Here is a 138778-nt window from a genome sequence, read left to right as displayed (position 1 = left end):
CCAGGATCCGGCCCCGAGCCCTATCTCCAGCCCTAACCCGAGCTCCCAGCTGAACTCTGGCTGCTGTGCAAGCCACAGCGCCGGCCCCGCAAAAAGCTGAAACCCTTAGCCGGGCTCCAGCACTTGCCCTAGCCCGAACCCTAACCCTAGCTCCGGCCAAAACCCTACCTCCAGCCATAGGCCAGGCTCCGGCCCCGACCCTATCTCCAGCCCTAACCCGAGCTCCCAGCTGAACTCTGGCTGCTGTGCAAGCCACAGCGCCGGCCCCGCAAAAAGCTGAAACCCTTAGCCGGGCTCCAGCACTTGCCCTAGCCCGAACCCTAACCCTAGCTCCGGCCAAAACCCTACCTCCAGCCATAGGCCAGGCTCCGGCCCCGAGCCTATCTCCAGCCCTAACCCGAGCTCCCAGCTGAACTCTGGCTGCTGTGCAAGCCACAGCGCCGGCCCCGCAAAAAGCTGAAACCCTTAGCCGGGCTCCAGCACTTGCCCTAGCCCGAACCCTAACCCTAGCTCCGGCCAAAACCCTACCTCCAGCCATAGGCCAGGCTCCGGCCCCGAGCCTATCTCCAGCCCTAACCCGAGCTCCCAGCTGAACTCTGGCTGCTGTGCAAGCCACAGCGCCGGCCCCGCAAAAAGCTGAAACCCTTAGCCGGGCTCCAGCACTTGCCCTAGCCCGAACCCTAACCCTAGCTCCGGCCAAAACCCTACCTCCAGCCATAGGCCAGGCTCCGGCCCCGAGCCTATCTCCAGCCCTAACCCGAGCTCCCAGCTGAACTCTGGCTGCTGTGCAAGCCACAGCGCCGGCCCCGCAAAAAGCTGAAACCCTTAGCCGGGCTCCAGCACTTGCCCTAGCCCGAACCCTAACCCTAGCTCCGGCCAAAACCCGACCTCCAGCCATAGGCCAGGCTCCGGCCCCGAGCCTATCTCCAGCCCTAACCCGAGCTCCCAGCTGAACTCTGGCTGCTGTGCAAGCCACAGCGCCGGCCCCGCAAAAAGCTGAAACCCTTAGCCGGGCTCCAGCACTTGCCCTAGCCCGAACCCTAACCCTAGCTCCGGCCAAAACCCTACCTCCAGCCATAGGCCAGGCTCCGGCCCCGACCCTATCTCCAGCCCTAACCCGAGCTCCCAGCTGAACTCTGGCTGCTGTGCAAGCCACAGCGCCGGCCCCGCAAAAAGCTGAAACCCTTAGCCGGGCTCCAGCACTTGCCCTAGCCCGAACCCTAACCCTAGCTCCGGCCAAAACCCTACCTCCAGCCATAGGCCAGGCTCCGGCCCCGAGCCTATCTCCAGCCCTAACCCGAGCTCCCAGCTGAACTCTGGCTGCTGTGCAAGCCACAGCGCCGGCCCCGCAAAAAGCTGAAACCCTTAGCCGGGCTCCAGCACTTGCCCTAGCCCGAACCCTAACCCTAGCTCCGGCCAAAACCCTACCTCCAGCCATAGGCCAGGCTCCGGCCCCGAGCCTATCTCCAGCCCTAACCCGAGCTCCCAGCTGAACTCTGGCTGCTGTGCAAGCCACAGCGCCGGCCCCGCAAAAAGCTGAAACCCTTAGCCGGGCTCCAGCACTTGCCCTAGCCCGAACCCTAACCCTAGCTCCGGCCAAAACCCTACCTCCAGCCATAGGCCAGGCTCCGGCCCCGAGCCCTATCTCCAGCCCTAACCCGAGCTCCCCGCTGAACTCTGGCTGCTGTGCAAGCCACAGCGCCGGCCCCGCAAAAAGCTGAAACCCTTAGCCGGGCTCCAGCACTTGCCCTAGCCCGAACCCTAACCCTAGCTCCGGCCAAAACCCTACCTCCAGCCATAGGCCAGGCTCCGGCCCCGAGCCTATCTCCAGCCCTAACCCGAGCTCCCAGCTGAACTCTGGCTGCTGTGCAAGCCACAGCGCCGGCCCCGCAAAAAGCTGAAACCCTTAGCCGGGCTCCAGCACTTGCCCTAGCCCGAACCCTAACCCTAGCTCCGGCCAAAACCCTACCTCCAGCCATAGGCCAGGCTCCGGCCCCGAGCCTATCTCCAGCCCTAACCCGAGCTCCCAGCTGAACTCTGGCTGCTGTGCAAGCCACAGCGCCGGCCCCGCAAAAAGCTGAAACCCTTAGCCGGGCTCCAGCACTTGCCCTAGCCCGAACCCTAACCCTAGCTCCGGCCAAAACCCTACCTCCAGCCATAGGCCAGGCTCCGGCCCCGACCCTATCTCCAGCCCTAACCCGAGCTCCCAGCTGAACTCTGGCTGCTGTGCAAGCCACAGCGCCGGCCCCGCAAAAAGCTGAAACCCTTAGCCGGGCTCCAGCACTTGCCCTAGCCCGAACCCTAACCCTAGCTCCGGCCAAAACCCTACCTCCAGCCATAGGCCAGGCTCCGGCCCCGAGCCCTATCTCCAGCCCTAACCCGAGCTCCCAGCTGAACTCTGGCTGCTGTGCAAGCCACAGCGCCGGCCCCGCAAAAAGCTGAAACCCTTAGCCGGGCTCCAGCACTTGCCCTAGCCCGAACCCTAACCCTAGCTCCGGCCAAAACCCTACCTCCAGCCATAGGCCAGGCTCCGGCCCCGAGCCTATCTCCAGCCCTAACCCGAGCTCCCAGCTGAACTCTGGCTGCTGTGCAAGCCACAGCGCCGGCCCCGCAAAAAGCTGAAACCCTTAGCCGGGCTCCAGCACTTGCCCTAGCCCGAACCCTAACCCTAGCTCCGGCCAAAACCCTACCTCCAGCCATAGGCCAGGCTCCGGCCCCGAGCCTATCTCCAGCCCTAACCCGAGCTCCCAGCTGAACTCTGGCTGCTGTGCAAGCCACAGCGCCGGCCCCGCAAAAAGCTGAAACCCTTAGCCGGGCTCCAGCACTTGCCCTAGCCCGAACCCTAACCCTAGCTCCGGCCAAAACCCGACCTCCAGCCATAGGCCAGGCTCCGGCCCCGAGCCTATCTCCAGCCCTAACCCGAGCTCCCAGCTGAACTCTGGCTGCTGTGCAAGCCACAGCGCCGGCCCCGCAAAAAGCTGAAACCCTTAGCCGGGCTCCAGCACTTGCCCTAGCCCGAACCCTAACCCTAGCTCCGGCCAAAACCCTACCTCCAGCCATAGGCCAGGCTCCGGCCCCGAGCCTATCTCCAGCCCTAACCCGAGCTCCCAGCTGAACTCTGGCTGCTGTGCAAGCCACAGCGCCGGCCCCGCAAAAAGCTGAAACCCTTAGCCGGGCTCCAGCACTTGCCCTAGCCCGAACCCTAACCCTAGCTCCGGCCAAAACCCTACCTCCAGCCATAGGCCAGGCTCCGGCCCCGAGCCTATCTCCAGCCCTAACCCGAGCTCCCAGCTGAACTCTGGCTGCTGTGCAAGCCACAGCGCCGGCCCCGCAAAAAGCTGAAACCCTTAGCCGGGCTCCAGCACTTGCCCTAGCCCGAACCCTAACCCTAGCTCCGGCCAAAACCCTACCTCCAGCCATAGGCCAGGCTCCGGCCCCGAGCCTATCTCCAGCCCTAACCCGAGCTCCCAGCTGAACTCTGGCTGCTGTGCAAGCCACAGCGCCGGCCCCGCAAAAAGCTGAAACCCTTAGCCGGGCTCCAGCACTTGCCCTAGCCCGAACCCTAACCCTAGCTCCGGCCAAAACCCTACCTCCAGCCATAGGCCAGGCTCGGGCCCCGAGCCTATCTCCAGCCCTAACCCGAGCTCCCAGCTGAACTCTGGCTGCTGTGCAAGCCACAGCGCCGGCCCCGCAAAAAGCTGAAACCCTTAGCCGGGCTCCAGCACTTGCCCTAGCCCGAACCCTAACCCTAGCTCCGGCCAAAACCCTACCTCCAGCCATAGGCCAGGCTCCGGCCCCGAGCCTATCTCCAGCCCTAACCCGAGCTCCCAGCTGAACTCTGGCTGCTGTGCAAGCCACAGCGCCGGCCCCGCAAAAAGCTGAAACCCTTAGCCGGGCTCCAGCACTTGCCCTAGCCCGAACCCTAACCCTAGCTCCGGCCAAAACCCTACCTCCAGCCATAGGCCAGGCTCCGGCCCCGAGCCTATCTCCAGCCCTAACCCGAGCTCCCAGCTGAACTCTGGCTGCTGTGCAAGCCACAGCGCCGGCCCCGCAAAAAGCTGAAACCCTTAGCCGGGCTCCAGCACTTGCCCTAGCCCGAACCCTAACCCTAGCTCCGGCCAAAACCCTACCTCCAGCCATAGGCCAGGCTCCGGCCCCGAGCCTATCTCCAGCCCTAACCCGAGCTCCCAGCTGAACTCTGGCTGCTGTGCAAGCCACAGCGCCGGCCCCGCAAAAAGCTGAAACCCTTAGCCGGGCTCCAGCACTTGCCCTAGCCCGAACCCTAACCCTAGCTCCGGCCAAAACCCTACCTCCAGCCATAGGCCAGGCTCCGGCCCCGAGCCTATCTCCAGCCCTAACCCGAGCTCCCAGCTGAACTCTGGCTGCTGTGCAAGCCACAGCGCCGGCCCCGCAAAAAGCTGAAACCCTTAGCCGGGCTCCAGCACTTGCCCTAGCCCGAACCCTAACCCTAGCTCCGGCCAAAACCCTACCTCCAGCCATAGGCCAGGCTCCGGCCCCGAGCCTATCTCCAGCCCTAACCCGAGCTCCCAGCTGAACTCTGGCTGCTGTGCAAGCCACAGCGCCGGCCCCGCAAAAAGCTGAAACCCTTAGCCGGGCTCCAGCACTTGCCCTAGCCCGAACCCTAACCCTAGCTCCGGCCAAAACCCGACCTCCAGCCATAGGCCAGGCTCCGGCCCCGACCCTATCTCCAGCCCTAACCCGAGCTCCCAGCTGAACTCTGGCTGCTGTGCAAGCCACAGCGCCGGCCCCGCAAAAAGCTGAAACCCTTAGCCGGGCTCCAGCACTTGCCCTAGCCCGAACCCTAACCCTAGCTCCGGCCAAAACCCTACCTCCAGCCATAGGCCAGGCTCCGGCCCCGAGCCTATCTCCAGCCCTAACCCGAGCTCCCAGCTGAACTCTGGCTGCTGTGCAAGCCACAGCGCCGGCCCCGCAAAAAGCTGAAACCCTTAGCCGGGCTCCAGCACTTGCCCTAGCCCGAACCCTAACCCTAGCTCCGGCCAAAACCCTACCTCCAGCCATAGGCCAGGCTCGGGCCCCGAGCCTATCTCCAGCCCTAACCCGAGCTCCCAGCTGAACTCTGGCTGCTGTGCAAGCCACAGCGCCGGCCCCGCAAAAAGCTGAAACCCTTAGCCGGGCTCCAGCACTTGCCCTAGCCCGAACCCTAACCCTAGCTCCGGCCAAAACCCTACCTCCAGCCATAGGCCAGGCTCCGGCCCCGAGCCTATCTCCAGCCCTAACCCGAGCTCCCAGCTGAACTCTGGCTGCTGTGCAAGCCACAGCGCCGGCCCCGCAAAAAGCTGAAACCCTTAGCCGGGCTCCAGCACTTGCCCTAGCCCGAACCCTAACCCTAGCTCCGGCCAAAACCCTACCTCCAGCCATAGGCCAGGCTCCGGCCCCGAGCCTATCTCCAGCCCTAACCCGAGCTCCCAGCTGAACTCTGGCTGCTGTGCAAGCCACAGCGCCGGCCCCGCAAAAAGCTGAAACCCTTAGCCGGGCTCCAGCACTTGCCCTAGCCCGAACCCTAACCCTAGCTCCGGCCAAAACCCTACCTCCAGCCATAGGCCAGGCTCCGGCCCCGAGCCTATCTCCAGCCCTAACCCGAGCTCCCAGCTGAACTCTGGCTGCTGTGCAAGCCACAGCGCCGGCCCCGCAAAAAGCTGAAACCCTTAGCCGGGCTCCAGCACTTGCCCTAGCCCGAACCCTAACCCTAGCTCCGGCCAAAACCCTACCTCCAGCCATAGGCCAGGCTCCGGCCCCGAGCCTATCTCCAGCCCTAACCCTAGCTCCCAGCTGAACTCTGGCTGCTGTGCAAGCCACAGCGCCGGCCCCGCAAAAAGCTGAAACCCTTAGCCGGGCTCCAGCACTTGCCCTAGCCCGAACCCTAACCCTAGCTCCGGCCAAAACCCGACCTCCAGCCATAGGCCAGGCTCCGGCCCCGAGCCTATCTCCAGCCCTAACCCGAGCTCCCAGCTGAACTCTGGCTGCTGTGCAAGCCACAGCGCCGGCCCCGCAAAAAGCTGAAACCCTTAGCCGGGCTCCAGCACTTGCCCTAGCCCGAACCCTAACCCTAGCTCCGGCCAAAACCCTACCTCCAGCCATAGGCCAGGCTCGGGCCCCGAGCCTATCTCCAGCCCTAACCCGAGCTCCCAGCTGAACTCTGGCTGCTGTGCAAGCCACAGCGCCGGCCCCGCAAAAAGCTGAAACCCTTAGCCGGGCTCCAGCACTTGCCCTAGCCCGAACCCTAACCCTAGCTCCGGCCAAAACCCTACCTCCAGCCATAGGCCAGGCTCCGGCCCCGAGCCTATCTCCAGCCCTAACCCGAGCTCCCAGCTGAACTCTGGCTGCTGTGCAAGCCACAGCGCCGGCCCCGCAAAAAGCTGAAACCCTTAGCCGGGCTCCAGCACTTGCCCTAGCCCGAACCCTAACCCTAGCTCCGGCCAAAACCCGACCTCCAGCCATAGGCCAGGCTCCGGCCCCGACCCTATCTCCAGCCCTAACCCGAGCTCCCAGCTGAACTCTGGCTGCTGTGCAAGCCACAGCGCCGGCCCCGCAAAAAGCTGAAACCCTTAGCCGGGCTCCAGCACTTGCCCTAGCCCGAACCCTAACCCTAGCTCCGGCCAAAACCCTACCTCCAGCCATAGGCCAGGCTCCGGCCCCGAGCCTATCTCCAGCCCTAACCCGAGCTCCCAGCTGAACTCTGGCTGCTGTGCAAGCCACAGCGCCGGCCCCGCAAAACGCTGAAACCCTTAGCCGGGCTCCAGCACTTGCCCTAGCCCGAACCCTAACCCTAGCTCCGGCCAAAACCCTACCTCCAGCCATAGGCCAGGCTCCGGCCCCGAGCCTATCTCCAGCCCTAACCCGAGCTCCCAGCTGAACTCTGGCTGCTGTGCAAGCCACAGCGCCGGCCCCGCAAAAAGCTGAAACCCTTAGCCGGGCTCCAGCACTTGCCCTAGCCCGAACCCTAACCCTAGCTCCGGCCAAAACCCTACCTCCAGCCATAGGCCAGGCTCCGGCCCCGAGCCTATCTCCAGCCCTAACCCGAGCTCCCAGCTGAACTCTGGCTGCTGTGCAAGCCACAGCGCCGGCCCCGCAAAAAGCTGAAACCCTTAGCCGGGCTCCAGCACTTGCCCTAGCCCGAACCCTAACCCTAGCTCCGGCCAAAACCCGACCTCCAGCCATAGGCCAGGCTCCGGCCCCGAGCCTATCTCCAGCCCTAACCCGAGCTCCCAGCTGAACTCTGGCTGCTGTGCAAGCCACAGCGCCGGCCCCGCAAAAAGCTGAAACCCTTAGCCGGGCTCCAGCACTTGCCCTAGCCCGAACCCTAACCCTAGCTCCGGCCAAAACCCTACCTCCAGCCATTGGCCAGGCTCCGGCCCCGAGCCTATCTCCAGCCCTAACCCGAGCTCCCAGCTGAACTCTGGCTGCTGTGCAAGCCACAGCGCCGGCCCCGCAAAAAGCTGAAACCCTTAGCCGGGCTCCAGCACTTGCCCTAGCCCGAACCCTAACCCTAGCTCCGGCCAAAACCCTACCTCCAGCCATAGGCCAGGCTCCGGCCCCGAGCCTATCTCCAGCCCTAACCCGAGCTCCCAGCTGAACTCTGGCTGCTGTGCAAGCCACAGCGCCGGCCCCGCAAAAAGCTGAAACCCTTAGCCGGGCTCCAGCACTTGCCCTAGCCCGAACCCTAACCCTAGCTCCGGCCAAAACCCTACCTCCAGCCATAGGCCAGGCTCCGGCCCCGAGCCTATCTCCAGCCCTAACCCGAGCTCCCAGCTGAACTCTGGCTGCTGTGCAAGCCACAGCGCCGGCCCCGCAAAAAGCTGAAACCCTTAGCCGGGCTCCAGCACTTGCCCTAGCCCGAACCCTAACCCTAGCTCCGGCCAAAACCCTACCTCCAGCCATAGGCCAGGCTCCGGCCCCGAGCCTATCTCCAGCCCTAACCCGAGCTCCCAGCTGAACTCTGGCTGCTGTGCAAGCCACAGCGCCGGCCCCGCAAAAAGCTGAAACCCTTAGCCGGGCTCCAGCACTTGCCCTAGCCCGAACCCTAACCCTAGCTCCGGCCAAAACCCTACCTCCAGCCATAGGCCAGGCTCCGGCCCCGAGCCTATCTCCAGCCCTAACCCGAGCTCCCAGCTGAACTCTGGCTGCTGTGCAAGCCACAGCGCCGGCCCCGCAAAAAGCTGAAACCCTTAGCCGGGCTCCAGCACTTGCCCTAGCCCGAACCCTAACCCTAGCTCCGGCCAAAACCCGACCTCCAGCCATAGGCCAGGCTCCGGCCCCGACCCTATCTCCAGCCCTAACCCGAGCTCCCAGCTGAACTCTGGCTGCTGTGCAAGCCACAGCGCCGGCCCCGCAAAAAGCTGAAACCCTTAGCCGGGCTCCAGCACTTGCCCTAGCCCGAACCCTAACCCTAGCTCCGGCCAAAACCCTACCTCCAGCCATAGGCCAGGCTCGGGCCCCGAGCCTATCTCCAGCCCTAACCCGAGCTCCCAGCTGAACTCTGGCTGCTGTGCAAGCCACAGCGCCGGCCCCGCAAAAAGCTGAAACCCTTAGCCGGGCTCCAGCACTTGCCCTAGCCCGAACCCTAACCCTAGCTCCGGCCAAAACCCTACCTCCAGCCATAGGCCAGGCTCCGGCCCCGAGCCTATCTCCAGCCCTAACCCGAGCTCCCAGCTGAACTCTGGCTGCTGTGCAAGCCACAGCGCCGGCCCCGCAAAAAGCTGAAACCCTTAGCCGGGCTCCAGCACTTGCCCTAGCCCGAACCCTAACCCTAGCTCCGGCCAAAACCCTACCTCCAGCCATAGGCCAGGCTCGGGCCCCGAGCCTATCTCCAGCCCTAACCCGAGCTCCCAGCTGAACTCTGGCTGCTGTGCAAGCCACAGCGCCGGCCCCGCAAAAAGCTGAAACCCTTAGCCGGGCTCCAGCACTTGCCCTAGCCCGAACCCTAACCCTAGCTCCGGCCAAAACCCGACCTCCAGCCATAGGCCAGGCTCCGGCCCCGAGCCTATCTCCAGCCCTAACCCGAGCTCCCAGCTGAACTCTGGCTGCTGTGCAAGCCACAGCGCCGGCCCCGCAAAAAGCTGAAACCCTTAGCCGGGCTCCAGCACTTGCCCTAGCCCGAACCCTAACCCTAGCTCCGGCCAAAACCCTACCTCCAGCCATAGGCCAGGCTCCGGCCCCGAGCCTATCTCCAGCCCTAACCCGAGCTCCCAGCTGAACTCTGGCTGCTGTGCAAGCCACAGCGCCGGCCCCGCAAAAAGCTGAAACCCTTAGCCGGGCTCCAGCACTTGCCCTAGCCCGAACCCTAACCCTAGCTCCGGCCAAAACCCTACCTCCAGCCATAGGCCAGGCTCCGGCCCCGAGCCTATCTCCAGCCCTAACCCGAGCTCCCAGCTGAACTCTGGCTGCTGTGCAAGCCACAGCGCCGGCCCCGCAAAAAGCTGAAACCCTTAGCCGGGCTCCAGCACTTGCCCTAGCCCGAACCCTAACCCTAGCTCCGGCCAAAACCCTACCTCCAGCCATAGGCCAGGCTCCGGCCCCGACCCTATCTCCAGCCCTAACCCGAGCTCCCAGCTGAACTCTGGCTGCTGTGCAAGCCACAGCGCCGGCCCCGCAAAAAGCTGAAACCCTTAGCCGGGCTCCAGCACTTGCCCTAGCCCGAACCCTAACCCTAGCTCCGGCCAAAACCCTACCTCCAGCCATAGGCCAGGCTCAGGCCCCGAGCCTATCTCCAGCCCTAACCCGAGCTCCCAGCTGAACTCTGGCTGCTGTGCAAGCCACAGCGCCGGCCCCGCAAAAAGCTGAAACCCTTAGCCGGGCTCCAGCACTTGCCCTAGCCCGAACCCTAACCCTAGCTCCGGCCAAAACCCTACCTCCAGCCATAGGCCAGGCTCCGGCCCCGACCCTATCTCCAGCCCTAACCCGAGCTCCCAGCTGAACTCTGGCTGCTGTGCAAGCCACAGCGCCGGCCCCGCAAAAAGCTGAAACCCTTAGCCGGGCTCCAGCACTTGCCCTAGCCCGAACCCTAACCCTAGCTCCGGCCAAAACCCTACCTCCAGCCATAGGCCAGGCTCCGGCCCCGAGCCTATCTCCAGCCCTAACCCGAGCTCCCAGCTGAACTCTGGCTGCTGTGCAAGCCACAGCGCCGGCCCCGCAAAAAGCTGAAACCCTTAGCCGGGCTCCAGCACTTGCCCTAGCCCGAACCCTAACCCTAGCTCCGGCCAAAACCCTACCTCCAGCCATAGGCCAGGCTCCGGCCCCGAGCCTATCTCCAGCCCTAACCCGAGCTCCCAGCTGAACTCTGGCTGCTGTGCAAGCCACAGCGCCGGCCCCGCAAAAAGCTGAAACCCTTAGCCGGGCTGCAGCACTTGCCCTAGCCCGAACCCTAACCCTAGCTCCGGCCAAAACCCTACCTCCAGCCATAGGCCAGGCTCCGGCCCCGAGCCTATCTCCAGCCCTAACCCGAGCTCCCAGCTGAACTCTGGCTGCTGTGCAAGCCACAGCGCCGGCCCCGCAAAAAGCTGAAACCCTTAGCCGGGCTCCAGCACTTGCCCTAGCCCGAACCCTAACCCTAGCTCCGGCCAAAACCCTACCTCCAGCCATAGGCCAGGCTCCGGCCCCGAGCCTATCTCCAGCCCTAACCCGAGCTCCCAGCTGAACTCTGGCTGCTGTGCAAGCCACAGCGCCGGCCCCGCAAAAAGCTGAAACCCTTAGCCGGGCTCCAGCACTTGCCCTAGCCCGAACCCTAACCCTAGCTCCGGCCAAAACCCTACCTCCAGCCATAGGCCAGGCTCCGGCCCCGAGCCTATCTCCAGCCCTAACCCGAGCTCCCAGCTGAACTCTGGCTGCTGTGCAAGCCACAGCGCCGGCCCCGCAAAAAGCTGAAACCCTTAGCCGGGCTCCAGCACTTGCCCTAGCCCGAACCCTAACCCTAGCTCCGGCCAAAACCCTACCTCCAGCCATAGGCCAGGCTCCGGCCCCGAGCCTATCTCCAGCCCTAACCCGAGCTCCCAGCTGAACTCTGGCTGCTGTGCAAGCCACAGCGCCGGCCCCGCAAAAAGCTGAAACCCTTAGCCGGGCTCCAGCACTTGCCCTAGCCCGAACCCTAACCCTAGCTCCGGCCAAAACCCTACCTCCAGCCATAGGCCAGGCTCGGGCCCCGAGCCTATCTCCAGCCCTAACCCGAGCTCCCAGCTGAACTCTGGCTGCTGTGCAAGCCACAGCGCCGGCCCCGCAAAAAGCTGAAACCCTTAGCCGGGCTCCAGCACTTGCCCTAGCCCGAACCCTAACCCTAGCTCCGGCCAAAACCCTACCTCCAGCCATAGGCCAGGCTCGGGCCCCGAGCCTATCTCCAGCCCTAACCCGAGCTCCCAGCTGAACTCTGGCTGCTGTGCAAGCCACAGCGCCGGCCCCGCAAAAAGCTGAAACCCTTAGCCGGGCTCCAGCACTTGCCCTAGCCCGAACCCTAACCCTAGCTCCGGCCAAAACCCTACCTCCAGCCATAGGCCAGGCTCCGGCCCCGACCCTATCTCCAGCCCTAACCCGAGCTCCCAGCTGAACTCTGGCTGCTGTGCAAGCCACAGCGCCGGCCCCGCAAAAAGCTGAAACCCTTAGCCGGGCTCCAGCACTTGCCCTAGCCCGAACCCTAACCCTAGCTCCGGCCAAAACCCTACCTCCAGCCATAGGCCAGGCTCCGGCCCCGAGCCTATCTCCAGCCCTAACCCGAGCTCCCAGCTGAACTCTGGCTGCTGTGCAAGCCACAGCGCCGGCCCCGCAAAAAGCTGAAACCCTTAGCCGGGCTCCAGCACTTGCCCTAGCCCGAACCCTAACCCTAGCTCCGGCCAAAACCCTACCTCCAGCCATAGGCCAGGCTCCGGCCCCGAGCCTATCTCCAGCCCTAACCCGAGCTCCCAGCTGAACTCTGGCTGCTGTGCAAGCCACAGCGCCGGCCCCGCAAAAAGCTGAAACCCTTAGCCGGGCTCCAGCACTTGCCCTAGCCCGAACCCTAACCCTAGCTCCGGCCAAAACCCTACCTCCAGCCATAGGCCAGGCTCCGGCCCCGAGCCTATCTCCAGCCCTAACCCGAGCTCCCAGCTGAACTCTGGCTGCTGTGCAAGCCACAGCGCCGGCCCCGCAAAAAGCTGAAACCCTTAGCCGGGCTCCAGCACTTGCCCTAGCCCGAACCCTAACCCTAGCTCCGGCCAAAACCCTACCTCCAGCCATAGGCCAGGCTCGGGCCCCGAGCCTATCTCCAGCCCTAACCCGAGCTCCCAGCTGAACTCTGGCTGCTGTGCAAGCCACAGCGCCGGCCCCGCAAAAAGCTGAAACCCTTAGCCGGGCTCCAGCACTTGCCCTAGCCCGAACCCTAACCCTAGCTCCGGCCAAAACCCTACCTCCAGCCATAGGCCAGGCTCCGGCCCCGAGCCTATCTCCAGCCCTAACCCGAGCTCCCAGCTGAACTCTGGCTGCTGTGCAAGCCACAGCGCCGGCCCCGCAAAAAGCTGAAACCCTTAGCCGGGCTCCAGCACTTGCCCTAGCCCGAACCCTAACCCTAGCTCCGGCCAAAACCCTACCTCCAGCCATAGGCCAGGCTCCGGCCCCGAGCCTATCTCCAGCCCTAACCCGAGCTCCCAGCTGAACTCTGGCTGCTGTGCAAGCCACAGCGCCGGCCCCGCAAAAAGCTGAAACCCTTAGCCGGGCTCCAGCACTTGCCCTAGCCCGAACCCTAACCCTAGCTCCGGCCAAAACCCTACCTCCAGCCATAGGCCAGGCTCCGGCCCCGAGCCTATCTCCAGCCCTAACCCGAGCTCCCAGCTGAACTCTGGCTGCTGTGCAAGCCACAGCGCCGGCCTGGCAAAAAGCTGAAACCCTTAGCCGGGCTCCAGCACTTGCCCTAGCCCGAACCCTAACCCTAGCTCCGGCCAAAACCCTACCTCCAGCCATAGGCCAGGCTCCGGCCCCGAGCCTATCTCCAGCCCTAACCCGAGCTCCCAGCTGAACTCTGGCTGCTGTGCAAGCCACAGCGCCGGCCCCGCAAAAAGCTGAAACCCTTAGCCGGGCTCCAGCACTTGCCCTAGCCCGAACCCTAACCCTAGCTCCGGCCAAAACCCTACCTCCAGCCATAGGCCAGGCTCCGGCCCCGAGCCTATCTCCAGCCCTAACCCGAGCTCCCAGCTGAACTCTGGCTGCTGTGCAAGCCACAGCGCCGGCCCCGCAAAAAGCTGAAACCCTTAGCCGGGCTCCAGCACTTGCCCTAGCCCGAACCCTAACCCTAGCTCCGGCCAAAACCCTACCTCCAGCCATAGGCCAGGCTCCGGCCCCGACCCTATCTCCAGCCCTAACCCGAGCTCCCAGCTGAACTCTGGCTGCTGTGCAAGCCACAGCGCCGGCCCCGCAAAAAGCTGAAACCCTTAGCCGGGCTCCAGCACTTGCCCTAGCCCGAACCCTAACCCTAGCTCCGGCCAAAACCCTACCTCCAGCCATAGGCCAGGCTCCGGCCCCGAGCCTATCTCTAGCCCTAACCCGAGCTCCCAGCTGAACTCTGGCTGCTGTGCAAGCCACAGCGCCGGCCCCGCAAAAAGCTGAAACCCTTAGCCGGGCTCCAGCACTTGCCCTAGCCCGAACCCTAACCCTAGCTCCGGCCAAAACCCTACCTCCAGCCATAGGCCAGGCTCCGGCCCCGAGCCTATCTCCAGCCCTAACCCGAGCTCCCAGCTGAACTCTGGCTGCTGTGCAAGCCACAGCGCCGGCCCCGCAAAAAGCTGAAACCCTTAGCCGGGCTCCAGCACTTGCCCTAGCCCGAACCCTAACCCTAGCTCCGGCCAAAACCCTACCTCCAGCCATAGGCCAGGCTCCGGCCCCGAGCCTATCTCCAGCCCTAACCCGAGCTCCCAGCTGAACTCTGGCTGCTGTGCAAGCCACAGCGCCGGCCCCGCAAAAAGCTGAAACCCTTAGCCGGGCTCCAGCACTTGCCCTAGCCCGAACCCTAACCCTAGCTCCGGCCAAAACCCTACCTCCAGCCATAGGCCAGGCTCCGGCCCCGAGCCTATCTCCAGCCCTAACCCGAGCTCCCAGCTGAACTCTGGCTGCTGTGCAAGCCACAGCGCCGGCCCCGCAAAAAGCTGAAACCCTTAGCCGGGCTCCAGCACTTGCCCTAGCCCGAACCCTAACCCTAGCTCCGGCCAAAACCCTACCTCCAGCCATAGGCCAGGCTCCGGCCCCGAGCCCTACCTCCACCCCTAACCCGAGCTCCCAGCTGAACTCTGGCTGCTGTGCAAGCCACAGCGCCGGCCCCGCAAAAAGCTGAAACCCTTAGCCGGGCTCCAGCACTTGCCCTAGCCCGAACCCTAACCCTAGCTCCGGCCAAAACCCTACCTCCAGCCATAGGCCAGGCTCGGGCCCCGAGCCTATCTCCAGCCCTAACCCGAGCTCCCAGCTGAACTCTGGCTGCTGTGCAAGCCACAGCGCCGGCCCCGCAAAAAGCTGAAACCCTTAGCCGGGCTCCAGCACTTGCCCTAGCCCGAACCCTAACCCTAGCTCCGGCCAAAACCCTACCTCCAGCCATAGGCCAGGCTCCGGCCCCGAGCCTATCTCCAGCCCTAACCCGAGCTCCCAGCTGAACTCTGGCTGCTGTGCAAGCCACAGCGCCGGCCCCGCAAAAAGCTGAAACCCTTAGCCGGGCTCCAGCACTTGCCCTAGCCCGAACCCTAACCCTAGCTCCGGCCAAAACCCTACCTCCAGCCATAGGCCAGGCTCGGGCCCCGAGCCTATCTCCAGCCCTAACCCGAGCTCCCAGCTGAACTCTGGCTGCTGTGCAAGCCACAGCGCCGGCCCCGCAAAAAGCTGAAACCCTTAGCCGGGCTCCAGCACTTGCCCTAGCCCGAACCCTAACCCTAGCTCCGGCCAAAACCCTACCTCCAGCCATAGGCCAGGCTCCGGCCCCGACCCTATCTCCAGCCCTAACCCGAGCTCCCAGCTGAACTCTGGCTGCTGTGCAAGCCACAGCGCCGGCCCCGCAAAAAGCTGAAACCCTTAGCCGGGCTCCAGCACTTGCCCTAGCCCGAACCCTAACCCTAGCTCCGGCCAAAACCCTACCTCCAGCCATAGGCCAGGCTCCGGCCCCGAGCCTATCTCCAGCCCTAACCCGAGCTCCCAGCTGAACTCTGGCTGCTGTGCAAGCCACAGCGCCGGCCCCGCAAAAAGCTGAAACCCTTAGCCGGGCTCCAGCACTTGCCCTAGCCCGAACCCTAACCCTAGCTCCGGCCAAAACCCTACCTCCAGCCATAGGCCAGGCTCCGGCCCCGAGCCTATCTCCAGCCCTAACCCGAGCTCCCAGCTGAACTCTGGCTGCTGTGCAAGCCACAGCGCCGGCCCCGCAAAAAGCTGAAACCCTTAGCCGGGCTCCAGCACTTGCCCTAGCCCGAACCCTAACCCTAGCTCCGGCCAAAACCCTACCTCCAGCCATAGGCCAGGCTCGGGCCCCGAGCCTATCTCCAGCCCTAACCCGAGCTCCCAGCTGAACTCTGGCTGCTGTGCAAGCCACAGCGCCGGCCCCGCAAAAAGCTGAAACCCTTAGCCGGGCTCCAGCACTTGCCCTAGCCCGAACCCTAACCCTAGCTCCGGCCAAAACCCTACCTCCAGCCATTGGCCAGGCTCCGGCCCCGAGCCTATCTCCAGCCCTAACCCGAGCTCCCAGCTGAACTCTGGCTGCTGTGCAAGCCACAGCGCCGGCCCCGCAAAAAGCTGAAACCCTTAGCCGGGCTCCAGCACTTGCCCTAGCCCGAACCCTAACCCTAGCTCCGGCCAAAACCCTACCTCCAGCCATAGGCCAGGCTCCGGCCCCGAGCCTATCTCCAGCCCTAACCCGAGCTCCCAGCTGAACTCTGGCTGCTGTGCAAGCCACAGCGCCGGCCCCGCAAAAAGCTGAAACCCTTAGCCGGGCTCCAGCACTTGCCCTAGCCCGAACCCTAACCCTAGCTCCGGCCAAAACCCTACCTCCAGCCATAGGCCAGGCTCCGGCCCCGAGCCTATCTCCAGCCCTAACCCGAGCTCCCAGCTGAACTCTGGCTGCTGTGCAAGCCACAGCGCCGGCCCCGCAAAAAGCTGAAACCCTTAGCCGGGCTCCAGCACTTGCCCTAGCCCGAACCCTAACCCTAGCTCCGGCCAAAACCCTACCTCCAGCCATAGGCCAGGCTCCGGCCCCGACCCTATCTCCAGCCCTAACCCGAGCTCCCAGCTGAACTCTGGCTGCTGTGCAAGCCACAGCGCCGGCCCCGCAAAAAGCTGAAACCCTTAGCCGGGCTCCAGCACTTGCCCTAGCCCGAACCCTAACCCTAGCTCCGGCCAAAACCCTACCTCCAGCCATAGGCCAGGCTCGGGCCCCGAGCCTATCTCCAGCCCTAACCCGAGCTCCCAGCTGAACTCTGGCTGCTGTGCAAGCCACAGCGCCGGCCCCGCAAAAAGCTGAAACCCTTAGCCGGGCTCCAGCACTTGCCCTAGCCCGAACCCTAACCCTAGCTCCGGCCAAAACCCTACCTCCAGCCATAGGCCAGGCTCCGGCCCCGAGCCCTATCTCCAGCCCTAACCCGAGCTCCCAGCTGAACTCTGGCTGCTGTGCAAGCCACAGCGCCGGCCCCGCAAAAAGCTGAAACCCTTAGCCGGGCTCCAGCACTTGCCCTAGCCCGAACCCTAACCCTAGCTCCGGCCAAAACCCTACCTCCAGCCATAGGCCAGGCTCGGGCCCCGAGCCTATCTCCAGCCCTAACCCGAGCTCCCAGCTGAACTCTGGCTGCTGTGCAAGCCACAGCGCCGGCCCCGCAAAAAGCTGAAACCCTTAGCCGGGCTCCAGCACTTGCCCTAGCCCGAACCCTAACCCTAGCTCCGGCCAAAACCCTACCTCCAGCCATAGGCCAGGCTCGGGCCCCGAGCCTATCTCCAGCCCTAACCCGAGCTCCCAGCTGAACTCTGGCTGCTGTGCAAGCCACAGCGCCGGCCCCGCAAAAAGCTGAAACCCTTAGCCGGGCTCCAGCACTTGCCCTAGCCCGAACCCTAACCCTAGCTCCGGCCAAAACCCTACCTCCAGCCATAGGCCAGGCTCCGGCCCCGAGCCTATCTCCAGCCCTAACCCGAGCTCCCAGCTGAACTCTGGCTGCTGTGCAAGCCACAGCGCCGGCCCCGCAAAAAGCTGAAACCCTTAGCCGGGCTCCAGCACTTGCCCTAGCCCGAACCCTAACCCTAGCTCCGGCCAAAACCCTACCTCCAGCCATAGGCCAGGCTCCGGCCCCGAGCCTATCTCCAGCCCTAACCCGAGCTCCCAGCTGAACTCTGGCTGCTGTGCAAGCCACAGCGCCGGCCCCGCAAAAAGCTGAAACCCTTAGCCGGGCTCCAGCACTTGCCCTAGCCCGAACCCTAACCCTAGCTCCGGCCAAAACCCTACCTCCAGCCATAGGCCAGGCTCCGGCCCCGAGCCTATCTCCAGCCCTAACCCGAGCTCCCAGCTGAACTCTGGCTGCTGTGCAAGCCACAGCGCCGGCCCCGCAAAAAGCTGAAACCCTTAGCCGGGCTCCAGCACTTGCCCTAGCCCGAACCCTAACCCTAGCTCCGGCCAAAACCCTACCTCCAGCCATAGGCCAGGCTCCGGCCCCGACCCTATCTCCAGCCCTAACCCGAGCTCCCAGCTGAACTCTGGCTGCTGTGCAAGCCACAGCGCCGGCCCCGCAAAAAGCTGAAACCCTTAGCCGGGCTCCAGCACTTGCCCTAGCCCGAACCCTAACCCTAGCTCCGGCCAAAACCCTACCTCCAGCCATAGGCCAGGCTCCGGCCCCGAGCCTATCTCCAGCCCTAACCCGAGCTCCCAGCTGAACTCTGGCTGCTGTGCAAGCCACAGCGCCGGCCCCGCAAAAAGCTGAAACCCTTAGCCGGGCTCCAGCACTTGCCCTAGCCCGAACCCTAACCCTAGCTCCGGCCAAAACCCTACCTCCAGCCATAGGCCAGGCTCCGGCCCCGGCCCTATCTCCAGCCCTAACCCGAGCTCCCAGCTGAACTCTGGCTGCTGTGCAAGCCACAGCGCCGGCCCCGCAAAAAGCTGAAACCCTTAGCCGGGCTCCAGCACTTGCCCTAGCCCGAACCCTAACCCTAGCTCCGGCCAAAACCCTACCTCCAGCCATAGGCCAGGCTCCGGCCCCGAGCCTATCTCCAGCCCTAACCCGAGCTCCCAGCTGAACTCTGGCTGCTGTGCAAGCCACAGCGCCGGCCCCGCAAAAAGCTGAAACCCTTAGCCGGGCTCCAGCACTTGCCCTAGCCCGAACCCTAACCCTAGCTCCGGCCAAAACCCTACCTCCAGCCATAGGCCAGGCTCCGGCCCCGAGCCTATCTCCAGCCCTAACCCGAGCTCCCAGCTGAACTCTGGCTGCTGTGCAAGCCACAGCGCCGGCCCCGCAAAAAGCTGAAACCCTTAGCCGGGCTCCAGCACTTGCCCTAGCCCGAACCCTAACCCTAGCTCCGGCCAAAACCCTACCTCCAGCCATAGGCCAGGCTCGGGCCCCGAGCCTATCTCCAGCCCTAACCCGAGCTCCCAGCTGAACTCTGGCTGCTGTGCAAGCCACAGCGCCGGCCCCGCAAAAAGCTGAAACCCTTAGCCGGGCTCCAGCACTTGCCCTAGCCCGAACCCTAACCCTAGCTCCGGCCAAAACCCTACCTCCAGCCATAGGCCAGGCTCCGGCCCCGACCCTATCTCCAGCCCTAACCCGAGCTCCCAGCTGAACTCTGGCTGCTGTGCAAGCCACAGCGCCGGCCCCGCAAAAAGCTGAAACCCTTAGCCGGGCTCCAGCACTTGCCCTAGCCCGAACCCTAACCCTAGCTCCGGCCAAAACCCTACCTCCAGCCATAGGCCAGGCTCCGGCCCCGAGCCTATCTCCAGCCCTAACCCGAGCTCCCAGCTGAACTCTGGCTGCTGTGCAAGCCACAGCGCCGGCCCCGCAAAAAGCTGAAACCCTTAGCCGGGCTCCAGCACTTGCCCTAGCCCGAACCCTAACCCTAGCTCCGGCCAAAACCCTACCTCCAGCCATAGGCCAGGCTCCGGCCCCGACCCTATCTCCAGCCCTAACCCGAGCTCCCAGCTGAACTCTGGCTGCTGTGCAAGCCACAGCGCCGGCCCCGCAAAAAGCTGAAACCCTTAGCCGGGCTCCAGCACTTGCCCTAGCCCGAACCCTAACCCTAGCTCCGGCCAAAACCCTACCTCCAGCCATAGGCCAGGCTCCGGCCCCGAGCCTATCTCCAGCCCTAACCCGAGCTCCCAGCTGAACTCTGGCTGCTGTGCAAGCCACAGCGCCGGCCCCGCAAAAAGCTGAAACCCTTAGCCGGGCTCCAGCACTTGCCCTAGCCCGAACCCTAACCCTAGCTCCGGCCAAAACCCTACCTCCAGCCATAGGCCAGGCTCCGGCCCCGAGCCTATCTCCAGCCCTAACCCGAGCTCCCAGCTGAACTCTGGCTGCTGTGCAAGCCACAGCGCCGGCCCCGCAAAAAGCTGAAACCCTTAGCCGGGCTCCAGCACTTGCCCTAGCCCGAACCCTAACCCTAGCTCCGGCCAAAACCCTACCTCCAGCCATAGGCCAGGCTCCGGCCCCGAGCCTATCTCCAGCCCTAACCCGAGCTCCCAGCTGAACTCTGGCTGCTGTGCAAGCCACAGCGCCGGCCCCGCAAAAAGCTGAAACCCTTAGCCGGGCTCCAGCACTTGCCCTAGCCCGAACCCTAACCCTAGCTCCGGCCAAAACCCTACCTCCAGCCATAGGCCAGGCTCCGGCCCCGACCCTATCTCCAGCCCTAACCCGAGCTCCCAGCTGAACTCTGGCTGCTGTGCAAGCCACAGCGCCGGCCCCGCAAAAAGCTGAAACCCTTAGCCGGGCTCCAGCACTTGCCCTAGCCCGAACCCTAACCCTAGCTCCGGCCAAAACCCTACCTCCAGCCATAGGCCAGGCTCCGGCCCCGACCCTATCTCCAGCCCTAACCCGAGCTCCCAGCTGAACTCTGGCTGCTGTGCAAGCCACAGCGCCGGCCCCGCAAAAAGCTGAAACCCTTAGCCGGGCTCCAGCACTTGCCCTAGCCCGAACCCTAACCCTAGCTCCGGCCAAAACCCTACCTCCAGCCATAGGCCAGGCTCCGGCCCCGAGCCTATCTCCAGCCCTAACCCGAGCTCCCAGCTGAACTCTGGCTGCTGTGCAAGCCACAGCGCCGGCCCCGCAAAAAGCTGAAACCCTTAGCCGGGCTCCAGCACTTGCCCTAGCCCGAACCCTAACCCTAGCTCCGGCCAAAACCCTACCTCCAGCCATAGGCCAGGCTCCGGCCCCGAGCCTATCTCCAGCCCTAACCCGAGCTCCCAGCTGAACTCTGGCTGCTGTGCAAGCCACAGCGCCGGCCCCGCAAAAAGCTGAAACCCTTAGCCGGGCTCCAGCACTTGCCCTAGCCCGAACCCTAACCCTAGCTCCGGCCAAAACCCTACCTCCAGCCATAGGCCAGGCTCCGGCCCCGACCCTATCTCCAGCCCTAACCCGAGCTCCCAGCTGAACTCTGGCTGCTGTGCAAGCCACAGCGCCGGCCCCGCAAAAAGCTGAAACCCTTAGCCGGGCTCCAGCACTTGCCCTAGCCCGAACCCTAACCCTAGCTCCGGCCCCGACCCTATCTCCAGCCCTAACCCTAGCTCCCAGCTGAACTCTGGCTGCTGTGCAAGCCACAGCGCCGGCCCCGCAAAAAGCTGAAACCCTTAGCCGGGCTCCAGCACTTGCCCTAGCCCAAACCCTAACCCTAGCTCCGGCCTTAACCCTACCTCCAGCCATAGGCCAGCCGACCTTATCTCCAGCCCTAACCCTAGCTCCCAGCTGAACTCTGGCTGCTGCGCAAGCCACAGCGCCGGCACCGCAGAAAGCTGAAACCCTTAGGCGGGCTCCAGCACTTGCCCTACCCCGAACCCTAGGTCCAGCCTTAGCCCTACCTAGAGCCATAGCCCAGGCTCTGGCCTTGACCCTATCTCCAGCCCTAAGCCCAGCTGCAGCCTTAAGGGGGGCATTACAGACACTAAGGAAAAACTAACACATAGTTATTGAAGCGGCAGACAAAGGTACTGCAATCATAATAATGGATGCACAACAGTACAAATACGAGGTCACATGACAACTAAGTAATATGAAACATTACACTCTGCTCCCGCATCCACTGGGACCGGAAACAAGTCAACAAGATTTTAATACAGTTACCGCTCAAACAGTACATAACAAAGAAACAAAAACATTACTTAATGGGACCTGAAGTTCCGCAGGCCCGAAATTTCTACCTCCTCCCAAAAATACACGCAGACCCCGAAACGTGGACGATCCCTGGCTAGATCCCCAACGGAAAACCTATAGTGTCAGACTGCAATAATGAAACATACCATATCGCAGAGTACATTGACAGCTACCTGAACCCTCTGTCCCAGCTACATCCCAGCTCTCTTAAGGACACATACACTTCATTATCAAGTTAGAGAACGTTTCCATTCCAGAGGATGCAATTTTATTCACTATTGACATCAACAGCCTATACACAAACATTGCCACAGATCCGGCCCTAGAAGCAGTAAGGAGACTCTTCAAAAAGCATCCAGACACGAATAGACCAGATGTGGAAATACTAAAATTACTGGACATAAGCGTAACCAGAAATGACTTTGTATTCGACTCCAAAAGCTACTTACAGATCCAGGGCACAGGAATGGGCAAGAAATTTGCAGCAGCCTATGCTAACATATATATGGCAGACTGGGAGTAAACATTATTTGACAAATGCCCAGTCAAACCACTTCTCTACTACAGATATCTAGATGACATTTTCAGAGTCTGGCACCACAGCCTCACAGACTTTAGCACATTCACGGCGATGATGAACACACACCATCCAAAAATACAGTAAAACAAAACTGGGACCCATGGAAAGTAAACTTCCTGGACACTACTGTATATTACAGTGAAGCTCAGAATGGCCTTAAATCACTAAAAACTAAGGTCTTTTTCAAAAAAACTGACAGACATTGTCTGTTACACAAATCCAGTTATCACCCTAAGTACACATTCAAAGGACTAATAAAATCGCAGCTGATCAGGTTCCACAGAATCTGTTCAGAACGAATTGATTTCAAGAATGCAGCCACAGTTTTGTTCCAGGCTCTCCGACCAAGAGGGTACAAAAGACGATTGTTAGGCCACACAAAATCATAAACACTGAAATCATTCGAACAGTGACAGTGCGCGGGGGTGCCAGGCTCCGAAAATGTCATACCTCTGATAACAAAGTATTTTCTCCGGAACACAACACTCAACCACAAACTAAAAAAATTTTTCAGTGAAATCAAGGAAGAGTATCCACCACTGCAAAACTTTAAAATAATTTTTAGCATAGAAAAAAGCATAAAAAAGCATACAAAAGGAACAAAAATTTAAAAGACTTATTACACACACCATCTGATACCGCTAGTCCCATATGGGTTGTGGGGAGCCGGAGCCTAACCTGGCAACACAGGACATAAGGCTGGAGGGGGAGGGGATACACCCAGGATGAGATGCCAGTCCGTCATAGGGCATCCCAAGCGGGACTCGAACCCCAGACGCGCCAACAAGCAGGACCCGGCAAAGTCCGCTGGGGCACCATGCCCCCATGCTATGAATAGAATTTTTTAAAAATTTACATTTTTTCCAAGTACTTAAATGTGTATACATTTCAGTATAGTTTACAATATACAGTGCAGTATATAACCTAACCCACCGCAAGAGCAGAGGCTGGGATGCTGTTGTAAACTCCAACAGGTTCACCCAGTTGCTTTGGGTACCCAGTGGATTCATCTGAGTGTCACACCTACCCTCATCCTCAAATTTGGGAAGGGGTGGGGGTATTTTACCCCTCTCCCTTGCCTCTTCATCTTCTCAGCCCTGTCTCCAACTGACCCACCCCTGCTTCTCCAACCTCCCCCCGTCTATCATACCACCCACCTCTACCTCTTACTAAACTTCTGCCAGTCCTTTCTGACACACCCCACCACCCTTTCCCTACTCCTGACCCAAGCCTTGAATCCCAAATATTGTTCTAAGCACCTAACCCAACACTTATTTCCTGCACCCACCATTTACCTGCCAGCAGCCTTTGCCCAGCAGCCCTAACTCAGTTGCCAACCCTAGACCAAACACACTAATTCCAACCCTAACTCTAATTCATCCCCCAAGATACAGAGCAGTGTAAGCTCAATAGCATAGGGTAAAAACCACTGCTCCTGCACTAGGAGATTGGGGTGCTGATCCTCACAACATGCTGCAACAACCTTGAATCAAGGATATGGTCCAAAGCCAATCAGAAATATCCATCCATCCATCTATCTTCCTCCACTATCCGGGGCCGGGTCGCGGGGGCAGCAGTCCAAGCAGAGTCCTCCAGACTTCCCTCTCCCCGCACACCTCCTCCAGTTCCCCTGGGGAAACCCCAAGGCGTTCCCAGGCCAGCCGGGAGGCGTAGTCTTTCCAACGTATCCTGGGTCTGCCCCAAGGCCTCCTCCCAGTGGGACAAGCCCAGAACACCTCCCCAGGGAGGCATCCAGGAGGCATCCGGAACAGATGCCCGAGCCACCTCAACTGGCTCCTCTCGATGCGGAGGAGCAGCGGCTCTACTCCGAGCTCCTCCCGGGTGACTGAGCTCCTCACCCTGTCTCTAAGGGTGTGCCCAGCCACTCTGTGGAGGAAACTTATTTCTGCTGCTTGTATCCGCGATCTCATTCTTTCGGTCATGATCCAGAACTCATGACCATAGGTGAGGGTAGGAACGTAGATTGACCGGTAAATTGAGAGCTTCGCCTTACGGCTCAGCTCCTTCTTCACCACAACAGATCGGTACAATGACCGCATTACTGCGGACGCCGCACCGATCCGTCCGTCAACCTGCCGCTCCATTTTTCCCTCACTTGTGAACAAGACCCCAAGATACTTAAACTCCTCCACTTGAGGGAGCGGCTCCCCCCTAACCCGGAGGGGGCAATCCACCTTTTTCCGACTGAGAACCATGGCCTCGGATTTGGAGGTGCTGATTCTCATCCCCGCCGCTTCGCATTCGGCTACAAACCTCCCCAGTGCACGCTGCAAGTCTTGACTTGATGAAGCCAACAGGACCACATCGTCCGCAAAAAGCAGAGACGAGATCTCGCGGCCACCAAAACAGACACCCTCCGTTCCCTGGCTGCGCCTAGAAATTCTGTCCATGAAGATAATGAACAGAATCGGTGACAAAGGGCAGCCCTGGCGGAGTCCAACATGCACCAGGAACAGGTCTGACTTACTGCCGGCAATGTGAACCAAGCTCCTGCTCCGGTCATACAGGGAACGAACAGCTCGTAGCAGCGAGCCCCGAACCCCATAATCCCGAAGTACCTCCCACAGGATGCCACGAGGGACATGGTCGAATGCCTTCTCCAGGTCCACAAAACACATATGGACTGGTTGGGCAAACTCCCACGAATCCTCCAACACCCTAGTGAGGGTATAGAGCTGGTCCAGTGTTCCACGACCAGGGCGAAAACCGCATTGCTCCTCCTGAATCCGAGGTTTGACTATCGGTCGGATTCTCCTCTCCAGTACCCCGACATAGACTTTCCCAGGGAGGCTAAGGAGTGTGATCCCCCTATAGTTGGAACACAATCTTCGGTCCCCCTTCTTAAAAGAGGGACCACCACCCCGGTCTGCCAGTCCAGAGGCACCGTTCCCGAACTCTACGTGATGCTGCAGAGGCATGTCAGCCAAGACAGCCCCACAACATCCAGAGACTTGAGAAACTCAGGGCGGATCTCATCCACCCCCGGAGCCTTGCCACCGAGGAGTTTTTTGACTACCTCAGCAACTTCAGCCAGGGTAATGGACAAGTCCCCAGCCTCAGCTTCCTCTACGGAAGGCGTGTCGGAGGGATTGAGGAGATCCTCAAAGTACTCCTTCCACCGCCCAAGGACATCCTCAGCTGAGGTCAGCAACGCACCACTTCCACTGTAAACAGTGTTTGTGGAACACCGCTTCCCCCCTCTCAGTCACTGGACGGTTTGCCAGAATCTCTTTGAGGCCGACCGAAAGTCTTCTTCCATGGCCTCACCGAACTCCTCCCAAGCCCGAGTTTTTGCCACGGCGACTGCCAGAGCCGCGTTCCGTTTGGCCCGTTGGTACCCGTCAGCTGCTTCAGGAGTCCCATGAGCCAGCCAGGCCCGATAGAACTCCTTCTTCAGCTTGACGGTATCCCTTACCTCCGGTGTCCACCACCGTGTTCAGGGATTGCTGCCGCGACAGGTGCCGGAGACCTTATGGCCGCAGCTCCGAACCGCCACCCCGACAATGGAGGCGTGGAACATAGTCCATTCAGACTCAATGTCCCCCACCTCCCTCGGGACCTGGTTGAAGCTCTGTCGGAGGTGGGAGTTGAAGACCTCTCTGACAGGGGCAATCAGAAATAACAAATGAAAATTTCGAATGTTTAATAATTTGTTTTTATTAAAAACAAAACATCAATAACATGCTAGGCAATACCTGAAGGGAAACAGAACAGCTGGTAGCCAAGTGGTTGTAGCCCTGTAGCGCTACTAGGTTGCGTGTTTAATTTTGAAGGTTTAAATAAAGCTTCATTAATCGGAGTCCTAGTTTGGTTGAAGCCCTACCACCATTTGTTGGGACAGGTGCAACCTACCCGTTGTGCTAGTTCTGCCTGCACTGTGAGTTGATTGGGGGGTTCAGTTTGTTGCCGAACCAATGAGAGAACAGGGGGGATGGAACGAATGGAGAAAGTTTCGAGACTTTTCTAGAAGGGTCGAGAGAAAGAGAGAGCGTAAGACGGGTGTGTTCGAAAGAGCGCTCCAGAGTGTCAGGAGGCGATATTTTTCTGGTTGCTGGATGAGTAACCAGAGAGAAAATATCGCTTCTCTGCAGTTGGATTGTGTTGGCGAGTTTAGTTTCTGTGGTGTCCTCGCGGTCCGACGAGACAGTTAAGACGACAAGCTTTCAGGCTCAGCCCGTCTCGTCGAACTGCTACGCCGGTGTGACGGAGGAGGACTGAGGAGAACCCGATAGCGCTTCGTGCTACCGGTAACGCGCGAAGTTCCTCGGGCATCGCTGGAGTTTTCACCCGCCCCGAACGCGAGTGGACGGGGATAAGGTAAACTGCGGGTTTTTTTTTCAATTTTGCTCGCAAGAGTGAAGCGACCCATAATTCGGGTCTCAACGCACACGAGCTGCGTCCAGGCCTGCAACGAGGGGTTTTTACGTGTGTTAAATACTCCGGAGTATTTAAAAGTGTGTAGCACCAAGGTTATTCGTGCTTGTTGTAAGATATTGACTGTACGTGCGTTTTCTGTTCGGTTGTTTTATGTTTGTATTTGTTTTGAGGGGATTTCCAATTTGGGGTTAATAAAGTTAATAACAGTTTGAATATTTCTATGCCATGGGGGTTTGGAGAATCTATTAAATTTGTTGTTGGAATACCTGAGTTTGGGTTTTTCTATTGGAATAGAACCCAGGGCACCACCCTCATAATTAGGCGAAATGGAGGGTGGCGCTACATGGTTAAAGCCACTACTTCTCAATCTGAAGATTACAGGTTTGATCCCCTGCATCTGGCTGCTGTATCCAGCAACATACCTCTATGAAACAGCTCTGCTATGATTAGTGAATGGTATAAATGGGTGATTAATTAGATGTTTTAAATGACTACATGATGGTACCAAAATGACGTAGATAAGTCATTGATACCTAGATTTGCTCCTGATGCACTTGCTCCATGTTTTTGCTCACACCCCCACAAGGTGGCAGTGTACAATGAGAAACAAAGGGGCTTACGCTGCTCTGTTACAGGTAAGGTACACATTCGAACCTCATACTAACAGAAACCGTGAATCACAATTGCATCACGTGTCTGTAATTGCATTATTTATTACTACGTACAATAGCTCTGTTCCTAAGCAAAAACAAATATTTTAGGAACTCAAAGAAAAATATACAATATACACACACCACAAACTCAATACAACAAAAGTGAACATAGCTGTGATCACTAACACACATCAGAAAGCCTGCGATCTTCTAACCTACGGTAGAACTTTTGCAAACACAAAGACAGAAGAGCCCCTGCAGTGAATGGAAAAACTTTACCACCATTCACAGAGAGAACAATGCACACTCAGAGAGTGTCACGCTGTCTCCCCAACACACTCTGCCATTCTCTTTTATCTTTCAAACTCACACATAGAAAGACATGTTTCCAATAGGCATCGTTGCTCATTCTTCACTCCGGCCTTTGTCTTAAGCCGTACCTGCAGAATAGTGCACTCCCACAGCCGCTTTAACAATCCTACCTTTCGTATTTCCCTCGTGAAGCACATAACATGCACCAGTTTATGGCATGATACCACATTCACGCTTTGGAGCCCATGACCCTGTCCTCATCCTCCTACATATCATTACATAAGAAGGAGTGCCATTCACACCAGCCCATAATATATGTAGACATAAAAGAAGAAAGCATAATTGCAATCATAGCTTCCACAGAAGAATTCCAGAAAATATTCAGTCCGTGAAGTCCCTCCACGTGCGGGTTGGGTCCAGAACGCGAGCGGCTGATCGCTCCTGCGCAACCAAGTTTTACGAGACAAGGTAGGGCGACTGGCTCGCGATGAGTGCGGGAATCAATGTCCTCCGCTTTCGGGGGTGTGGGGTCATCGGCAGAACTCCATGGGGGCCTCTCCGCTTGAACTGGAGACCCAATTTCCTCCCGGTTTTGCAAATCGGAATTTAAGCATCAGCCTGAGATTTTGGACACTTTTAAGGTACCGCCTCTCCGGACTCGCCTCTGCCGTCCACCTGCAAAACCTTGGGAAAGAATACTTGGATCGGGATCGCAAACGATTCCGTTCTTGGCCGCTATCGCTCCGTGGCCTTCCGGCATCGCCGCCACGTTCTGTGACACCTGTTTCTCATTTACATTACATTTACATTTATTTATTTAGCAGAAGCTTTTGTCCAAAGCGACATACAACTCATGAAAAGTACAATTTATGCATTACATTAAGAGAAAGAGACATAGCTGCAGACATGTGACTCAAGTAAACCCAGTTTAATACCTACCACTTGCTGCACTGAGGTTCATTGTTCGAATAGGTGCATAAAAACACAGAATAGACAAATCCTGATACCCTCCTACCAAATCTTTTTTAAAAATATATATAAGATACACAAGCAAGCAAAAACAATGTCAGAGTAGTGGCTGAATAAAGGCTTTATCTGGTGATGCTCATGAAGTTACAAAAAATTTTAGGGCTAGCACCTTGATGAAGGGTACAGCAGCTGGAGGTGGGACTTGAACCTGCAACCTTTGGATCCAAAAGTAGCAGCGCTAACCATTACATTACCAGCTGCCGCTTCTCAAAAGTTCATTAGTGTCACCCTTTTTCCTTCACCCCATGCACAACTTCTAATCAATAAATACAATTATGCAACTTCTGCAAACTAGCATGAAAGGAGATGTGCCCCTTCCGAAAACCTGGCATCTGTTGAAAAAAAACAGCATTTGTTAGTGTCTGGTTAAAAGTGCAACATTCCAGTGGTGGGTGAGAATGTAGGAGGTAGCTTGTATGAACTATGTGAGGGACCAGAACGGGCAAGGGGTGTGTTTGAACAATGTCGACGCATGACGAAAAGGCTTTGGTGCCAGCTACTACAGTCCGTAGCCGAGCCAGTACTGCGGCTGCGACAGAATGCAATTTCTTTTCCAAATGGTCGGCAACAGTCTTCCCGCATGTTTTTCTGTCAGAACAGATGTCATGAAACCATATTTCTCATCAACATATTAAAAAGATTGTCACAATTAGGAATTCCCAACACCGATGATGTCATTAGCGCTTGTTTCAAGTCATTCGAGGCCTTTTCGGTGACCTAACCATCCAAACCGTAAATCCTGGAGGGGTTGAGCTCGCTGCACAAAGTCCTAGATCCAGAGTCTACAGCAGTCGATCACAACAAAAACAATATTTGTTTTAGTTTCTAGTTTGGCACATTCTACATTGGTTTGAATCCTTCAGTGCTCAAAGATCCTCCCCCGGTGGTTAGTACTTTTACACATTGTACTCATTTTATGAGCTGCAGTTTTTCTTTGGTAGCTTCGTGGTCATTTTCCACTAAGAACACGATTAGGGTTTTTCACGTTGCGTGCGTACGCTTCTTATTTCCTATAACAAATCTACGTACCGAATGAGGACGTTTCCTTCGACCGGGACGAAACTCTCCAAATTTTGGTCCGCTGCTTGCCAGTAGATGCTTGACGACTATGCCTGACCATGAGGCATGACCGTCCGTGTCCATCTGTTTCCCTTTAAAGGTAAACATGAACCAAACTCAGGATGCACTGAAACAGGAGAGAATACATTAGCTAAATCAATCACAGAAAACCATTGAGCCACAGGTGGAATAGAAGACGCAACGGGTGCTCTGGGGAGTACAGTAGCATTCACCCCCCTTACATAAAATTCCAAGTCTTACATGAAATTCCAAGATCCATTAGTTTTCTTTACTGGCAGAATAGAAGAATAAGTTGTTCCCTTGACTGCCCCCCACTACCAAATCCCCTGTGTGTACCTGAAATGCCTTCTTCCGCATCTTTAGACAAGAGATAATGTGCTCTATAAGGTCTGGGCTCTGAATTCCCACATGCTGCTCAGGGCTCCACACCTTGTGCCCATACACAGCTCAGAATGGCATCTATCCGCTCAGGCAGATGTTCTTCCGTTTTTGCTTTTTTGTTTTCCATCTGTCCGCCTATTACTCTACATTTTATCAAAACTTTCAGATTTTACCCAATTCCTTTACCTGTTTACATTCTTGTACCCATGCTCCTAAGTCTCTTCATGCTAGCTCATCACACTTACCCAGAGACACGTGCAGCATGGGCCCCCTTTTCACCAAAGCTCTCGTGGATCTTCCAGGAACACGGCGGCTGCAGCCGCTTCGGTGTCTGAGCCGGCATCTCCTGCGGCACGTGCAGTCTTTCCACTGTTCTGACTAAGCTACTCATGTGGCGGTGATGACTCCTGGCGCCTCTTGTTCTTTCAGATTCGACTACATTGATCCCATGTCCACCGGAAAGGAAATCTCCCTCCTCTCCACCAGCAATGCCATCGCCAGGGTCATCGGTCAGGCGCCAGGTTAGGACAACAAACTGACCCTCTTTTCCACCCGTCCCCTCACCTCCTCGGTCGAGGACATCTCCCATAGGGGGGGTTGAGCCGCACCCCTTAAAGGGTTGCCACCGTTCCCCCTGCCTGACACATGTCGTTTCAGCCGCCCTTCGGTTTCAAGCGCGGTACCTGAGCCCATTCACCTCCAGATGGCTGACACATAACACCCAGCTCAGCCGCCGCACCCGGAAGCACTCGCCCCCCACTTGTTCCAAAGACCATTACACATGTCAGTCAAGTCTTAAACCCCCACACCATCACAAACCCGGGGATCCCCCGCGCATCGAGTCCTCTTTGGTCCAGCTTCCGGATTGGCGGCGCCTGCTCGGCCGGGGGGCTACCGCCTTGTCTTCAGATGCGTGCGGGTGGCTATCGGGCCTTCGGGGTCCCGTTTAATGTCTTGCCGAGACGTCAAGGAGCTTCCGCTGCCGCTGGCCTGGAATGAAATATTGTCGGAGGAAGGAGAGACAGACAAAGGGAAGGTGGAGCGGAGGGAATCGTCGGAGAGAAAATAGGCTCATTATCCTTCTTGTTCTTGGGGTGAGCGGGGGTTTGTCATCATGCCATCGGTCCTTTCACCACCGGACATGGAATTGATCCCCTCTCGGTCCGTGCGGCATTGGCATGTTCTCCTTGTGTTTGTGCGGATGCTCTGGTTTCCTGCTACCATTGAAAAGCTGCTTTTCAAGTGTACCGATAATCTAAATTGCCACTTCGTGTGCGCACTTCACTGGCGTGCAGACAAATGGCCAACTCTCGGTCAGGGATAGCACCGCTGTCGGACAGGCGCTGCAGAGCGTGCGCCGCAAATCACTTTGGTAGAAAGTGTCTCAGATACACTAAACATAATTGAGACAGTAGTTCGATCATGAACCATGTGAACGTGAGGCCCTTCTCTCAGTGCCACAATAACTGTGCAGCTCGTTAGGGTCCAGGTCAATGACAGAACCTGCTGTGCTCAGAGATGGACAGATATCCCGTGAGGCAATGGACAGCCTTCAATCCAAAATAACCCGCGTTCCATACCACTTTTATGTTCGCACTCACAGGAGTTCTACTAATGCCAAGAGAAGCTGCTTCAGTTGCATGCAGCAAGTGGCATTAAATGACAATTCTTGAGTAGTAACGGCAAATGTCTTAGGTGCGTGTTTGCCACGGGAACAGCAGCGGTCAAACTCCTGGAAAAAGTATTCAAAAGGCATGCATTCAACATGTAACTGGAATGTAAAATTGTGAATATAATTATGAACTCTGAAACATTGCACAGAAATAAGCAGACCGGACGAATACGGCTCAACTGAAAATTCACACATGGAATCGTAGCAAAATGTCAATAAGACACTTTTTCCCAGCGTAGCTGACAAGACAGCGGATCGTGGTTCCTGCCAGAAAGTCAGCGGGACCAAAAGATGGTCTCCTTCATAGGTCTCAATCCTCTTGACGGCGGGGTCCGAGAACTACCGGGCTTAGCTCAGATCGTGTCCGGTGTCCGTTTCCCTGGCCGACTGTTTCGCTGTCCTTGCAGCACAAGGCGGTACCTGAGAGGACATGTAAGGAGGCGTTACTGCACAATTAAAACCCAGCTGAGCGGGAACATATCTTTCACTGCACAAACTCTGAAACTTGTGCGGTAGATAACAGGTGAGTATTTTCTGTCCCAAGGGGGTGCAGTGGTGCAGTGGCGCAGTGGGTTGGACTGGGTCCTGCTCTTGGGTGGGTCTGGGGTTTGAGTCCCACTTGGGGTACTTTGCGGTGGACTGGTGTCCCGTCCTGGGTGTGTCCCCTCCCCATTCAGCCTTATGCCCTGTGTTGCCGGGTAGGCTCCGGTTCCCTGCGACCCCGTATGGGACAAGCGGTTCAGAAAATGTGTGTGTGTGTGTGTGTGTTTACTTACTGGTAAAAGCAACTTTGGAGATACAAACAAATCAAGTTACAAACAGACTTCCGGTACCAATTGTGTTCGTAGGTTTAGGACTCAGTGTGTTCATGTTGGAGAAAAGTGAAACTTTTCCCAAACATGTAATTTTTGTACACGGCAATAATCTGATAACGTTTCCATTGATGGCATTTGCTTATTGTGGTCAAAGTTTATAGATTTTGGATTTTATTCTGATTCCCATACCAATTACATAAATTACAGATATAACCATTTATGTTATTTTGTTGGTAAAAATATATTTTATAATATATATAAAATTTATTTTAAATTTGCTTGTATAATTACCTTTTTTTAATCACTTTCACAAAAACATTATAGAACAAGCAAATATTTCTGTGGAAGAACCTGAAGATCCAATGGTAGACCTGATTGGTCTGCAGAGGGCTGATGGGTCCTGGGATCTCCAACAATCTCTGGCTTCAATCCTTGGAAAACAGGAAGAGGAAGTGGTCAAAGCATCACCTGGAAAGGTAATAGGGTCTAAGAGGGTTCACATGCAGATTCTTTGCTGTAAAATTCCTTACATTAGTGAATCAGTAGTTGATAAATTTATTCTGGGAATGTGATAAGATACACACTTCCTGGACCGGGGTGCACACAACTATCAAAGAAATCTCTAACAAATAATATCTCACCACCTCTTCTCTTGTTAAAACTCAACCCGAACTCCGTTCTTGATGATGCCATGGTATGTAGGCCAACTACTCTTGAATATTTGGCAGAGAAACGTATTTTGTTGTGGTGTACACCACATCCATGGATGACTCAAGTGTGTAAATTTTTCCCAACCCATTTGCTTTACATGGCAGTTCTAACTTCTAGAATGTCTAGACACCCTTCTGGAACTGTATGTCTTTGTCTGTGTGTTGCTGTGACCTTGTGCTGGTCAGAAAACTAATTTTTAAAAAAATGACTGTATCTGGTAATCCCAAAGGAGATGCAGTTCATTTAGTGGATGCTTACTGTTAATTACACCAAGAACATATGTTGTGTTTCCCTCCCCAGCCTGAGTTTTCTTCAGTCTGGGCCACAGTGTTGGCAGTTCTATGGCTGCATGGATATAAGGCTGAATCCAGGGATGAGTGGCAGTTTGTGGCTAAAAAAGCAATGACCTGGGTCAGAGCTCAGTCAGGTATAGAAGAACTCTTTCGTTCTTTCACTTATATTCATATACATTAAAGAATATGATAGCAGGCATTCTAAAGATACCTCTTTACTTCGAACTGTATTCTTGAGAAATGTGTATAGGCTATATATATAGTTTTTCAAGGAGTTTTAAAATGTGTTCTATAGTGGTTGAAATACATGCAGTGAGGACAGGCTTATATGTATATCAATGGATTATGAGAACAAATATTAAGTGTGTATATAATTGTACAGAATATATGGGGAGTGCTGGATTTGTTTAGGATGTGTGTTCAATGTACTGTTCTTGTGTTTCAGGGTTTGATTTAACAGAGTTTGTGGCAGCTGGAAACTTCTTCCTGGGCCTCCAGGTGAAACTGTAGACCCTTGGCTTGCGAGAGTGAACCGCTTCCTAAACACTCCCATTGTTGGTGTCCAGCTACCGAAAAAGAAAGAATGACCCTAGCTGTGAGAGTATTAATGTTTCAACATTAAATATTCCAACTGCTCAAATCCCCAAGCTTTTAGAATCAGTTTGATGCCTTGGCATGTTCATTAACGATAGCCTTTATTGCAGGGGCAAAAAAAAAAAAACAATAAATACTGTATAATCAAATGATTCTAACCTCATGGTTTGTGCATGACTCCACTCATCACATGTGTTAAATCAAACAATATTGTAAAGAGTGTAACTGTCAAATATGTGAAGTATTTCATCACCACAGATACATGTTTTACAAGCGTAGTTGGCGGTAGGCCGTGTTGGGGTCCAACGTTGATACAAAGCATACTGAAAGGGAATGACGAGCATCGCCTAATTCAGTCATTCTCTTATTAAATTACTTAACTGAAACAGGAGCAGTCTTTTAATCACTGCAATCTTAAATTTGTTAAAAAAGTCTCATTTCATTAGCAGTTAATAGCATCGTAATGTTTAAAAGTAACCACAGCACTTCAACAGCAATAAAGCCAACTAGGTTGGTTATACTGGCTTGACACACCCAAAGGAGAATGGAAGAATGCAGGAGATTTTTTACTTTTGCAGTGTAATAGGTTTCTAAGTTGAGGTATTGCTTGACTAACATTCAAGTGGGTTCTCTTTCCTTTAACTCATTCCTGGGTCTTCAGCTGAACCTGTGGAACCTTGATCTGCAAGAGTGATCACTTCCTCATTCCATCAATTTCCATTAACTGCTTGTCGTGATCAGGGTAGCAGGGGTCCACAGCCTATCCCAGAATCACTGGGCCCAAGGCAGAGGGGGTGTACAGCCTGGATGGGACACCAGTTCATCACAGGCTAGCCACAAATTCTCACCCATTTCAGGCAATTTACTGTCATCAGTTGACCGTGAACTGCATATCTTTTGGCTGTGGGAGGAAACCGGAGCACCCAAAGGAAACTCATGCACAAGAGGAGAGAAAATACAAACTCGATGCAGACTGAACTAGATTCAAACCAATGCCCAAACATCTCAGGTGCTTTACTACTCACTGCACTGCCATGCTGCTCCAGTATTTAATTCCTCTCATTATTAATCTCCAACTTCTGGAAAAGAGTAAGTAACATTTTCACATATTGAAATACCTATTTATCGATACTTTTGATTTCATGGTGTTTTAACATGATATATTGATTAATACATGTCTAATACCAAGAATTTCATTTACGTCCTTTAGTTTTACTGAAAGATTTATTGTGTCTTGAACGTTAAAAACACACCACATTTTCTGAACCGCTTGTACCATACGGGGTCGCGGGGAACCGGAGCTTACCCGGCAACACAGGGCGTAAGGCCGGAGGGGGAGGGGACACACCCAGGATGAGACGCCAGTCCGTCGCAAGGCACCCCAAGCGGGACTCGAACCCCAGACCCACCGGAGAGCAGGATCTGGTCAACCCACTGCGCCCCCTCTTGAATGTTAAAGACATCGCCATAATGAATAAAAGAATGTAACTGTCAAATATGTGAAGTATTTCATCACCACATAAACATGTTTTACAGCACTAATATCTGTAAGCAGTGCATAAGTAATCATGTTAACTCTATGTATACATTACAAAGCATGCAGTGAGCAACTGGCTACTGTCTTCACGGACATATTTAACACCTCCTTAAAAAGCTCAACTGTACCCACTTGTTTCAGAAACACCACCGTCATCCCCGTTCCCAAGAAAAACAGAGCTGCCTTAATGACTATCGCCCGGTGGCACTGACTCCCATTGCAATGAAATGCTTTGAGAGGCTGGTGCTGGGACACATTAAGGACACCATCCCAGACACTCTGGACCTGCTGCAGTTTGCCTACCGCCACAACAGATCCACTGAAGATGCAATATCACACACACTTCACACCATTCTGTCTCACCAGGATAATAAAAACTGCTATGCAACGCTATTGTTTGTAGACTATAGCTCAGCATTTAACACTGTCATCCCAACCAAGCTGATCCAGAAACTACTAGGGCAGGGACTGAGTGCCGCATTGTGCAATTGAATCCTGGATTTCCTCACCAACAGACCCCTACGTGTGCAGATTGGCAGTAATACCTCCTCCCAACTGATCCTCAACACTGGCACTCCACAGGGAAGCGTCCTGAGCCCAGTGCTATACTCCCTATTCACGCATGACTGTGTGGCCAGTCACGGCTCCAACACCATCATAAAGTTTGCTGACGATACCACCATTGTGGGTCTGATCACCAGCAACAATGAGACGGCTACAGAGAGGAGGTGAGGCTCCTGGCAAAGTGGTGCCAGGACAACAACCTGTCTCTCAATGTCAGTAAAACTAAAGAGCTGGTGATTGACTTCAGGAAACAGGATACGGTTCAGGCACCCATCTACATAGGAGGGGACATTGTAGAGAGGGTCAACATCTTCAAATTCCTCGGGGTCACCCTCACTGCCAAACTCACATGGACTGAGCGCACAGCATCATCCATCAAAAACGCCCATCAACGTCTCCACTTCCTCAGGCATCTGAAGAAAGCCAGGATGTCCACTACAGTCCTCACCACTTTCTACGGGTGCGCTGTGGAGTCCGTCCTCACAGGGTGTATTACATCCTGGGGTGGCAGCTGCTCCATACAGGACAAAAATGCCCTACAGAGGGTAGTCAAAACATCCCAGGGAATCATCGGCACACAGCTACCAGCAGTCAAGGACACCTAAACCACACGCTGCCTCAGAAAGATGCGCATCATGAGAGACCATAGTCACCCCGCACGGGCACTTGTCTCTTCCCTATCATCTGCAAAACGGCTTAGGTCTATTCGGACCCGCAGCTAGGTACAGGAAGAGCTTTTACCCCACTGCTGTAAGAGTATACAACACTAACCAATGTGCCACCTTTAGTAACTAGAGTTGGACTGCTCCACCCAAGCGCATTGGTAAATTACACTGCCACTTGAAGCATTCTCATTCTCTCGTTCTGAGTTCTTATTGTTACTACTGTTACCATTATTTATTGCTATTGCTGTTGCACTCCTCACCGTCATTGTCATTGTTTTGTTTGTGCAGTATTTCTATTGTCTTTGTCCATAGTCTGTGGAAAAGCATTCAGGAAGGTTTTCATGATACATGTACATGGTACTTGTACCTATGACAATAACCTTGAAACTTGAAATATTATACAGCACATCACACACACACACACACACCATCTGAAACCGCATGTCCCATACGGGGTCATGGGGAGCAGGAGCCTAACCCGGCAACACAGGGCATAAGGCTAGAGGGGGAGGGGACATACCCAGGACGGGACGCCGGTCTGTCGCAAGGCACCCCAAATAGGACTTGAACCCCAGACCCACTGGAGAGCAGGCCCTGGCCAAACCCACTGCACCACCACACCCCTTCATTAAACAGTAACTATTTAAAAATGTTCCCCAAATAAACATTTACATGTATTTCCTTGTTATTTATCAGTACAATATAAAAAATCATCTTCACAGGTGAGTCATTAAATTCAAAACCAGTTGCCACTATGTCTTAGATATTAGAAAGTCTTTAACATGTGAATTTCCATTGTAACACTATAAAAAAAACAGCAGTAATAAGGAGTGATAGAGCAGTACAGCAGAGTGTTAGGACAACTTTCACTCTTTTTCCTACATCCACATGAACTTTAGTTTGGAGAAGGTTATATAGGCCTTCAACTTATCCTTCATTGCCAGTTGTTAAATAAGGTGCTGTATCCCCTATGGTGTAGACAGGCATTCTGTGTTATTTACACTGATGCTTCCGTCATAAATCAGGCAGTTAACCTCAATCAGTTTTAGGTGACAAGGAGCATTTAGGCCTTTCCCAAACCTCAAGATGCTTTATATTATTTAAAACATAAAATGAATAGAGTCCCTAGTGAGATGTACACATCACTGGAACACTACAGGCTGAATTTATCACTGTAAAGTATGGAGTACATTTTTTCCCCCTCTTTCATCCCTGAAATAACAACCCAATGTCACCTACTCATAAATCAGGATGACAGCATTACAGACAGAACAAAGCTTTAAGATACACTAATTCACGTCTACTGATGTAGCAGATGCCTTTCTCCAAATCAAAGTACAATGATTATTACTACACTACTGTGTACTAGTCTTAATACCCACTGCTCCACCGTACAGTTACTGCGTGTTGCGATTTTCGTGTGGGCGGGACCATTTTGTTGTGGGCGGGGCTATTCACATGTAGGCGTGGCTATTCACGTATAGGCGGATCTATTGGTGCTACGAACAAAAGACACGTACAGAAGTACGAGTTCCTCCCAACATTTACATTGATGCATTAGCTGACGAGACCAAGACGAAAGCAAAGGCTGCTCTTACACTGATAATCACATATTTGCCACTTCCTGAGCTCTGTTCCCTGACCGTGTAAGAAAACCTGCGCTTTCAAGATGTTTGAAAGCAAAGCCAAGGCACGAGGTGGGACCTTTAAATGCAAATCTGAGCGCTGAACGGACACGTTGAACAGCCAACGCGTGACTCGGTTCGCTTCCGTTGCCGCCCAGACATGTCAGAGCCTGGAGAGGACCGAGTAACAAAAACATAAAACACACCTCCGCTCACTTAGCTCGTCTTTCAACTTGATACCGATCGTTTTTGGTGCTGTTTTAACTCTGCACACCCGAGTTCAGGCGGTAGAAACGAAACTGCTCCGGCTGAATACTGACGGGAACGAATTGGAGGAACTACAGAAATTCCGCTAACAGCCAGGCAGGTAAGTTAAAGTTAGTATTTGTACACTTTTCCCTAGGCTAATATGCGTGAGTATATTCTTAATTCTTATATCTTTCTTTTGTTTTTTTTTTATTTTTCATTTTATTCTTGTCCATGAGCTGAAGACTCGCAGCTGTATATGGAGAAATGATCTTTATTGCATTTCGCAGCAGTACCGTACGTGTTACTGAAGAAGAAAAAGTGGGCGGAGGTTTAATTTATCATAACTGTTGGAGATTCTATTCAGTGTGCTCTCATGTTGGTGAAGTATCGATCACATGACCTTTGTTGCGCGTGATGTGTTCTGATGAAGCACGTATGTAAATAAATGTTCTCCCCTTCCGGTTTAAGCAAACCGATGGTGTGAACGTGTACTTTGTTACCTCCGTTAAGTATAATCTATTTACCACTTCTCAAACGCAAAGATGGCTGCGCCAACAGGTTATGGGCCCAGGCGAGAAGTAGGTAATAGACTGAGTAGACTGTGTTTCGACGGAGATGAAAAGAATTACGAACTTTGGGAGACAAAGTTTTTGGGGCACCTGCTAGCGTTTGCTGGGACTGAAAGAGACCATATTGAAAGTCCCCACACCGAGCGATAGAGACAGCGCGGACGAAGATGAGATTGACGACACTGATAAAAATGAAGAAGTCTACGCGGAATTGATCCAGTTTTTGGATGATAAAAGTCTTTCCCTTATAATGAGAGAAGCCGCAGATGACGGAAGAAAGGCGCTGCAAATACTGAGGGGCTACTATGCAGGAAAAGGGAAGCCGCGAATTATTAACCTGTACACAGAATTAACATCCCTTCAGAAAACTGCAAAGGAAAGTATTACGGATTACATTATTCGGGCAGAAACAGCCATTACCGCTCTGAGGAATGCTGAGGAGACGCTCAGTGACGGACTGTTGATTGCAATGATTCTTAAGTTAAAGGTTTGCCAGAATTGTTTAAACCATTCGCAGTTCATGTAACACAGAGTGATGAAACTATGACTTTTGCAGAATTTAAGACAAAGCTTAGAAGTTTTGAAAACACTGAAAAGTATGCTAGGTCAAATGACGACAACGTTATGAAAGCGAGTGGTGCAGCTTCTGTGAGAAGAGGAGGGAGAGAGAAAAACGCAGACCCTGATAATATTACATGTTATAATTGCGGTCAAAAAGGACATAAAGCCTGGAGATGTCCAAATGAATGTCGTAAAAGTCAAAAACAGTGGTGTAGCTATTGCAAAAGCTCAACACACAAAGACGCATCTTGCAGATGCAAAAGAAGGGACAACGCAAAACAAGCGACGCATGAAGAGGACGCAGATAAACATGCATTTGTCTTCAAAACGTGTGATTATCAACTAGACGGGCTGAAACATAAAGGACTAATGGTTGACACGGGAGCAACATCACACATAATTACCGACATCGGAAAGTTTAAGAAATTTGACGAGACTTTCCAAACGGGCAAACATTTCATTGAGCTTGCGGACGGGACAAGAGCGAGTGGCGTTGCGCTGAAGAGAGGTGACGCGGAGATATGTTTGATTGACAGTGAAGGAAAGCAAGTGAGTACAACGCTAAAGAAAGCCCTGTACATTCCTTCATATCCACAAGACATATTCTCTGTTAAAGCAGCGACTGCCAACGGGGCTTCTGTTCGTTTTCGACAAGGACATGACGAGCTCATCCACAAGGATGGCACAAGATTTGAAATAAAAGAGTATAATAGACTGTACTATCTAAACACTATAGATAAGGGAGGAGATTATTGTAACGGCTGTTACGACATTCAAACTTGGCACGAAATCCTCGGCCACTGCAACTATGATGATGTTTCCAAGTTGCCAGATATTGTGGAAGGAATGGAAATCAAAGGAAAGATTGACAAGTCCAAACTGCACTGTGAAGTCTACACACAAGGCAAATTTGCGCAAAGCAGGAACAGAGAACCCGATGCACGTGCCAAAGTCCCACTTGAACTTGTGCACACAGACTTGGCTGGTCCTATTCAACCAGAGGCTAAAGACGGTCACAGATATGCACTTGTATTTGTTGATGATTTCTCAGGTACAATATTTGTTTACTTCCTGAAAGCGAAAAGTGACACTGTAAAGGCTACGGAAAAATTCCTAGCAGACACTGCTCCTTATGGTACTGTAAAGTGCATTAGGTCAGATAATGGCACTGAATTCACAGCAACAGATTTTCGGTTATTGCTAAGCAAAAATCGCATTAAACATGAGACCTCTGCACCGTATTCACCCCACCAAAACGGTACTGCTGAAAGAAGTTGGTGAACATTGTTTGAAATAGCCAGATGCATGCTCCTTGAGAGTAAATTACCAAAGGAGTTATGGACTTACGCTGTGATGACTGCTGCAGTAATTCGCAACAGATGCATTAATAACAGAGTAAAGCAGACTCCATACTACATGTTCACAGGAAGAAAACCGGATCTTTCAAAGATGAGAGTTTTTGGATCCATGTGCTATGCATACAAACACGACAGAAAGAAGCTAGATTCACGTTGTGAGAAGGGAATATTTGTTGGGTATGACAAGAATAGCCCTTCATACCTAGTGTATTACACAGACACTGGAAGAGTCCTTAAACACAGGCTTGTCAAATTCTTCAAGAAATGTGCTGTCGAGCAGCAAACTCAAACTGACCCACAAATACCAGATGAGGATGTTTATGGGGGAAGTTATTTGCCATCTAAGGTAACAACAAACATCACTGAACAGAGTTCAGGGAAGTCTCAAGATAGTGGAGACAAAACAGATCTTCAAAATGATGATCAGACTGAAAATATTCAGAATAGATGCAACCCCAAAAGGAACAGGAAAGCTCCCCAATACTTATCTGACTACGTAACTGATATTGAAGATGATCAGATACTTACTAATATTGACTACTGTTACAGAATGTGTAATGTACCACAAACCTTCAAGGAAGCCATGAGTTCAACCAAATCACAGATCTGGATTAAAGCCATGGAAGAAGAGATGGATTCTCTAAAAGAAAATGGAACTTTTACGTTGATGGCTCTACCCGAAGGCAAACATGCAGTGGGGGGTAGATGGGTCTATGCAATCAAGAACAATGCAGATAACAATGAAACATATAAGGCTAGATATGTTGCTAAGGGTTATAGTCAAGTAATGGGAAGAGACTATAAGGAAACCTTTTCTCCAACAGCAAATATCACATCAGTTCGTGTCTTGATGCAAATGGAAGCACAGTATGACCTTGTTCTACATCAGATGGATGTGAAAACGGCTTACTTACATGCTCCAATTGATTGTGAGATCTATGTGGAACAGCCAGAAGGTTTTGAGGTAAAATCGAATACTGGTGAAAAACTTGTCTGTAAACTGAACAAGTCATTGTATGGTCTGAAACAGTCAGGTAGAAACTGGAATAAGTTACTGCATGATTACCTGAGTGAAAATGACTTTATGCAAAATCCTGCAGACTCTTGTGTCTACAGCAGACAAACTGGAAAAGAGAGAGTGATACTAATAATCTGGGTTGATGATCTGATTATTGCTTCTAGTACCAACGAGTTACTAAATGATGTGAAAAGGATGCTGACAGCCAAATTCAAGATGAAAGACCTTGGTAAATTGGAACATTTCCTAGGCATTGATTTTGAGCAAATGGATGGAGTTGTGAAAATGAATCAAAAGGGGTACATCTTAAAAATACTGGAAAGGTTCAACATGTCGAATAGTAAGTCCAGATCGACCCCATGTGAACAAAAGCTAGAGTATAACGGTGATGGAAACTCTGTAAACCACACAAAGTATCGTGAAGCAGTAGGTAGTTTGATCTATCTAATGACATGTACTAGACCAGATCTTAGTTGGGCTGTGAGTAAATTGTCTCAATCTATGTCAAAACCAAATGAGCAACACTGGTGTACAGTGAAGCATGTGATGAGGTATCTGAAAGGTACAGTAAACCAAGAACTGACGTACAAGAAGAGTAACGAGAAGCTGAAACTTACGGCATACAGCGATGCTGACTGGGCATCAGATCCAAATGACAGACGAAGTACGACTGGATACTGTTTTAGTCTAACCAAAAATGGTCCCCTCATTTCCTGGAAGTCAAAGAAGCAGCCTACAGTTGCTTTGTCAACATGCGAAGCGGAATATATGGCACTGGCTGCGACCACACAAGAAAGTCTGTACCTTGTACAATTGATGAATGGACTGGAAAATGGATGTCAGTATGCACCGGAGGATAACCAAGGTGCAATTGCTCTTTCCAAAAACCCTGTTTGTCGACAAAGATGTAAACACGTTGACGTTAGGTACCACTTCATTCGATCAGCAATTACTGATGGTAAAATAACAATTGAGTACTGTCCAACAACAGAAATGGTTGCTGATGTGATGACTAAACCAATGACGAAGTATAAGAAAGAAAAGTTTGAAAGCTTTATGTTTGGGGCATAAATGTTGCTGACACATGAATGTAACTGTGTTGTATTGTAATGGGCCTGTAGAGAATGAGAGCAAATGGGGGTGTTGGAGATTCTATTCAGTGTGCTCTCATGTTGGTGAAGTATCGATCACATGACCTTTGTTGTGCGTGATGTGTTCTGATGAAGCACGTATGTAAATAAATGTTCTCCCCTTCCGGTTTAAGGAAACCGATGGTGTGAACGTGTACTTTGTTACCTCCGTTAAGTATAATCTATTTACCACTTCTCAAACGCAGAGATGGCTGCGCCAACAATAACACCGAGAAAAAGTTACTTTAATTTAACAGTGACACTTAGTGAAACCCCAGATTACCACAGTGGAATGTAACACAATGTTAATAAATATAGACTTATATAATCCCGTGTTTTTATAAGGTGATGATGGCCGTAACTGTGAGTTACGGAATCATCCCGGAAAGTATGAAGCTGAAGCGACTGCGTGTAACTGATCTGCGCCTAACGTAACGGTCAGTCTTTTTTTCGAATTCCAGGCAGAAGTGGCCAATTATAGAAGCAATTATGCTTTCGTAGATTCCAGGAACAGTTACTGCTGGTTAAAATAATATCAGGCATAATCATGAACCAAGAATCAGTGAAATTGTTCTTTTTTTAAATGTGACTAAACGAGTGTGATTGTCCTGCGATGTTGTTCCTGCGATCCCCGCATCCCAAGCACCCAGTGACAAATATTATTGGATAAGTAATACAACATTATATTGTAAATTACTGTACGTAATAGTTCAAACATTGTACGTGTTATATATATATTTATTCCACCTTATTTCTCTTGGTTTCATTATGATCTAGACTAAAGGGTAAATATACCGCTAAATAAGCTGATAGAACATGAAGAAGGCAAGAGAAAAGTTTCTTTCCTCAGGCCATCTTCTACCTCATGAACAGCTAAATCCCCCCATTGAGTAAACTAGTTCAATTCACAACGCTATTTATATTTATATCTATTTATCACATCGTATGTCTTACTCGCATTCCCTTGCATTTGTATAGAACAGACCTCTACATACAATGTCTAGTGACTATTTTTTGTTATTGTATACTTTATATTTTTATATATTTTTTTATCCTTTTTTCCTTTATTCACATATTCTATCTTCTCATCTGTCTTGTGACTGTCATTCTGTCTGTGCTGTGGAAGTTTCTGTCACCAAGACAAATTCCTTGTATGTGTGAACATCCTTGGCAATAAAGCTCGTTCTGATTCTGATGATTGTCGAAGAGAGCAATATATATATAGTTCATCATGTGGCCTGACGACACAGGTTTTTCAGGTCGCTTCTGAGGCTCGTCACGGTAAGTCATAAAACGAGGACTGCCGTCTTTTGCGTTGACTATTAGCTGTACTACATGTATTAATAAGAAGAGGTGCTTATGAAATACTGTCTACAGTAGCATTTGACAAAAATGCAATGGATGGGACCCGCGAAGTTGTGCCGTTGCTATCAGTCACGTATTCAGTTTTGTCAAAGGCAGAAGGAAAAGTGCCACCAAAACTGAAGTCGCTGCGTCTTTTGTCTTTAAATTTTAATGGTGCACTGAATAAAAAATATTTAATCTGTGCTGCTGTTTGTATCTTATTCAATTCAGTACCACAGAAGCAGCACCAGTTAAAAACAAAAAAAGTGAATGAACCAAGAGAGTTTCTGCGAACAGCCTCAGGAAGATGTTTTCGCAGCTTTCAGGTTTGCTTGAGGTTTTGGCTGCTAAAGGGGTCCTGTCAGACTGTGAAGGTTTAAACAGAGTTCAGCGAAGTGTGTTGTTTGTTTGTGCACTCAGATTGTGTTGGTCTATTGCGGTGTCTAAATAAAGGTCACACCACAGGTAGTTGATGCAGGAACCCTCATCATTTCCGGAGGTTCACACACTACTTTCTCACAGCGGCGCTTTCTCTCTTTGCCTCAGTAACAGCCAGAGAAGAGCTCAGGGACTGTGGCAATAGTGTGGAGTTGGGAGCAATTTCTTATATATTTTATAAGCATAAAACATATACTTTAATTTCATGAATTGAAGGTTTAAGGTATTTTTATGTAATGAGTGTAATTCTAGATTATGGAAAACAAAATTTTAAGTGCCAGTAAGTGTTTCATAATGTGATGTGTCTTTACTCCAGACAGAATGGCAACCACCTGTGGATTGAGAACTCTGAAGAATGAGCCAGGTACGAGTTCCTCAAACGCTTACATTTATGTGCTCAGCTGACACTTATTTTGAAAGCAATTTCCAGTTTTAAAACAACACCTGCATTTATTTCGCCATTTATACAGCTGGGTAATTTTGACAATGTAGGGCAAAGACTTTGCTCAAGGGTACTATAGCTGGAGGTGGGATTTAAACCTCCAAAGGCAGCTGCTCTAATCATTGTTACCAGTTGCTTGAAACAGAAGAATAATCAAGAATAAGAGTCAAAATACTATGAATTTGTCACAGTTTCAAACAGGATACCGGAATGTGATTTCTAAGCAATACATATTGATGTATATTGATTCAAAGGCTACATACTGTAGCATAATCTGGAATCATAGAAACATGTGTTGGGAAAAAGTGGAACACAGTGAGAAGCCCTAGTTCGGACAGAGACAATTCTCAGACTTGTAGAAGTTGTCTTTATATCATTACTTAAAGTCAGGTTTTTCTTTATCATGTTCTCTTTCGTCCTTCGGTCACTCAGTCCCCCTGAAATCTGTGTCAGTGGAGGTGGGCGTCCAGGGTCACGTAGCATCGGTCAACTCCACCCTTCAGTATGAGAACCAGGAGTCCAATCCCGTGGAGGCCATCTTCATCTTCCCCATGGACAGCAATGCTGCCGTTTACCGGTTCCTGGCCCGTATCGGGGACGTCGAGATCGAGGCCCAAGTCAGAGAGAAGGAGAAGGTGATTCCTGAGTGTATCCATTTCATGACAGGCCCTATAACTGTAATGAAGGGTATCTTTGTATGTGTGTGTGATGTTTCCATCATTTGCTCTCAATCAGGCAAAGGAAGAGTATGACGATGCCATAAGCTCTGGGCAGGAGGCCTTCCTGCTGGAGGAGAGCGACGAGAGCTCTGACGTGTTTCGACTGAGTGTGGGGAGTCTTCCTCCTGGACAGACTGCCTCTGTTACCGTGGGATATGTCAGTGAACTGGCTGTACAGGCTGACCACGCCCTGAGGTTCTGTTTGCCTGCTGTGCTCAATCCTCGCTACACCCCTGCAGGTACACAGGAATTAACCCTTATGGGCAGCTTCACCACCATACATTCATGTAGGAACTGTATGGTCTAATGTTTATTTGTTGCATCTACAGAAAGTGCAATAGGTGTTGTGTAATACTTGTACCTACTTAATAATTAAAATAATTGTTATACGTGGCAGTTTTGTTGTAATTTTTACAGAAATGGTACACTTTAGCTTACATTTCTAGTCCAAAGATGGTGTCTGTTGTGAAGGAAAAGATTGTACTGGTTCTGAAATTTATATATTGGTACAAGTTTATCTTGCTTCTTATGGCTGTTTCTCCTCATATGAAACGGTTGGAGTAATACAGAAACAAAACATCAGTATATAATTTGTTGTCTGTTATGAAGGAAAGTAATGAAATGGTTTTGTGAGCGATAGATGTTTATCCTGTTGCCTTGACTGTTTTTTTCTTTATATAAAACAATTTTAGTGATTCACTTGGTTTCCTCCTCCCTTTCAACATCTTTCCAGGCAGTAAGAGCTTAACGGCAGAAGTGCCGGGTGCCCAGGCTGGTGATGTGCCGTATACTCTGTCCCTCACCATGGACATCTACTCTCCCAGTTCCATCCAGAGTGTGGAGTCTAACTGCCCCCTCACCCCACTGGAGTTTTTCTCTCAGGACAAAACTCAGGCCAAAGTAGGCTTTGTCTTTGTCTCTATCTCTATCTCTTTATATACTATTCATATCCTGTCTTTCATTCCTGAGTTTATATTTGGTACCACGCATTGAAAGTTTTTGGACAATTAATGAATTAAAAAATAAAATTCAAAGCTACACTTGCCAGCGTATATGAACTGAAATGGAACTTATGATGAATGAATTCTTTCTAGGTTTTTGGTATGATCACTGTTTACATTCTTACCCTCAGTACCTTTACACCTGCAGGTGAGTCTGAGCCCAGGTCATCAGTTTGATCGTGATGTTGAGCTCCTGCTCTACTACAGTGAGCCTCACCAGCCCATGGCCATATTGGAGGCAGGTCAGCCGGGTGTTCAGTCAGGTGAGTTTGTGTTGTCATTTTGAGGAAATCATACCTGTTATGGCATGCTTACTTTTGTCTGTTGCTCTTCCAGTTCTTAAGAATCATGGCACATTTAATTTAGCTCCTGATTTGTTTTCTTTAGGGTCATTAATGGGTGATACTGTAGCCATGCTAAGTTTCTACCCAGAAATCCATGTTGAAAAATCATCTCCAATGATGTCCAGTGGGGAGTTTATATTCTTGGTGGATCGTTCGGGAAGTATGGGCTGTCCGCTAAACCGCAGCAATGACAACGAGAGCCGCATCAGCAGTGCCAGGGTACGGTAACTAAAACTGGGCCTTTATATGAATATAACACAGATTTCCACTGATGTAAATAGTTCATTTATACCCATTTATCTTTCTATTTTATGTAGAACTTGAGTAGAATCTGCTTCTTACTACGTCTTTATCTTTGCTTTTCCATATAGGACACTCTGCTGTTATTGTTGAAGAGTCTTCCTTTGGGTTGTTACTTCAACATCTATGGTTTTGGGTCACATCATGAGTCTTTCTTCCCGTATTTATCCATTCACAGTATTTTATTGTCTTATATGTCTGTGTCGGTGTTTCTGTGTATCTAGTGGTTAAAATATTCTTCTGTGTTTCTCTGGGTCAGTGAGAGTGTGGAATATACTCAGACCACCATGGAAACTGCTCTAAATAAGGCAAAGTCAATGCAGGCTGACTTTGGAGGAACAGAAATCTTTCAACCCCTCCAGAATATTTACAGCAAGCCCTGCCTTCCCTCACATCCACGACAGGTATCATTTTTACCACTTCTTCTGTAATATGAGGGTGTTATATAAAGCTGTTGTTTATTGATAACCATCTGATCAGTCCCTATACCCCAGCAAGAGCAATATGCACCTTCTTGCTGCTCTTTATGCAGGGATCCAAAATCACTGGCTTTTTGGCATGGAGTGAACTCACTTCAGAACTGCTGAATCCACACACACACACACACACACACACATTTTCTGAACCGCTTGTCCCATACGGGGTCGCGGGGAACCGGAGCCTACCCGGCAACACAGGGCATAAGGCCGGAGGGGGAGGGGACACACCCAGGACAGGACGCCAGTCCGTCGCAAGGCACCCCAAGCAGGACTCGAACCCCAGACCCACTGGAAAGCAGGACCTGGTCCAACCCACTGCGCCACCATGCCCCCCAACTGCTGAATCCACCCTAATAATAACCAGAGATCTCAAATTCCATCTCCTTTGAACTCAGTTTCCTTGTGATCTTCTGACAGTATCTTAAATTAGTCAATCATCTTTACAATAACCTATGTACTGGCTGCTTGAGGGTTACTTCTTTTGTAATGTGTAGCAGCAAAATGGCAGCAACAAATAAAGTTGTGCTTTGATATTTGTGCTTCTTAATTTCTCTGTTGTTGAAGGTACAGCAATCCCTCATTTAACATGGTTAATTAATTTCGTGAAAACACCTGCTTAGGCAAATTCTTTTTGTGAGGTGATCAGTTGTGTTATTGGATTTAAGAAGTGTGTAAGTAAACCAAAAAAGGTAGTTATATGCTTACCAGTGCCATCACAATACTTCATGATAGTTACTTTCGAGAAAAGCATCTGCTAAGTGAATAAATGTCAATGTAATTTTTATGCTTCCCAATGGCATCACAATACTTCATGATATTTGTAACTGTTTCAAACTTCTCTCTAACATTATAATTGAGTGTCAATAACCATTTGTCCAGTGTAAGGTTGTCACGCTCTTGAGACTACCTTGCAAGTACAGGGTGTAGGATATGATACACAGTGCACTGGACAGAGACAAATATTTTGATGAGTAGGCTCAGAAAAGTTTATGATATGAAGTTCCCAGAACACTGCAAAGCACAGAGACACTATGCTGTTAGGGTGCTCTATAGTGTTAAGAATATGTGATGCTGGGTTTTCATTTGGGGGTGTGGTGGAACAGCGGGTTTGGCCGGGTCCTGCTCTTGGGTTGGTTTGGGGTTCGAGTCCCACTTGGGGTGCCTTGCGACAGACTGGCGTCCCATCCTGGGTGTGTCTCCTCCCCCTCCGGCCTTGTGCCCTGTGTTGCCAAGTTAGGCTCCGCAACCTCGCATGGGTCAAGCGGTTTCAGACAACATCAACAGGTTTTCATTTGATCATGAGATTAGGGCTTTGTAGTTGTGTGTGGGTGGTGCAGTGGGTTGGACTGGGTCCTGCTCTCCGGTGGGTCTGGGGTTCGAGTCCCGCTTGGGGTGCCCTGGGACGGACTGGCGCCCCGTCCTGGGTGTGTCCCCCTCCAGCCTTGCGCCCTGAGCTGCCGGGTTAGGCTCCGGTTCCCCGCGACCCCGTATGGGACAAGCAGTTCAGAAAGTGTGTGTGTGAGTTGTGTAAGGGTATTCATTCAGCTGTATTTTTGGGTGACACAAAACACATTTATGACAGTAGAATGACCACAGAGTGAATAAAAATATTGTTGTGCTGAATTTATAAGTCAGTTGTATGATTGAAAAGTGTGCATTCTCAAGCTATTTTAGTAGAGTTCCATTGTAGGCTGAAAACTTGATACACGGAATGTTTTCTTGAATGGATTAGTTTTGTAAATCAAGGGATACCTGCACCAGATTGCCATATAGTGATTCTTGTTTCTTCAGATTGTCTGATATCCTACAGAACCGCTTTTAATATGAATGAACAACATCAAACGGATTATTAATTGTCTCTTTCAGCTTTTTGTGTTTACAGATGGGGAAGTAGGAAATACCAAAGCTGTTGTTGACCTGGTTAAGAGACATGCTCACTCTCACAGGTGACTTCTTTGCACGTGTGTGGGGGTGTGTGTGCGCGCGTCTGCTTGCATGCCTAGATGCTCCGGAGCATACGTACACATTCTTACAATGTCACTGCATCTAGGTGCTTCACCTTTGGCATTGGGGAGGGGGCCAGCAGTGCACTGGTGAATGGCATGGCTGAGGGAGGCTCTGGACACCCACAGTTCATCACTGGATCGGAGAGAATGCAGCCCAAGGTGAGAGAGGGATGGATTAACACAATTCTTCTACCATAGGCACACATGAGTTATCCCATGCACGTCTTTATTTCGAGTTCCTCTTTAACCTCTGTCTTTTACCTTTATCGTTTAATTGTTTCTTGGTCCTCTGTTTAGAGCTTTTTTCTCCTAATTTGGCGAGAAAAAATCGTTTATTGAATGTTCTAAAATGTTCTTGAAATCATTTCGTTTGTAGATTTACATTTGTTCATTTAGCTGACATTTTTCCATAAGTAATTTAGTGTCACACTATGGCTGCTCTTCTTTAGGTTATGCAGTCTCTTCAGTTTGCCTTGCATCCTGTGGCAAAAGACATTGCAATAAAGTGGAATGTTGCAGCTGGGATGACTGTAAATCCACTTTCACCTCCTGTTAACATGCTCTTCAACCTTCAGAGAGTCATACAATACTTCCAGCTAACAGAACAGGTTTGTAGTCTGTCTACAAACACAGTTTATTGTAAAGATATTAATTTTAGCCTTAATCCTTCCATTAAACAATCATATCATTCCAATAATATGATGTAAGGATAATGAAATTAACACATTTCTTTAACAGTATGTTTGATTTATTTGGCTGCCGGTATTTTGTGTTACACACTTAGTAAAGAATCAATATAGAATAAATTCATGTTGCTTGAATTTATATTTTTCCGGTTGTCTTTCCTAGAATGCTAGTAATATCTCAGGCTCAGTGAGTCTCCATTACACTGTGGAAGATAAAGCTTTGGAGAACAAACTCGGCTTTAGTATGAAGCCTAAGACTGATGGCAGGTACTAAGCAGAAACACACATGCATGTATTTTGGCTCTGTAATAATCAAATGAGCACATAACAGATTGTTTTGTGATGATATTTTGTGTGACCTCGTAGCATGCTGCTGCACAGACTGGGGGCCCGAAAAGCCATTGTGGACCTGGAAGGGAAGGTGAGAGAGGGAGATGACAAGAGTGCGAAAGAGAGAGCAGTAGAGCTGAGCATCCAGTCAGGAGTGAGCTCCTCCTACACTGCGTTCATTGGAGTCAACAGGGAGAACAAGGAGCCGGTCCAGGGGCCCCTACTGCGCAGAAACATACCTGTTTGTCAGCCTATGATGCTCAAGAGTAAGCGTTTCTCTGGAGTCCTGCAAACATTTTTTCCTGCACTGCGACATATATCCGGTATATTTCAAAATATTTACTTGTGAATTTTTTGATTTCTGCAGGTAAGTGGTAATTTTTTAAAATAAGAATTCAATTCCTAGAAGTGACTTGTACAACATTTATATGCAAAAACATTCATGTAAATAATATGAGGATAGTGAAATTAATGACAAGTTAAATGACTTATATTCAGTTCCATGTTTTGTCATCAGTCCTTGATTATCCTACATTGCATAACATGCTCTTCCACTTAATTTAATCAATTTACATGTATTCAGTCAGCTGACACTTTTCTCTAATATGACTCCAAAGTGAATGTCAAACTAACATACAGTGATTTACTCATTTATATAGCTTGGTAACTTTTACTGGAGCAGTTTGGTGTAAGCACCTTGGTCAAAGGTATTAAACCGGGAGGTGTGATTTGAAATTTCAATCTATAAACCCAGAGGCAGTAGTGATAATCACTGCTCTTTTGCAATAGTGAACTGGGTATTGTGGTTTTCTGTGTCTCCCTGTGGTTTTGTGACCAGTGTCTGTTAAGCAACTTTTATTCAAACTTGAAAGTTTGCATTTTAAACAGACGTTCCCATATATCCATTTTCTTTTTTGTGCAGGGTGTAAAGTTCAACGTGGGATGTTATGTTCGGGTGAGTTTCAGACGAAAATGAGCATGATTGGAATAACAGGTACTGCATTACATGAAATTCCTCTATAGTAAGTTTATTTTACTATTTTTTGCCCTTCTAATTAAGAGTATGCTATGAGTTTTTGGTAGATGATGATTGCTATATATAATGTGTTCTGCCCTTAGCTGTGCTTTTCGATAAAAAGTGCAGGAAACCTGCGCCTCAAGCCTTGAGATGCATGAACTGTAAGTTCCTAGAAATTACTTGTACAGCATTCATATGCAAGAACATTAATGTAAATGTTCTGAAGATAGTGAAATTAATGACAAGATTTATTTCTTTAACACTGACTTCAAAATATTTTAAAGTGTACGTACACTGTAGACCTTATATAACATGGACGGCAGGGTCCAAACTTTCATGCCGCGTTATGACCGCGCTCTAACAAGTTTCTAGTTGTGACGAATGTTGACGAAAGTTTAACTCCAGTTTGCTGCTGAGACAAGATTAAAGTAAGTAAAAGTAAGCATCCAGACATTTGTGTGAGCCAAAATAAGTGATACTTTGCAGCATACCTACTGGTAATTACTAATAACACAGAATAAAGCGCAGTTCAAGAGTTCTTGTTTTTCTTGATGAATTGCAATGTAATAAGTTCCACAACATTAAATGCACTTCCTCACGAATTACTCACGGAAATTTACGACAAAAACACTGTTGATATCGTGGAAATAACTAAATAGTATTTTACAAAGTTTTATAGAAGGACATAAACTGAACTTACTGATTATGTTTTAATGAAAAAGAGTCATGGGTGGACTGTTTTATTGTATTGTTTCTTTTTTGGCGTTTTTCCTGATGGACTTTAGATGTAGAATGTAAATCCTGTCCACATTTTCAGACTCTAGCCATTGAATGCAGTATCCATGGCTCCTAGAGCCTCAGTCACTTTAGGTGGTGGAGGGGGTGGAGCTTCATCTTCATCCCTGCTATCAAGAACTTCAGTTGAGACTAGAAGACCTAATTCATTTGCTGCAGTGGTCTCATCCCCTAAATGTTTATACCCCGGACACTTGTCATCAATATGAATCCATTGTACACTGTCTATACCACATCGTGAGAAGATTCCTTCACAAACAGTTTCTGCTTTTCTCACATCTTCTGGAGTAAATCCTTCAAAGGTTTTCATCAGAGTCCAACTTCTTACTCATTGTGGTCTGTGACAGGAGCAAATGTCTCCCATAGACCTATTTCCCAGCACTTTTCAGTTGTGTTGTTTGTCACGTTATATGTGATCCTTTGTTGTATCGAGTCACATTATATCGGGTCTACAGTGTATTTTCCTTGATTATCCTACATTCCATACCCATAATTCCATAACTCCAAAGTGAATGTTTTGTTACTTAGTGATTTTATCCATTTATACAGCTTGGCAACCTTTATTGGAGTAATTCAAGCTAAGCACCTTGCTCTAAGGTATTACACAAGGCAGTGTGGTTTGAAATTGCAATCTCTCTACTCAGAAGGAGTAGCTGTAACTACTGCACTACCTGCTGCTCATTTTCCATAATGAACTGGGTATTAATTGTGGTTTGCTGTGTTTCCTCAACTGTGTGACCAGTGAATGTTATTTATTTTAAGCAACTTTTATTCAAACTTGGAAACTAGATGCATTTTAACAAAATATTCCAATATATCCATTTGCTTCCTTGTGCAGCTCCAAGGCCTCCATTCATGCAACAGGGTGAGTTTATAAGCCAAAAATGAACACAATTGGAATCATGGAGATTACATTATTAAGATTCATCTCTAGTAAGGTTTTTCCCCCTATTAAAAAACTGTTTTACTATGTTTTTATGATTACTAATATTTAATGTGTTCTGCCCTTAACTGTTTCCCCAGAAGATTTCGGTAGAGTCGAGTATCAGTCTGCAAGATCCGTAGGCTTTAAAGGTAAGAAGCATACGTTTTTAACCTGGAGCTGAAAATTAACTCTAAAATAAGAGTAAAAAGGAGTCAAATTAGTTTATGAAACAGTGCATGTAGTGCAATGGCTGCAGTGTAATACCATGCAGGTTATATGTACAGTATGGTTTGTTTACATTTCAGATGCCAGGTTTTTCAGTGTCTTTCCAACTGCTATATTTTCTCCTGTTCGTCTCCACATATGCAGTGTTGGATTTGACAGGAAGCTAAACTCCTCAACCAATAACACAATGGACAATCAGTATTATTGCTCTAGTTTATTAACCGAAGGTGTGAAGCTAAGAAAAAGAATACAATTCTTAAAAGCTATTAAGCAGTGCACTCAAATTATGTATAATGGGAAATTTTCATAAAGCAATTTAATTATAGTACTCCTTGTATCTTTTCCATATTGTGGCCGACAAGTCAGCAAGACAGTATACAGAAGAACAACTGAAATGTCATAAACTGTCTGGTAAAATCTATAAAGAGCTTGCAAGTTTGCAGTGAAGTTCCAAATAATAAAATTAAATCTCAAATGTGCAAAACATAAAAGCAAGGCACTAATTATGTGAGCCCATGAGTGCAAATGACTGAGGCAGATGAAAAAGAAATGGCAAGAAGAGAGTATGCATCAGAGCAGAAAATCTTTAATGTGGTTCTGTATTTTGTGGCTAGTTGTTCCATTTGTATTCTGTAAGTATAAAAAATGTTTTTACAGTCTAATTAGATTGTATAAAACTGATAACTGTTCCTACAAGTGTTTTACAGTATGTTGATAGACATCCATAATATTGTTCATAATTTCAACATCTTTCTCTCCCCCCTCAGAATTTGCTGCAACTTCTGCTGCAATTGGAATACCAGAAGGTTACTTTTTAAATACAGTATAATATGTGGGAATTTTCGGTTGTAGGGGATTGTAGGAAGTGTAATCAATTTAATTTGTGTGCAAGTCCAACCACCACCTCAGTCAGTGAAAGCTCACTATATATCTTTTATTATTAATAATAATAAACATCTGTTAGGGGAAGCACAGGTGGCATTTACTCCATAACATTCTAATAAACAAACATGAAAATAAGACTACTAAAAGGTTAAAATTTTTTAGCTGATTAATCAAAAATATTTGAAAGTCTTTGGTGATGTCTGCATGATGAAAACTTTTCAACTTAAACAGCACCAAAGATAAAAAGGGAGGATCCCATGTTGGAGCTGATTGGTCTGCAGAAGGCTGATGGGTCCTGGGACCTCCACAAATCCCTGACTTCCATCCTAGGGAAGAAGGAAGAGGAAGTGACCAAAGCATCACCTGGAAAGGTAATGGGCTCTAAGAGGATTCACATGCAGATTGCATTTGGAGAAATATTCCTTATATAACTGAATCAAGTGACTACTAATGGAAATGAAGTTCTCTAGAGAACTGTTTACTGTAATTAACTTTACAGTCCATTAGTGTTACATTCTGGTCCATGATCCTTGACTGCGTTTCCCTCCCCAGCCTGAGTTTTCTTCAGTCTGGGCCACAGTGTTGGCAGTTCTATGGCTACATGGACATAAGGCTGAATCCAGGGATGAGTGGCAGTTTGTGGCTACAAAAGCAATGACCTGGGTCAGAGCTCAGTCAGGTACAGGAGAACTCTTTCATTCTTTAACTGACACATACACATACAGTATATGTTAGAGAATATTAATATCACCCACACCCTTTAGGAAAATTAAATCACTGTGTTCAAAAAATTTGTGTTTCAGGGTTTGATTTGACAGAGTTTTTAGCAGCTGGGAATTCCTTCCTGGGTCTCCAGGTGAAGCTGTAGAGCTTTGGCATGCAAGAGTGATCAACTCCTTAAGTGCTCTCAATAATGTCCAGACACTGAAAAAGAATGAATATTTTCATATATTGAAATACCCATTTATCTATACCTTTGACTTTAAGATGATTCTTTAACTTTACATATGGATAATTATTGCATGTCTAATATCACATTTAATTTTACTTTTACATTTATTCATTAGCTGATGCTTTTCTCCAAATTTACAATGTTAATGTTACAATAATTACAAGCTTACAATTAATTACTCATTTATACAGCTGGGTAATTTTACTGGAGCAATTTAGGGTAAGTACCTTGCTCAAGGGTACTACAGCCAGGGTTGGGGATCGAATCGGCGACCTTTGGATCCAAATAGGCATTTAAAGGGGGCTTTAATAATAGCCGTATTAACATAATGGCTAAAACACTTATCCACAGTATGTTATACAAAAAATGTTTCAAATATAATAGTTATTGTGTAATTGTCATGAATTTTTCTAGCTATTACATAGTTTAGAAAACATATTTGTAATCAATGCATAAGAAAGCATGCTGTGTATAAACTGCATGTGAACTATTTCAAAATGTCTCTTGAAATAAACATTTGCATTTGCGTTTAAAAGATCTGCACTGGATTCATTAAATTCAGAACCAATTATCAGTATGTTGGGTATAAAAACTTTAACATGTGAATTTATATTGTAACACTACTGTATAACAGTAGTCCTATTAGGTGAGTCATTTTTAAGAAGATTCACATGTGTCTGTTGCCAGGAGACACATGTGAGTTTTTTGGAAATGATATTCATGGTTGGGGTGCTGATTTTAAACCACTTAAAGCAAAAAACACACACCCTGCAGTAATAAGGAGTGATGGAGCAGTACTACAGACTGCTCGGGCACCTTTCACTCTTTCCTACATCGACGTGCACTTCATTGAAAGTTTCATTTAAAAAAAAAAAAAAAAAAATCAAATGCACAGAGTCCCCAGTGCGATCACATCACGGAAACTCTGGGTAGAGTTTATCGCCATAAAGTGTGAAGTACATTCATAACCTCTTCGATCATTGAAAGAACTGCATGCATTTCTGCTGGAAGAAGGACAGCCCAATGTCAGACTCATAGTTCAAAATTGTATTGAACTATATCAGCACCTGCAGTGTGTGCTGAGGATGTCTGGCCAGCTGTGATGTTGTAATCACAATGACTGACACGTGGTTCTGTAAAAACTGTATGCTCACCATAAACACTTTGCAAGAATGACCACATTACCCAAGGACCAAGGCTGTTAAGATACAAACACACACACACTGACTAGGGTCGTGGCGAACTGAAGCCTAACCCGGCAACACAGGGCACAAGGCTGGAGGGGACACACCCAGGACGGGACGCCAGTCCATCGCCAGCCACCGAGCCCCAGACCCACCCGAAAGCAGGACCTGGCCAAACCTCCTGTGCTCCCCTTTGATACAGGCATTCCCATTTATTCATGTAGCAGATGCTTTTCTCCAAAGCAACTTTCAACAAACTATATGCAGCGTTACCAGCCCCCACCTTCTTCACCAAGGTGACTTACACTGCTAGTATTGTATACTACTTACAATGGGTCACTCATACATACATCAGTGGAACACACCGACACTCTCTCTGTCACACACTATGGAGGAACCTGAACAGCATGCCTTGGGAAGGAAACCAGAGCACCTGGAAGAAAGCCACACACACTGGGAAAACATCCAGACTACACACAGACAGAGTGGGGATTGAACCCCCATCCTCTCGCAACACTCAGGCACTTTGAGACACAAGCGCTACTCGCTGTGCCACCCTGATGAAATGAAACCGTACGTTACTACAATCCAGGACTCTGCCGAAAAGCATGAGTAGCTGTATTCTCAAGTGTGCCAGCAAAAGTGCATGAAGTGACCAAACAGAATAAGTAAAGTAAGCGAACACCTAACACAATGGACGTAATAATTTCTAAAAACAAAGGGTAAACATATCATGATCATTTATGGCCACAGGAAAAAGAGGAGTCGTCGTGTCTCGGCTGCCCTGCGAACGTCTGTGATCCTCAGACGAGAGCGGAGAACAGAACCGCCAAGCTGTTGTTCGAACGCCATTTTACTATAGAATTCCCTGATTCTTAAGACTTCCTGTCTCGGAGATGTTTTGAACCAAAAACGGATGAGGTGGGGACCTTTAAAACCAAATCTGAGTGCTCAATCGACATGACATGATGATGTTGAACAGCCGGCCAGCGTGTGACTCACTCAGAGCCCCCTCCCGCTAACGGCCAGACGTGTCAGACCTTGGAGTGGACTGACAGAAAAACGTATAAAATACCTCCGCTCACTTACTTAGTTCGTCTTTCCACCCAGTGCCGAGCGTTTCTGGCGCTGTTTTAACTCTCTGCACACCCGAGTTCAAGTGTTAGAAGCGAAACTGCTCTGGCTTGAATATTGACGGGAACGAATTGGAGGGACAACAGGAATTCCGCTAACAGGTATTTCAAGTGTGTTGCGCACTTTTCCCTGTAATATACGTGCCTAGTATAATATTTTTTCATTTAATTTAAATGACCTTTGAATGGCTGAAGACTCGCCGTTCTGTGTGAATATGATCTTTTTCTGGAGTAATACTGTGTGAACAACACAGGGATCTTAAAAATCTGAAGTGAGTAGGACGAGGCAAATGATCATGACAATAATTACTAGTTATAGACACAAATAACGCCAGGCAGTTAGTTACTTAAACTTATAAAGTAACAGACATGCCCCAAATTACCATGAGCGTGGAGTAATCAATGTAAAATTATAATTCCATATTTTATAACGTCACGATTACCGTAACTGTGAGTTACAGGTGAACCATTGCGGGAAGCGACTGCATGTAACTGGTGCGCGCGTGACTAACGGTCAGTCGCTGGACGGCAGGACTGTTTTTGTAACTTCCCCTTAAAATGTTTTTCTACTTCAGATGATTCAGGGGCTTCTCAAGTAACGCGAGAGTTGCGTTCTTGGAACGAGCGGCCTGTCCAGCGTCGCGCATTTTAGGCAGTTTTCCCTCCGGTGGGAAAAGAAACAGTAAAGGCTGCGGCTGAATTCGGCGCGTGTCGTGTTGCCCACAGTCTATGGACGCGAATAACGTTAAATCCTTTATAACAAACTGTCACACCGCTGCGGATACTGGTCAGGAGGATCATTTTCAGGGCAATAATAATAAAAAAAATGAATGAGTTGAGTTCTCCGCAACACACAGCAGCGTACTTACCCTGAATAATTCAGTACAATTTGCAGTATAAAAACAGGTAAATAATAAAAAGCTTGTAATAATTGCGTTGGAAGTCTGTTTGGAGAAAAGCCCCAGCTACCATCATGACTGATTAAATCATTACGGTGTCACTCACAAGCTGCTAAAAATAACAGGGTAAAAGTGTGGTATTCCAGCATCTCCAGTCACCTTATGACTGTAATCTCTGCCTTACATTGTAACCCTTCATAAGAGTGGCATTGAAGGAGTAATCAGTTCCCAAGAAGTATTACATCACGAAAGTTTTGTGCTTGTAGTCAGAAAACCACTTGGCTGTATTGGATTTACTTGGGTCAGAAACCACATCAGTAAAATGTCATCAATACTATACACACTGAGAATTGCGTTATATAAGTAATTATTTACCAGGAGCTTGTCATGTAGCTTTCGCAACAGAATTGAATGTGTTTTGTCCAATATTTTGTAATACAATGGTATAATAATGTTACAATGTATAAAACACCAACAAATTTGTATCTTTCTTCAGTTCTATCTTGAAACCTTTCATAAATTAAAAATTTAAGCTATTTTTATGTAATGAGTGTAATTCTAGATTATGGAAAACAAAATTTTAAGTGCCAGTAAGTGTTTCATAATGTGATGTGTCTTTACTCCAGACAGAATGGCAACCACCTGTGGATTGAGAACTCTGAAGAATGAGCCAGGTACGAGTTCCTCAAACGCTTACATTTATGTGCTCAGCTGACACTTGTCTTGAAAGCAATTTCCAGTTTTAAAACACCTGCATTTATTTCGCCATTTATACAGCTGGGTAATTTTGGCAATGTAGGGCAAAGACTTTGCTCAAGGGTACTACAGCTGGAGGTGGGATTTAAACCTCCAAAGGCAGCTGCTCTAATCATTGTTACCAGTTGCTTGAAACAGAAGAATAATCAAGATTAAGAGTCAAAATACTATGAATTTGTCACAGTTTCAAACAGGATACCGGAATGTGATTTCTAAGCAATACATATTGATGTATATTGATTCAAAGGCTACATACTGTAGCATAATCTGGAATCATAGAAACATGTGTTGGGGAAAAAGTGGAACACAGTGAGAAGCCCTAGTTCGGACAGAGACAATTCTCAGACTTGTAGGAGTTGTCTTATATCATTGCATTAAAACAGGGTTCTCTTTATCATGTTCTCCTTCTTCCTTCGGTCACTCAGTACCCCTGAAGTCTGTGTCAGTGGAGGTGGACGTCCAGGGTCACGTAGCATCGGTCAACTCCACCCTTCAGTATGAGAACCAGGAGTCCAATCCCGTGGAGGCCATCTTCATCTTCCCCATGGACAGCAATGCTGCCGTTTACCGGTTCCTGGCCCGTATCGGGGACGTCGAGATCGAAGCCCAAGTCAGAGAGAAGGAGAAGGTGATTCCTGAGTGTATCCATTTCATGACAGGCCCTATAACTGTAATGAAGGGTATCTTTGTGTGTGTGTGTGATGTTTCCATCATTTGCTCTCAATCAGGCAAAGGAAGAGTATGACGATGCCATAAGCTCTGGGCAGGAGGCCTTCCTGCTGGAGGAGAGCGACGAGAGCTCTGACGTGTTTCGACTGAGTGTGGGGAGTCTTCCTCCTGGACAGACTGCCTCTGTTACCGTGGGATATGTCAGTGAACTGGCTGTACAGGCTGACCACGCCCTGAGGTTCTGTTTGCCTGCTGTGCTCAATCCTCGCTACACCCCTGCAGGTACACAGGAATTAACCCTTATGGGCAGCTTCACCACCATACATTCATGTAGGAACTGTATGGTCTAATGTTATTTGTTGCATCTACAGAAAGTGCAATAGGTGTTGTGTAATACTTGTACCTACTTAATAATTAAAATAATTGTTATACGTGGCAGTTTTGTTGTAAATTTTTACAGAAATGGTACACTTTAGCTTACATTTCTAGTCCAAAGATGGTGTCTGTTGTGAAGGAAAAGATTGTACTGGTTCTGAAATTTATATATTGGTACAAGTTTATCTTGCTTCTTTATGGCTGTTTCTCCTCATATGAAACGGTTGGAGTAATACAGAAACAAAACATCAGTATATAATTTGTTGTCTGTTATGAAGGAAAGTAATGAAATGGTTTTGTGAGCGATAGATGTTTATCCTGTTGCCTTGACTGTTTTATATAAAGAAAAAAACAATTTTAGTGATTCACTTGGTTTCCTCCTCCCTTTCAACATCTTTCCAGGCAGTAAGAGCTTAACGGCAGAAGTGCCGGGTGCCCGGGCTGGTGATGTGCCGTATACTCTGTCCCTCACCATGGACATCTACTCTCCCAGTTCCATCCAGAGTGTGGAGTCTAACTGCCCCCTCACCCCACTGGAGTTTTTCTCTCAGGACAAAACTCAGGCCAAAGTAGGCTTTGTCTTTGTCTCTATCTCTATCTCTTTATATACTATTCATATCCTGTCTTTCATTCCTGAGTTTATATTTGGTACCACGCATTGAAAGTTTTTGGACAATTAATGAATTAAAAAATAAAATTCAAAGCTACACTTGCCAGCGTATATGAACTGAAATGGAACTTATGATGAATGAATTCTTTCTAGGTTTTTGGTATGATCACTGTTTACATTCTTACCCTCAGTACCTTTACACCTGCAGGTGAGTCTGAGCCCAGGTCATCAGTTTGATCGTGATGTTGAGCTCCTGCTCTACTACAGTGAGCCTCACCAGCCCATGGCCATATTGGAGGCAGGTCAGCCGGGTGTTCAGTCAGGTGAGTTTGTGTTGTCATTTTGAGGAAATCATACCTGTTATGGCATGCTTACTTTTGTCTGTTGCTCTTCCAGTTCTTAAGAATCATGGCACATTTAATTTAGCTCCTGATTTGTTTTCTTTAGGGTCATTAATGGGTGATACTGTAGCCATGCTAAGTTTCTACCCAGAAATCCATGTTGAAAAATCATCTCCAATGATGTCCAGTGGGGAGTTTATATTCTTGGTGGATCGTTCGGGAAGTATGGGCTGTCCGCTAAACCGCAGCAATGACAACGAGAGCCGCATCAGCAGTGCCAGGGTACGGTAACTAAAACTGGGCCTTTATATGAATATAACACAGATTTCCACTGATGTAAATAGTTCATTTATACCCATTTATCTTTCTATTTTATGTAGAACTTGAGTAGAATCTGCTTCTTACTACGTCTTTATCTGTGTTCTTCCATATAGGACACTCTGCTGTTATTGTTGAAGAGTCTTCCTTTGGGTTGTTACTTCAACATCTATGGTTTTGGGTCACATCATGAGTCTTTCTTCCCGTATTTATCCATTCACAGTATTTTATTGTCTTATATGTCTGTGTCAGTGTTTCTGTGTATCTAGTGGTTAAAATATTCTTCTGTGTTTCTCTGGGTCAGTGAGAGTGTGGAATATACTCAGACCACCATGGAAACTGCTTTAAATAAGGTAAAGTCAATGCAGGCTGACTTTGGAGGAACAGAAATCCTGCCACCCCTCCAGAATATTTACAGCAAACCCTGCCTTCCCTCCCATCCACGACAGGTATCATTTGTAACACTGCTTCTGTAATATGAGGGTATTATGTAGAACTGTTTTTTTACTGATAACCATCTAATCAGTCCCTATACCCTAGCAAGAGCAACGTGCTCCTCCACCTCTAGTTTCTTGTTGCTCTTTATGCAGGGATCCAAAATCATTGGCTTTTTGGCTTCATTGGCTTCAGTGTCGTGAAGTGAACTCACTTCAGACCTGCTGAATCCACCCTAGTAATAACCAAAGATCTCAAATTCCATCTCCTTTGAGCTCAGTTTCCTTCTGGTCTTCTGACAGTATCTTAAATAAGTCAAAAATCATCTTTACAATAACCTATGTACTGGCTGTTTGAGGTTTACTTCTTGAGTAATGTGTATAGCAGCAAAATGGCAGCAACAAATAGTTGTGCTTTGATATTTGTGCTTCTAAATTTCTCTCTTGTTGAAGGTACAGCAATCCCTCATTTAACATGGTTAATTAATTTTGTGAAAACACCTGCTTAGGCAAATTCTTGTTGTAAGTTGATCAATTGTGTTAATGGATTTACAAAGTATGTAAGTAAACCAGAGCACTGCAAATCACACAGACACTATTCTTTTAGGGTGCTCTTTAGTGTTAAGAAATATGTGATGCTGGGTAAACATTTGATCATGAGATTAAGGCTTTATGCTTGTGTAAGGGTATTCATTCTGTTGTATTTTAGGGTGACACAATGCACATTTGACAGTAGAATGACCACAAAGTGAACAAAAATACTGCTGTGCTGAATTTATAAGCCAGTTCCATAATTGAAAGGTGTGCATTCTCATGCTACTTTAGCAGAGTTCCGTTGTGCAGGACGCAGTTATGTGAGAGATGCGTATATTCTGATCTGGTTGACACTTTAGAGAAAAACATCTGCCAAATGTCTGAATATATTGTTTGACACTTTTGCACTGTAGACATGTATGTCATTCTCATAAAATGAGGTAGATACATACCTAATGTTTTCTGGTGATAGAGATACTTGAGGGAATGTTAGTGTTTTCAGATAGGCTGGGAATGCATTATATTTTTTCCCAGTAATAAATAAAAGGAAATAACTTAATACATGCAACGTTTTCAGCCTTTCTTGAATGGATTAGTTTTGTAAATCAAGGGATACCTGTACCACATTGCCATATAGTGATTATTTTGACTTTATATTGTCTGATAAGCTACAGAACCGCTTTTAATATGAATGAACAATATCAAACTGATTATTGATTGTCTCTTTCAGCTGTTTCTGTTTACAGATGGAGGAGTAGGAAATACCAAAGCTGTTGTTGATCTGGTTAAGAGATATGCTCACTCTCACAGGTGACCTCTTTGTATGTGTGTGCTTGCATACCTGCATGTTCCCATGCATACACATTCTTACAATGTCACTGCATCTAGGTGCTTCACCTTTGGCATTGGGGAGGGGGCCAGCAGTGCACTGGTGAATGGCATGGCTGAGGGAGGCTCTGGACACCCACAGTTCATCACTGGATCGGAGAGAATGCAGCCCAAGGTGAGAGAGGGATGAAAAGATGAACTAAGTAATGGAAAGAACATCTTAGAATTTAAAAAAAAAAAAAAAAAAAAAAAAAATCCAAATTGCACTGCAGTCATGTTTGTATAGATTTCCAAACAGAGCTTGTTTGAGCCCTGTGAATGGGTGTGCCAGGCCATGACCGCTCCCCCACCTTCACGGCCAACTGCACCTGGTGGGGGTTTGTTGGAACAAAACAGACACTACATGTAGCTCATCTGAAACACTAGAAGATGACACTAAAAGACTATAAAATGCAAAGATTAGCAGTGAGGGGGAATTTGGAGGGATATTCTGGAATTAAATAATTTTGTGTTAGATATTAATTCTGTTGGTTGATGTCCTTTAGTGTTGACACCTTAATAGTTCTGTGTGTTTTGTACAGTACTTGAAACTGAAAAGATATTTCAGTTTTGTTTCATTGTTTTTGCTGGTTAACAACTATGGGAAAGAAATAAGTTCCCGCAAGTCCTTCTCCCACCATTCAGTTTATTTTTATCAACTGCTCATTCCCTGTAAAGCACCAGCACTCTCTGCTGCACCATCATGTTTCTGATTGAAATTCTTGTTTTATGAAGAGTTCGAATATTCTAATTAATACTGCTAGAAAAGACAAGTCAACACTAAGTTATTTGCAAGTCATTAGCTGCAGAATTGTTACTTTCTTCCCCTTTTTACTGCACTATGGATTGGAAAAGTAATCCTTTGCACTAACACTGCTGTTCTTCTCTGATTCAGGTTATGCAGTCCCTACAGTATGCGTTGAATCCTGTGGCAAAGGACATTGCAATGAAGTGGAACATTCCAGCAGAAGTTTCAGTCACCCCTCTCTCGCCTCCTGTTAATGTGCTCTTCAACCTGAAGCGAGTCATACAGTATTTCCAGCTCACAGGACAGGTCTGGAGTGTAACTTTTCTTTTCTCCAGTAATATAACTGATGTACATGAATGCCAGGCAGCATCAGTTTGTTTACTGACTTGGGGGACATTAGTTTCTCGGATTTGTTTAATCCATCTTGGTTTAGTCTCTTTCTGACAAAGTACAATATTGGAAACATTATATTGTATATTATAGCATTCCTATGTACTTTGACTAGGGGTACACAAAGTTTTGCATCCTGTTTTTGTTTTCACCTGGCTTAATTTAAGTCTCAGTTAAGTTTTGACACTTTGAAATAAATATGCCACAGGTTTTGCCCATGTTGTATTGACTGATTTATTTTGGAGTCAAAATTCTTCAGATAAATAGTGATTGTTTGTTTGTTTAAACATGCAAAATTCCATTTCTATTTTGCAGAGGTCGTGTTTTGTTTTTCTTTGTGGTCCTTTCACTTAGCAATTCAGTGAAAAATGTACTTTGACTAGGGGTACCTGAAATTTTGCGTACTGCTGTATTATACACATTTTTCCTTCTTTTTGTGTCTCAGAATGCCAGCAATATGTCCGGTTCAGTGAGTCTCCATTACATTGTTGAAGATAAACCTTTTGAGAACAAAATCAGCTTGAACCTGAAGCCAGATGCTGACAACAGGTAATAATCAGACTTCAGAGTTAATTTTTAAGGGCACAGATATTGGGCCTGGACAATTAATGTGTTAGTAAGGCCAAAGGCCAGGGCACCAAATGTAGTTTTTTTCCAGAGAACACTAGATTTGTATTCATTTGATTTTTGTTGTTGTTGTGATGAACAAAAAAATGCATGGGTGATGTTTCCTACAGTGTTTGGTTAAGAAATTGAGACATACTTTACATATATTACAATGTGGATATCAGTGGTGGGAAGAATGGGGGACTGCACCCCCTCCGTTCAAAGTAAACATTTTTTTTCTCCCCAGTCTGGGATGTCCTCTGTCCCTCCAATCAGTACTGATAAAATGGTCAATATTCAGAGCTTAACAAAATGGGAAATTGCTGTCCTATCCTGTTTGTAATAATCAAGATACAAGGGCTCCTGTTGTGACATGTATAATTTTCCATTTTATTCTTTTCCACGCTTACTCCACCACTCTCACGGAGAGCCTCAAAGTTGGACCAGTTCTTGGTATTTTAGTGTAAGGCAAAGTAAATTTGCACAAGCATATAATCACATTCTAATTCATAATTCGAACTAGACTATTTAGTAGCACTCGCTGTTGGCCTTGGAATGGCAAGATCATGAATGAAATGATATTTTCCATGCTAGATAGTTTGCTTAACTGCAGACAACTATGGTCTCATGTCAGGTAAGTAATGCACCAAATTTAAGTGTATCAGGGCCAAGGGGGAAATTCCTGCATTGCACACAGACTGGCACACGCACATCTAAGGCTTCGTCTGCTGTCATTTTGTAATCAGTTTGTTTGTTTGTGTGGCCTCGTAGCATGCTGCTGCACAGACTGGGGGCCCGAAAAGCCATTGTGGACCTGGAAGGGAAGGTGAGAGAGGGAGATGACAAGAGTGCGAAAGAGAGAGCAGTAGAGCTGAGCATCCAGTCAGGAGTGAGCTCCTCCTACACTGCGTTCATTGGAGTCAACAGGGAGAACAAGGAGCCGGTCCAGGGGCCCCTACTGCGCAGACTCATGGCAGCAAGAAGACTATTTACCTATGGTAAATGTTACATTTAAGATCTAACTTTGTTTTTACCCATGGACATTACATGAGTAGCTGCATGAAGGCTTATCCATTGTTTAACAGGCAGGATCTTGAATTTATAGAGCATGAACATTTACACATTACATTAACTTAAGAGATCATGGGCAAAGTGAGTTTGGAAGAGGTGAGTTTTGAGATCCTTTTTAAATGTGGACAGAGATTCAGCAGTTCTGAGTGAGAGGGGGAGTTCAGTCCACCACATCAGAGCTAGAACTGAAAGCCTTCGTGCTTTTGCTTTTGGACCTTTTGTGTGTGGCAGAGGTGGAGGAGCATAGCAGTCTGGTCGGGGTGTAGCCAATAAATACATACTATTTTTGTAAATCATTAGAAATATTGTTTACTCAAATATGTAAGCAACTGTCTCTGCAGAATGTATCATTTACCAATTTATAAAGCATGAGAAATGTAGCAGTTGGGCTGTTTGCCTTCTAATCTGGAGTAATTGCCATAATGTGATTTCGGAAGTAAGTGGTCAGACTCAAGCGCGGCGCAAGCAGGACTTTTATTTTGACAATCCAAACTTGTAGTCGGTAGACAGGCGAGGGTCTCCGATGGGCAAATGTCGATAAGGGAATCCAGAAGACAAGATCAGTAAACAGGCGAGAGATCGACTATCCAAAGGTGGTCACGGGGAACAAAGAGAGGGATAAGGGAACTGGGCATAGGACAGAGAGGTAAGGAAGACGAAAAAGGTAGAGCAAGGAGTTCGCCAGCAGGTAGGCTGAACAAGGTTCCGCGCTAACTCCTTTTCTTATTCAGCCTTCTATGCGTCTGCCTGAGACTAGCTTCAGGTGTGCCTTGTCGCTCGGGTGGCGACGGCGTGGCAGGAGCGGCTCTAGACGCTTGGCGGTGGACCGACGGGGTCTGGGAGCGGGTCAGTCCGGGTGTTCTCTGTGGAAAGCAGAGGTCAGGGTCTAGAATGTCCTGGGCTGCCACCCAACTATATTCTTCAGGCCCGTAGCCTTCCCAGTCCACCAGGTACTGCAGTGTTCCCCTGCGGCATTGTGAATCTAGGAGTGTCCGCATGGCGTACTCTAGTGCGTCACTGTCCTGTAGGGGAATGGAAGCTGGTATTGCTGGCACCGGCTGGTATCAAGAGACAGCCGAGGGCTTAAGAAATGAAACATGGAAGGCTGGGTGGACTCTCAGATGTTGTGGCAATTGAAGGCAGTAAGTGACAAGAGTGACCTGACGGATGACCTTAAACGGGCCGATGTATTTAGGGCTCAGCTTTTTTGACATGTAGGGTCCTTGGAGGCCCCGGGTTGACAGCCCCGGCACAAAGGAGAGGGGCCATCTACGACGGTGGTCTTGTTGTTTCACCTGAGCTTGTTTCTTTAAGAGGTGGTCCCGCACAGCTAACCATACCTCCTTGCTGGTTTGATACCAAGCGTCCACCGCGGGCACATCACTGGATTTGGGTTGCCATGGGAACAGTGTGGGCTGGTATCCTAAAATCCATTGAAAAGGAGAACATCCTGTGGAGGTATGGCTTAGTGTGTTGTGTGCATATTCAGCCTAGGGGAGGTACCTAACCCATTGATGAGGTTTGTCGAAACAGTAACTTCTCAGAAAACGTCTGCTGTCTTGCTGGAGCCTCTCTACCTGGCCGTTGGCTTGGGGATGATACCCAGACATTAAACTCACCAAGCTCCCCACTTCTTCCAATACGCCTTCCAGACTCTGGATGTGAATTGGGGCCCCTTGGTCTGAAACAATGTCTTCAGGCAAGCCCTAAAAGTGAAAGATGTGCTTGAAGAGTAATTCAGCTGTTTCCAGGGCCATGGGGTGCTTGGGTAGGGGCACCAATCGAAAGCCTTTGGAAAAGCGGTCTCTCATGGTCATTACTGTGGTCTTACCTTCGGAGGTTGGCAGGTCCACCAAGAAGTCTAGGGTGATGTGTGTCCATGGGCGGTTGGGCACAGGCAAGGGTTCAAGGAGTCTGGCTGATCTTTGATTCAAGGTCTTTGATTGGGCGCAGGTCTGGCAAGCCTGGACAATAATCCTAGACATTTTCCTTAAGTGAAAGCTACCAGAATTTCATCTGCAGCAGGGCCTGGGTTTTTCCCAAACCCAGAGTGGCCTGCTGCTGGGTGGTCATGAGCCCACTAGAAAAGTGTGGCCCCCAGGCCCGGGGGTACATATTGTTTGCCTGACAGCTCTGGTTCTGAGGACTGAGCTTGGGCGAGGGTCCTGGGAGAAGTCCCATTGAATAGGACCTACAAATCAGGTGCGTAGTAGAATGTAGTGTGAGTTGGTGTCCTTAGGCTTTTCCTCATGAAGGTATGATAAGGTGTCTGCCCTGGTGTTCCTGGAGCCAAGCCAGTAGGACACTGTAAAATTAAAACGGGAGAAAAATGGTGCCCACCTGGCCTGCCCGGGGTTGAGGCGTTTTGCTCTTTGCAGGTACTCCAGATTTTTGTGGTCGGTCAGGACCACAAAGGGATGATGCGATCCTTCTAGTCAATGTCTCCATTCTTCCAGGGCCAGCTTAATTGCTAACAGCTCCCGGTTACCTGTGTTGTAGTTTCTTTCCACTGTGGATAATTTACTAGAAAAATATGCACATGGGTACATTTTGGCTGGGTTACCTTGTCGTTGGGACAGGACAGCCCCAACCACTGATTGAGGCATCCACTTCCACCACGAAGGGTAGCTCTGGGTCAGGTTGGAGGAGAATCGGGGCCAAAGCGAACTTTTGCGTGAGAGTGTTGAACACCTGTTCCTTGGACCACGGGAGACAGTACGCCTTGTTGGGGGTCAGTGCTGTCAACGGGGCCTCCAAGGAGCTGAAGTTCCGATGAACCTGCAGCAAAAATTTGTGAACCCAAGGAACCACTCTAGAGCTTTCATAGTGGTGGGTCAAGGCCATTGCTGGATGGTCCTCACCTTACCAGGGTCCATGGTGATGCCATCGTGGGTGAGTACAAAACCTAGGAAAGAGACCTGTTTCTGATGAAATTCACATTTCTCTAGCTTAACGTACAGGCGGTGGCAAAGCAAACACTGCAGCACCTGTCTCACCAGACGAATGTGCTGGCCTAAAGTAGAGGAGGAGATTAGGATATTATCCAGGTATACTAATACCCCATTATTGATTAGGTTGCCAAGGACATGGTTGACAAAGGCCCGGAAGACGCTGGGGGCATTAGCAAGACCGAAATGCATGACCATATACTCATAATGCCCCAAGGTGGTGCTAAAAGCAGTATTCCATTCATTGCCTTTCTGAATACGGATGAGGTTGTATGCACTTCGAAGGTCTAGTTTGGTAAACCATTGAGCATGCTGGAATGTTCTAATGCAGCGGTGATCAAGGGTAAGGGGTGTGGGTATTTCACTGTAATACAGTTCAGTCCCCGATAATCAATACATGGGCGCAGACCCCCAACTTTCTTTTCAATAAAAAAGAAACCAGCTGCAGCAGGGGAAGTGGATGGATGGATTATCCCAGTGGCTAGAGCTTCAGAGGTGTATTGCTGGAAGGCTTGATGTTCGGGATGGGAAAGAGGATATATGTGACTGCGAGGTGGAGTGGTACCTGGGAGGAGGTCAGTGGCACAGTCCCATGGCCAATGGGGTGGTAATTTGGCGGCTTGGACCTTACGGAACACTTCACTGAGGTCCTGATACTGTGATGGGACCGTCACCTGCAGGGCAGAGTCGGATCCCTCAATTGAAATGGTGTAGCATGGGAGCCTCAGACAGGTGCCCTTGCATTACGGCCCCCAGGACACATTCTCCGGAGCTCCATCGGAAAACTGGATCATGGCATGAGAGCCATGGGAACATCAGGTGAAGTGATCAGGTAAAACTGCAGTGTATCCTGGTGACAAACCCCCACACAGGCGGACACAGGTATGGTCTGGGCATCTACAAAACCCTTCCCCAAAGCTGTCCGTCTAGAGCACTGACCTTGAAACGGACTTTGCATTCGCGTATGGGAACATTGTGGGTTCTGGCGAAATTGGAGTCCATAGAACACCCTGCTGCCCCTGAGTTAACTAAAGCCTGAGTCTCCACCTTCCCAGTGCCCCAGGACAGACTTCTAGGTACGGCGAGTCGGTTACAGTATAAGGTCCCACTCACCTTTGTTTCTGGATGAATAGGGCACTAAAGTCAGCAGTGACCAGGATTACCGCGGTACAGGCAGAGCTGTCCCTGGACCCTCCGTTGTCGTTCCACAGCTGTCAGGAGCCCGTGTCGCAGCTGCATGGGTTCACCCTCCTCCTGAATGAGACTGGAATGTTCTGGGGTCTGCTTAGGACAGGGTTCCTGGTCACGAGCAAGATTATCCAGGGTCACAGCGGTTTCAAACCAATCCAGGGTCCACTTTTCTCCCCTGAACGCCATTTCTCTCTGAATGCGGGATTCAAACAGTGTCTAAAAATGGCCAGTAATGCAGGGCCCCCCCTAGCCCCTACACTCTGCCAATGTGCGGAACTCAATAACGTAGTCGGCGACAGGGCAATCGCCCTGTCGGATATCTAATATTCACTCACCGGCATGCTCATCCGGGAGCAGGAGCCCGAACGCTGCGGTAGACCGAGCTTTAAACTCTTCATAAGCGCTGCAGGAACTGCTGTCCCAGGCAGCGGTGGCCCAACCTAGGGCTCTGTCAGTCAGGAGGGATATTAGGTAGGTGATGCGGCTCTGATTGGTGGTATGAACATGAGGCAAACTAGAAAAAACAAGCTCACATTGCATGAGGAATCTGGCGCAGCAGGCTGGAGTACCTTCAAACCTTGTTGGAGGGATCAGACACGGGTCGTGCTGCGGCGGCGGGAGGGGCTCTGTGGCGGTCGGCTGTTCCAGAGCCGCAGGGCTGGTCGCAGAGGCTGATTCTGTCAGTGCGAGCATGCCCTGATCGTGCAGAGTATCAGAATCAGCTTTATTGGCCAAGTATACCTAAGCATACAAAGCATTTGTTTCCGGTTTAGTGCAAACCTACAGTTTATTCATTCACACATACAGGCTACATACACACTTACTAAACTAGACATAGACTAATACAAACATGATTACCGATAATGCAGCAGACAAGAACATAGTATAATGCAGACGGAAGACAAAACCATGCAAACATAACACAACTAAATGACCAAGCATAGAAAAAAAAGTACGCGTTGACCTGTAACATGAAGTGACATTTTAATGCAGTGATTGTCAGTTATTTAGGGAACATATTGCACATGGATATGATATTCCACAAAAGATAAGGAAACATTCAACATGATGTTGCACAAAAGATATAAAGAACATACTGCGCATGGGTGTAATGTTGAACAAGTAGGGTACAGTAGTAGTAAAAAGTCCAGTGTAGATTGAGGTTATAGGAGGGTGTTTAGAATCTTTGTGGCTGTTGGGGGGGAAAAAGATGTTTTGGTGTCTGGTAGTTCTTGTTTTGATCAGTCTGTATCGCCTGCCAGAGGGAAGTAGGCTAAACAGACAGTATGCGGGGTGTGAGGGGTCCCCTATGATTTTCTCAGCCCGTTTCCTGACGCGGGACATGTACAGGTCCTGGAGGGAGGACAGGTTGGTCCCGATGGTGCACTATCCGAGTCCTATGACTGTAGTGTCATCAGCGAATTTCAGGATCTTAATTGATGAGTCCACGGAGGTGCAGTCGTTTGTGTATATTGAGAAGAGCAGAGGGGAGAGCACACATCCCTGGGGGGCACCGGTGCTGAGTGTGCAAGTGCTAGATGTGAATATCCCCAGCTTCACCTGCTGCTCTCTGTTGGTGAGGAAGCTTGTGATCCAGTTGCAGATGGATGTTGGCACAGAGAGGTGGCTGAGTTTGTAATGAAGGATGTCTGGAATGATTGTATTAAAGGCTGAGCTGAAGTCCACAAAGAGGATTCGTGCACAAAGAGCATTCACCGGTTCCTGGAAGGTGTCAGTGAGGCGATTGAGCATTAGTTCCAGAGCTCCCAGGCATGCTCCCTGAGAAGTGAGCGCTTGCTGAAGCCGGTACGGCTCCACTGAGTCCGTTGATGAGGTGGAACCTTCTGCCATAATGCGGTTCCAGAAGGAAGTGGTCGGACTCAAGTGCTGAGCAAACGGGACTTTTATTTTGACAAACCACACTCGTAGTTGGTGGACAGGCGAGGGTCTCCGATGGGCAAACGTCAATAATAAGGGAATCCAAAAGACAAGGTCGGTAAACAGGCGAGAGGTTGATTATCCAAAGGTGGTCTCAGGGAACAAGGAGAGGGATAAAGGAACTAGTCACAGGACGGAGAGGTAAGGAAGCCGCAAAAAGTAGAGCAAGGAGCTTGCTAGGTGGTAGGCTGAACAAGGTTCCACATAAACTCCTTGTTTTACTCAGCCTTTTATGAGTCTTCCTGAGACTAGCTTCAGGTGTACCTTGTTGCTCCGGTGGCAAGGTCGTGTCAGTAATGCAGTTGTCTTGGGCAAGGTATTTACCTTGAAATGTTCCGTTACAGAGGGGGTGCGGTGGCGCAGTGGGTTGGACCACAGTCCTACTCTCCAGTGGGTCTGGGGTTCGAATCCCGCTTGGGGTGCTTTGCGGCGGACTGGCGTCCCGTCCTGGGTGTGTCCCCTCCCCCTCCGGCCTTACGCCCTGTGTTGCCGGGTAGGCTCCGGTTCCCCGTGACCCCGTAAGGGACAAGCGGTTCTGAAAATGTGTGTGTGTGTGTGTGTGTGTGTGTGTGTGTGTGTGTGTGTGTGTGTGTGTGTGTGTGTTCCGTTACAAATACCCAGCTGAAACACAGAATGCTGAAGGCATTTCTGAAATGTCATTTTAAATGGGGGGGGAAAAAGGGGCTTTTCCAGTTTTGTCTAGAAATGCTGTAATGTCAAACAAATAGAGATTATTTTTGAAACAATTTGTAGTAATGTAATATAATTTGTAATAATGCTCAATATTGTATAGTACTTAGTGTATAAACAGATTTGCAAGGAGCCTGACAACACTGAATATACATGACATCTTTTGATATTAACGATAGATGTTCAGCTCTCAGCAGCCACTCGCGAAGCGATAGAGGCGCTGTGGCAGTGCAGCGGGGCGGAGTTAAAGGAGGATCAGCAAGAGCAGTTGAGGGAGCTCCTGGATGCTTTCATGGACATCTTTGCGGCCAGGGATGAAAACTGCACAAGGACGGACCTGGTACAGCACCACATTGAAACAGGTGGCGCGGCCCCCATCCACCTGTAGCTGCATCGCCTGGCACTTGCGAAGAGGCAGTTCAGAGGAAAAGGTGAGGGAGATGGTGGCAGCGGGCATCATTGAGCCCTCCAGTAGCCACTGATCAGCACCGGCGGTCCTGGTGCAAAAGAAGGATGGCAGCTGGCAGTTCTGCATGGATTTTTGTCGCCTAAACGTGGTGACCAAGCAGGACTCCTATGCTTTTCATGCATTGACGATGTGTTGGACTGCATCGTGGGATTGCAGTGGTTCAGCTTTCTTGACCTGCAGAGTGGCTACTGGCAGGTCTCTTTGGCGCCAGAGGCCTGCGAGAAGACGGCGTTCACCCTGGGACGGGGCCTTGCGCTTCAGTGATGCCTTTCGGTCTCTGTAACGCGGCCGCCACCTTTCAGCGGCTGATGGAGCGGGTCCTGTCAGATGTGCCCAGGAGTCGATGCGTTGTCTGCCTGGATGACCTGTTGGTGCACGCCTTCTCCTTTGAGTCCATGTTGGCGAACTGTTCACTGTCATCTGCGCGGCTGGGCTGAAGTTGCACCCTGCAAAGTGCAACTTCCTCCAGCGGCAGGTGAAATTCGTGGGCCATGTAGTGGATGCGGACGGAGTGTTCACAGATCCCGACAAGGTGCTTCAGGTGCGAGACTGGCCCACCTCAGAGGAAATTTCAGAATTGCAGAGCTTCCTGGGGCTGGCATCATATTATCGCCGCTTCATACACGGTTTCCCAGACATCGCAGCACCGCTGCACCACCTCACCGCTAATGGCACTCAGTTTGAGTGGACCTCCAAGTGCACAGCCACTTTTCATTGCATGAGGGAGGATCTGGCATCTGCTATGCCACGCCAGTGTTTCCACTGGACAGGCTTCTGCAGGACAAAGAGTTGTTCATGCACTGCTGTGACAACTGCACGGCACACAAGGGTCCCAGCGACCGGTCACACACTCCCCCCTGCAACAACTTCAGTCTGGTGCACCGATGGAGCACGTTGGCATGGACATGCTAGGACCCTTCCCCCTGACTAAGCGAGGCAACCGCTATGTGCTCGTGGCAATGGACTACTTGGCCACGTGGCCCAAGGCGTACGCGATACTGGACCAGAGTGCCGCTACTATGGCAGAGTGATTAGTGGAGGAGATGTTCTGTCGCTTCGGGCCACCGGAGGAGCTGCACAGCGACCAGGGAAGGAACTTTGAGTCGCAGGTCATGAAGGCGGTGTGCGACAGGCTGGGGGTGTGGAAGACGCGCACCACACCTCTTCACCAGCAGAGCGACAGTCTGGTGGAGTGGCTTAACCGCACGCTCTCCATGCTCACCGCTCAACACCAGTGCGACTCGGACAGACACCTGTCTCTGGTTCTGTGGGCGTGCAGCTCTGCTGTCCAGGATTCAACCGGCTGCACCCCCGCCCTGCTTACGTTTGGGCACGAGCTGTGGACGCCAGTGGACTTAGCTTTCGGTAGCCTGCCAGAGGCCAAGGTGAGTGGGGAACCAGGTCCAGAGTACCTGCAGCAACTGCGGCAGCGCTTGGAGTCTGCGCGCGCTTTTTCAAGGCACCATCTGACAGGGGGCGACAGAAGCGCGCGTACGACACAGTGTCACGGGCATCCCCTGGACCCAGGGCATCGTGTGTAGGTCTACAGCCTGCAAAGGAAACGCGGGCTCTGCCCCAAACTCATGGACAGCTGGATGGGAATCTGCGTCATCCTGGACCGGCTGTCCAACGTGGTGTACAGGGTGCGGATGGGACCTAGATGTCACCTGATGGTGCTGCACTGCGACAGGCTAGCCCCTTACCATCCCAAGGAGCCCGCAGAGGAGCCCCCGTTGCAAGCCCACCAGGTCCAGTAGATTCACCACTGATGACCAGACCCAAGAGGGAGTGCAGGTTGCTTCCGCACCTTCGGGATTTTGTGTTGGCAGGTTCGACAGTCGCCGGGACGGACTACTGCTGAAGGGGGCAATGTAACGGTGCTGAGGAGAGTTATACCAGCGTCATGTAAATATGTTGACATGTTTCTGTGTGTACATAGTTGGGTGTGTGTCTTGTGTTGATTAGTTATTCTATTTATGTTCAGTGTCCGAGAGGTGAGTTCTGGGGGTAGCCCCTCAACCGTGGGGCGCAGTAGGGGGGCTAGGAGTGACCCGAGGTGGATTCTCCATTGTTGTGCACCTTTTTTGTACTGTCTGAAGTCTTTGTGAAGACCGCTGGCAAAAGACATGTAAATGTTCAATAAAGATTGCATTCCTTTTACCCTGACCCCTGAACCAGTTTCTGGTAGCTCCATGGGAGGATGCTATAATATATTGCTTTCATGCACAAAATGTGTGTAGTCTGACTAGGCCTGACAGATTAAAGTTCATTTCAAATGTTGCTGTTTTAAAGCTTTATTTAACATAACAATACATGTCAGATTTATTGTCACATACAGAGCTGAATGTGATTTGTGACAGTGAAAATATACAGGAAACTGACATAATAGAGAGGTAACCCTAGCACACTTTCCTCTAGCTTCTGTACGAACGTTACATTTCATTTTTCCATTTAGCAGATGCTTTTCTCCAAAGTGGCTTATAGAGTAAAGGTACCCTCAGTTATTTTCCCACTTATAATATACAAACTGTTAGATCATGTCAAGGACCACTCCTATGTGGAGCATCTGCCATCAGTATAATGTGGGTCCTTTCCGCTAGTACAATTTTAATTTGAAATAAGATCATTCAAGCCACATTTTACAAGAAAAATACCATACGAAAACATGACTGTCATCAGTTTCAAGATGTCTATCCATTTTGACAGGGAAATGTAATATAATAATGTGAATAAAGCACAATTCTGTCTGTTTATAACTGAAGTTTAAATTTTTAATCCTCAGGCTTCATTGGGGAAAGCGATGAATCTGATGATTGTGTAGGTCAGTATTTTATATTAACTACATTTTGATTTTTTTAAGATAAAGACATCACACGCTGTCTGAAAACGCTTGTCCCATGCGGGGTCGCGGAGCAGAGGCTAACTTAGCCACACAGGACGCAAGGCTGTGATGGGGTGGGGACACACCCAGAAAACGACACCAGTCCGCCGCAAGGTACTCCAAGCAGGGCTCAAACCCCAGACCCATCACAGAGCAGGACCTACCATGCCACCACTCCCCTGCAGCTACAAACATTTCGTAGTTTATTTTAATTGCGTTTCATTCACCATTCCTTCTTATAAACCTTTTGTCTATTGTGGAATGAAGGTTTTTTGTTTTCTGCTCTTAATTGGCCACAAAACAGTGGTGTTTAAAGGCTGTCCTGAGCTGGTTGTGAGTATTTGTGTGCGGTAAAATGACAAACATTGTAAATGTTTATTAGATTAATCATTGAAAAGCTGGTATTCAATATGGGTTTGTGGAGAGAATGTACTGTTATCAATAATTAAAAAACTGAGTTACATTAAAATGAAATAAGGTTAATTTAAAAAATCTTTTAACTATATTCGCTATAGATTCAAGATTTTAACATAGCCTTGCTTGTAAAAAAAAAAAAAAAAGAAACGGATGGGAGCAACCTGTATAAAGTTACATGGCAATTCTAACTTCTAGAATGTCTAGACACCCTTCTGGAATTGTATTGTCTATATGTGTGCTGTTGTGACCTTATGCTGTTTAGAAAACTAATTTTTAAAAAAATGACTGTATCTGGTAATCCCAAAGGAGATACAGTTCATTGGGTGGATGTTTACTGTAATTACACCAAGAACATTTGTTGTGTTTTCCCACCCCAGCCTGAGTTTTCTTCAGTCTGGGCCACAGTGTTGGCAGTTCTATGGCTGCATGGATATAAGGCTGAATCCAGGGATGAGTGGCAGTTTGTGGCTAAAAAAGCAATGACCTGGGTCAGAGCTCAGTCAGGTATAGAAGAACTCTTTCGTTCTTTCACTTATATTCATATACATTAAAGAATATGATAGCAGGCATTCTAAAGATACCTCTTTACTTCGAACTGTATTCTTGAGAAATGTGTATAGGCTATATATATAATTTTTCAAGGAGTTTTAAAATGTGTTCTATAGTGGTTGAAATACATGCAGTGAGGACAGGCTTATATGTATATCAATGGATTATGAGAACAAATATTAAGTGTGTATATAATTGTACAGAATATATGGGGAGTGCTGGATTTGTTTAGGCTGTGTGTTCAATGTATTGTTCTTGTGTTTCAGGGTTTGATTTAACAGAGTTTGTGGCAGCTGGAAACTCCTTCCTGGGTCTCCAGGTGAAGCTGTAGAACCTTGGCTTGCGAGAGTGAACTGCTTCCTAAACACTCCCACTGTTAGTGTCCAGCTACCGAAAAAGAAAGAATGACCCTAACTGTGAGAGTATTAATGTTTCAACATTAAATATTCCAACTGCTCAAATCCCCAAGCTTTTAGAATCAGTTTGATGCCTTGGCATGTTTATTAACGATAGCCTTTATTGCAGGGGCAAAAAAAAAAAAAAAAAAACAAATACTGTATAAACAAATGATTCTAATATTGTGGTTTGTGCATGACTCCACTCATCACATGTGTTAAATCAAAAAATATTGTAAAGAGTGTAACTGTCAAATATGTGAAGTATTTCGTCACCACAGATACATGTTTTACAAGCGTAGTTGGCGGTAGGCCATGTTGGGGTCCAACGTTGATACAAAGCATACTGAAAGGGAATGACGAGCATCGCCTAATTCAGTCATTCTCTTAGTAAATTACTTAATCTGAAACAGGAGCAGTCTTTTAATCACTGCAATCTTAAATTTGTTAAAAAAGTCTCATTTCATTAGCAGTTAATAGCATCGTAATCTTTAAAAGCAACCACAGCACTTTAACAGCAATAAAGCCAACTAGGTTGGTTACACTGGCTTGACACACCCAAAGGAGAATGGAAGAATGCAGGAGATTTTTTTACTTCTGCAGTATAATAGGTTTCTAAGTTGAGGTATTGCTTGACTAACATTCAAGTGGGTTCTCCTTTCTTTAACTCATTCCTGGGTCTTCAGCTGAACCTGTGGAACCTTGGTCTGCAAGAGTGATCACTTTCTCATTCCATCAATTTCCATTAACTGCTTGTCCTGATCAGGGTGGCGGGGGTCCACAGCCTATCCCAGAATCACTGGGCCCAAGGCAGAGGGGGTGTACAGCCTGGATGGGACACCAGTTCATCACAGGCTAGCCACAAATTCTCACCCATTTTAGGTAATGTACTGTCATCAGTTGACCGTGAACTACATATATTTTGGCTGTGGGAGGAAACCGGAGCACCCAAAGGAAACTCATGCAGAGGCGTAGAGAAAATACAAACTCCACACAGACTGAACTAGATTCAAACCAATGCCCAAACATCTCAGGTTCTTTACTACTCACTGCACTGCCATGCTGCTCCAGTATTTAATTCCTCTCATTATTAATCTCCAACTTCTGGAAAAGAATAAGTAACATTTTCACATATTGAAATACCTATTTATCTATACTCTTGATTTCATGGTGTTTTAACATGATATATTGATTAATACATGTCTAATACCAAGAATTTCATTTACATCCTTTAGTTGTACTGAGAGATTTATTGTGTCTTGAATGTTAAACACACACACACACACACACACACACACACATTTTCTGAACCGCTTGTACCATACGGGGTCGCGGGGAACCGGAGCTTACCCGGCAACACAGGGTGTAAGGCCGGAGGGGGAGGGGACACACCCAGGACGAGACGCCAGTCCATCGCAAGGCACCCCAAGCGGGACTCGAACCCCAGACCCACCGGAGAGCAGGATCTGGTCAACCCACTGCGCCCCCTCTTGAATGTTAAATACATCGCCATAATGGATAAAAGAATGTAACTGTCAAATATGTGATTTCATCACCACATAAACATGTTTTACAGCACTAATATCTGTAAGCAGTGCATAAGTAATCATGTTAACTCTATGTATACATTACAAAGCATGCAGTGAGCAACTGGCTACTGTCTTCACGGACATATTTAACACCTCCTTAAAAAGCTCAACTGTACCCACTTGTTTCAAAAACACCACCATCATCTCCGTTCCCAAGAAAAACAGAGCTGCCTTAATGACTATCGCCCGGTGGCACTGACTCCCATTGCAATGAAATGCTTTGAGAGGCTGGTGCTGGGACACATTAAGGACACCATCCCAGACACTCTGGACCTGCTGCAGTTTGCCTACCGCCACAACAGATCCACTGAAGATGCAATATCACACACACTTCACACCATTCTGTCTCACCAGGATAATAAAAACTGCTATGCAACGCTATTGTTTGTAGACTATAGCTCAGCATTTAACACTGTCATCCCAACCAAGCTGATCCAGAAACTACTAGGGCGGTGACTGAGTGCCGCATTGTGCAATTGAATCCTGGATTTCCTCACCAACAGACCCCCACGTGTGCAGATTGGCAGTAATACCTCCTCCCAACTGATCCTCAACACTGGCACTCCACAGGGAAGCGTCCTGAGCCCAGTGCTATACCCCCTATTCACGCATGACTGTGTGGCCAGTCACGGCTCCAACACCATCATAAAGTTTGCTGACGATACCACCATTGTGGGTCTGATCACCAGCAACAATGAGACGGCTACAGAGAGGAGGTGAGGCTCCTGGCAAAGTGGTGCCAGGACAACAACCTGTCTCTCAATGTCAGTAAAACTAAAGAGCTGGTGATTGACTTCAGGAAACAGGATGCGGTTCAGGCACCCATCTACATAGGAGGGGACATTGTAGAGAGGGTCAACACCTTCAAATTCCTCGGGGTCACCCTCACTGCCAAACTCACATGGACTGAGCACACAGCATCATCCATCAAAAACGCCCATCAACGTCTCCACTTCCTCAGGCATCTGAAGAATGCCAGGATGTCCACTACAGTCCTCACCACTTTCTACAGGTGCGCTGTGGAGTCCGTCCTCACAGGGTGTATTACATCCTGGGGTGGCAGCTGCTCCGTACAGGACAAGAAAGCCCTACAGAGGGTGGTCAAAACATCCCAGGGAATCATCGGCACACAGCTACCAGCAGTCGAGGACACCTAAACCACACGCTGCCTCAGAAAGATGCGCATCATGAGAGACCATAGTCACCCCGCACAGGCACTTGTCTCTTCCCTATCATCTGCAAAACGGCTTAGGTCTATTCGGACCCGCAGCTAGGTACAGGAAGAGCTTTTACCCCACTGCTGTAAGAGTATACAACACTAACCAATGTGCCACCTTTAGTAACTAGAGTTGGACTGCTCCACCCAAGCGCATTGGTAAATTACACTGCCATTTGAAGCATTCTCATTCTCTCGTTCTGAGTTCTTATTGTTACTACTGTTACCATTATTTATTGCTATTGCTGTTGCACTCCTCACCGTCATTGTCATTGTTTTGTTTGTGCAGCATTTCTATTGTCTTTGTCCATAGTCTGTGGAGAAGCATTCAGGAAGATTTTCATGACACATGTACATGGTAATTGTACCTATGACAATAACCTTGAAACTTGAAATATTATACAGCACAACACACACACACACACACCATCTGAAACCGCATGTCCCATACGGGGTCATGGGGAGCAGGAGCCTAACCCAGCAACACAGGGCATAAGGCTAGGGGGGGAGGGGACACACCCAGGACGGGACGCCGGTCTGTCGCAAGGCACCCCAAATAGGACTTGAACCCCAGACCCACTGGAGAGCAGGCCCTGGCCAAACCCACTGCACCACCACACCCCTTCATTAAACAGTAACTATTTAAAAATGTTCCCCAAATAAACATTTACATGTATTTCCTTGTTATTTATCAGTACAATATAAAAAATCATCTTCACAGGTGAGTCATTAAATTCAAAACCAGTTGCCACTGTGTCTTAGATATTAGAAAGTCTTTAACATGTGAATTTCCATTGTAACACTATTAAAAAAACACAGCAGTAATAAGGAGTGATAGAGCAGCACAGCAGAGTGTTAGGACAACTTTCTTTTTCCTATATCCACATGGACTTTAGTTTGGAGAAGGTTATATAGGCCTTCAACTTATCCTTCATTGCCAGTTGTTAAATAAGGTGCTGTATCCCCTATGGTGTAGACAGGCATTCTGTGTTATTTACACTGATGCTTCCGTCATAAATCAGGCAGTTAACCTGAATCTGTTTTAGGTGACAAGGAGCATTTAGGCCTTTCCCAAACCTCAAGATGCTTCATATTATTTAAAACATAAAATGAATAGAGTTCCTAGTGAGATGTACACATCACTGAAACACTACAAGCTGAATTTATCACTGTAAAGTATGGAGTACATTTTTTCCCCTTCTTTCATCCCTGAAATAACAACCCAACCAATGTCACCCACTCATAAATCAGGATGACAGCATTACAGACAGAACAAAGCTTTAAGATACACTAGTTCACGTCTACTGATGTAGCAGATGCCTTTCTCCAAATCAAAGTACAATGATTATTACTACACTACTGTGTACTAGTCTTAATACCCACTGCTCCACCGTACAGTTACTGCGTGCTGCGATTTTCGTGTGGGCGGGACCATTTTGTTGTGGGCGGGGCTATTCACATGTAGGCGTGGCTATTCACGTATAGGCGGATCTATTGGTGCAACGAAAAAAAGACACGTAACGAGGTACGAGTTCCTCCAAATATTTATATTAATACATTTAGCGGACGCGACCAAGACAAAAGCAAAAGCTGCTCTTACACTGATAATCACATATTTGCCACTTCCTGAGCTCTGTTCCCTGACCGTGTAAGAAAACCTGCGCTTTCAAGATGTTTGAAAGCAAAGCCAAGGCACGAGGTGGGACCTTTAAATGCAAATCTGAGCGCTGAACGGACACGTTCAACAGCCAACGTGTGACTCGGTTCGCTTCCGTTGCCGCCCAGACATGTCAGAGCCTGGAGAGGACGAGTAACAAAAACATAAACACACCTCCACTCGCTTAGCTGGTCTTTCCACCCAGTGCTGAGCCTTTTTGGTGCTGTTTTAACTCTGCACACCCGAGTTCAAGCGTTAGAAGCGAAACTGCTCCGGCTTGAATATTGACGGGAACGAATTGGAGGAACTACAGAAATTCCGATAAAAACAGGTATTTCAAGTGACAGTCAAGTGTGTGTGTTGCGCACTTTCTTTCACGGTGATTACTGTACATTATTCTTATATCTTTCATTTTCGTTTTTTATATTTTTCATTATATTAATGTCCATGAGCTGAAGACTCGCAGGTGTATATGAAGAGAAATGGTCTTTACTGCATGATTTCGCAACAGTACTGTATGTGTGTGTTAACCAAGACGAAAGGAAAAGTGGACGGAGGTTTATTTATCACGACAACAAGAAAAAGTTAATTAAACAGTGAAACTACCCCAGATTACCACACAGTAGATGAAACAGTGTTAATATAGAGTTATACCGTGTTTTTATAAGGTGACGATGGGCGTAACTGTCAGTAATTTACAGCTGAATCATCCCGGAAAGTCAGTGTGAAGCTGGAAGCGACTGCGTGTAACTGATCTGCGACGGTCAGTCGTTTTTTTGTAATTCCAGGCAGAAGTGGCCAATTATAGAAGCGATTATGCTTTCGTAGATTCTAGGAACGGTTAATGAGCTAAGAATCAGTGAAATTGTTCTTTTTATTAAATTTTATTTGATGTGACTAAACGAGTGTAATTCTCCTGAAGACGTTCCAGCGTTTCCGCGTCCTGAATTAGACAAGCGCCAGTGGCAGTGACAAACTAGCCAATGAAACAGACATATACATTTACATTTATTCATTCAGCAGACGCTTTTGTCCAAATCGACGTACATCAGCAGAAGTACAATTTGTGCAAGAGACACGGCTGCAGACATGTGACTCTTAAGTAAACTTAGTTTACTTTCCACTTGATGTACCAACCAATGTTCAGCGCTCAAGCAAGTAGTAGGTGCGTAAAACGCAGGATAGATGAATCCTGATAACCTCCTACCAAATTTTTTTAATTTTTATAATAAGCTACACAGTCGTATACAGTGCCGGAGTAGCGGCTGTGCAAAGGCGTATTCTAATACATGTTGCCATTAGGAACACACAGATCTTCTAAAAATGCAGTGTTTTATAGATCATTTACTTAGTTTTATCTTCCATATTGCACTTCACTGTCCATGGCTATGACGCGATTATTGAAGTCACAAATTTCCCTGAAACATATATGTTAGGACTGTGGGAAGAAACCAGTGAGAACACTGAGATCATGCAAACTCCTCACAAATTTAGCAGGGTGTGAACCTACAAACTCTCACACCATCCAGGTGCTGTGAGCTAACAGTGCTATTCACTGCATTACCATACCATCCATACCTGTACCTTCCCTCACCTTCCCTTACCAAGAAAACTATCCAGGTGATCATTATTACCTGCAACCAACACAGTCTGAGTGCGCAAATGTTTTAGCATGAAAACCGCAGTTCTACTGAGAACTGGCTGCAAGTTAGTACATGACAATAAGTGTTGACACCTCCTGCAGTTCTGCTTTCTGCTCCGTCCGATGTCAACGCTTTGCAAAATATCCTTCCCTTTCCTCCGCAAAAAAATCCTTAACTTCTATATGGTAGTGTAGTGGTTAGAGCCTCACCTGTGGCTGTAGTATCCTTGAGCAATGTACTTACCCTAAATTGCTCCAGCAAAATTACTCAGATGTATAAATACTTGTAACCTCAACACTGCAAGTTGCTTTGGAGAAAAGCATCTGTTAAATGTAAATGGTAAGTTCAATGGTACTTGAACCACCTTGAAACTGTTTTGACAGTAAAATATTTTCATGTTGTGTAACCCTTAACCCTTTCTCTCAAGCTGTCTGGATCCTGAACACTCTTAACCACGCTTAACATACCTGACTTCTGAACTCTGACCTCTACACCCACACACCCCCATCCAGAATGACACTGCAAAGATCGTCCTACCACTTCAAAATCTGTTAACATTGCTGTTTATTGAACCAACCACACCGCTGTACTTTATCCCATAGTGTTTTTAGTTTGGTAGTTAGTTATGGTAAATGGCTGTAGTTGTAATAGTATATGCTGTTGTAGTAATAGTACATGTTGTCTCCAATGTCACATCCTTGGTCCAAGAGAAACGCTGTATCACTCCTATGTATGTTCGAAACATATTGTGGGAATGACAAAGTTGACTTTGACTTAACAAGTCCAAGTTGTTTTTATTGTCATTCCTCTATATAGCTTGTATACAGTGGAACGAAATGTCGTTTCTCTGGAGACCATGGTACAACACAGAACAGGAGTACAGGACTAAAAAAAATGGGCTGTAAACTGCAGGCAGTCTGTAGAGTATGGAGTTGTGATGGGTTAACTGTTTGAATGTGCCAGGTGAGCGTTGGGAGGCAGCAGGGTGATCTTTACAGTAATTAGTTTCCAAGAAGTATTACATCACCAGAGTTTTATGGTTGTAGTCAGCAATCCACACCCATTTCTCTGTTTCCAGTCCCTTGGGTCAGAAACCAGATCAGTAAAGTGTCCTTAATACCATGCACACTACGAATTGTGTCATATTATTATTTACCAGGAGTTTACCATGTAACTTTCATGACAGAGCTGAATATGTTTTGTCCACTGCTGTAATGTCTGAGAGTCCAACCACACCAGAGAACATGTGTAAATATATTTACACAAAATATTACCATATATAACACACACATTTTGTAATATAATAATGTTACGATGTATTAAACACCAACAAAATTGAATCTTTTTTTCAGCTCTATCTTGAAACCTTTCATAAATTAAAGGTTTAAGGTATTTTTATATAATGAGTGTAATTCTTGAATATGGAAAACAAAATTTTAAGTGCCAGTAAGTGTTTCATAATGTGATGTGTCTTTACTCCAGACAGAATGGCAACCACCTGTGGATTGAGAACTCTGAAGAATGAGCCAGGTACGAGTTCCTCAAACGCTTACATTTATGTGCTCAGCTGACACTTGTCTCCAAAGCAATTTCCAGTTTTAAAACACCTGCATTTATTTCGCCATTTATACAGCTGGGTAATTTTGGCAATGTAGGGCAAAGACTTTGCTCAAGGGTACTACAGCTGGAGGTGGGATTTAAACCTCCAAAGGCAGCTGCTCTAACCACTGTTACCAGTTGCTTGAAACAGAAGAATGATAATGAATAAGAGTCAAAATACTATGAGTTTGTCACAGTTGTAAACAGACCTCTGGAATGTGATTTCTAAGCAATACGTATTGATGTGTATTGATTCAAAGGCTACATAGTGTAGCATAACCTGGAATCACAGAAACATGTGTTGGAAGAAAGAGGAACACAGTGAGAAGTCGTAGATCTGACAGAGACAATTTTTAGACTTGTAGAAGTTAGCTTATATCATTGCATTAAAACAGGGTTCTCTTTATCATGTTCCCTTTCTTTCTTCGGTCACTCAGTGCCCCTGAAGTCTGTGTCAGTGGAGGTAGACGTCCAGGGTCACGTGGCATCGGTCAACTCCACCCTTCAGTATGAGAACCAGGAGTCCAATCCCGTGGAGGCCATCTTCATCTTCCCCATGGACAGCAATGCTGCCGTTTACCGGTTCCTGGCCCGTATCGGGGACGTCGAGATCGAAGCCCAAGTCAGAGAGAAGGAGAAGGTGATTCCTGAGTGTATCCATTTCATGACAGGCCCTCTAGCTGTAATGAAGGGTATCTTTGTGTGTGTGTGTGTGATGTTTCCATCATTTGCTCTCAATCAGGCAAAGGAAGAGTATGACGATGCCATAAGCTCTGGGCAGGAGGCCTTCCTGCTGGAGGAGAGCGACGAGAGCTCTGACGTGTTTCGACTGAGTGTGGGGAGTCTTCCTCCTGGACAGACTGCCTCTGTTACCGTGGGATATGTCAGTGAACTGGCTGTGCAGGCTGACCACGCCCTGAGGTTCTGTTTGCCTGCTGTGCTCAATCCTCGCTACACCCCTCCAGGTACACAGGAATGGTTGCCTGTTACCAGCTACATGTTTTGAATGCATACAGCAAGCTAAATATTAGCTAGTGTTGTTGACTTGTTTGACTTTTTGGGTGAGCAAATGCAATTCCTTTTATCAAAGACATATTTCATATAAGTAGTAAGTATTGATATGTGCTGAAAGTAATTTGATTAGGAAAATTCAATTAGCATGGCTGAAATAATTTACTAGTTTTTATTAGCAAGTATTCTTCATCATCCAGTGCTCTCATTGTGTACATATAGTATGTGTATTTGTGTTATTATAATTAATTTATTTGATTGGGCAGGACACAGGTTAAAGTGAGAAAGGTGTAAATACATTTGTAAATATGTAGTGAAGGTGCTGAAGTGTTGACAAATGTCACGGTTTGGTTAACCACAGAGATGGTAAGAATATTAAGCAATCCGGTGAATACATTCGTATTTCATATGCACTTACAAGGTGACTAACAAGGGGAATCCTAAATGTCTTTATCGTTATTGTACTCAAAATGTTAAATCTTGACAATTACAATATTAGAATTTCTTTTAACGTTCTGTTGTAGCTGCATGTTGTAGATACTGTTGTGAAGATTAATCACGTTAACTGTGATTTTTCCCATACAAGTGTGTTAAGTATACCTCAACATGGTTACATTCTTGGTATCTGAAAACAACCACTGTTGTTGAATTGTTGGTTTTTTTTTTTTTTTTTTGTCTTTTGATTGTTTTATTAACACTTTTCCAGGCAGCAGCAGCATGACAACAGAGGCTTCTCCGCAGGCTGGTGATGTGCCATACACCCTGTCGCTCACTATGAACATCTACACCCCCAGCTTTGTCCAGACTGTGGAGTCTAATTGCCCCCTCACCCCACTGGCGTTCCTCTCCCAGGACAAAACTCAGGCCAAAGTAGGCCATCTGTTCATGTTTGTCCCTTTCTTTATACATCCCTTCTTTCTGTCCCAATTCATAGTGCTTCATTTCTATATTTTCTTCAGTACAAAATAAAATTCCAGGCTACATCGGTGACCTAATCCTTCCAATTTAGGAAAATGGTCACATAAATGGAAGACATGGTGAATAAAAGGTTTTTTTCATTGTCTTCGGTGGTCAGAAATGACATTGTCTTACCAAGAGTACCTGTACGCTGTAGGTGAGTCTGGCCCCAGGACACCGATTTGACCGTGATGTGGAACTCCTGCTGTACTACAGTGAGCCTCACCAGCCCATGGCCATATTGGAGGCAGGACAGCCAGGTGTTCAGTCCGGTGAGTTTGTGTTCGTATGCCGGAAGTTAGAAATGATTATGCTTTTGCTGTACTTCACTTTTTTTGGTTGATCATTAGATTTATAGAAGCGTTTAAAATGTACTGCCAAGTTTAGCTCCTGATGATCTTTTCTGTTTTCTCTAGGTTCATTGATGGGTGATACTGTAGCCATGCTGAGTTTCTACCCAGTAATTGAGGCTGAAAAATCATCTCACGTTGCTTCCAGTGGAGAGTTTATATTCCTGGTGGATCGCTCTGGAAGTATGGAATGTCCAATGAACCAAAACAGTGGGGATAAGAGCCGCATCAGCAGCGCCAGGGTATCCTCACTAAAACAAAACCGTAATAAGAGTACAGTCATTCTGTGTTATTCAGTCTCCTGATATCTGGTTTTCTGTAGATTTAGAGTATCTGCACTATAGAGGGTTCTAAAACCATAAACAGCAGTGGCAGCTAAGAAGAAAAAACAGCAACTATAAAGTTGCAAATCTTTAATTTCTACCTATAATTGTGAGGAAACATGAAATAGTATGAAATCAAAATTCATTGCTTTTATCTGTTTTCCCAATGTTGATTGAAAGAAAAAACCTCAAGGGTAAAATGATGAGGAAGGCTTTTGGATACAGGCCTATGTTTGCTAGAACGTATGATTTGTGCGTGTGATTCAGCAAAACTCTGAAACTAAAAATTTTAAAAATTAAATTTTTTAAAAATTTCATTTTCTAAGAACAAACTGAAAAAGTAAACCTGCATACAATTTTAATATGTGACAGTAATTTTTACTCTTTAGGACTTTGATTGGATGTTTTGTTCGCTTTCCATATGGGTTTAAAGTTCGCTGGAGGCCTCGTACTTGTGAGATTGTTGAGCCCCTTGTTTGGGTCACCGCTATACAAAATGAGAAGTGGTGGGGTGATCATATGTTTGTAGGACATGGCACACGTGTAACGTGGAGGTCATTGGGAATTGGAATTTTTTCACAATAAAATAAGGGTGTAATTTTCCACTTTTTTTTAAATTTTTCAGTTTGCAGGAACTAATTAAGACTGGCTAACAGGGATAAGTGACACTGATACACAGTGATACACACTGATATCCACTAATATACAGAAACACAGTAGAGTTCATTTACACATAGATAGCAAGTAGAGTCATCCTCTTACTGTTGTTCTCTTTTCTCACGTCTTCTCTATGTAGGACACTTTACTTCTGTTGTTGAAGAGTCTTCCACTGGGCTGTTACTTCAACATCTGTGGATTTGGTTCGGAGTACGAGTCTTTCTTCCCGTGAGTACCCAGTGAAAATATTATACTCTTTGAGAAAGAAGAAAGAACATTACCAGTATTTCTGTGTATTTGCTGATTAAAAGGTTCTTCTGTGTCTCTGTGGGTCAGTGAGAGTGTGGAATATACTCAGGCCACCATGGAATCTGCTGTAAAGATGGTGAAGTCAATGGAGGCTGACTTGGGAGGAACAGAAATCCTGCCACCCCTCCAGAACATCTACAGCAAGCCCTGCCTTCCCTCACATCCACGACAGGTATCATTTGTTCCACATGTAGCTGCATTCTAGCAAATTAGGAATGTATCACATTATTATGCTTTAATTTTGCTGAAGCAGACTGATAGCTACATAATGTACTTGTAATTTCCTGGACAATATGATTGATTGTTACTTCTTTGCCCCCCCCCCAGTTGTTTGTGTTCACAGATGGAGAAGTAGGAAATACGAAAGAAGTAATTAATCTGGTGAAAAGCCATGCTCACTCCCACAGGTGAACTGTATGTCTGGATACCTTGGTGTGTGTGAATTTGTCTGTGTGTGTACACATTCTCATAGTATCACTGCATCTAGGTGCTTCACCTTTGGCATTGGGGAGGGGGCCAGCAGTGCACTGGTGAATGGCATGGCTGAGGGAGGCTCTGGACACCCACAGTTCATCACTGGATCGGAGAGAATGCAGCCCAAGGTGAGAGAGGGATGAAAAGATGAACTAAGTAATGGAAAGAACATCTTAGAATTAAAAAAAAAAAAAAAAAAAAAATCCAAATTGCACTGCAGTCATGTTTGTATAGATTTCCAAACAGAGCTTGTTTGAGCCCTGTGAATGGGTATGCCAGGCCATGACCGCTCCCACACCTTCACGGCCAACTGCACCTGGTGGGGGGTTCGTTGGAACAAAACGGGCACTACATAGAGCCCATCTGAAAGTTCTTGTAGTGTTGTTGACACCTTAATAGTTCTGTGTGTTTTGTACAGTACTTGAAACTGAAAAGATATTTCAGTTGTGTTTCATTGTTTGTTGCTGGTTTAGAGCTATGGGAAAGAAATAAGTTCCCGCAAGTCTTTCTCCCACCATTCATTTTATTTTTATCAACTGCTCATTCCCTGTAAAGCACCAGTACTCTCTGCTGCACCATCATGTTTCTGATTGAAATTCTTGTTTTATGAAGAGTTCGAATATTCTAATTAATACTGCTAGAAAAGACAAGTCAACACTAAGTTATTTGCAAGTCATTAGCTGCAGAATTGTTACTTTTTTCCACTTTTTACTGCACTATGGATTGGAAAAGTAATCCTTTGCACTAACACTGCTGTTCTTCTCTGATTCAGGTTATGCAGTCCCTACAGTATGCGTTGAATCCTGTGGCAAAGGACATTGCAATGAAGTGGAACATTCCAGCAGAAGTTTCAGTCACCCCTCTCTCGCCTCCTGTTAATGTGCTCTTCAACCTGAAGCGAGTCATACAGTATTTCCAGCTCACAGGACAGGTCTGGAGTGTAACTTTTCTTCTCTCCAGTAATATAACTGATGTATATGAATGCCAGGCAGCATCAGTTTGTTTACTGACTTGGGGGACATTAGTTTCTTGGATTTGTTTAATCCATCTTGGTTTAGTCTCTTTCTGACAGAAAGTACAATATTGGAAACATTATATTGTATATTAGGGGGTGCGGTGGTGCAGTGGGTTGGACCACAGTCCTGCTTTCCGGTGGGTCTGGGGTTCGAGTCCCGCTTGGGGTGCCTTGTGACGGACTGGCGTCCCGTCCTGGGTGTGTCCCCTCCCCCTCCGGCCTTACGCCCTGTGTTACCGGGTTGGCTCCGGTTCCCCGTGACCCCGTATGGGACAAGCGGTTCTGAAAATGTGTGTGTGTGTGTGTGTATATTGTATATTATAGCATTCCTATGTACTTTGATTAGGGGTACACAAAGTTTTGCATCCTGTTTTTGTTTTCCATCCATCCATCCATCCATCCATCCATCCATCCATCTTCCTCCGCTTATCTGGAACCGGGTCGCGGGGGCAGTAGTCTAAGCAGAGCCCCCCAGACTTCCCTCTCCCGGCAAACCTCCTCCACCTCCTCTGGGGGAACCCCAAGGCTGGGGAGAGGGAAGACAGATACATAGTCTGTCAAACGTGTCCTGGGTCTGCCCCAAGGCCTCCTCCCAGTGGGACAAGCCCAGAACACCTCCCCAGGGAGGCATCCAGGAGGCATCCGGAACAGATGCCCGAGCCACCTCAACTGGCTCCTCTCGATGCGGAGGAGCAGCGGCTCTACTCCGAGCTCCTCCCGGGTGACTGAGCTCCTCACCCTATCCCTAAGGGTGCGCCCAGCCACTCTGCGGAGGAAACTCATTTCTGCAGCTTGTATCCGCGATCTCATTCTTTCGGTCATGATCCAGAGTTCATGACCATAGGTGAGGGTAGGAATGTAGCTCGACCGGTAAATTGAGAGCTTCGCCTTACGACTCAGCTCCTTCTTCACCACAACAGACCGGTACAATGACCGCATTACTGCGGATGCCGCACCGATCCGTCTGTCAACCTGCCGCTCCATTTTTCCCTCACTCGTGAACAAGACCCCGAGATACTTAAACTCCTCCACTTGAGGGAGCAACTCCCCCCTAACCCGGAGGGGGCAATCCACCTTTTTCTGACTGAGGACCATGGTCTCAGATTTGGAGGTGCTGATTCTCATCCCCGCCGCTTCTCACTCGGCTGCAAACCTCCCCAGTGCACGCTGCAAGTCTTGAATTGATGAAGCCAACAGGACCACATCGTCCGCAAAAAGCAGAGACGAGATCTCGCGGCCACCAAAACAGACACCCTCCGTTCCCTGGCTGCACCTAGAAATTCTGTCCATGAAGATAATGAACAGAATCGGTGACAAAGGGCAGCCCTGGCGGAGTCCAACATGCACCGGGAACAGGTCTGACTTACTGCCGGCAATGCGAACCAAGCTCCTGCTCCGGTCATACAGGGAACGAACAGCCCGTAGCAGCAAGCCCCAAACCCCATAATCCCGAAGTACCCCCCACAGGATGCCACGAGGGACACGGTCGAATGCCTTCTCCAGGTCCACAAAACACATTATGGACTGGTTGGGCAAACTCCCATGAACCCTCCAACACCCTAGTGAGGGTATAGAGCTGGTCCAGTGTTCCACGGCCAGGGCGAAAACCGCATTGCTCCTCCTGGATCCGAGGTTCGACTATCGGTCGGATTCTCCTTTCCAGCACCCTGGCATAGACTTTCCCAGGGAGGCTAAGGAGTGTGATCCCCCTGTAGTTGGAACACAATCTCCGGTCCCCCTTCTTAAAAAGAGGGACCACCACCCCGGTCTGCCAGTCCAGAGGCACCGTTCCTGAACTCCATGTGATGCTGCAGAGGCGTGTCAGCCAAGACAGCCTCACAACATCCAGAGACTTGAGAAATTCGGGGCGGATCTCATCCACCCCTGCAGCCTTGCCACCGAGGAGTTCTTTGACTACCTCAGCAACTTCAGCCAGGGTAATGGACGAGTCCCCCTCCGAATCCCTAGCCTCAGCTTCCTCTACGGAAGGCATGTCGGAGGGATTGAGGAGGTCCTCAAAGTACTCCTTCCACCGCCCGAGGACATCCTCAGTTGAGGTCAGCAGCGCACCACTTCCACTGTAAACAGTGTTGGTGGAACACTGCTTCCCCCCTCTGAGTCGCCGGATGGTTTGCCAGAATCTCTTTGAGGCCGACCGAAAGTCTTCCTCCATGGTCTCACCAAACTCCTCCCAGGCCCGAGTTTTTGCCGCGGCGACTGCCAGAGCCGCGCTCCGTCTGGCCCGCTGGTACCCGTCAGCTGCTTCAGGAGTTCCATGAGCCAGCCAGGCCCGATAGAACTCCTTCTTCAGCTTGACTGCATCCCTTACCTCCAGTGTCCACCACCGTGTTCGGGGATTGCCACCGCGACAGGCACCGGAGACTTTATGGCCGCAGCTCCGAACCGCCGCCCCGACAATTGAGGTGTGGAACATAGTCAATTCGGACTCGATGTCCCCCACCTCCCTCGGGACCTGGTTGAAGCTCTGTCGGAGGTGGGAGTTGAAGATCTCTCTGACAGGGGCCTCCGCCAAACGTTCCCAACAGACCCTCACTATGCGTTTGGGCCTGCCAGGTCTGTCCAGCTTTTCCCCCCGCCATCGAATCCAACTCACCACCAGGTGGTGATCAGTTGACAGCTCAGCCCCTCTCTTCACCCGAGTGTCCAAGACATATGGCCGAAGGTCAGAAGAAACGACTACAAAGTCGATCATCGACCTCCGACCTAGGGTGTCCTAGTGCCAAGTGCACTGATGGACACCCTTATGCATGAACATGGTGTTCGTTATGGATAAACTGTGACTAGCACAGAAATCCAATAACAACTCACCACTCGGGTTCAGATCAGGGAGGCCGTTCCCTCCAATCACGCCCCTCCAGGTGTCACTGTTGCTACCCACGTGGGCGTTAAAGTCCCCCAGTAGAACAACAGAATCCCTAGTGGGAGCGCTTTCCAGCACGCCCTCCAGGGACTCCAAGAAGGCCGGGTACTCTACACTGCCACTAGGCGCATAAGCACAAACGACAGTGAGAGACCGTTCCCTGACCCGAAGGCGCAGAGAGATGACCCTCTCATTCACCGGGGTAGACTCCAACACATGGCGGCTAAACTGGGGGGCTATTAATAAGCCCACACCCGCCCGCCGCCTCTCACCCTGGGCAACGCCAGAATAGTGGAGAGTCCACCCTTGGTCGAGAAGAGTGGTTCCAGAACCCAAGCTGTGAGTGGAAGTGAGCCCGACTATATCCAGACGGTATCTCTCAACCTCCTGCACTAGCTCAGGCTCCTTCCCCGCCAGTGAGGTGACATTCCAAGTCCCAAAAGCCAGAGTTGGCATCCGAGGTTTGGGTCGACCGGGCACTCGGCCCAGACCACCACCCAAATCACAACGCACCGGCCCCTTATGTCCTCTCCGGCAGGTGGTGAGCCCACCGAAGAGCGGCTCCACGTTATGGCTTCGGGCTGAGCCCAGCCAGGCCCCGTGGGCTTAGACCTGGCCACCAGGTGCTCGTATGCGAGCCCCCCCACCCTGGAGCCCGGTGACCCCATACCGGGCAGGGTGAACGAGATCCTTGATTTAATAGTCATAAAGGGATTTTGAACCGCGCTTTGTCTCGTCTGTCACCCAGGACCTGTTTGCCTTGGGAGACCCTACCAGGGGCATATAGCCCCAGGCAACATAGCTCCTGAGATCATTCAGGCACTCAAACCCCTCCACCTCGTTAAGGTGGCGGTTCGCGGAGGGGTGTTTTTGTTTTCACCTGGCTTAATTTAAGTCTGTTAGTTAAGTTTTGACACTATGAAATAAAGAATGATCAAATCCACTGGGCATGTGCCACAGGTCTTCCCCATGTTGTATTTTGGAGTGTAAATTCCTCAGATAAATAGTGATTGTTCATTTAAATGTGCAAAAAAGTTCCATTTGTATCTTGCAGAGGTCATGTTTTTTTGTAGTCTTTTCACTTAGCAATTCAGTGAAAAATGTACTTTGACTAGGGGTACCTGAAATTTTGCGTACTGCTGTATTATACACATTTTTCCTTCTTTTTGTGTCTCAGAATGCCAGCAATATGTCCGGTTCAGTGAGTCTCCATTACATTGTTGAAGATAAACCTTTTGAGAACAAAATCAGCTTGAACCTGAAGCCAGATGCTGACAACAGGTAATAATCAGACTTCAGAGTTAATTTTTAAGGGCACAGATATTGGGCCTGGACAATTGATGTGTTAGTAAGGCCAAAGGCCAGGGCACCAAATGTAGTTTTTTCCAGAGAACACTGGATTTGTATTCATTTGATTTTTGTTGTTGTGATGAACAAAAAAAATGCAGGGGTGGTGTTTCCTACAGTGTTTGGTTAAGAAATTGAGACATACTTTACATATATTACAATGTGGATATCAGTGGTGGGAAGAGTGGGGGACTGCACCCCCTCTGTTCAAAGTAAACACTTTTTCTCCCCAGTCTGGGATGTCCTCTGTCCCTCCAGTCAGTACTGATAAAATGGTCAATATTCAGAGCTTAACAAAATGGGAAATTGCTGTCCTATCCTGTTTGTAATAATCAAGATACAAGGGCTCCTGTTCTGACATGTATAATTTTCCATTTTATTCTTTTCCACGCTTACTTCACCACTCTCACGGAGAGCCTCGAAGTTGCACCATTTCTTGGTATTTTAGTGTAAGGCAAAGTAAATTTGCACAAGCATATAATCACATTCTAATTCATAATTCGAACTAGACTATTTAGTAGCACTCACTGTTGGCCTTGGAATGGCAAGATCATGAATGAAATGCTATTTTCCATGCTAGATAGTTTGCTTAACTGCAGACAACTCTAGTCTCATGTCAAGTAAGTAATGCACCAAATTTAAGTGTATCAGGGCCAAAGGGGAAATTCCTGCGTTGCACACAGACTGGCACACGCACATCTAAGGCTTCGTCTGCTGTCGTTTTGTAATCAGTTTGTTTGTTTGTGTGGCCTCGTAGCATGCTGCTGCACAGACTGGGGGCCCGAAAAGCCATTGTGGACCTGGAAGGGAAGGTGAGAGAGGGAGATGACAAGAGTGCGAAAGAGAGAGTAGTAGAGCTGAGCATCCAGTCAGGAGTGAGCTCCTCCTACACTGCGTTCATTGGAGTCAACAGGGAGAACAAGGAGCCGGTCCAGGGGCCCCTACAGCGCAGACTCATGGCAGCAAGGAGTCTATTTGCAGGTAACAGCTTTGCAGGGAGCCTGACAACACTGAATATAGATGTTATCTTTTGATATTAACAATAGATGTTCAGTATCTTCTAGGATACATTCCACTAGTAAAGGGAAATGTCCAGTGTGCTGTTTGCCCTTTTTTAATCTGGAAATATGTCCAGCCTAAGGGGGGCGTGGTGGCGCAGTGGGTTGGACTGGGTCCTGCTCTCCAGTGGGTCTGGGGTTCGAGTCCCGCTTGGGGTGCCTTGCGGCGGACTGGCGTCCCGTCCTGGGTGTGTCCCCTCCCCCTCCGGCCTTACGCCCTGTGTTGCCGGGTAGGCTCCGGTTCCCCGTGACCCCGTATGGGACAAGCGGTTCTGAAAATGTGTGTGTGTGTGTGTGTGTGTGTGTGTGTGTGTGTGTGTGTGTGTGTGTCCAGCCTAACATCTTGTTACATTTTTTCTGGTGAAAATTTACTTTGTAAACCATTGAGAACGTGTTTTTTTTTTTTTTTTTTCCCCCCCCCCCAATTGTAGGAAGTTATCCTGTACCTTATATGTGTCTTCAGGCCCCTCAGATGGCCTTAAGCAGGTGTGCCTTCAGCATGCAGCCTGCTGCATGTCTCGCTGCACCGTTTGCCAATTATTCTTGTGACATTGTCGAACAACGTTTTTGTAAGTATCAACCGTCTTTAGGTTCCAGCCTTTCAGGTCAGAATCTTTTGGCCTAATGTTTTCTTCTTTTACAAATTTCTGCAAACTGATACGATGTGGAGTACCGTATATGCATTAACACATATCTTGGGTTGCTTTTGTATGCTGTCTTACTCATGTCAGTCATTTGTTTTTGTGGTCAGAATTTTCTTTTAAAAATAAGTTTGGTGTAAACAGTAGTAAGGGGGGAGGGTGTATGAATTCTGTATATGAACATGGGAGAGTCTTACTCCTAGACCGCAGCATTTTCAAGATGTCTATCCATTTTGAGAGAGATATGTGTCATAGTATTCTGAATGAAGCACAGTTTTGTCTTTTTATAATTGCAGTTTAACTGTTTTTCTCCTCAGCATTCGTTGATGAGGGTGAATGTGAAGATTATGCAGGTCAGAATTTTATAATAACTACATTTTTTTTAAGATACAAATGTTTCCTAGTTTATTTTAATTGTGTTTAATTCACCATTCCTTATAAAACTTCTGTCTGTTGTGGAGTGAAGGTGTTTTTGCTTGCTGCTCTTAATTGGCCACAAAACAGTAGTGGTGTTTACAGGCTGTGTGTACTGGTCCTGAGTATTTGTGTGCAGTTAAGTGACAAACTTTGTAAATGTTTATTAATAGTTGAAAAGTTGGCATTTAATATGGGTTTGTGGAGAGACTGTACCATTTTCAATAATTTAAATAATTGAGCAACATTAAAATGAGAACATTTGGTTCATTTAAAAAATCTTAAGTATCTTTATTGACTATAGATCCAAGAGTTTTACATGCTTGTAAATATCTTGGATCTATAGTTAATAGATACTTTTGCTTGTACATGTTTTGCTTTTACATGCTTACCTTGTTTGTGTTCAAAAAAAAAAAAAAAAGGGGGGGGGAGGGAAAGGACATGTATTTAGTTTTTATTGATTCTTGTATGTAAAATACTGTATATTATTCAGCTCTTATTGATTGTGATTTAGTAATAAAAGCAACTTTGGCGATATAAACAAATCAAGTTACAAACAGACTTCAAGTACCAATTGTGTTTGTATGTTGAGGACTCAGTGTACTCATGTTAGAGAAATGAAGAATTACTCTGTCAAAGTTTTCCCAAATATAATGTATAATTTATAATATTATAAATGTAATATTTATAATAATCTGAACATTGCCAATGTTATCATTTGCTTATTGTGGTCAAAATTTATAGATTGATTCTAATTCCCATACCTGTTACATAAATTATGATTAAAACCATTTGCATGTATTATTTACACGTGATCCCCGATTTACGATGAGGTTACATTCCCCAAAACCCATCATAAGTCAAAAATATCATAATTCAAAAATGCATTTAATACACCCCTTTGCATGACAACATGTGAGATGCGGATCACTGTCGCTGCGCAGTATCCGCTCCGTGTATCGTTTGCTCAGGAAAAAAATCAAAATTCAGAATTCGACGTACGGTTTATACTGAAACTCTGTTGCCAGCTCACCATCATAAAGTCGAAAAAGTCGCAAGTCTAACCGTCATAAATCAGGGCCCACCTATATTTTGATTGGAAAATGTTTTAAATATTTTTTCAATTAAATATATTTTAAACATTTGTTTGTATATCAACCTTTTTAAAAAACATTTTACAGAACATACATTTTATTTCTGACTGAAACAGTTGTAAATTTTTAAAGCTAACTAGCAAACTAACATCATGACACATTGCTGAAAAAGAACCTGAGGATTCTATGATGGAGCTGATTGGTCTGCAGAGGGCTGATGATTCCTTGGACTTCCATCAATCTCTGGCTTAATTTATTTATTTACATTTATTCTTTTAGCAGGCGCTTTTCGCCAAAGCAACGTACAGTACATCTCATAGAAACAATTCAATATATGAACATGGGAAAGTCTTACTCCCGCACCGCAACATTTTCTTTATGTATTGCTTTTGTGCACAAAATGTGTGTAGTCTGAGTGTAGTCCTAACAGATTAATGTTCATTTCAAAAGTTTCAGGTTGAAAGTTTGATATAACCGTAGCAATACGTGTCAGATTTATTGTCACATACAGAGCTGAATGTGATTTGTGACAGTGAAAATATACAGGTAACTAATATAGGTGTGTAACCTTGACACACTTTCCTCTAGCTTCAGCGCTAACATTACATTTCATTTTTCCATTCTGCAGATGCTTTTCCCCAAAGTGGCTTACAGAGTAAAGGTACCCACAGTTATTTTCCCACTTACAATATACAAACTGTTAGATCATGTCAAGGACCACTCCTATGTGGAGCATCTGCCATCAAGAAAAATACCATATACACCATATGAAAACATGACTCTGCCATCAGTTTCAAGATGTCTGTCCATTTTGAGGGGAATACATGTCATAATATTCTGAATGAAGCACAATATTGTCTTTTTATAATTGAAGTTTAAATGTTTTATTCCTCAGTAGGAGGGGCTGAGATGATGACACTTTCCAATTATGAAGGTCAGAATTTTATATTATCTACATTTTGATTTTAATTTTTGTAAAGATACAAATATTTCCTAGTTTATTTTAATTGCATTTCATTCACCATTCTTTCTAATAAAACTTCTGTTGTGGAGTGAAGGTGTTTTTGCTTGTTGCTCTTAGCTGGCCACAAAACAATAGTTTTGTTTCCAGGCTGTGTGTCCTGGTCCTGAGTATTGGTGTGCAGTAAAATGACAAACATTGTAAATGTTTATTAGATTAATCATTGAAAAGTTGGCATTCACTATGGGTGTGTGGAGAGAATGTACCGTTTTCAATAATCAAAATACTTGAGCTACATTAAGATGAAAACAAGGTTAATTTTAAAAAAAATCCTATAAGTATTTCTATTTACTAGATCCAAGATTTTTATATGACCTTGCTTGTAAAAAAAAGAAAAAAAAAAAAAGAAAAGGAGAGGGACATGCATTAAGTTTTTATGGATTTTTTTTTTTTTAGATCTGAAAATGGTATTCATTGTTGTGCTTTGCTTATTGTGATCAGTTTATAGATTGTGAACTTGATTTTGATTCCCATACAAGTTACATAAATTTTGATATTTTGTTTTTAAAGACATATTTTATATATAAATATATTTTAAATTCATTTGTATAACTACCTTTTTTTTAATTACTGTCACAAATACATTGCAGAACAAGCATATGTTTCTAAGAAAGAACCTGAAGATCCTATGATGGAGCTGATTGGTCTGCAGAGGGCTGATGGGTCCTGGGATCTCCAACAAGCTCTGGCTTCAATCCTTGGAAAACAGGAAGAGGAAGTGGTCAAAACATCACCTGGAAAGGTAATGGGGTCTAAGAAAGTTCACATGCAGATTGTTTGCTGTAAAATTCCTTACATTACTGAATCTCTAACAAATAATATCTCACCACCTCTTCTCTTGTTAAAACTTAACCCGAACTCTGTTCTTGATGATGCCATGGTATGTAGACTACTCTGAATATTTGGCAGAGAAACGTATTTTGTTATGGTGTACACCACATCCATAGATGACTCAAGTGTGTAAATTTCTCCCACTTGAAAGTTTGGCATTTGATTTACATGGCAATTCTAACTTCTAGAATGTCTAGACACCCTTCTGGAACTGTATTGTCTATATGTGTGCTGTTGTGACCTTATGCTGTTTAGAAAACTAATTTTTAAAAAAATGACTATCTGGTAATCCCAAAGGAGATACAGTTCATTGGGTGGATGTTTACTGTAATTACACCAAGAACATTTGTTGTGTTTTCCCACCCCAGCCTGAGTTTTCTTCAGTCTGGGCCACAGTGTTGGCAGTTCTATGGCTGCATGGATATAAGGCTGAATCCAGGGATGAGTGGCAGTTTGTGGCTACAAAAGCAATGACCTGGGTCAGAGCTCAGTCAGGTAGAAGAGACCTCTTTTATTTTTTCACTCACATTCATATACATTAGAGGATATGATAGCAGGCATTCTAAAGATACCTCTTTACTTCAAACTGTATTCTTGAGAAATGTGTATAGGCTATATATATAATTTTTCAAGGAGTTTTAAAATGTGTTCTATAGTGGTTGAAATACATGCAGTGAGGACAGGCTTATATGTATATCAATGGATTATGAGAACAAATATTAAGTGTGTATATAATTGTACAGAATATATGGGGAGTGCTGGATTTGTTTAGGATGTGTGTTCAATGTACTGTTCTTGTGTTTCAGGGTTTGATTTAACAGAGTTTGTGGCAGCTGGAAACTCCTTCCTGGGCCTCCAGGTGAAACTGTAGACCCTTGGCTTGCGAGAGTGAACCGCTTCCTAAACACTCCCATTGTTGGTGTCCAGCTACCGAAAAAGAAAGAATGACCCTAACTGAGAGTATTAATGTTCCAACATTAAATATTCTAAATGCTCAAATCCCCAAGCTTTTAGAATCAGTTTGGTGCCTTGGCATGTTTATTAACATGTGGAAAGTTTCAGCAACTAATAGCCTTTATTGTGGGAGCAAAAAAAAACATACTGTATAAACAAATGATTCTAACAGCATGGTTTGTGCATGAGTCCACTCATCACATGTGTTAAATCAAAAAATATTGTAAAACTCAAATTTCAGAGAACTTATTAGTTAAAATGTTGGGACATTAATTACAGCAACCTGAGATTTGAGGTGAACCATTGCAATGTCACAAACTCATTGACATTAAAATACCCGAAGTGAACCTCTGTTGTTGCAGTGTAGCAATGCATAGTCCTTTCTTATTTGCGGTTCTTACCCCTTTAATTGTTACTGCTACAAAAATAAATCTTGGCTCATTAAACAACTGCTGTACTTCTGGGCATCATTCTCAGTTCTTTTGCCATGCTTCTCCACTCTCTACTTCATCCATGGGCCAGACCGTGAAGCTGAGGGTAGCGTGTGCCCCCCCTGGCCTGGCGATTTCTGTATGCCACCGCCGTTGTGTTGTCTGATCTGATCAAAACGTGGTGGTTTCTTAGGAACTGCACAAAATGTTTCAATGCCAGAAACACTGTCAGCAGTTCCAGAAAGTTTGTGTGCGCATTCTGTAGCGAAACGGGTCATTTCCCTTTAGCTATCCTGCCCCAGTGCTGAAATGCTCTCATTCGCAACAAACCCAGTGGAATGACGGAAACTGTCGAGACCATCAACCTCAGAAGAGGGAAAAGGGATAGACAACCGCGAACTGACCTGATTCACTCCTCTGACAGAAACGCTTGCCTTGATAGAGGACTGAGTTCAGTCTGAGACCCAGGTAGATTATCTCTACTCTTGTGGGCACCAAGCAGCTTTTCGTCTCGTTTATCTTGAAGCCGAAGCTTTCCAAATGAGACACAAGCACTTTTGTATCTATCTCCACCTGCTGCCGTGACGGAGCACAGAGGAGCAGATCGTCCAGGTAAGCTGACGCTCTGAGAGCCGCTGTCCTCGGCAGTGCGAGTGCTGCTTCGACACACACACTTGCTGAACACTCTCGGGGCTGAAGAGAGCTGGAACGGAACTGTGAAAAACTCGTAGGCTGTGCCCTGATACAGGCAAAACTGAGGAATTTTCTGTGTGCCGGGTAGATGCTTAATAACTTATGTGAAAATACGCATCTTTCAGATTGACTTACGTACACCAGTCGTTGGGACGAATAAACTGACACAGAACTTTGAGCGTGAGCATTATTGATTATGAACTTGTACTTTCTGAGGTGTTTGTTGAGGTTCCGCAAATCCAGAATGGGTCGGAGACCTCGCCCTCGCTTCGGAATTACGAAGTACCGGGAGTAAAAGCCGTGAAGACTGTCCTCCGGCGGTACAACCCGAATCGCTCTTTTCCTCAAGGAAGAGGTTGTTTCCTCCTCTAAATTCTGAGCCGACTCCCCTTCTGCTGTTGACATCAACACACTGTTGAAAAGTGGTGGCTGTACAGCAAACTGCAGACGATATCCATCCATCCACCCATCCATCCATCTTCCTCCGCTATCCGGGTCACGGGGGCAGCAGTCCGAGCAGAGTCCTCCAGACTTCCCTCTCCCCACACACCTCCTCCAGTTACTCTGGGGGAACCCCAAGGTGTTCCCAGGCCAGCCGGGAGACATAGTCTCTCCAATGTGTCCTGGGTCTGCCCCGAGGCCTCCTCCCAATGGGACAAGCCCGGAACACCTCCCCAGGGAGGCGTCCAGGAGGCATCCGGAACAGATGCCCGAGCCACCTCAACTGGCTCCTCTCGATGCGGAGGAGCAGTGGCTCTACTCCGAGCTCCTCCTGGGTGACTGAGCTCCTCACCCTATCCCTAAGGGTGCGCCCAGCCACTCTGCGGAGGAAACTCATTTCTGCAGCTTGTATCCGCGATCTCATTCTTTCGGTCATGATCCAGAGTTCATGACCATAGGTGAGGGTAGAAACGTAGATCGACCGGTAAATTGAGAGCTTCGCCTTACGGCTCAGCTCCCTCTTCACCACAACAGACCGATACAATGACCACATTACTGCGGACGCCGCACCGATCCGTCTGTCAACCTGCCGCTCCATTTTTCCCTCACTCGTGAGCAAGACCCCGAGATACTTAAACTCCTCCACTTGAGGGAGCAACTCCCCCCTAACCCGGAGGGGGCAATCCACCTTTTTCCGACTGAGAACCATGGCCTCGGATTTGGAGGTGCTGATTCTCATCCCCGCCGCTTCGCACTCGGCTGCAAACCTCCCCAGTGCACGCTGCAAGTCTTGATTCGATGAAGCCAACAGGACCACATCGTCCGCAAAAGCAGAGACGAGATCTCGCGGCCACCAAAACAGACACCCTCCGTTCCCTGGCTGCGCCTAGAAATTCTGTCCATGAAGATAATGAACAGAATCGGTGACAAAGGGCAGCCCTGGCGGAGTCCAACATGCACCGGGAACAGGTCTGACTTACTGCCGGCAATGCGAACCAAGCTCCTGCTCCGGTCATACAGGGAACGAACAGCCCATAGCAGCGAGCCCCAAACCCCATAATCCCGAAGTACCTCCCACAGGATGCCACGAGGGACACGGTTGAATGTCTTCTCCAGGTCCATAAAACACATATGGACTGGTTGGGCAAACTCCCACGAACCCTCCAACACCCTAGTGAGGGTATAGAGCTGGTCCAGTGTTCCACGGCCAGGGCGAAAACCGCATTGCTCCTCCTGGATCCGAGGTTCGACTATCGGTCGGATTCTCCTTTCCAGTACCCCGGCATAGACTTTCCCAGGGAGGCTAAGGAGTGTGATCCCCCTGTAGTTGGAACACAATCTCCGGTCCCCCTTCTTAAAAAGAGGGACCACCACCCCGGTCTGCCAGTCCAGAGGCACCGTTCCTGAACTCCATGTGATGCTGCAGAGGCGTGTCAGCCAAGACAGCCCCACAACATCCAGAGACTTGAGAAACTCGGGGCGGATCTCATCCACCCCCGGAGCCTTGCCACCGAGGAGTTTTTTGACTACCTCAGCAACTTCAGCCAGGGTAATGGACGAGTCCCCCTCCGAATCCCTAGCCTCAGCTTCCTCTACGGAAGGCGTGTCGGAGGGATTGAGGAGATCCTCAAAGTACTCCTTCCACCGCCCGAGGACATCCTCAGCTGAGGTCAGCAGCGCACCACTTCCACTGTAAACAGTGTTTGTGGAACACCGCTTCCTCCCTCTGAGTCGCCGGATGGTTTGCCAGAATCTCTGTGAGGCCGACCGAAAGTCTTCCTCCATGGCCTCACCGAACTCCTCCCAAGCCCGAGTTTTTGCCGCGGCGACTGCCAGAGCCGCGCTCCGTTTGGCTCGTCAGCTGCTTCAGGAGTCCCATGAGCCAGCCAGGCCCGATAGAACTCCTTCTTCAGCTTGACGGCATCCCTTACTTCCGGTGTCCACCACCGTGTTCGGGGATTGCCGCCGCGACAGGCGCCGGAGACCTTATGGCCGCAGCTCCGAACAGCCGCCCCGACAATGGAGGCGCGGAACATAGTCCATTCAGACTCGATGTCCCCCACCTCCCTCGGGACCTGGTTGAAGCTCTGTCGGAGGTGGGAGTTGAAGACCTCTCTGACAGGGGCCTCCGCCAAACGTTCCCAACAGACCCTCACTATGCGTTTGGGCCTGCCAGGTCTGTCCAGCTTTTCCCCCCGCCATCGAATCCAACTCACCACCAGGTGGTGATCAGTTGACAGCTCAGCCCCTCTCTTCACCCGAGTGTCCAAGACATATGGCCGAAGGTCAGAAGAAACGACTACAAAGTCGATCATCGACCTCCGACCTAGGGTGTCCTAGTGCCAAGTGCACTGATGGACACCCTTATGCATGAACATGGTGTTCGTTATGGATAAACTGTGACTAGCACAGAAATCCAATAACAACTCACCACTCGGGTTCAGATCAGGGAGGCCGTTCCCTCCAATCACGCCCCTCCAGGTGTCACTGTTGCTACCCACGTGGGCGTTAAAGTCCCCCAGTAGAACGACAGAATCCCTAGTGGGAGCGCTTTCCAGCACGCCCTCCAGGGACTCCAAGAAGGCCGGGTGCTCTACACTGCCACTAGGCGCATAAGCACAAACGACAGTGAGAGACCGTTCCCTGACCCGAAGGCGCAGGGAGATGACCCTCTCATTCACCGGGGTAGACTCCAACACATGGCGGCTAAACTGGGGGGCTATTAATAAGCCCACACCCGCCCGCCACCTCTCACCCTGGGCAACGCCAGAATAGTGGAGAGTCCACCCTTGGTCGAGAAGAGTGGTTCCAGAACCCAAGCTGTGAGTGGAAGTGAGCCCGACTATATCCAGACGGTATCTCTCAACTTCCCGCACCAGCTCAGGCTCCTTCCCCGCCAGTGAGGTGACATTCCAAACTGCAGACGATAACCCCAGCTAATTGTAGATAAAACCCAGGGGTGTACCGCACATGCGCGCCAGATCTCGCTCACTAGTGACGCGGCGGGCCCATCTAGTGGCAGAGCTGGGGGCTGCAGCTCTGGTCTGGACAATTTTGTTTTTGCGTGTTTCTATTCGCAGACCACACATGTTCTCGTGCAAACTGCCCTCTGCTGTAACCTCGTGGGTGGAGGGGCGAGAATTTCTCTGTGGGGCACTGGGGGAACTGGTGCCAATGTCACAACTGAACTGGTCATAAGAGAACTTTTTCCTCTGAGCAATGCTCATGTCCCACGCCTTCTCTTGGCGGGAGGGGGAGAAAATGACTGCTGTCTTTGAGGGAGGATAACAGCAGATACTCCACGAGTGTTGTTGCTCATCCCTTCAACCTAAACAAAAGGAGGGATGAGGTTGCCGCCGTTTCTTCTCTCCCTGAGGATTTGCCGGCCGGTGTCTAGCTGCAGCCACTGCAAAGGAAGGTTTTCCACTCAGCTGAGCTGGTTTGGGAAAGTCTGGGGCCCCTGCTGGCTGACCACTCCTCTGGGGGCCTCCAAACCCCTGACAGTCCCAGCCAGAGATCTTGCTCACCTACCACTGCCAGGCCCAAGCTATGACCACAGCTCTGGAAGGCACCCCTGGAAGTTCTCAGGTTGAGATCTGCAATAACACAGAACTCTTCCCAGAGAGCTGGGTTTGGTGCCCCAGCATCCATTTGCTTCCCCATAAGCCCTGCCTGATAAGCAGTGAGGAGAGAGGTGGCATTAAGAGCCCTCACTGCCAGGGCAGAAGAGCGATAGATCTTCTGAAAAACTGAGGCTGCGAAGTGCTCAGTGTGTCCTGATAGAGGAAAAGGCCGCTCTGTGGTTAGGGTTGAGGTGATGTGCCACGGACAGCTCAACAGGAGGAGGATTTGACATGCCTAACTCCTGCATGTTGCTAACATCCATCCTTGAAGACCCTTTTACAGGGACCCTGTGTGAAAAGGGCTTCTCCCAAAAACATTTCATTTCTGAACGCACGCGGGACAGCTGGAATGAGCTGTTTAATGGCTGGAGCACGTGACGGGAGTCTTTTTCCGTCATAAAGACCCCTCTCCGTTTTTTGGTCCGCCTGCTGCGACGGCCAGTCAATAGAAAGTTTTGCCGCTGCCCTCCGGCACATATCAAGCAGGTCGAACTCCGCCTGAGCTGGGGAGGGGGACCCTTCGCTTAATCATTAATGCACGGCCTGGCTGGGAGGGATTCAGCAGGAGGATCACGTCGTCTTCATCCTCCTCTCCTTCCTCCAATAGACGAGCGATAACTTCGTCATCGTCATCCTCTCTGTCATCCGTTAAGGATCCAAAGAGGGGAGGCAGGTCGGGGGAGACTTCATCCATAAAGTCGCCCCAGCTGCATGACGCAGGGGGTTGCTTAGTCTCCTCTGCGGGCGGCGGAGAAAGGCAGAGGTCTCCTTTATTAGCGGCCGCCGCCCGCACCCTTCTCTCTAGACTCTAGCACCCCTTGACGAGAAGAGAGAACAGTGTGGACAGCACTCGGGGTTCGCGAGTGCCGCCTGAGCCTGTTTCACCCCAGGCATATGATGCACAAAGGATGAGAATCCTTGCCTGAGATCACAGACCCATGGACGGACGCAAAGTTACTGCTTTCGCTCCGCCGCTTGCTGAACTGGCAGTTGCCATGATAGAAAATAATTTAAACTCACCACAACGTGCCGCCTAGCAAAGAAAATATATAGAAGAGAATTTGCCGTAGCACGTCGTAACTCTCCCAGTATATCGCAGGCAAACAATTCACCGTGACAGTGAATAGACCCGCTAGCAAAACATCTGCGTTCAGTGATGTACCTTGACGGCTCGTCTTAGAACAGTTAAACAGCTAGTTCCAAAAACGGGGCCTGCCAAAGGATGGCTTGTAATCCTTATCTTCACAGGGGAAAGATCGCGAATGAAGAAGGGACCACCAGAAGTGGTATATGTATTATGGAGGTGGGACTCCCGCATCACTGTCGCGATTGGTCTGTCAACTGACAGACGTGGTGTTATTGGTGCTTCCAGGATCTGTCACGCCAGAGGTGTTTCCCATAGTGAGATACCGAGCGAATGTTTGAAAGACAACTGACATTTTCACTTATTGAAATGCTCATTTATCTGTACTTTTGATTTCATGGTGTTTTAGCATGATATATTAATACGTGTCTAATGTAATACATGTCTACCAAGTGTTTCATTCACGTCTTTTCGTTGTACTGAAGGATTTATTGTATCTTGAATGTTAAACACATCGGCATAATGTCTAAACAGTGTTATTGACAAATACTGATTTCATCACCACAGATACATGTTTTACAGCACTAATGTCTGTAATCAGTGCATAAGTAATCATGTTAAATCCATGTATACATTATACAGCAACTAGTCTAAATTGTTCCCCAAATAAACATTTACATGTAATGCCTTGTTATTTATCAGTACAATATAAAAATCATCTTCACAGGTGAGTCATTAAATTCAAAACCAATTGCCAATGTGTAGATATGTAGATGTGTAGACATTACAACGTCTTTAACGTGAATTTCTATTGTAACACGATAAAAAAACACAGCCGTAATAAGGAGTGATAGAACAGTACAGCAGAGTGTTAGGACAATTTTCTTTTTCCTACATCCACATGGACTTAAGCTGGAGAAAGTTATACAAGCCTTCAACTTATCCTTCATTGCCAGTTGTTAAATAAGGTGCTGTATCCCATATGGTGTAGACAGGCATTCTGTGTTATTTACACTGATGCTTCTGTCATAAATCAGGCAGTTAACCTGAATCTGTTTTAGGTGACCAGGAGCATTTAGGCCTTTCCCAAACCTCAAGATGCTTTATATTATTGAAAACAGAAAATGAATATGACATGGTTCGCTCTGGAAGGATCTGTCGGACTCAATTGCAGAGCGAACAGGAGTTTATTACAAGGCGGAACAGAAAGCGCGGTCAGGGGCAGACTCAGGTTTTCGATCGGCAAACGTCCTACACAAGGACAATCCGGAAACGTGGTCGATGAAACAGGCAGACGGTCAAAACACAAGGAGACTGATCTGGGTTCAGGAAGGGGACGAGAACAAGAGCAGAGGTTGACTCAAGGTGAGTCAGTGGTTTAGCAAACAAGGTTCCACATCAGACTTTGTTCTGCCTCTGCCTTTTATGCCTCCATCTCCATTGAGCCCCAGGTATGCCCTGTTATGCTGACGATGTGGGCGTGGCAGAATAGGGTCCCCAGTGAGATGTACACATCACTGAAACACTACAAGCAGAATTTATCACTGTAAAGTATGGAGTACATTTTTTCCCCTCTTTCATCCCTGAAATAACAACCCAATGTCACCTACTCATAAATCAGGATGACAGCATTACAGACAGAACAAAGCTTTAAGATACACTAGTTCACGTCTACTGATGTAGCAGATGCCTTTCTCCAAATCAAAGTACAATGATTACTATACTATTGTGCACTAAATACTAGTCCTAATACCCACTGCTCCACCGTGCAGTTACTGCGTGTTGCTCTTTGCCTGTGGGCGGAGCTATTTGCGTGTGGGCGGGGCTATTTGCGTGTAGGCAGGGCTATTCGGGTGAGGGCGGAGCTATTGGTGCTACGAACAAAAGACACGTACAGAACAGAAGTACGAGTTCCTCCCAACATTTACATTGATGCATTAGCTGACGAGACCAAGACGAAAGCAAAGGCTGCTCTTACACTGATAATCACATATTTGCCACTTCCTGAGCTCTGTTCCCTGACCGTGTAAGAAAACCTGCGCTTTCAAGATGTTTGAAAGCAAAGCCAAGGCACGAGGTGGGACCTTTAAATGCAAATCTGAGCGCTGAACGGACACGTTGAACAGCCAACGTGTGATTCGGAGCGCTTCCGTTGCCGCCCAGACTGACATATCAGAGCCTGGAGGACCGAGTAACAAAAGCATGAAACACACCTCCGCTCACTTAGCTCGTCTTTCCACCCAGTACCGAGCGTTTTTAGTGCTGTTTTAATTCTGCACACCCGAGTTCAAGCGTTAGAAGCGAAACTGCTCCGGCTTGAATACTGACGGGAACGAATTGGAGGAACTACAGAAATTCCGCTAACAGCCAGGCAGGTAAGTTAAAGTTAGTATTTGTACACTTTTCCCTAGGCTAATCGTGAGTATATTCTTTAGTTAATTCTTATATCTTTCTTTCTTTTTTTTTTATTTTTTTATTTTTCATTTTATTCTTGTCCATGAGCTGAAGACTCGCAGCTGTATGTGGAGAAATGATCTTTATTGCATTTCGCAGCAGTATCGTACGTGTTACTGCTGAAGAAGAAGTGGGCGGAGGTTTATCATAACACCGAGAAAAAGTTACTTTAAACAGTGAGTGACACGTAGTGAAACCCCAGATTAACACAGTGGAATGTAACACAATGTTAATAAATATAGACTTATAATCCCGTGTTTTTATAAGGTGATGATGGCCGTAACTGTGAGTTACAGAATCATCCCGGAAAGTATGAAGCTGAAGCGACTGCGTGTAACTGATCTGCGCCTGACGTAACGGTCAGTCTTTTTTTCGAATTCCAGGCAGAAGTGGCCAATTATAGAAGCGATTATGCTTTCGTAGATTCCAGGAACATTTACTGCTGGTCAAAATATAAGGCATAATCATCATGAGCCAAGAATCAGTGAAATTGTTCTTTTTATTAAATGTGACTAAACGAGTGTGATGATTATCTGCGATGTTCCGGCGATCCAAGCACCCAGTCACAAACATAACTTGTACAACATCATTCATAGTCAATTATACTGTACATAGTTCAAACATTGTATGTGTTATATATAATTAGTCCACCCTATAATTTTTCTTGGTTTCATCATCTAAAGGGTTAAATATACTGCTAAATAAGCTGAGAACATTATTATATATCGAAGAGAGAGTGGTGGCCTGACGACACTTGACTTTTCAGGTCGCTTCTGAGGCTCGTCACGGTAAGTCATAAAACGAGGACTGCCGTCTTTTGCGTTGAATATTAGCTGTACTACGTTTATTAATAAGCAGAGGTGCTTATGAAATACTGTCTACAGTAACATTTGAAGAAAATGCAATGAAATGGGACCCGGAGCGAAGTTGTGCCGTTGATACGCTGACTGTCAGTCACGTGGTATTGTCAAAGGCAGGAAAACTTAAAAGTGCCTTTTCAACTCCAAGCCTTTAAGAAAGTCGCTGCCTAGTTTCTTTTTCTTTAAATTTTAATGGTGCACGGAATAAAAAATATTTAATCTGTGCTGCTGTTTGTATATTCTGTTCAGTACATATACTGTATAGGCTCACACACTACTTTCTCACAGTGGCACTTTCTCTCTTTGCCTCAGTAACAGCCATGAGCTCAGGGACTGTGGAAATAGTGTGGAGTTTCGAGAAATTTCTATACACTGACTGCCTGGCCAAAAAAAAAAAGTCAAACACTAATATTTTGTTGGACCGCCTTTTGCTTTGATTATGGCATGCATTTGCCGTGGCATCGTTTCGATAAGCTTATGCAGTGTCACAACATTTATTTCTGTCCAGAGTTGCATTAATTTCTCGCCTAGATCTTGTATTGATGATGGGAAAGTCGGACCCCTGCGTAAAGTCTTCTCTAGCACATCCCAAAGATTCTCAATGGGGCTAAGATCTGGACTCTGTGGTGGCCAGTCCATGTGATAAAATGATGCCTCATGCTCCCTGAACCACTCTTTCACAATTTGAGCCCGATGAGTCCTGGCATTGTTATCTTGGAATATGCCCGTGCCATCAGGGAAGAAGAAATCCTTTGATGGAAAAACTGGTCATTCAGTATATTCAGGCAGTCAGCTGACCTCATCTTTTGGGCACATAACCTTGTTGAATCTAGACCTGACCAACTGAAGCAACCCCAGATCATAACACTTCGCCCACAGGCTTGTGCGGTAGGCACTAGACATGATGGGTGCATCACTTCATCCGCTTCTCTTCTTACCCTGATGCTCCCATCACTCTGGAACAGGGTAAATCTGGACTCGGACCACATGACCGTTTTCCGTTGCTCCAGAGGCCAGTCTTTATGCTCCTTAGCAAATTGAAGCCTTTTTTTCTGATCAGCCTCACTGACAAGAGGTTTTCTTAAGACTACACAGCTGTTTAGTCCCAATCCCTTGAATTCTCTTCACATTGTGTGTGTGTGGAAATGCTCTTACTTTTGCTGTTAAGCATAGCTGGGAGTTCTGCTGTTTTTTTACGATTTGATTTCACCAAACGTTTAAGTGATCTCTGATCATGATCATTCAAAATTTTTTTCCGACCACATTTCTTCCTCGACGATGATGGTTCAGCACTATCCTTCCAGGTTTTAATAATGTTTTGGACAGTTCTTAACCCAATTTTAGTAGTTTCAGCAATCTCCTTAGTTGTTTTCTTTGCTTGATGCAGGCCAATAATTTGACCCTTCTGAAACAGAGTAACAGCTTTTCCACGACCACAGGATATGTCTTCCGACATGGTTGTTTAAGAAATAAGAAGCTACTCACTGCATCAGTTAGAGTTAAATAACTTGTTGCCAGCTGAAACAAATTAATCAGTGCAGTAATTATCCAATGGAAGGCTCTTTGCTATTTGCTTAGTTAAATCCAGGTGGTGACTTTTTTTGGCCAGGCAGTGTATATACTTTAACTTCATGAATTAAAGGTTTAAGGTATTTTTATATAATGAGTGTAATTCTAGATAATGGAAAATAAAATTTTAAGTGGCATTAAGAATCAGTGAAATTGTTCTTTTTATTAAATATACTCACATACTCACTAAATATACTCACATACTCTATCTTCTCACCTGTCTTGTCACTGTCATTCTGTCTGTGCTGTGGTAGTTCCTGTCACCAAGACAAATTCCTTGTATGTGCGAACATACTTGGCAATAAAGCTCATTCTGATTCTGATTCTGATATGACTAAACGAGTGTGATTGTCCTTCGATGTTCCGGCGATCCTCGTGTCCGCGAATTAGACAAGCACCCAGTGACAATACATTGGATAAGTAATACAGTGATTTGAAAAAGTATTTGCTCCATCCTTGTGTTTCTTACCTGGGTGCATGTTTGCAGGGAGGCATGGTAAGTAGGTGCATATTTTGCTTGTTATTTTGCCTCGCAATATAGTTAATGTTCCCAAGGCCTTGTTTTACCCAGGGCATTTAGTGGAGTAACTGAGCAGAAGCACCTTTTTCAAGGGCACTACAGCACGAATGGGATTTGAATAGACAACCTGGGGATTAAAAGGCAATGAAACAGACATTCTACATTTACATTTATTCATTTAGTAGATGCTTTTCTCTAAAGCGACATACATCTCAGCAAAAATACAATTTGTGAATTACATTAAGAGACATGGCTGCAGACATGTGATTAAGTAAACCTAGTTTGTTACTTTCCACTTGATGTACCAATATTCATCGCTCAGGTAGGTGCATAAAACGCAGGATAGATGAATCCTGATAACCTCCTTGTGAATTTTTCTTTTTTTAAAAAAAATTTTTATAATAAGCTACACAATCGCATACAGTGCCGGAGTAGCGGCTGTGCAAAGGCGTATTCTAATACATGTTGCCATTAGGAACACACAGATCTTCTAAAAATGCAGTGTTTTATAGATCATTTACTTAGTTTTATCTTCCATATTGCACTTCACTGTCCATGGCTATGACGCGATTATTGAAGTCACAAATTTCCCTGAAACATATATGTTAGGACTGTGGGAAGAAACCAGTGAGAACACTGAGATCATGCAAACTCCTCACAAATTTAGCAGGGTGTGAACCTACAAACTCTCACACCATCCAGGTGCTGTGAGCTAACAGTGCTATTCACTGCATTACCATACCATCCATACCTGTACCTTCCCTCACCTTCCCTTACCAAGAAAACTATCCAGGTGATCATTATTACCTGCAACCAACACAGTCTGAGTGCGCAAATGTTTTAGCATGAAAACCGCAGTTCTACTGAGAACTGGCTGCAAGTTAGTACATGACAATAAGTGTTGACACCTCCTGCAGTTCTGCTTTCTGCTCCGTCCGATGTCAACGCTTTGCAAAATATCCTTCCCTTTCCTCCGCAAAAAAATCCTTAACTTCTATATGGTAGTGTAGTGGTTAGAGCCTCACCTGTGGCTGTAGTATCCTTGAGCAATGTACTTACCCTAAATTGCTCCAGCAAAATTACTCAGATGTATAAATACTTGTAACCTCAACACTGCAAGTTGCTTTGGAGAAAAGCATCTGTTAAATGTAAATGGTAAGTTCAATGGTACTTGAACCACCTTGAAACTGTTTTGACAGTAAAATATTTTCATGTTGTGTAACCCTTAACCCTTTCTCTCAAGCTGTCTGGATCCTGAACACTCTTAACCACGCTTAACATACCTGACTTCTGAACTCTGACCTCTACACCCACACACCCCCATCCAGAATGACACTGCAAAGATCGTCCTACCACTTCAAAATCTGTTAACATTGCTGTTTATTGAACCAACCACGCCGCTGCACTTTATCCCATAGTGTTTTTAGTTTGGTAGTTAGTTATGGTAAATGGCTGTAGTTGTAATAGTATATGCTGTTGTAGTAATAGTACATGTTGTCTCCAATGTCACATCCTTGGTCCAAGAGAAACGCTGTATCACTCCTATGTATGTTCGAAACATATTGTGGGAATGACAAAGTTGACTTTGACTTAACAAGTCCAAGTTGTTTTTATTGTCATTCCTCTATATAGCTTGTATACAGTGGAACGAAATGTCGTTTCTCTGGAGACCATGGTACAACACAGAACAGGAGTACAGGACTAAAAAAATGGGCTGTAAACTGAAGGTAGTTTATAGAGTATGGAGTTGTGATGGGTTAACTGTTTGAATGTGCCAGGTGAGCGTTGGGAGGCAGCAGGGTGATCTTTACAGTAATTAGTTTCCAAGAAGTATTACATCACCAGAGTTTTATGGTTGTAGTCAGCAATCCACAGCCATTTCTCTGTTTCCAGTCCCTTGGGTCAGAAACCAGATCAGTAAAGTGTCCTTAATACCATGCACACTACGAATTGTGTCATATTATTATTTACCAGGAGTTTACCATGTAACTTTCATGACAGAGCTGAATATGTTTTGTCCACTGCTGTAATGTCTGAGTCCAACCACACCAGAGAACATGTGTAAAGATATTTAAAATATTACCATATATAACACACACATTTTGTAATACAATAGTAAGTATATACTAATGTTACGATGTATAAAATGCCAACAAAACTGAACCTTTTTTTCAGCTCTATCTTGAAACCTTTCATAAATTAAAGGTTTAAGGTATTTTTATATAATGAGTGTAATTCTTGAATATGGAAAACAAAATTTTAAGTGCCAGTAAGTGTTTCATAATGTGATGTGTCTTTACTCCAGACAGAATGGCAACCACCTGTGGATTGAGAACTCTGAAGAATGAGCCAGGTACGAGTTCCTCAAACGCTTACATTTATGTGCTCAGCTGACACTTGTCTTGAAAGCAATTTCCAGTTTTAAAACAACACCTGCATTTATTTCGCCATTTATACAGCTGGGTAATTTTGGCAATGTAGGGCAAAGACTTTGCTCAAGGGTACTACAGCTGGAGGTGGGATTTAAACCTCCAAAGGCAGCTGCTCTAACCACTGTTACCAGTTGCTTGAAACAGAAGAATGATAATGAATAAGAGTCAAAATACTATGAGTTTGTCACAGTTGTAAACAGACCTCTGGAATGTGATTTCTAAGCAATACGTATTGATGTGTATTGATTCAAAGGCTACATAGTGTAGCATAACCTGGAATCACAGAAACATGTGTTGGAAGAAAGAGGAACACAGTGAGAAGTCGTAGATCTGACAGAGACAATTTTTAGACTTGTAGAAGTTAGCTTATATCATTGCATTAAAACAGGTTTCTCTTTATCATGTTCCCTTTCTTCCTTCGGTCACTCAGTGCCCCTGAAGTCTGTGTCAGTGGAGGTAGACGTCCAGGGTCACGTGGCATCGGTCAACTCCACCCTTCAGTATGAGAACCAGGAGTCCAATCCCGTGGAGGCCATCTTCATCTTCCCCATGGACAGCAATGCTGCCGTTTACCGGTTCCTGGCCCGTATCGGGGACGTCGAGATTGAAGCCCAAGTCAGAGAGAAGGAGAAGGTGATTCCTGAGTGTTTCGATTTCATGACAGGCCCTCTAGCTGTAATGAAGGGTATCTTTGTATGTGTGTGTGATGTTTCCATCATTTGCTCTCAATCAGGCAAAGGAAGAGTATGACGATGCCATAAGCTCTGGGCAGGAGGCCTTCCTGCTGGAGGAGAGCGACGAGAGCTCTGACGTGTTTCGACTGAGTGTGGGGAGTCTTCCTCCTGGACAGACTGCCTCTGTTACCGTGGGATATGTCAGTGAACTGGCTGTGCAGGCTGACCACGCCCTGAGGTTCTGTTTGCCTGCTGTGCTCAATCCTCGCTACACCCCTGCAGGTACACAGGAATGGTTGCCTGTTACCAGCTACATGTTTTGAATCCATACAGCAAGCTAAATATTAGCTAGTGTTGTTGACTTCTTTGACTTTTTGGGTGAGCAAATGCAATTCGTTTTATCAAAGACATATTTCATATAAGTAGTAAGTACTGAAATGTGCTGAAAGTCATTTGATTAGGAAAATTCAATTAACATGGCTGAAATAATTTACTAGTTGTTACTAACGAGCAATGGGGTGCGCGGTGGCGCAGTGGGTTGGACCGCAGTCTTGCTCTCCGGTGGGTCTGGGGTTCGAGTCCCGCTTGGGGTGCCTTGCGACGGACTGGCGTCCCGTCCTGGGTGTGTCCCCTCCCCCTCCGGCCTTACGCCCTGTGTTGCCGGGTTAGGCTCCGGTTCCCTGTGACCCTGTATGGGACAAGTGGTTCTGAAAATGTGTGTGTGTGTGTATTAGCAAGCATTCTTAATCATCCAGTGCTCTCATTGTGTACATATAGTATGTGTATTTGTGTTATTATAATTAATTTATTTGATTTGACAGGACACAGGTTAAAGTGAGAAAGGTGTAAATACATTTGTAAATATGTAGTGAAGGTGCTGAAGTGTTGACAAATGTCACGGTTTGGTTGACCACAGAGATGGTAAGAATATTAAGCAATCTGGTGAATACATTCATATTTCATATGCTCTTACAAAGTGACTTAAAAGGGGAATCCTAAATGTCTTTATCGTTATTGTACTCAAAATGTTAAATCTTGACAATTACAATATTAGAATTTCTTTTAACGTTCTGTTGTAGCTGCATGTTGTAGATACTGTTGTGAAGATTAATCACGTTAACTGTGATTTTTCCCATACAAGTGTGTTAAGTATACCTCAACATGGTTACATTCTTGGTATCTGAAAACAACCACTGTTGTTGAATTGTTTTTTTTTTTTTTTTTTGTCTTTTGATTGTTTTATTAACACTTTTCCAGGCAGCAGCAGCATGACAACAGAGGCTTCTCCACAGGCTGGTGATGTGCCATACACTCTATCGCTCACTATGAACATCTACACCCCCAGCTTTGTCCAGAGTGTGGAGTCTAATTGCCCCCTCACCCCACTGGCGTTCCTCTCCCAGGACAAAACTCAGGCCAAAGTAGGCCATCTGTTCATGTTTGTCCCTTTCTTTATACATCCCTTCTTTCTGTCCCAATTCATAGTGCTTCATTTCTATATTTTCTTCAGTACAAAATAAAATTCCAGGCTACATCGGTGACCTAATCCTTCCAATTTAGGAAAATGGTCACATAAATGGAAGACATGGTGAATAAAAGGTTTTTTTCATTGTCTTCGGTGGTCAGAAATGACATTGTCTTACCAAGAGTACCTGTACGCTGTAGGTGAGTCTGGCCCCAGGACACCGATTTGACCGTGATGTGGAACTCCTGCTGTACTACAGTGAGCCTCACCAGCCCATGGCCATATTGGAGGCAGGACAGCTAGGTGTTCAGTCCGGTGAGTTTGTGTTTGTATTGCCGGAAGTTAGAAATGATTATGCTTTTGCTGTACTTCACTTTTTTTGGTTGATCATTAGATTTATAGAAGCGTTTAAAATGTACTGCCAAGTTTAGCTCCTGATGATCTTTTCTGTTTTCTCTAGGTTCATTGATGGGTGATACTGTAGCCATGCTGAGTTTCTACCCAGTAATTGAGGCTGAAAAATCATCTCACGTTGCTTCCAGTGGAGAGTTTATATTCCTGGTGGATCGCTCTGGAAGTATGGAATGTCCAATGAACCAAAACAGTGGGGATAAGAGCCGCATCAGCAGCGCCAGGGTATCCTCACTAAAACAAAACCGTAATAAGAGTACAGTCATTCTGTGTTATTCAGTCTCCTGATATCTGGTTTTCATGTATCTTGTCTGAAATTAATATCACTTCTTGTTAAATTATTTAATTATTTTATTCACATTAGAACCTTGACAAATTAAATTTCAGTGAATAGTTCATTGTTATTCTGTAAATTTAGAATATCTGCACTATAGAGGGTCCTGAAACCATCAGCAGCAGCGGTGACCAAGAAGATGAAACAGCATGTTTAAAGTTGCAAATCTTTAACTAATTTCTACCTATAATTGTGAGGAAACATGAAATAGTATGAAATCAAAATTCATTGCTTTTATCTGTTTTCCCAATGTTGATTGAAAGAAAAAACCTCAAGGGTAAAATGATGAGGAAGGCTTCTGGATACAGGCCTATGTTTGCTGGAACGTAGGACATGGCACATGCGTGACGTGGAGGTCATTGGGAACTGGAATTTTTTCACAATAGAAATAATGGCATAATTTTCCACTTTTTTGAAATCTGTCGGTTTGCAGGAACTAATTAAGACTGGCTAACAGGGATAAGTGACGCTGATACACACTGATATCCACTGATATACAGAAACACAATAGATACCAAGTAGAGTCATCCTCTTACTATTGTTCTCTTCTCTCACGTCTTCTCTATGTAGGACACTTTACTTCTGTTGTTGAAGAGTCTTCCACTGGGCTGTTACTTCAACATCTATGGATTTGGTTCGGAGTACGAGTCTTTCTTCCCGTGAGTACCCAGTGAAAATATTATACTCTTTGAGAAAGAAGAAAGAACATTACCAGTATTTCTGTGTATTTGCTGATTAAAAGGTTCTTCTGTGTCTCTGTGGGTCAGTGAGAGTGTGGAATATACTCAGGCCACCATGGAATCTGCTGTAGAGATGGTGAAGTCAATGGAGGCTGACTTGGGAGGAACAGAAATCCTGCCACCCCTCCAGAACATCTACAGCAAGCCCTGCCTTCCCTCACATCCACGACAGGTATCATTTGTTCCACATGTAGCTGCATTCTAGCAAATTAGGAATGTATCACATTATTATGCTTTAATTTTGCTGAAGCAGACTGATAGCTACATAATGTACTTGTAATTTCCTGGACAATATGATTGATTGTTACTTCTTTGCCCCCCCCAGTTGTTTGTGTTCACAGATGGAGAAGTAGGAAATACGAAAGAAGTAATTAATCTGGTGAAAAGCCATGCTCACTCCCACAGGTGAACTGTATGTCTGGATACCTTGGTGTGTGTGAATTTGTCTGTGTGTGTACACATTCTCATAGTATCACTGCATCTAGGTGCTTCACCTTTGGCATTGGGGAGGGGGCCAGCAGTGCACTGGTGAATGGCATGGCTGAGGGAGGCTCTGGACACCCACAGTTCATCACTGGATCGGAGAGAATGCAGCCCAAGGTGAGAGAGGGATGAAAAGATGAACTAAGTAATGGAAAGAACATCTTAGAATTAAAAAAAAAAAAAAAAAAAATCCAAATTGCACTGCAGTCATGTTTGTATAGATTTCCAAACAGAGCTTGTTTGAGCCCTGTGAATGGGTATGCCAGGCCATGACCGCTCCCACACCTTCACGGCCAACTGCACCTGGTGGGGGGTTCGTTGGAACAAAACGGGCACTACATAGAGCCCATCTGAAAGTTCTTGTAGTGTTGTTGACACCTTAATAGTTCTGTGTGTTTTGTACAGTACTTGAAACTGAAAAGATATTTCAGTTGTGTTTCATTGTTTGTTGCTGATTTAGAGCTATGGGAAAGAAATAAGTTCCCGCAAGTCCTTCTCCCACCATTCATTTTATTTTTATCAACTGCTCATTCCCTGTAAAGCACCAGCACTCTCTGCTGCACCATCATGTTTCTGATTGAAATTCTTGTTTTATGAAGAGTTCGAATATTCTAATTAATACTGCTAGAAAAGACAAGTCAACACTAAGTTATTTGCAAGTCATTAGCTGCAGAATTGTTACTTTTTTCCCCTTTTTACTGCACTATGGATTGGAAAAGTAATCCTTTGCACTAACACTGCTGTTCTTCTCTGATTCAGGTTATGCAGTCCCTACAGTATGCGTTGAATCCTGTGGCAAAGGACATTGCAATGAAGTGGAACATTCCAGCAGAAGTTTCAGTCACCCCTCTCTCGCCTCCTGTTAATGTGCTCTTCAACCTGAAGCGAGTCATACAGTATTTCCAGCTCACAGGACAGGTCTGGAGTGTAACTTTTCTTCTCTCCAGTAATATAACTGATATATATGAATGCCAGGCAGCATCAGTTTGTTTACTGACTTGGGGGACATTAGTTTCTTGGATTTGTTTAATCCATCTTGGTTTAGTCTCTTTCTGACAGAAAGTACAGTACTGGAAACATTGTATTTTACAGAGGTCTTTTTTTTTTTTTTTTGTGGTCTTTTCACTTAGCAATTCAGTGAAAAATGCACTTTGACTAGGGGTACCTGAAGTTTTGCATACTGCTGTATTATATTCATTTTTCCTTCTTTTTGTGTCTCAGAATGCCAGCAATATGTCTGGTTCAGTGAGTCTCCATTACATTGTTGAAGATAAACCTTTTGAGAACAAAATCAGCTTTAACCTGAAGCCAGATGCTGACAACAGGTAATAATCAGACTTCAGAGTTAATTTTTAAGGGCACAGATATTGGGCCTGGACAATTGATGTGTTAGTAAGGCCAAAGGCCAGGGCACCAAATGTAGTTTTTTCCAGAGAACACTGGATTTGTATTCATTTGATTTTTGTTGTTGTGATGAACAAAAAAAATGCAGGGGTGGTGTTTCCTACAGTGTTTGGTTAAGAAATTGAGACATACTTTACATATATTACAGTGTGGATATCAGTGGTGGGAAGAGTGGGGGACTGCACCCCCTCTGTTCAAAGTAAACACTTTTTCTCCCCAGTCTGGGATGTCCTCTGTCCCTCCAGTCAGTACTGATAAAATGGTCAATATTCAGAGCTTCATAACAATATGAGAAATTCCTGTCCTATCCTGTTTGTAATATTCAAGATACAAGGGCTCCTGTTCCGACATGTATAATTTTCCATTTTATTCTTTGCCACGCTTACTCCACCACTCTCACGGAGAGCCTCAAAGTTGCACCAGTTCTTGGTATTTTAGTGTAAGACAAAGTAAATTTACACAAGCATATAATCACATTCTACTTCATAATTCTAACTAGACTATTTAATAGCACCCACTGTTTAGCCCTGGAATGGCAAGCTCATGAATGAAATGATATTTTCCACGCTAGGTAGTTTGCTTAACTGCAGACAACTATGGTCTCATGTCAAGTAAGTAATGCACCAAATTTAAGTGCATCAGGGCCAAGGGGGAAATTCCTGCGTTGCACACAGACTGGCACACGCACATCTAAGGCTTCGTCTGCTGTCGTTTTGTAATCAGTTTGTTTGTTTGTGTGGCCTTGTAGCATGCTGCTGCACAGACTGGGGGCCCGAAAAGCCATTGTGGACCTGGAAGGGAAGGTGAGAGAGGGAGATGACAAGAGTGCGAAAGAGAGAGCAGTAGAGCTGAGCATCCAGTCAGGAGTGAGCTCCTCCTACACTGCGTTCATTGGAGTCAACAGGGAGAACAAGGAGCCGGTCCAGGGGCCCCTACAGCGCAGACTTATGGCAGCAAGGAGTCTATTTGCAGGTAACAGCTTTGCAGGGAGCCTGACAACACTGAATATAGATGTTATCTTTTGATATTAACAATAGATGTTCAGTATCTTCTAGGATACATTCCACTAGTAAAGGCAAATGTCCAGTGTGCTGTTTGCCCTTTTTTAATTTGAAAATATGTCCAGCCTAACCTCTTGTTACATTTTCTCTGGTGAAAATTTACTTTGTGAACCTCTGAGATCTCTATAACCTGTATAACAGCCGCATTTATTATAGTTCTTATTATTCAAATAACCAAGGTAATGGTTGTTTTATTGACAGTCGAGTATTAGAATCTGTTTTTTTTTTTTTTTTTTTTTATTCTAGGAAGTTATCCTGTAAATTCTATTTGTGGTAAGGCCCCTTCTATGGGCTTAATCGACTGTGGCCTCTACGTACAGTCCCCTGAATGTTGCGCCGCACCGTCTTCTGATCATTCTTGTGACACTGATGAGCAGCGTTCTTGTAAGTATCAACCCTCTTTAGGTCCAGCCTTTCAGGTCAGAAACCTCTGGCCTAATCTTTTGTAAAGATTTGATTTTACAAATTTCTGTAAGCTGACACAATGTGGAGTACAGTATATGCATTAACACATATCTTGGGTTGCTTTTGTATGCTGTCTTATTCATGTCAGTCATTTGTTCTTATGTTCAGAATTTTATTAAAAAAAAAAAAGTTTGGTGTAAACAATAGTGAGGAGGGTGTATGAATTCAGTATATGAACATGGGAGAGTCTTACTCCTGGGCTAAAGCATTTTCAAGATGTCTATCCATTTTGAGAGAGATGTGTGTCATAATATTCTGAATGAAGCACAGTTTAATGTTTTTCTCCTCAGCATCCAGTGAGGAGGGTGAATGTGAAGATTATGCAGGTCAGAATTTTATAATAACTACTTTTTTTAAAAATTTTTTTTAAAGATACAAACATTTCCTAGTTCAGTTGCGTTTCATTCACCATTCCTTATAAAACTTGTCTGTTGTGGAGTGAAGGTGTTTTTGCTTTGCTGATATTAATTGTCCACAAAACAGTAGTGGTGTTTACAGGCTGTGTGTACTGGTCTTGAGCAGTAAAATGACAAACATTGTAAATGTTTATTAGATTAATCATTGAAAAGTTGGCATATATTATGGGTTTGTGGAGAGAATATACTGTTTTCAATAATTAAAATATTTGAGTTACATTAAAATGAGAACATTTGGTTAATTTATTGATTGTTACTGAGTGGTTGGGGGGTGCGGTGGGGCAGTGGGTTGGACCGGGTCCTGCTCTCCAGTGGGCCTGGGGTTTGAGTCCTACTTGGGGTGCCTTGCGGCGGCTGGCATCCCATCCTGGGTGTGTCCCCTTCCCCTCCGGCCTTACGCCCTGTGTTGCCGGGTAAGCTCCGGTTCCCTGCAACCCCGTATGGGACAAGCGGTTCAGAAAATGTGTGTGTGTGTGTGTGTGTGTGTGTGTGTGTGTGTGTGTGTGTGTGTGTGTGTGTGTGTGTGTATACTTACTGGTAAAAGCAACTTTGGAGATACAAACAAATCAAGTTACAAACAGACTTCCGGTACCAATTGTGTTCGTAGGTTTAGGACTCAGTGTGTTCATGTTGGAGAAAAGTGAAACTTTTCCCAAACATGTAATTTTTGTACACGGCAATAATCTGATAACGTTTCCATTGATGGCATTTGCTTATTGTGGTCAAAGTTTATAGATTTTGGATTTTATTCTGATTCCCATACCAATTACATAAATTACAGATATAACCATTTATGTTATTTTGTTGGTAAAAATATATTTTATAATATATATAAAATTTATTTTAAATTTGCTTGTATAATTACCTTTTTTTAATCACTTTCACAAAAACATTATAGAACAAGCAAATATTTCTGTGGAAGAACCTGAAGATCCAATGGTAGACCTGATTGGTCTGCAGAGGGCTGATGGGTCCTGGGATCTCCAACAATCTCTGGCTTCAATCCTTGGAAAACAGGAAGAGGAAGTGGTCAAAGCATCACCTGGAAAGGTAATAGGGTCTAAGAGGGTTCACATGCAGATTCTTTGCTGTAAAATTCCTTACATTAGTGAATCAGTAGTTGATAAATTTATTCTGGGAATGTGATAAGATACACACTTCCTGGACCGGGGTGCACGCAACTATCAAAGAAATCTCTAACAAATAATATCTCACCACCTCTTCTCTTGTTAAAACTCAACCCGAACTCCGTTCTTGATGATGCCATGGTATGTAGGCCAACTACTCTTGAATATTTGGCAGAGAAACGTATTTTGTTGTGGTGTACACCACATCCATGGATGACTCAAGTGTGTAAATTTTTCCCAACCCATTTGCTTTACATGGCAGTTCTAACTTCTAGAATGTCTAGACACCCTTCTGGAACTGTATTGTCTTTGTCTGTGTGTTGCTGTGACCTTGTGCTGGTCAGAAAACTAATTTTTAAAAAAATGACTGTATCTGGTAATCCCAAAGGAGATGCAGTTCATTTAGTGGATGCTTACTGTTAATTACACCAAGAACATATGTTGTGTTTCCCTCCCCAGCCTGAGTTTTCTTCAGTCTGGGCCACAGTGTTGGCAGTTCTATGGCTGCATGGATATAAGGCTGAATCCAGGGATGAGTGGCAGTTTGTGGCTAAAAAAGCAATGACCTGGGTCAGAGCTCAGTCAGGTATAGAAGAACTCTTTCGTTCTTTCACTTATATTCATATACATTAAAGAATATGATAGCAGGCATTCTAAAGATACCTCTTTACTTCGAACTGTATTCTTGAGAAATGTGTATAGGCTATATATATAATTTTTCAAGGAGTTTTAAAATGTGTTCTATAGTGGTTGAAATACATGCAGTGAGGACAGGCTTATATGTATATCAATGGATTATGAGAACAAATATTAAGTGTGTATATAATTGTACAGAATATATGGGGAGTGCTGGATTTGTTTAGGATGTGTGTTCAGTGTACTGTTCTTGTGTTTCAGGGTTTGATTTAACAGAGTTTGTGGCAGCTGGAAACTCCTTCCTGGGCCTCCAGGTGAAACTGTAGACCCTTGGCTTGCGAGAGTGAACCGCTTCCTAAACACTCCCATTGTTGGTGTCCAGCTACCGAAAAAGAAAGAATGACCCTAGCTGTGAGAGTATTAATGTTTCAACATTAAATATTCCAACTGCTCAAATCCCCAAGCTTTTAGAATCAGTTTGATGCCTTGGCATGTTCATTAACGATAGCCTTTATTGCAGGGGCAAAAAAAAAAAACAATAAATACTGTATAATCAAATGATTCTAACCTCATGGTTTGTGCATGACTCCACTCATCACATGTGTTAAATCAAAAAATATTGTAAAGAGTGTAACTGTCAAATATGTGAAGTATTTCATCACCACAGATACATGTTTTACAAGCGTAGTTGGCGGTAGGCCATGTTGGGGTCCAACGTTGATACAAAGCGTACTGAAAGGGAATGACGAGCATCGCCTAATTCAGTCATTCTCTTAGTAAATTACTTAACTGAAACAGGAGCAGTCTTTTAATCACTGCAATCTTAAATTTGTTAAAGTCCCATTTTATTAGCAGTTAGTAGCATAGTAATCTTTAAAAGCAACCACAGCACTTCAACAGCAATAAAGCCAACTAGGTTGGTTATACTGGCTTGACACACCCAAAGGAGAATGGAAGAATGCAGGAGATTTTTTACTTTTGCAGTGTAATAGGTTTCTAAGTTGAGGTATTGCTTGACTAACATTCAAGTGGGTTCTCTTTCCTTTAACTCATTCCTGGGTCTTCAGCTGAACCTGTGGAACCTTGATCTGCAAGAGTGATCACTTCCTCATTCCATCAATTTCCATTAACTGCTTGTCGTGATCAGTGTAGCAGGGGTCCACAGCCTATCCCAGAATCACTGGGCCCAAGGCAGAGGGGGTGTACACCCTGGATGGGACACCAGTTCATAACAGGCTAGCCACAAATTCTCACCCATTTCAGGCAATTTACTGTCATCAGTTGACCGTGAACTGCATATCTTTTGGCTGTGGGAGGAAACCGGAGCACCCAAAGGAAACTCATGCACAAGAGGAGAGAAAATACAAACTCGATGCAGACTGAACTAGATTCAAACCAATGCCCAAACATCTCAGGTGCTTTACTACTCACTGCACTGCCATGCTGCTCCAGTATTTAATTCCTCTCATTATTAATCTCCAACTTCTGGAAAAGAGTAACATTTTCACATATTGAAATACCTATTTATCGATACTTTTGATTTCATGGTGTTTTAACATGATATATTGATTAATACATGTCTAATACCAAGAATTTCATTTACGTCCTTTAGTTGTACTGAAAGATTTATTGTGTCTTGAACGTTAAAAACACACACACACATTTTCTGAACCGCTTGTACCATACGGGGTCGCGGGGAACCGGAGCTTACCCGGCAACACAGGGTGGAAGGCCGGAGGGGGAGGGGACACACCCAGGATGAGACGCCGGTCCGTCGCAAGGCACCCCAAGCGGGACTCGAACCCCAGACCCACCGGAGAGCAAGATCTGGTCAACCCACTGCGCCCCCTCTTGAATGTTAAAGACATCGCCATAATGGATAAAAGAATGTAACTGTCAAATATGTGAAGTATTTCATCACCACATAAACATGTTTTACAGCACTAATATCTGTAAGCAGTGCATAAGTAATCATGTTAACTCTATGTATACATTACAAAGCATGCAGTGAGCAACTGGCTACTGTCTTCACGGACATATTTAACACCTCCTTAAAAAGCTCAACTGTACCCACTTGTTTCAGAAACACCACCATCATCCCCGTTCCCAAGAAAAACAGAGCTGCCTTAATGACTATCGCCCGGTGGCACTGACTCCCATTGCAATGAAATGCTTTGAGAGGCTGGTGCTGGGACACATTAAGGACACCATCCCAGACACTCTGGACCTGCTGCAGTTTGCCTACCGCCACAACAGATCCACTGAAGATGCAATATCACACACACTTCACACCATTCTGTCTCACCAGGATAATAAAAACTGCTATGCAACGCTATTGTTTGTAGACTATAGCTCAGCATTTAACACTGTCATCCCAACCAAGCTGATCCAGAAACTACTAGGGCAGGGACTGAGTGCCGCATTGTGCAATTGAATCCTGGATTTCCTCACCAACAGACCCCCACGTGTGCAGATTGGCAGTAATACCTCCTCCCAACTGATCCTCAACACTGGCACTCCACAGGGAAGCGTCCTGAGCCCAGTGCTATACTCCCTATTCACGCATGACTGTGTGGCCAGTCACGGCTCCAACACCATCATGAAGTTTGCTGACGATACCACCATTGTGGGTCTGATCACCAGCAACAATGAGACGGCTACAGAGAGGAGGTGAGGCTCCTGGCAAAGTGGTGCCAGGACAACAACCTGTCTCTCAATGTCAGTAAAACTAAAGAGCTGGTGATTGACTTCAGGAAACAGGATACGGTTCAGGCACCCATCTACATAGGAGGGGACATTGTAGAGAGGGTCAACATCTTCAAATTCCTCGGGGTCACCCTCACTGCCAAACTCACATGGACTGAGCGCACAGCATCATCCATCAAAAACGCCCATCAACGTCTCCACTTCCTCAGGCATCTGAAGAAAGCCAGGATGTCCACTACAGTCCTCACCACTTTCTACGGGTGCGCTGTGGAGTCCGTCCTCACAGGGTGTATTACATCCTGCGGTGGCAGCTGCTCCATACAGGACAAAAATGCCCTACAGAGGGTAGTCAAAACATCCCAGGGAATCATCGGCACACAGCTACCAGCAGTCAAGGACACCTAAACCACACGCTGCCTCAGAAAGATGCGCATCATGAGAGACCATAGTCACCCCGCACAGGCACTTGTCTCTTCCCTATCATCTGCAAAACGGCTTAGGTCTATTCGGACCCGCAGCTAGGTACAGGAAGAGCTTTTACCCCACTGCTGTAAGAGTATACAACACTAACCAATGTGCCACCTTTAGTAACTAGAGTTGGACTGCTCCACCCAAGCGCATTGGTAAATTACACTGCCACTTGAAGCATTCTCATTCTCTCGTTCTGAGTTCTTATTGTTACTACTGTTACCATTATTTATTGCTATTGCTGTTGCACTCCTCACCGTCATTGTCATTGTTTTGTTTGTGCAGCATTTCTATTGTCTTTGTCCATAGTCTGTGGAGAAGCATTCAGGAAGATTTTCATGACACATGTACATGGTAATTGTACCTATGACAATAACCTTGAAACTTGAAATATTATACAGCACAACACACACACACACACACCATCTGAAACTGCATGTCCCATACGGGGTCATGGGGAGCAGGAGCCTAACCCAGCAACACAGGGCATAAGGCTAGGGGGGGAGGGGACACACCCAGGACGGGACGCCGGTCTGTCGCAAGGCACCCCAAATAGGACTTGAACCCCAGACCCACTGGAGAGCAGGCCCTGGCCAAACCCACTGCACCACCACACCCCTTCATTAAACAGTAACTATTTAAAAATGTTCCCCAAATAAACATTTACATGTATTTCCTTGTTATTTATCAGTACAATATGAAAAATCATCTTCACAGGTGAGTCATTAAATTCAAAACCAGTTACCACTGTGTCTTAGATATTAGAAAGTCTTTAACATGTGAATTTCCATTGTAACACTATTAAAAAAACACAGCAGTAATAAGGAGTGATAGAGCAGCACAGCAGAGTGTTAGGACAACATTCTTTTTCCTACATCCACATGGACTTTAGTTTGGAGAAGGTTATATAGGCCTTCAACTTATCCTTCATTGCCAGTTGTTAAATAAGGTGCTGTATCCCCTATGGTGTAGACAGGCATTCTGTGTTATTTACACTGATTTTTCTGTCATAAATCAGGCAGTTAACCTGAATCAGTTTTAGGTGACCAGGAGCATTTAGGCCTTTCCCAAACCTCAAGATGCTTCATATTATTTAAAACATAAAATGAATAGAGTTCCTAGTGAGATGTACACATCACTGAAACACTACAAGCTGAATTTATCACTGTAAAGTATGGAGTACATTTTTTCCCCCTCTTTCATCCCTGAAATAACAACCCAATGTCACCTACTCATAGTTCAGGATGACATCATTACAGACAGAACAAAGCTTTAAGATACACTAGTTCACGTCTACTGATGTAGCAGATGCCTTTCTCCAAATCAAAGTACAATGATTATTACTACACTACTGTGTACTAGTCTTAATACCCACTGCTCCACCGTACAGTTACTGCGTGTTGCGATTTTCGTGTGGGCGGGACCATTTTGTTGTGGGCGGGGCTATTTACATGTAGGCGTGGCTATCACGTATAGGCGGATCTATTGGTGCAACGAAAAAAAGACACGTAACGAGGTACGAGTTCCTCCAAATATTTATATTAATACATTTAGCGGACGCGACCAAGACAAAGCAAAAGCTGCTCTTACACTGATAATCACATATTTGCCACTTCCTGAGCTCTGTTCCCTGACCGTGTAAGAAAACCTGCGCTTTCAAGATGTTTGAAAGCAAAGCCAAGGCACGAGGTGGGACCTTTAAATGCAAATCTGAAGCGCTGAACGGACACGTTCAACAGCCAACGTGTGACTCGGTTCGCTTCCGTTGCCGCCCAGACATGTCAGAGCCTGGAGAGGACGAGTAACAAAAACATAAAACACACCTCCGCTCACTTAGCTCGTCTTTCAACTTGATATCGATCGTTTTTGGTGCTGTTTTAACTCTGCACACCCGAGTTCAAGCGTTAGAAGCGAAACTGCTCCGGCTTGAATACTGACGGGAACGAATTGGAGGAACTACAGAAATTCCGCTAACAGCCAGGCAGGTAAGTTAAAGTTAGTATTTACACTTTTCCCTAGGCTAATATTAAATATGCGTGAGTATATTCTTAATTCTTATATCTTTCTTTCTTTTTTTATTTTTTTTTATTTTTCATTTTATTCTTGGCCATGAGACTCGCAGCTGTAGATCACCACAGTGGATGTAACACAATGTTAATAAATATAGACTTATAATCCCGTGTTTTTATAAGGTGATGATGGCCGTAACTGTGAGTTACGGAATCATCCCGGAAAGTATGGTAGTTGATGCAGGAACCCTCATCATTTCCGGAGGTTCACACACTACTTTCTCACAGCGGCGCTTTCTCTCTTTGCCTCAGTAACAGCCAGAGAAGAGCTCAGGGACTGTGGCAATAGTGTGGAGTTGGGAGCAATTTCTTATATATTTTATAAGCATAAAATATATACTTTAATTTCATGAATTGAAGGTTTAAGGTATTTTTATGTAATGAGTGTAATTCTAGATTATGGAAAACAAAATTTTAAGTGCCAGTAAGTGTTTCATAATGTGATGTGTCTTTACTCCAGACAGAATGGCAACCACCTGTGGATTGAGAACTCTGAAGAATGAGCCAGGTACGAGTTCCTCAAACGCTTACATTTATGTGCTCAGCTGACACTTGTCTTGAAAGCAATTTCCAGTTTTAAAACAACACCTGCATTTATTTCGCCATTTATACAGCTGGGTAATTTTGGCAATGTAGGGCAAAGACTTTGCTCAAGGGTACTACAGCTGGAGGTGGGATTTAAACCTCCAAAGGCAGCTGCTCTAACCACTGTTACCAGTTGCTTGAAACAGAAGAATGATAATGAATAAGAGTCAAAATACTATGAGTTTGTCACAGTTGTAAACAGACCTCTGGAATGTGATTTCTAAGCAATACGTATTGATGTGTATTGATTCAAAGGCTACATAGTGTAGCATAACCTGGAATCACAGAAACATGTGTTGGAAGAAAGAGGAACACAGTGAGAAGTCGTAGATCTGACAGAGACAATTTTTAGACTTGTAGAAGTTAGCTTATATCATTGCATTAAAACAGGTTTCTCTTTATCATGTTCCCTTTCTTCCTTCGGTCACTCAGTGCCCCTGAAGTTCTGTGTCAGTGGAGGTAGACGTCCAGGGTCACGTGGCATCGGTCAACTCCACCCTTCAGTATGAGAACCGGGAGTCCAATCCCGTGGAGGCCATCTTCATCTTCCCCATGGACAGCAATGCTGCCGTTTACCGGTTCCTGGCCCGTATCGGGGACGTCGAGATTGAAGCCCAAGTCAGAGAGAAGGAGAAGGTGATTCCTGAGTGTATCCATTTCATGACAGGCCCTCTAGCTGTAATGAAGGGTATCTTTGTGTGTGTGTGTGATGTTTCCATCATTTGCTCTCAATCAGGCAAAGGAAGAGTATGACGATGCCATAAGCTCTGGGCAGGAGGCCTTCCTGCTGGAGGAGAGCGACGAGAGCTCTGACGTGTTTCGACTGAGTGTGGGGAGTCTTCCTCCTGGACAGACTGCCTCTGTTACCGTGGGATATGTCAGTGAACTGGCTGTGCAGGCTGACCACGCCCTGAGGTTCTGTTTGCCTGCTGTGCTCAATCCTCGCTACACCCCTCCAGGTACACAGGAATGGTTGCCTGTTACCAGCTACATGTTTTGAATGCATACAGCAAGCTAAATATTAGCTAGTGTTGTTGACTTGTTTGACTTTTTGGGTGAGCAAATGCAATTCCTTTTATCAAAGACATATTTCATATAAGTAGTAAGTATTGATATGTGCTGAAAGTAATTTGATTAGGAAAATTCAATTAGCATGGCTGAAATAATTTACTAGTTTTTATTAGCAAGCATTCTTCATCATCCAGTGCTCTCATTGTGTACATATAGTATGTGTATTTGTGTTATTATAATTAATTATTTGATTGGCAGGACACAGGTTAAAGTGAGAAAGGTGTAAATACATTTGTAAATATGTAGTGAAGGTGCTGAAGTGTTGACAAATGTCACGGTTTGGTTAACCACAGAGATGGTAAGAATATTAAGCAATCGGTGAATACATTCGTATTTCATATGCACTTACAAGTGACTAACAAGGGGAATCCTAAATGTCTTTATCGTTATTGTACTCAAAATGTTAAATCTTGACAATTACAATATTAGAATTTCTTTTAACGTTCTGTTGTAGCTGCATGTTGTAGATACTGTTGTGAAGATTAATCACGTTAACTGTGATTTTTCCCATACAAGTGTGTTAAGTATACCTCAACATGGTTACATTCTTGGTATCTGAAAACAACCACTGTTGTTGAATTGTTTTTTTTTTTTTTTTTTTGTCTTTTGATTGTTTTATTAACACTTTTCCAGGCAGCAGCAGCATGACAACAGAGGCTTCTCCGCAGGCTGGTGATGTGCCATACACCCTGTCGCTCACTATGAACATCTACACCCCCAGCTTTGTCCAGACTGTGGAGTCTAATTGCCCCCTCACCCCACTGGCGTTCCTCTCCCAGGACAAAACTCAGGCCAAAGTAGGCCATCTGTTCATGTTTGTCCCTTTCTTTATACATCCCTTTTTTCTGTCCCAATTCATAGTGCTTCATTTCTATATTTTCTTCAGTACAAAATAAAATTCCAGGCTACATCGGTGACCTAATCCTTCCAATTTAGGAAAATGGTCACATAAATGGAAGACATGGTGAATAAAAGGTTTTTTTCATTGTCTTCGGTGGTCAGAAATGACATTGTCTTACCAAGAGTACCTGTACGCTGTAGGTGAGTCTGGCCCCAGGACACCGATTTGACCGTGATGTGGAACTCCTGCTGTACTACAGTGAGCCTCACCAGCCCATGGCCATATTGGAGGCAGGACAGCCAGGTGTTCAGTCCGGTGAGTTTGTGTTCGTATGCCGGAAGTTAGAAATGATTATGCTTTTGCTGTACTTCACTTTTTTTGGTTGATCATTAGATTTATAGAAGCGTTTAAAATGTACTGCCAAGTTTAGCTCCTGATGATCTTTCTGTTTTCTCTAGGTTCATTGATGGGTGATACTGTAGCCATGCTGAGTTTCTACCCAGTAATTGAGGCTGAAAAATCATCTCACGTTGCTTCCAGTGGAGAGTTTATATTCCTGGTGGATCGCTCTGGAAGTATGGAATGTCCAATGAACCAAAACAGTGGGGATAAGAGCCGCATCAGCAGCGCCAGGGTATCCTCACTAAACAAAACCCTAATAAGAGTACAGTCATTCTGTGTTATTCAGTCTCCTGATATCTGGTTTTCTGTAGATTTAGAGTATCTGCACTATAGAGGGTTCTAAAACCATAAACAGCAGTGGCAGCTAAGAAGAAAAAACAGCAACTATAAAGTTGCAAATCTTTAATTTCTACCTATAATTGTGAGGAAACATGAAATAGTATGAAATCAAAATTCATTGCTTTTATCTGTTTTCCCAATGTTGATTGAAAGAAAAAACCTCAAGGGTAAATGATGAGGAAGGCTTTTGGATACAGGCCTATGTTTGCTAGAACGTATGATTTGTGCGTGTGATTCAGCAAAACTCTGAAACTAAAAATTTTAAAAATTAAATTTTTTAAAAATTTCATTTTCTAAGAACAAACTGAAAAAGTAAACCTGCATACAATTTTAATATGTGACAGTAATTTTTTACTCTTTAGGACTTTGATTGGATGTTTTGTTCGCTTTCCATATGGGTTTAAAGTTCGCTGGAGGCCTCGTACTTGTGAGATTGTTGAGCCCCTTGTTTGGGTCACCGCTATACAAATGAGAAGTGGTGGGGTGATCATATGTTTGTTAGGACATGGCACACGTGTAACGTGGAGGTCATGGGAATTGGAATTTTTTCACAATAACATAAGGGTGTAATTTCCACTTTTTTTTAAATTTTTCAGTTTGCAGGACTAATTAAGACTGGCTAACAGGGATAAGTGACACTGATACACAGTGATACACACTGATATCCACTAATATACAGAAACACAGTAGAGTTCATTTACACATAGATAGCAAGTAGAGTCATCCTCTTACTGTTGTTCTCTTTTCTCCGTCTTCTCTATGTAGGACACTTTACTTCTGTTGTTGAAGAGTCTTCCACTGGGCTGTTACTTCAACATCTGGGATTTGGTTCGAGTACGAGTCTTTCTTCCCGTGAGTACCCCAGTGAAATATTATACTCTTTTGAAAGAAGAAAGAACATACCAGTCTTTCTGTGTATTGCTGATTAAAGGTTTTTCTGTGTCTCTGTGGGTCAGTGAGAGTGTGGAATATACTGTCAGGCCACCATGGAATCTGCTGTAAGATGGTGAAGTCATGGAGGCTGACTTGGTGAGGAACAGAATCCTGCCACCCTCCAGAACACATCTACAGCAAGCCCTGCTTCCCTCACATCCACGACAGGTATCATTTGTTTCCACATGTAGCTGCATTCTAGCAAATTAGGAATGTATCACATTATTATGCTTTAATTTTGCTGAAGCAGACTGATAGCTACATAATGTACTTGTAATTTCCCTGGACAATATGATTGATTGTTACTTCTTTGCCCCCCCCAGTTGTTTGTGTTCACAGATGGAGAAGTAGGAAATACGAAAGAAGTAATTAATCTGGTGAAAAGCCATGCTCACTCCCACAGGTGAACTGTATGTCTGGATACCTTGGTGTGTGTGAATGTGTCTGTGTGTGTACACATTCTCATAGTATCACTGCATCTAGGTGCTTCACCTTTGGCATTGGGGAGGGGGCCAGCAGTGCACTGGTGAATGGCATGGCTGAGGGAGGCTCTGGACACCCACAGTTCATCACTGGATCGGAGAGAATGCAGCCCAAGGTGGAGAGGGATGAAAAGATGAACTAAGTAAAGAACATCTTAGAATTAAAAAAAAAAAAAAAAAAAAATCCAAATTGCACTGCAGTCATGTTTGTATAGATTTCCAAACAGAGCTTGTTTGAGCCCTGTGAATGGGTATGCCAGGCCATGACCGCTCCCACACCTTCACGCCAACTGCACCTGGTGGGGGTTCGTTGGAACAAAACGGGCACTACATAGAGCCCATCTGAAAGTTCTTGTAGTGTTGTTGACACCTTAATAGTTCTGTGTGTTTTGTACAGTACTTGAAACTGAAAAGATATTTCAGTTGTGTTTCATTGTTTGTTGCTGGTTTAGAGCTATGGGAAAGAAATAAGTTCCCGCAAGTCTTTCTCCCACCATTCATTTTATTTTTATCAACTGCTCATTCCCTGTAAAGCACCAGCACTCTCTGCTGCACCATCATGTTTCTGATTGAAATTCTTGTTTTATGAAGAGTTCGAATATTCTAATTAATACTGCTAGAAAAGACAAGTCAACACTAAGTTATTTGCAAGTCATTAGCTGCAGAATTGTTAATTTCTTCCCCTTTTTACTGCACTATGGATTGGAAAAGTAATCCTTTTGCACTAACACTGCTGTTTTCTCTGATCAGGTATGCAGTCCCTACAGTATGCGTTGAAATTCCTGTGGCAAAGGACATTGCAATGAAGTGGAACATTCCAGCAGAAGTTTCAGTCACCCCTCTCTCGCCTCCTGTTAATGTGCTGTCAACCTGAAGCGAGTCATACAGTATTTCCAGCTCACAGGACAGGTCTGGAGTGTAACTTTTCTTCTCTCCAGTAATATAACTGATGTATATGAATGCCAGGCAGCATCAGTTTGTTTACTGACTTGGGGGACATTAGTTTCTTGGATTTGTTTAATCCATCTTGGTTTAGTCTCTTTCTGACAGGAAAGTACAATATTGGAAACATTATATTGTATATTAGGGGGTGCGGTGGTGCAGTGGGTTGGACCACAGTCTTGCTTTCGGGTGGGTCTGGGGTTCGAGTCCGCTTGGGGTGCCTTGTGACGGACTGGCGTCCCGTCCTGGGTGTGTCCCCTCCCCCTCCGGCCTTACGCCCTGTGTTACGGGTTGGCTCCGGTTCCCCGTGACCCCGTATGGGACAAGCGTTTCTGAAATGTGTGTGTGTGTGTGTGTGTATATTGTATATTATAGCATTCCTATGTACTTTGATTAGGGGTACACAAAGTTTTGCATCCTGTTTTTGTTTTCCATCCATCCATCCATCCATCCATCCATCCATCCATCCATCCATCCATCTTCCTCCGCTTATCTGGAACCGGGTCGCGGGGGCAGTAGTCTAAGCAGAGCCCCCCAGACTTCCCTCTCCCGGCAAACCTCCTCCACCTCCTCTGGGGGAACCCCAAGGCTGGGAGAGGGAAGACAGATACATAGTCTGTCAAACGTGTCCTGGGTCTGCCCCAAGGCCTCCTCCCAGTGGGACAAGCCCAGAACACCTCCCCAGGGAGGCATCCAGGAGGCATCCGGAACAGATGCCCGAGCCACCTCAACTGGCTCCTCTCGATGCGGAGGAGCAGCGGCTCTACTCCGAGCTCCTCCCGGGTGACTGAGCTCCTCACCCTATCCCTAAGGGTGCGCCCAGCCACTCTGCGGAGGAAACTCATTTCTGCAGCTTGTATCCGCGATCTCATTCTTTCGGTCATGATCCAGAGTTCATGACCATAGGTGAGGGTAGGAATGTAGCTCGACCGGTAAATTGAGAGCTTCGCCTTACGACCTCAGCTCCTTCTTCACCACAACAGACGGTACAATGACCGCATTACTGCGGCGCCGCACCGATCCGTCTGTCAACCTGCCGCTCCATTTTTCCCTCACTCGTGAACAAGACCCCGAGATACTTAAACTCCTCCACTTGAGGGAGCAACTCCCCCCTAAACCCGGAGGGGGCAATCCACCTTTTTCTGACTGAGGACCATGGTCTCAGATTTGGAGGTGCTGATTCTCATCCCCGCCGCTTCTCACTCGGCTGCACAACCTCCCCAGTGCACGCTGCAAGTCTTGAATTGATGAAGCCAACAGGACCACATCGGTCCGCAAAAAGCAGAGCCGAGATCTCGCGGCCACCAAAACAGACACCCTCCGTTCCCTGGCTGCACCTAGAAATTCTGTCCATGAAGATAATGAACAGAATCGGTGACAAAGGGCAGCCCTGGCGGAGTCCAACATGCACCGGGAACAGGTCTGACTTACTGCCGGCAATGCGAACCAAGCTCCTGCTCCGGTCATACAGGGAACGAACAGCCCGTTAGCAGCAAGCCCCAAACCCCATAATCCCGAAGTACCCCCCACAGGATGCCACGAGGGACACGGTCGAATGCCTTCTCCAGGTCCACAAAACACATTATGGACTGGTTGGGCAAACTCCCATGAACCCTCCAACACCCTAGTGAGGGTATAGAGCTGGTCCAGTGTTCCACGGCCAGGGCGAAAACCGCATTGCTCCTCCTGGATCCGAGGTTCGACTATCGGTCGGATTCTCCTTTCCAGCACCCTGGCATAGACTTTCCCATGGAGGCTAAGGAGTGTGATCCCCCTGTAGTTGGAACACAATCTCCGGTCCCCCTTCTTAAAAGAGGGACCACCACCCCGGTCTGCCAGTCCAGAGCACCGTTCCTGAACTCCATGTGATGCTGCAGAGGCGTGTCAGCCAAGGACAGCCTCACAACATCCAGAGACTTGAGAAATTCGGGGCGGATCTCATCCACCCCTGCAGCCTTGCCACCGAGGAGTTCTTTGACTACCTCAGCAACTTCAGCCAGGGTAATGGACGAGTCCCCCTCCGAATCCCTAGCCTCAGCTTCCTCTACGGAAGGCATGTCGGAGGGATTGAGGAGGTCCTCAAAGTACTCCTTCCACCGCCCGAGGACATCCTCAGTTGAGGTCAGCAGCGCACACTTCCACTGTAAACAGTGTTGGTGGAACACTGCTTCCCCCCTCTGAGTCGCCGGATGGTTTGCCAGAATCTCTTTGAGGCCGACCGAAAGTCTTCCTCCATGGTCTCACCAAACTCCTCCAGGCCCGAGTTTTTGCCGCGGCGACTGCCAGAGCCGCGCTCCGTCTGGCCCGCTGGTACCCGTCAGCTGCTTCAGGAGTTCCATGAGCCAGCCAGGCCCGATAGAACTCCTTCTTCAGCTTGACTGCATCCCTTACCTCCAGTGTCCACCACCGTGTTCGGGGATTGCCACCGCGACAGGCACCGGAGGACTTATGGCCGCAGCTCCGAACCGCCGCCCCGACAATTGAGGTGTGGAACATAGTCAATTCGGACTCAATGTCCCCAGTGTCCCTCGGGACCTGGTTGAAGCTCTGTCGGAGGTGGGAGTTGAAGATCTCTCTGACAGGGCCTCCGCCAAACGTTCCCAACAGACCCTCACTATGCGTTTGGGCCTGCCAGGTCTGTCCCGCTTTTCCCCCCGCCATCGAATCCAACTCACCACCAGGTGGTGATCAGTTGACAGCTCAGCCCCTCTCTTCACCCGAGTGTCAAGACATATGGCCGAAGGTCAGAAGAAACGACTACAAGTCGATCATCGACCTCCGACCTAGGGTGTCCTAGTGCCAAGTGCACTGATGGACACCCTTATGCATGAACATGGTGTTCGTTATGGATAAACTGTGACTAGCACAGAAATCCAATAACAACTCACCACTCGGGTTCAGATCAGGGAGGCCGTTCCCTCCAATCACGCCCCTCCAGGTGTCACTGTTTGCTACCCACGTGGGCGTTAAAGTCCCCCAGTAGAACAACAGAATCCCTAGTGGGAGCGCTTTCCAGCACGCCCTCCAGGGACTCCAAGAAGGCCGGGTACTCTACACTGCCACTAGGCGCATAAGCACAAACGACAGTGAGAGACCGTTCCCTGACCCGAAGGCGGCAGAGAGATGACCCTCTCATTCACCGGGGTAGACTCCAACACATGGCGGCTAAACTGGGGGCTATTAATAA

General features: G+C 46.9%; 4 protein-coding genes and 1 pseudogene across 17 annotated transcripts; all 5 read left to right on the top strand.

Moving 5' to 3' along the window:
• Nucleotides 1–26179: 26179 nt before the first annotated feature.
• Nucleotides 26180–33949, top strand: LOC114911664 (von Willebrand factor A domain-containing protein 5A-like). Its single transcript, XM_029255761.1, has 5 exons — nt 26180–26211; nt 30156–30247; nt 32538–32689; nt 33225–33351; nt 33663–33949. The coding sequence occupies exons 2-5, from the start codon at nt 30175–30177 to the stop codon at nt 33725–33727; spliced, it is 417 nt and encodes a 138-aa protein (XP_029111594.1). The 5' UTR covers nt 26180–26211; nt 30156–30174; the 3' UTR covers nt 33728–33949.
• Nucleotides 33950–38126: 4177 nt separating this feature from the next.
• On the top strand, nt 38127–78455 carry LOC108935877 (von Willebrand factor A domain-containing protein 5A-like). 8 transcript variants are annotated; one of them, XM_029255337.1, is made up of 22 exons: nt 38127–38569; nt 45186–45233; nt 45744–45946; nt 46047–46269; nt 46764–46930; nt 47180–47294; nt 47419–47594; nt 47747–47835; nt 47935–48079; nt 50021–50100; nt 50205–50319; nt 50610–50768; nt 51010–51113; nt 51213–51442; nt 52099–52131; nt 52296–52355; nt 53828–53854; nt 54013–54063; nt 54907–54945; nt 55256–55395; nt 55577–55703; nt 78261–78455. In XM_029255337.1, the coding sequence occupies exons 2-22, from the start codon at nt 45191–45193 to the stop codon at nt 78323–78325; spliced, it is 2391 nt and encodes a 796-aa protein (XP_029111170.1). In that variant the 5' UTR covers nt 38127–38569; nt 45186–45190; the 3' UTR covers nt 78326–78455. The 8 variants fall into 8 exon arrangements, with proteins under 8 accessions (XP_029111170.1, XP_029111171.1, XP_029111172.1 ...); XM_029255338.1 differs by lacking the exon at nt 78261–78455 and adding an exon at nt 55828–56121 and having other exon boundaries at nt 45190–45233; XM_029255339.1 differs by lacking the exon at nt 78261–78455 and adding an exon at nt 55828–56121 and having other exon boundaries at nt 54016–54063.
• Nucleotides 58108–62647, top strand: LOC114911589 (von Willebrand factor A domain-containing protein 5A-like). Its single transcript, XM_029255344.1, has 8 exons — nt 58108–58395; nt 59819–59866; nt 60374–60576; nt 60677–60899; nt 61395–61561; nt 61811–61925; nt 62050–62225; nt 62378–62647. Exons 2-8 carry the CDS (start codon nt 59824–59826, stop codon nt 62528–62530), a joined length of 1080 nt encoding a protein of 359 aa, XP_029111177.1. The 5' UTR covers nt 58108–58395; nt 59819–59823; the 3' UTR covers nt 62531–62647.
• A 4313-nt stretch (nt 78456–82768) lies between the features above and the next one.
• LOC108928754 (von Willebrand factor A domain-containing protein 5A-like) lies at nt 82769–125311 on the top strand. 7 transcript variants are annotated; one of them, XM_029255528.1, is made up of 21 exons: nt 82769–83182; nt 85977–86024; nt 86531–86733; nt 86836–87058; nt 87811–87974; nt 88219–88333; nt 88478–88653; nt 89531–89619; nt 89728–89872; nt 90028–90107; nt 90188–90302; nt 90947–91105; nt 95248–95351; nt 96175–96398; nt 96907–97044; nt 97434–97469; nt 99253–99285; nt 99523–99558; nt 100236–100387; nt 100845–100971; nt 101283–101879. In XM_029255528.1, the coding sequence occupies exons 2-21, from the start codon at nt 85982–85984 to the stop codon at nt 101345–101347; spliced, it is 2427 nt and encodes an 808-aa protein (XP_029111361.1). In that variant the 5' UTR covers nt 82769–83182; nt 85977–85981; the 3' UTR covers nt 101348–101879. The 7 variants fall into 7 exon arrangements, with proteins under 7 accessions (XP_029111361.1, XP_029111360.1, XP_029111362.1 ...); XM_029255527.1 differs by having other exon boundaries at nt 99520–99558; XM_029255529.1 differs by lacking the exons at nt 96907–97044; nt 97434–97469; nt 99253–99285; ... (2 more) ...; nt 100845–100971; nt 101283–101879 and adding exons at nt 122356–122493; nt 122865–122900; nt 123889–124040; nt 124577–124703; nt 125015–125311 and having other exon boundaries at nt 82770–83182.
• A 4343-nt stretch (nt 125312–129654) lies between these two features.
• On the top strand, nt 129655–134792 carry LOC114911702 (von Willebrand factor A domain-containing protein 5A-like; annotated as a pseudogene).
• The last annotated feature ends 3986 nt before the right edge of the window (nt 134793–138778 follow it).

This window comes from Scleropages formosus, chromosome 10, assembly GCF_900964775.1.
Source record: "Scleropages formosus chromosome 10, fSclFor1.1, whole genome shotgun sequence".
Taxonomy (NCBI): domain Eukaryota; kingdom Metazoa; phylum Chordata; class Actinopteri; order Osteoglossiformes; family Osteoglossidae; genus Scleropages; species Scleropages formosus.
Note: the sequence above shows the minus strand (reverse complement) of the source record. Positions and strands in the feature narration are given on the sequence as shown.

Excerpts from the sequence above, each read along its gene's own strand:
- LOC114911664 (XM_029255761.1), top strand. The coding sequence starts at position 30,175 with ATGTCCACCGGAAAGGAAATCTCCCTCCTCTCCACCAGCAATGCCATC. Across the intron at positions 30,248-32,537 it reads GGTCATCGGTCAGGCGCCAG|AACAAGCAAATATTTCTGTG; the intron begins GTTAGGACAACA and ends AAAACATTATAG. Across the intron at positions 33,352-33,662 it reads CTGGGTCAGAGCTCAGTCAG|GGTTTGATTTAACAGAGTTT; the intron begins GTATAGAAGAAC and ends CTTGTGTTTCAG.
- LOC108935877 (XM_029255337.1), top strand. The coding sequence starts at position 45,191 with ATGGCAACCACCTGTGGATTGAGAACTCTGAAGAATGAGCCAG. Across the intron at positions 46,931-47,179 it reads AGGACAAAACTCAGGCCAAA|GTGAGTCTGAGCCCAGGTCA; the intron begins GTAGGCTTTGTC and ends TTACACCTGCAG. Across the intron at positions 53,855-54,012 it reads GCCTCCATTCATGCAACAGG|AAGATTTCGGTAGAGTCGAG; the intron begins GTGAGTTTATAA and ends CTGTTTCCCCAG.
- LOC114911589 (XM_029255344.1), top strand. The coding sequence starts at position 59,824 with ATGGCAACCACCTGTGGATTGAGAACTCTGAAGAATGAGCCAG. Across the intron at positions 60,577-60,676 it reads AAGTCAGAGAGAAGGAGAAG|GCAAAGGAAGAGTATGACGA; the intron begins GTGATTCCTGAG and ends GCTCTCAATCAG. Across the intron at positions 60,900-61,394 it reads TCCTCGCTACACCCCTGCAG|GCAGTAAGAGCTTAACGGCA; the intron begins GTACACAGGAAT and ends ACATCTTTCCAG.
- LOC108928754 (XM_029255527.1), top strand. The coding sequence starts at position 85,982 with ATGGCAACCACCTGTGGATTGAGAACTCTGAAGAATGAGCCAG. Across the intron at positions 88,654-89,530 it reads GCCGCATCAGCAGCGCCAGG|GACACTTTACTTCTGTTGTT; the intron begins GTATCCTCACTA and ends TTCTCTATGTAG. Across the intron at positions 100,972-101,282 it reads CTGGGTCAGAGCTCAGTCAG|GGTTTGATTTAACAGAGTTT; the intron begins GTAGAAGAGACC and ends CTTGTGTTTCAG.